Source organism: Pempheris klunzingeri, chromosome 3 (genome assembly GCF_042242105.1).
Source record: "Pempheris klunzingeri isolate RE-2024b chromosome 3, fPemKlu1.hap1, whole genome shotgun sequence".
NCBI classification, from domain to species: Eukaryota; Metazoa; Chordata; class Actinopteri; order Acropomatiformes; family Pempheridae; genus Pempheris; species Pempheris klunzingeri.
Window position 1 is genome coordinate 20,039,201 of NC_092014.1, and position 144,179 is coordinate 20,183,379.

The 144,179-nt window shown below is 41.6% G+C and overlaps 3 protein-coding genes across 10 annotated transcripts; 2 read left to right on the top strand and 1 right to left on the bottom strand.

Moving 5' to 3' along the window:
* Nucleotides 1-8,782: 8,782 nt before the first annotated feature.
* On the bottom strand, nucleotides 8,783-101,649 carry add3a (adducin 3 (gamma) a). Of its 6 annotated transcripts, XM_070856492.1 has the most exons (17): nucleotides 101,629-101,649; nucleotides 90,183-90,220; nucleotides 41,803-42,047; nucleotides 31,745-31,883; nucleotides 30,980-31,131; nucleotides 30,717-30,797; nucleotides 26,032-26,181; nucleotides 25,568-25,711; nucleotides 24,479-24,577; nucleotides 22,981-23,157; nucleotides 20,874-21,131; nucleotides 19,960-20,064; nucleotides 19,506-19,592; nucleotides 18,456-18,479; nucleotides 17,482-17,605; nucleotides 13,966-14,058; nucleotides 8,783-11,679 (listed from the first exon to the last, which is right to left on the bottom strand). In XM_070856492.1, exons 3-17 carry the CDS (start codon nucleotides 41,995-41,997, stop codon nucleotides 11,429-11,431), a joined length of 2,079 nt encoding a protein of 692 aa, XP_070712593.1. In that variant the 5' UTR covers nucleotides 41,998-42,047; nucleotides 90,183-90,220; nucleotides 101,629-101,649; the 3' UTR covers nucleotides 8,783-11,428. The 6 variants fall into 6 exon arrangements, with proteins under 6 accessions (XP_070712593.1, XP_070712591.1, XP_070712590.1 ...); XM_070856490.1 differs by lacking the exons at nucleotides 90,183-90,220; nucleotides 101,629-101,649 and adding an exon at nucleotides 79,112-79,224; XM_070856489.1 differs by lacking the exons at nucleotides 90,183-90,220; nucleotides 101,629-101,649 and adding an exon at nucleotides 47,860-48,251.
* A 12,661-nt stretch (nucleotides 101,650-114,310) lies between these two features.
* cusr (Copper-only SOD repeat protein) lies at nucleotides 114,311-125,340 on the top strand. Its single transcript, XM_070828286.1, has 10 exons — nucleotides 114,311-114,494; nucleotides 116,398-118,480; nucleotides 119,049-119,148; nucleotides 120,789-120,866; nucleotides 121,679-121,780; nucleotides 122,350-122,482; nucleotides 122,647-122,761; nucleotides 122,897-123,021; nucleotides 124,216-124,296; nucleotides 124,817-125,340. Exons 1-10 carry the CDS (start codon nucleotides 114,455-114,457, stop codon nucleotides 124,906-124,908), a joined length of 2,949 nt encoding a protein of 982 aa, XP_070684387.1. The 5' UTR covers nucleotides 114,311-114,454; the 3' UTR covers nucleotides 124,909-125,340.
* Nucleotides 125,341-127,396: 2,056 nt separating this feature from the next.
* Nucleotides 127,397-137,011, top strand: xpnpep1 (X-prolyl aminopeptidase (aminopeptidase P) 1, soluble). 3 transcript variants are annotated; one of them, XM_070856497.1, is made up of 20 exons: nucleotides 127,397-127,519; nucleotides 128,515-128,639; nucleotides 129,021-129,084; nucleotides 129,465-129,569; nucleotides 129,773-129,865; nucleotides 130,284-130,427; nucleotides 130,768-130,863; nucleotides 131,853-131,934; nucleotides 132,334-132,544; nucleotides 132,951-133,040; nucleotides 133,157-133,207; nucleotides 133,554-133,612; nucleotides 134,055-134,132; nucleotides 134,241-134,312; nucleotides 134,513-134,573; nucleotides 134,761-134,830; nucleotides 135,366-135,539; nucleotides 135,944-136,020; nucleotides 136,217-136,315; nucleotides 136,536-137,011. In XM_070856497.1, exons 2-20 carry the CDS (start codon nucleotides 128,523-128,525, stop codon nucleotides 136,653-136,655), a joined length of 1,863 nt encoding a protein of 620 aa, XP_070712598.1. In that variant the 5' UTR covers nucleotides 127,397-127,519; nucleotides 128,515-128,522; the 3' UTR covers nucleotides 136,656-137,011. The 3 variants fall into 3 exon arrangements, with proteins under 3 accessions (XP_070712598.1, XP_070712597.1, XP_070712599.1); XM_070856496.1 differs by lacking the exon at nucleotides 127,397-127,519 and adding an exon at nucleotides 128,244-128,358; XM_070856498.1 differs by lacking the exons at nucleotides 127,397-127,519; nucleotides 128,515-128,639; nucleotides 129,021-129,084 and adding an exon at nucleotides 128,860-128,943.
* The last annotated feature ends 7,168 nt before the right edge of the window (nucleotides 137,012-144,179 follow it).

The window sequence follows — 144,179 nt, forward strand, 5'->3', positions numbered from 1 at the left end:
CACTGTCTCTATTAAGGCATTGTCAGCAAACATGTAGGCCTTCTTTTCAGGAAGTCTCATGACCCTGGAATTTAGCGCAGGGATGATACCACATACAACACACACACCACACATGTGTGCATTATTTATCTAGCAGGAGTTGCACAATTGCAGCATTTCTTGGGGGTCAGGGTAGGAAGGGAGAAGACGGGTTTTCAACAGTCCAACTGTGTTTAACTTATTAACCTTGTGGGTCTTATTGGTTTGAACATCTTTGACTTCTTGTCTTATCTGAAGTGTCTCCCTGAAGGGGAAGACAACTTTCCATTAACAACCAAATTTCACTTTGTTTGGTCTGTTTTGATTTGGTTTTATGGGAAGAAAATTAGATGGCACTGAAAAGACGGAGTGCACATTTGGCTCAGACTTGCAGCTAAAAAACAAATGTGATAATATCTGGCCTCTTGCTTTATGTGAATGCATTTGGCTTGATTGAAATTCAGTTCATCCTCACTGAGTGCAGAGCAAGGCCCCAGGGTTTTGAAAAGTCAAATTTACCAATAGTCGCAGCATAAATAATTCTGTGGACTTTTGGAAGTTTTAATCCTCAAGATTTTAGTCTTTAGTCACCTCTGGTATCTGCAGGTGCACCCCAATGCTACAGGTCCCAGAAAGGCAGCTGGTGGAGGGTGTTAGAGGCATGCATTCGGTGGGCCATTTCAATGGGGGTGGGAATGGCAGACTCTGATAATTTCAAAATATAAATACACTGAATGGCTATTGTTGAAAATTGCTAACAATAAATCGTATCAAAACTGGGGTTTGATTTCATGAAAACCTTAAGTACTACAACATATATTCTGAGGATGGAAGTCTAGCTTATCTTAAATGAATCCAACTTTTATGATTTATTTGTTCAATTCCAGTCATGTACATTTCAGCCCAATCACACATATTTAGACCAGCTATGTGCAGAAGAAATCCTGTCCAGCCAGGTTCTGTTCAGCTGTTCTGAGTCTACTAGTCCAGACCAGCCCTGTTCAGTTCAATATTATTAAGTGGAGTCACACCAAGGGCATTCAAACTGTGTACATCTTAGCCTACTTTAGCCCAAGCCTGCTTCAGTCCAACCCAGCAGTCTGGCCCAGTTTACCCTGGAATTTTCTTACCATTTCATCCCGTCATTTTAACCTGTGTGACAAAGCAAGCAACGCCCCATCAATCCAGCTTAGATCAGCATACGTCAGGCCCTTCTCTGTCTTTTCCTTCCTGGATTCCTGTTTTCTAGTGATAAGGAGGTTAAAGGGCGGTCTGCGTGTGTGTGTGGTTGACAAGGGACTATAGATCACAATGAGCAGCCATACTTCTTCCTTTTTCTGCTGAGGAAGCACAAACATGTCCCTCTATCATCCCTTTGGGAAACAACACTATCCCTGAAACAGCTGAGCTATATTAACAAATGATCAGGTCAGGTTCACAAAGGAATGACTACAGTATTTTTAAGCCTGGGGTCCCGATTATACATATTTTGGGTGTGAAATAATTTATTTGTACAAAGATTTTTGGATTTGGTCCAGTAGATTGCCTCCACTGGCAGCCAAGAACGGGCGGTGATCGAGTTACAATGGCTGTAAAGTAATCCTCTAAGGCAATTTTGCCAAATCAAAGTATATCCAATAAAAGTGCTTGTTATAATCACTGACAGGCTCAGATTGTTATTCGAAGTGTGTGAAAGCATTACAGAGAGGATCACTGTGGCGATCGACCCATAAGATCGTTTTTGTTTAACCAGAGACGGCCGTCATATTGCTCGGCTCAAAGCCATTTGACTCCATTGACAAAAACAATAATTTTACAAGGAGCTGTTGGTCTGCTGCTGTGCTTTTAGCTCAGACTGTAACATTACCTTCCTTAGCCTACCGGTTTAGTCTTTACATTCCATTACATTGCTACGTTGCATAGCTTAGCCTTAGCTAGCTTGGGCGTGTTTTCGCAATCATTTGGCAGATTCATTGGAGCGACTACATTCTAACTATTACAGCCCATTCGCTGCCCTTCCTTGGCTGCCAGCGGAGGCAATCAATTGGACCAAGTCCAAAAGTTTTTGTACACACCAGTCATGTCAAACCCAAAATCTGTAAAAAATAAAATAAAATAGGGCCCATGTTTTCCTTTAAGGTGATGTGGTGCTGTATACCTGAGAGCATATGGCTCTCAAACACTAGGCTAACATCTGCCAAAAGTCGTAAGAGGTTTTTGTTTGACAAATTGTAAATCATCACATATGGTTTGATATCAAATAAATCCCGCATTTTAAAAATATTGAGCAGAAGCTCTGTCCACACTAGTATATTGAATCCTTCACAAGAGAAGAGGAAATAGGATGCTATTGATCTCCAATGGCGGATGAGATTTCCAATAGCAAAAGGATACAGATCTCATTCTAAAATGGGAGGAGTGTCTAACAGAGTGGCCTATATATAACCTAGAGCAGAGAGTCAATAGCCAGGAGAACAAATGATACTGTAGCTAAAGGCAATCTATGCTACTAATTCATCTCAGCAGTCACTGATCTCTTAATTATAAGAGAGTTTAACGCAGCTTTCCATCTGTTTCCATAGCTGGAGTCAGAGTTTTTGTTTAAGGGCACCTGTACATCACTATTGCTTAACCCAAATGTGTAGACAGTTTGTTGGTTTGATTGGCATTGTTTTCCTGTTATCCTGTAGTCCAAGTGTTTTGTAGCACTTCTTTTTTTTTTGCCATTCTTGGTTGTAAACTGTACTGATGTTTTTCTACATTGAAGTCCTGTCACAAATTTTTCCTCATACAAATCAAAAGTGTAAGGATTGAGTGTGTTGTATGTTTCTGAAAACAAAGTGTATCGGCCACATTAGCCATTAACTCCTGTGTAGATAAGAAAACACAAAATAAGTTCTTGAAAATGCAGTTTAGCCCAATTCTGCTGTGTTGCAGGTAAAATGCTTAGCTAAACACACAGTAAGCATTAATTAATGAGGATGATAGATATGATTAGGAATGATATGTAAGTGTCACTTAGACCCATACTGGTAGCAGTGTATTTTACTGGTTTCTCTTCTGAGCATCTGTGGACAGAACGGTTGTATCTTTTTAGTAGTCAAAGCTGATTTTTAAAGTTGCATTCATCAATATCTTTAGGTGAACAGTGGATCAGATGCAATGGGCCCACAGAGAAATATCACCTGATGCTGCAGTTCTTCTCAGATCTACTCAGTGTTTAGCAATATTTTGTTTTTATGGCCCGGAACTTTTTTGGTGTTTCTCAACACGCATCGACTTAGTTTTCAGCCGAAAGCAGCTGCTTTCAACAAAAAAACCCAAAACGACTGTACACTACCTGCTCAGCACCAAGCGGCAGACAGACAGTTAGCAGCATTTAGTCGTGAAAGAGAGACCAAAAACAGGAAAAGAGAGAGTGAATATTGGACTCACAGGTGGCCAGAAATACGGCTTCAATTGAATACCAACGTTGTATGGATGTGTCAATAGGCACAGGCTGTTTGCCAACACATTCGCTTTGTAAGATGATAATATGTCAGTGTTGTGTTTTCAAGTTGCTCTGCTGTCCTCAAGTGGCCAAAAAATCTATCAATACAATTACCTGGCAACCTTGAAGCTAAGTGACTATTACACACTGAAGAAAGCACCTATGTGCATTGCACTCTCCTGTGCTAAACATAAAAGCAGACAGAATAGAATAATCTGATACATTTGGGGGGGCAAACCCTATTTCTATTCTCAGAAACTTGTTCATGAAACCAAAGCATATGAGTACATCAGGAAACTACTCATGTTTGTTAAATGTTCAGCTCAGTTGGTTGACAGCAACAATTTAAAGTCTTCAGACCAGTGACATATCAATCACAAGCTTGTTTTTAACCATCAGGCCATTGCGGAGGACTCCAATGCATCTCCTGACCTTGAATGTCGATGCTAAAAAATGGCGCTAGGTTGCCTGTTGGGATAGGAATGATAAAACACCAAGATAATGCCAAAGCAGATTTCCTTGTCTTGGTTTCCAAAAGAACATCTATAATGTCTGTCCAATGGCTTTTAATGAATTAAAGATTAAGGGCTAATAAGTGAGATCCTCACTGGCCCATAGCACAAAATGAACAGAATACATCTTCACGGTTTTGATAGAGCAGTTGATCGATAACAGTGACTCCCCCAAATAATCATCAAGAACACACACACACACACACACACACACACACACACACACACACACACACACACACACACGACTGACTTGCACTTTCCACCTGCTCTGAGGGGACCATTATGCACTCAAGCCAGCAAAGTCAATAACACAGCAGTATTATAATCAGTGTAATGCGTTGTGATCACCTCATCACAATACACTTTTGCTGGAGCTCTGACTTTATTATTTCTGTTGATTACCAGCTAGTGAGACCTCAAATATTGCAGCCAATCTTTGATTAGAAAAAAGAGGTCAGTAAAGGTCAAAGATCACTTGATACATCACTAAATTTGCATTTCTTGGCTTTTGTGGGCAGTGGAAACAAGCTGCAAAAAGACTGATATCAGCTTTTAAGTTGATATGACAATTCTTTTTAGCAATTAGTTACTCATTTACAGGTCCAGCAGTTACAGAGCATTGTCATTCATTTAGAGTCGTGTTTGTGGCCATCTGGCAACTTTAAGTCAAACATTCATTCTCTCTTAGCTCTGTTTTTGGTTTTCACCAACTCTTGAGGGAAATATCTGGCTCTTTAGTTGCTAAATGCTCCACCATTTTCACTAGCTAGTCGTTATCTGTGTCTGCCATTGGGTGCTGGATGGTTAAGGTATGGTGGGATTTTAGAACCTTTTTGCTGAAAACTGCCTCCCGCTGAAGCTGGAAACAGCATTGCCGCTTTAATTTAGCACTATGACAGGACTTAGGTAGCTGAAGAATATAGAAGGGCATGACTGAGGCTTTAATTCACTCTGAAACGCAAACACGTTGCTAAAGACACATCTCCTAACGTTGGATAAAAGTGTCCACATTTAACAGCTTCTGCGATGTGAAACAGAGAAAAACTCAGTCAGTGACGACGTTCTGTCTACAGGTCAAGATTCAGCCTTTCTTCAGTGATCAATTTCTGTTTTGTACAGACGGCATCTTGGATGAACAAAATGTTCCACCAGCTTGTTGTGTGGCTGTGTGTGTCTGGGTGTGTGGGTGGGTGGTCCCATGGGGTGTGCATTTGGGCTCAGACCTAACCGACCCCTTATGTTGTTTATCAGTCACTAATTCATCCCAGTGGCATCTGGGCATCACTGCAGTTTCTGGTGGCTGTGAAGCTTGGAGTGGTGGGGTGTCTAGTCGGGTGTGTTGGGGTGGGGCCTATCATAGTTTCCACACTCCCCTAGCAGAGCATCCATCTGGACGCAAGTAGACTCATTGTTTTGACACTCACAGCGTGGTGCTGTCTGGAGAGGAGAGGAGTGTCGAGGAGAGGAGAGACCCCTCAACCTCCTTAATTATGCTGAACATGATGCAATAGGACAGAGGTGCGTCTAATGTTTGAGTTTGTGTATCTGCAGAGATTTGCCATCAGTTTAAAGAGCACTCATCATGTGAAAGAAACCAACGGTGGCCCTGAAAGCGCAAAAACACAAAACACAATCAAGTTTCTATGGGGACACTAAATATGGCCACATAGTTCATCACTTTTTAGTGTCCCCTAGGAACATTTTGTAACTAATTTCTGTTCTGACTTGCAACATTTTAGTCGGTATTTGGTTGTGTTTCCTCACTTTGAAGTATTTTTTTGCTTTGCTTTTTTTGTCTTTGTGTGTTGTCAAATTGGTGGAGATGTTTCCTGAAGTTGCCTTGTGCTGGGCTTTCAGCGCCACCATAGTAATCAGATATATTCTTACAAGATCCTAAACTTAAAATTTGTAATCAATTCTCTGTTATTGACTAAACACTGAATGATTGCTGAACTGAGTATACTGGATTTTACTGATTCAGTATACTGAATAAACAGTATACTATATAGCATAGTCCTAATGACTATATATATGCTCCTCATATCTTGTAAAGCTCTTTTCTGCTGTATGGGAAGTATAATAATACATATAATATATAATCTAATAATAATACATGATGAGAGAATAAGCTTTATTGATCCCCAACCTAATTACCCCAAGAGGATCAATAGTTTCATCTTTTATATTGTTAAATGTCTTTCCATACAGAGTCAAACGATGAACAACAAACCAATCAAATTACCTCAGAATCCACACTTCATTTAATCTATAAGACCAGTTAATATACAAACACCACATTAAAGCTTTCTGCAGGCAGTAACACTCTTCATCTCTCCAGCATCACGAGCCACAAAAAATGGGCCGAGTCATAAGGTCGCTCATACACTTTTATTGTTCATATCAGGAACATTGCCATATAAAGTGCTGTATACTGATATCACATTCACTGATGCCAGGACAGGATTACAGTGTCATAAATACTTCATATGGAAGCTACACCTAGCAATATGTTAAACATAAGTGATCCTAGACAAAGACGGGGGGGGAACAGGGGGGAAAATATGGGGCCAGTGCAGTTTCTCTCATTTTCATTCTCTCCTTTCACTAACACAGTCCCTGATGTGTCTATCTTGGGCTTCAGTCAAGGCAAAGATCAAGTCAAACAGAATTTGATTGTTAATCTGGTGTAGAAGTATCATTTCTGACAGTTGTGGTGGAAGCTGAGTTGTATTGTTTTCCCCAGAACAGTTCAAGTCACTGATACTAATTAAACAGCTGAATGAAAATCGGCCAAGTTGAGAAAAGGCATCATCACTTCTTCTTTTTTTTCTAAATCAGATTGTATCTAGAAAGAGACATCATAAGAAGTGATGGACAGTGCAGAGTGGACATCTTCATCAATAATATCTGCAGCAGCTTAGCATCATAAAGATAAACATTTAGGGGAAAATAAATTAACTTGAGGTGTCTGTAAAAGGGCAACGCCTCTGCTAGTTCTATGTCAAAATGTTAATATTCAGTCAATTGGCAGATACTGAAAGACCAGAGATACATCTTAAATGGGAAGCTAGCACACTATCACAATATAGGTTTTGCATATTTTCTTTTGCATCTGAGGATATAAATGCAGTCAAGGCACATTGGCTGCTCATTGGATGCACACAGAGTCCCCGAGTTGCCTGGATGCTCTCTGCTGTCCGCGCTCACTGTGCAGCACAGACGCCATGTCGCGTCAAGCTGTGGCCTGTTTGCACAAACACGAGGCAGGCGTCTCGGTTGTTGCTGTAAGAGTGCAGTTGATTCAGATATCAGGAGTGGAGCTGACCCTTTGGCGGTACAGTTAGCATCTCTAGACACATCAAAGGGGCGCAGAGAAACTAGAACGTACAAACAACTAGAAGAACATAACCATTGTTAAAGCAGTGGTTCACAACCTTGTCTCCTTTTGGCTCCTTAAAGAGCACACATTAAACACACATTAAAGTCTGTTTACAGGTCTTGGAGTACTGCTGCATTTGTGAAAAAAGTTGCAAAAGCTGAATGTGTGTCTGGAGGGAGCCTCGTGAAATCTGATAAATTGCTTCAAGTCATGTCACTTGAGTCAGAACGGTTTGGAGGTGACGACTACAAGTTTTGACAAATAAGGAAATCTTGGTGCGTGTGGAGTTAGAAAACAGTGAGCTGACCAGCTGTGTTGCATTGTGGGTAATGTAGGCACCAGATTTTGACACTGAATAAGAAGGAATAAAAGATGATACCTCGGGTTCTCCTCTCATTACTGGTTGCATATCTGTGAATAATGAGGAGAATGTTTTATTTGAATATTTAGAAGTACAAATAAACTATACAGTGTTTCACAACAAAAGATCGCTTCGTTTTTATGAAGTATCTTGTATTCCTTACACCAATAATCATCTCACAACCCATAATGGAGGTCCCAGCCCCCAGATTGGAAACCACTGCTTTAAATCACATACAGTATTTATGTCAATAACAAAATATATCTCATATTGATGGGTACACCTCTTTTAATATGTACCTTCTGATTGAATATACAGTATTTTGGATAAATAATTTCTTTTTAAACTGCTCTCTCTATAATCCAGAGGTGAACCACCTCTTTCTATGGCCATGGGGACATGGAGAAATGCAATTTGTCAAAGGAGGTGTCTTTGTGCCACATTTCTGTGCCTCTGTTATGATCATTGTAGTATTTTCATTTGCATTTAGTCAATCATTGCCACACATGTGCCATAACGTCCTGATTGAACTTTTTCACGCACACAGTACAGTCATTCTCACCTTTGAACATCATGAATTAAGATAAAAAAAAAAAAGGCACCAGGTTCTTTCCTGCTCATTTAACACTGAAGTATTTCAGCATAGGTCCATCTGTTTGAAGCTGTTCTACAATGCTGTGAAATTATTAGGAATAATGCAGCATTAAGCTTGTGAAACTGTGAATATGTACACTTAATCTTACAACTGCCCAATTCATGATAATGGTATAAAGTAAAATGAGTGTGTATGGATCATGTTGAACTTAAAAACAGTTCGAAGAATGACCATGAAATCATGAAAAATGAGCTTCCATTTCTTAAAATACAGTTTTATTTGTGAATTTACACTGATTAGCAATACATCTAAAAGCAACTCCATTAGATAACCATTTATATAGGATTTTCACAGGTCACAAAGTAGCTTGGCTCATTCTGGCATGCCAAAGCAAAACTCGTTCTTTTTTTAAAAACAGAAAAAAAAAAAAAAAAAAAAGAGGTGGATAGAGAGGCATTAGTAAAGCAAGGTGCAAACAGTTGGAAACAGAAGAGGAGAAAATAAAAAGGATGCAATGCACATTCAGTTCATCTGGGAGCAATTTCTGCTCATAAAATGGTTAATAAAAAAAAAGCCTAGTGCTCTCTGCAAACTAAAAGAAAAAAGAAAGTGTACTGCGATTCAAATGGAGGATGAAAAAAAAAAGAGAACTTTTCTGGAAGAGAGATGGCATGAAAGAAAAAGACAGTCTGAGTGATAAAAACATGGTGTGTTAGTGTCAGGTTGTCCTGTCCCCCCTGCCCTTCTCTACTATACACACATATGCACTTCCATTTCCAAACTCACACCTCCCTTCTCCATCTTTCAGTTGTGACCTCGGCTTTCTGCCCAGAGCCAAAAGCTATCATTTAACACAGCTAAAGATTTGTCCCTAAACCCTCCCTCCTTCCAAATCCAATACTTCACATTGCTAGCTGGGATATTGGTACATCTGGTTTAACTGTATGGTGGGGGGGTGGAAGGGGGTTGGGGTATATGGCAACCCATCACACTTTGGCTTTGCAGAGTTCAACTGTGGGTCATCTGACAGTTACAACACGATCGTGTTTACTAGAGAAATTACACGAGGGGAGGATTTAGAAGCTGAAATGATGACCCGGCTTGCAGAGCGATCAAATAAAAATACAATGTCCATATGACCTCCGTATAATGTTCCAGTCCCAGGAGGAAATAAATCGCAAATTAAGCAAATAGGCGTAGCTGCTGTGGTTGTGGCTACTGGAAAAAAAAAAAAGAAGAAAAAAAAAACAAAGTTGTTTTTTTGGGAGCCTGAGGGGTGTCGATGCAGTCACTGGGGTGATTTAACAGAGGTCTTATTAGGGTCCTTGATGGCCGAGCGGGCACACGAGCATCGCAACCCTTGTCTCATCATTACAAACAATGGAGGAAAAAAAATTACAATATGGCTTTAAAAACACACACACAAACACACCAAACTAAAGATGTCACCGCTCCACACTCCAAGACTCTCATTTCAGCTGGCGACTGCAGATAGTTTGACGTAATATTTCAGCATTACACTTCCTGGTTTTTTTTTCGTTTTTTTTTTTTCTGAGTTGAGAAGCAGAGATCGTTTCTCATGTGTGACACCAATGAAAGACTATTCTTTCTTTCTTTCTTCGTTCGACTCACTTTCAGGGTCCTGACCTTTCTCCGACACCATGCCTCGCTTGCTACTTGCCAAACTTTTACAAAATACTTCACAATCTCCTTCACTGGTGAAACCACCTGCGACTAAAAATGTGTTATATACCATGAGAAAAGTGCAGCACAATAAAATAAAAAATATATAGTTAAAAATCTATAGCCAACATATCCAGTTTTCATATATCTGTGTTATATAGTAAATTTGTGTACTCTGAAGATTAGAATATAATTTGAGCAATCAGGCGTCACTACAGAACATAGTCAGCCATGTAAAATCAGTTCTTGCAAAAAGAGAAAACATACGCAACATCTGTATTCTCTGGAAAAGCTTAGAAATGAGTACAAAACAGAGTTGACTAATACCAAATTTGTGTTCAGTAAAAAAAAGATCAAATTTCATGAGATGACGAAGTAGACACAAACAGTGACGCTTTACTAAAATGAGATTGAGTCGTCCTTTCTTCCAATTAGTTTGGCAAAAAAAAAAACCCATTGAGATGAAGAGGAGAAGATATGAAAATGCTACATAAATATTCTGAGAGTCAGCGGCTCTTTGAGATAATGTCAAGTAAGTGACAGACCGCCAGCCTTCATCTTCTCCATCTCGTCCAGTCTAGTAACCCTTTAACTCATCTGCAGTTCAACCACAATCAGCTGAAGAGACGGTTTGTGTCAAAGCCTGTGCTTAGAGAAGCTTGAAGCCCGCGAGGGAGCGAGAAAAAAAACTTCTCTCACCGTGAATAAATCAACACAAACCCCGTGGCTGTTTTTCTGAGACCAGTTTTCCAGTGACTTCAAATTTCATGTGGCCTCTCAGTTGCCTATGCAGAGTCAGGTGACCAGAATGCAAAAACTAAACCATAACAGACATGGGGAGTTTTGATAAGAAAAAAAGAAAAGGTTTCATTTCAACTTGTGCAGTTTTACAACGCTCACGTTGCAATCCAATCATTTAATAAAATTGGATTTTGAAGCAAGAAATACTCGAGGTGGTTTCAAGTTCTGTTCTCAGCACAGGAGGAGCCAGTTATTCAGGATCTAAATGGCCTCAAATGACACTTTACAGCTTCCAAGGAGCCCTGTTAGAGTCCTGCATGGGTGATCAGGTGTGCAGACACCCAACACCCGCTCAACTCACCCTACAACTGCTGCAACTTTAATTTGTGGACCCACATTAGCCATCCCAAAAAATTCACAAATGTGTCTTTTTTCAGGAGAGACCTCTCTTTTTTGTTACAAACCAATTCATTTTTATGTAATCTGTTCCTCTGCCTTTTGCACATAAAACTTCAAATAAAATTAAAAACATAAAGGGACATTGAAAACGGAGACAAAATAAAAACACAGACATTAAACAGAGATGGTGGCTGCCGCCCCTCTTTCTTCTTGTGTGCAGACGGCCTTCCAGCCTGCCCGTCCGCTCTCAGGCCTCCGTCTTCTCTTTCTTTTTGTTCTTCTTCAGGAAGGACGGGGTGCGGAACTTCTTCTTCTTCTTGGTGTTGGGCGACTTGGAGGGCGAGCTCTCGGGAGACAGAGCCTCCTCGATCTTCTCGCCGGAGCGCACCGTGATCTCCACGCTCTCCACGCTGGTGGTCAGCTGGCTGACGCGCTTGGACAGCTCCTCGTCCACGTCGCCGTGGTTGTCTTTGCCGTTCATCAGGCCTGTGTGGTTCTCTGAGGGAGGCAGGAGGAGGAGGGGTGAGGCACAGGTTAGGTGAGGACAGGCCCGTAACAAGAAACAGAGCAAGGCCACATTCTACAACACACACACACGCAACCAACCTACCTCTCATTACCAGACAACACCCTCAATGAATATATGACCATAAAGCTTATGCTTCACATTAGTGCAAAGTTCAAAGATTACTAATGTGGGAAAGAATGAGACTACAGTCTGCAGCTCAAACAGACTGGTGGAATTTCTGATAACATTTATAATAAAAATGAATTAAAATTCAAACGATTATCAAATAAAATTGTCCCAATAAACACTTCAAATAAACGGCAATAAAATCTACTATAATTTTTCCAAAAGACGGAGATGCTTTGGTAAATAAGATGTTGGGAAACACGAATTATGCTCACAAACAGTTGTGATTGTTGTGTGATTGCACAGACAACACACAAAATGATTTTGTTTTTTAAAAAAAAACTGTGTTCATTTTGACAGTTCAGGGCTGAACAGACTCCAACACAGAGAGCTGACACATCTGTTTTTACACGCAGATCTACTCTCATGTCCATCATATGGGGGTCGACATGAATAGTTGTAAAATGTGAACAAATTCATGTTTTGGGGGGAAAAAAAAAGACAAGAAAAGCACATAAAATAATGTTGTACTTTTGCTGGAATAGTGTATTGGACTGCATTATATTTCACAGGCGTTCACCTTGTTGTTGCGTCTGCCCACGAACGTCTCACGTAGTAAATGTGAGGCTTTCCTGTCTCTGCCGTACCACACACGCTAACGCCATCTGAACTGTGTGTTGATCTTCCGCCTCCCACAAAGAGACGCGCTGTCCCCGTGCTCTACTTTCATAACATCCCTGCCTAAAACTCCAGTGACCTGATAGCCCAGAGAGTCTGTCCTCCTTTCACCTTAGAAAATAGGGATTTGAACAGTGGACTACACCCACTCCCTTAATGACTGTTCACGTAACAGGCCTGCTGGTGTCACATCTCTTTCTCTGGGTTGCAAATGCAGGTTAGAGGATGCAGGGCAGCGGCATCATGTAACTGTGCTAAAACACTGCCGACTTCTCGGGTTATTTTCATCCTAGCACAAAAAACCAGAGGGTGACATTAAAAAGCGGTTCACACAACAATTGACCTGGTTTCAGCATAACAACTGGCTGACCTCACAGCGCTGGTGTCACAAAATATGGGTCCCCTGAGCCAGCGTGCTGTCGTGGGTTAATTGTTACTCATTGTGTGGTTTTGCGTGTTTGTGCTAGAGGGAAGCTGACAGGAAGTCAATCCCATAGTGTCATTATTTACAGTTTGTACAGAGGCCGCTGTGATCTTTGTCTCTCCTGGAGGTACACCAACTGGCTTCAAATGTCAGAAACAAGATTTGTATGTTAATAGGTATGAGGCTGTGGATCCAAAAGGCAACAATTCAATACCCAAAAATCATGTGATGTGACATCATAGCCTTATGACATTATAAGGAAAGACGGCGGCGAAAGATCTCATGATGATTTGTTTAATGATTCTCGTTTGTGGTGCGTTTAAGGACGCTCCAGCATTCAAAACTGAGAGTTTGCTAACTAAAAAAATAATAATAATCTGGTCGGTGTTCTCTGAAGAAACTAAACTAATTAATAACTAATGTGTAGCTCCCTGTAAAAACACAAGTCCAATCCTATTGCGAAGCTCTGCTAACACATCTCCTGGCTCTTGCTCTGTGCTTCATGTACAGACATGAGAGTGGTATCGATCTTTAAAACAAGGTAAGCAGGTTTTAAGCAAGTTAACACCATTGCTTCTGTGATGGATGTGATGGGCCTATCATAAAGAAGTTCTTATGACTTGATTTTCACATTGTACCGCAATAATGGAAGTCGGCCGGCTCTATGGGAGGTAAGAAATTAATCTGTATGTATGCGTTATCGAGAAAATGTAAATGTATGCCTTGAAAAACTGTCAGCAGTGATGTAAAGTAAGACAGTGAGTGCCTTGAAGGTTTCCTTCATCACCTCTAGTGGGTGAAGATGAGATTTCAAAACCAACAGCAGTTTCAATGATTTAGATGGGTGAGATTTTACATTAAAATCATCAGTGCAGCACAAACTTATAGCACAGATCAGTGGTTTAGGTGCAGAAAACGGAGCTCTTAGTCCGTTTAATGCGCACACACACTCAAGCACACATCAGATCTCAAAGACACACAGCAAGGCAGTGAAGATCATTCTGAAAAACACTCTCTCTCTCTCTCTCTCTCTCTGAGTGAGCGATACCTTCTTTAGCTGGAGTGCTTTGCGGGGACTGGGTGAGAGACAGAGACTGAGAGAGAGTGGAGCCGTCGTCGGAGGTTAGATCGTGCTCTCCATCTGCAGGGCGGGTGGGGTGGGGGAGGGATGGATGAGAGGATTGCAGGGTGGTGTAGAGGATTGAAGTAGTGGGACGACAGCAGGGGTGAGTGGGATGAGAGGTGGGTGGGGTGGAGGGATTTGGGATGAAGGGTCGGGAGGGGGTTCGAGAGATTAGTGGTAACATACACATGTTAGAATCAGGCCATGCACAGCTGCTTTTACACGAAATTTCCAAAATCCATGTCAGATATCAGTTTCTGCTGGTGGTTGAGTGTGCACTGTAACATTCTGCTGTGCCTTAATATTCTGGTGATGGGACAGATGCCCTGAACAGCAACTTGCTGCAGGTTGAATCCCCACAGCTCAGGGGAGATCAAACATATTACCCTGATGCCATCTTTACCTAATGTAGACCTCATGAGGTCAGATCTGCTCAGCACTTAAATCATAATCATGTCTAAAAAATAACTTAAAAGACTTTTAATGCCCCTTTTTTTTATTGCCCAACCTATCATGGGTTTGTTTTTTTTAATCTGTGAGAGCACCTTATGGTTCCTGGCTCTTAATGCATGAAAAACCCATTTTTGTTTTTCTCACACGACAAAAAAAAATAGTTTTATAAAACAGCTTTTGTAAGCACAGTAAATGTGACAGTCCGGCTCAGCATTAGTAGCTTCATTAGTTGTTTTTTTTTGACACTGATTAGTGTGAATGAATGACATTTCCATATCACTTCCACACATTCATTAGCACTTTCAGGGTTACACATTCAGTTGGCTGGGGCGTTCACAACTCGTTCTTGCATAGCGTATAGAACATGGTTGCATAACAGCCTGGCCTGTGCAGTGAAAGTGCTCATACTGTATGTTCTCGTATGTGCTTATCAGCTGCTGCATGCATAATGTGCGAATTTTAAGAATGAATGAAGTCTGAAGTCAGTGCATTTTTTAAAATGTGTAACAGGTCCTGTCATATTGAGCATTACTCAGTTTGATGAAAGCACACCACTTACAGTAGGTAACTGACAGCCGCAATATGGACTTCAATTGTATCAGATTAAATGTGTGAAACCACACTTTAGATTACAAAATTAATACACAGAGTGGACAGGACATAACTGATCACAGGCTAAAAGTGTGTGTGTGTAGGTGTGTGTGTGTGTTTGTGTAGGTGTGTGTGGCCCAGGCATATATCAGGCCATTACAGACGGTCTCCAGCTTGCATCCAGATTGCCCATCGGGGATTCATGGGGCTGTGGGGGCAACAGTGTCATAGCAACGGGCTCCGCTCCTGTGGTGGGTGTGAAGACCTGCTGTCTGTTCGGTCTGCCATCTTAGTCATACTGGCCTCTCATAAATGTGCAGACACACACGTACACACTTTGACACATGTACCATGATGCACATGAGAACATTTGGATGATCTGATAAACATGCATGAACACATGTGCATGCTAATGTACACACACGTATACAAATACACACATAAGTCTAATCCAATGTGGCAGGGGGCTGTACGGAATAGGGGACTAGTGGACGACCCCCCCTTCACTGTCTGTTCACTATTGATTTTTCCCCTGCCTCTCTGAAAGGCAGCGGGACAGAGGGCTAATATGATTAGCACTGACTATCCTGTGTCTGTGTGTGGGTGCATGCGTGTGTATCTGTGTGTGTATGTATGTGTGTGCGTGTGGGTGTGTGTGTGTGTGTGTGCAGGCACAAGGTTAATGTAGATGAAGGCAGCAGCGGATCTCACAGGGACAAGCCCTCATTTTAAAAGGTATAGAGGTGTGAGTGTGTCTGTAGGTAGCACCCCCGGCAGTGTGTCAGAATATGGAAGTGTCCACTGGGATCACTGTAAAGGCGACAGCACTACGGACCCAGGACTATATGGATGTTTATTAATAACAAGTCTGCTTAGGACACAGAACGAAGTCAGGATGTACAGTAATCAATCTGCAAGTCAAGATTTGAGGGACAGATTTGCACATGTTAAGATCCTGATTTGAGCACCGTTTGAAATCTGCTCCAGCTGTTTTAGCCGATTCTGAGCACTTGAAAATGTCAGATGGCGCTTGCTAATAACTAACAGGCATCAGCAGGACGTGCCTGTATCTGGCTGTCAGGGTCATGTCTTTTCTACAGTTTAAAGTCTTTGACACAAATGAAAAAGGTTCATGGAGCACACTAGGAAGTAGGCTGACAATTATTAGAGGGAGGAATCTACTAGATCTGAGACTTCCGGGTCAAATCCAATAGATTTTACTAACAGAGTGTGTAAAGGATACAAACTAGGGCTGAAGTCATGCTGAGTTTTTGCAGCCAATAACAAAAGCTGGGAACACTGGGCAAGATTATTTGTTTAATTAAATGATAATACGGAAGACTTTGTTGAAGTACACTACAAATTGAATATAAATACCTATAAATCTAAACACAATATATTCCATTTAAAGAAGTATGTTCACCACAGGAAAGATGCCCTTATAAAACGGAGTGCTCTATGCAGTAGAAAGGTGCAAATATTTCTGTTATTGGTGCTACATGCTGAAGTATTCCCTTTTGCTCAAAAGGTAGAAATCGTACATCAACCAGAATGCACTGCGCCGCTATCCTCACCAGCTGGTGATGCTCGACTCTCAGCTGTGGTGGTCTCTTCCTCCTCCATGCGCCATAATTCCTCCGCACTGTATTCTGGCTCAATAAGTACCCCGAATGTTTGATTTCCAGCATTAAACTGTTAAAGTCGTTTTCTCGCAGCAGACAGACAGAAAAGGTGGAGGTACTATCTGTAGTTCCAACATATACGCATGTAAAAATCAGCATTGTATCTAGGATTGTATGCATGAATTTGCTACCAATTAAATGCTTTTCGCTGGAGTTTACGGCATTGCAACAGATTTCTGCCAACATATAGACTGATATGAGGGATAAGCTAACATTGGCTGATAACACTGGTCCTACTGATGCATCAGCAGGCTCTGACACAAACGAGAGCCAAAAATGAGAGCACACATCTTTGAAGACAGGAAAGACATGCTGCTCACTCAAATCTAGTGACAAATTTTGCTGGCTAAAACTAATCTGTTCCTGTGTGCTTTCAAACTGGGGCTCACAGATTGATTACTGATTGATTATTTGAAACCGGCTCAATAATTTGTTGTTAAACGAACCTTCATGATAGGATTGGTCGGATTGTTTGCTGCTACCACTGACGGAGAAGTCTTTGGCTTTGAGTACAAGTCACTGTCCGTGTGTGTGTGTGTCCCTGCCAGTGTGTTCACTCCATATGTCTCTCAGTGTGACTGGGCTCTTGTGGTCTTTGCAAGTTGAGTGTAAACGAGTTCAGAATCAAGTCCACACACACCTATGAACATCTAAGAATTTATGGACTGCCGTGTATGAATTTGCATTGAAGTTGGTGTGTGTGTATCTGTCGTACCACTGAGGCCCAGTTGCCTCTTCTCCACGTTCTTGTGGTACTCCACCAGGTCCTTCTCTGACAGCTCACTGAAGGGGTTGGGAGGCAAGGGAGCCATCTGCTCCTCCTCTGTGGGCACGTATGGCTGGGGAGGAGACAGGGAGAGGGGTGAGCATGGGAGCACACACACACACACACACACACACACACACACACACACACACACTCTGAAATGCAAAAAAACCAATGCATACACACACACACACGCACAGTGATCTACATATTGCAGCATAAAAGCATGCACATACAAAAACAGTTCTCTCCTTTTATGCTACACACACACACACGCACACACTCAGAATTATTTAAATGCACAAATGAAAAAAAGAAAGATCATTTACACACTCCCAAAGACACACACACACACACTCAGTGTGTCTGAGGCCAGTCATTTTTACAACATAACTAAGGCTGCTCACATAAAGATAAAAGTGTTGACCACATCACAAAGAGCTCCTCTAACCGCCAGCTCTGCACAGTAACTCTCAGACAATTAGTCTGCAAGCACAAACACCTTTTTACCAGACTGTGAAAAATAAACACACCAAAAGCACAAGATGTGGAAAAATGCAATTTAAACTAGGAGTGCGGTCATACACATGTAACAAGTCACACACATGCATACAAATGCACATTTTATAACATGTCTGCCTAGATTTGGTGTAAAAATATGTCTTAAAAACCATCATGCTCTGACAAAACAACTCATTTCATCAACTCACACATGGGAAAACAGCGAATGTAAGTTTGTCGGACGCAGACAAATAAAACTGGTGAAAATCTATTTAAAACTGGTGTCAATCCTAGAACACAACACTAATGAATACATGCAACGCTTGCTGTTCTGAACGGCCAAAAAAGGTGAATAAATCCACGAAAACAAGAGAAATAAAAACATCACTGCAAACAATTAAAAAACACCTGAGGATATTTACCAGAACTTTTATCTGCACCTGATCCTTTAAGACAAGAAACCGACCACAAAACATCAGCATCAAAATGACTACATTGGACATTTTAACTTAAATCTTTTATATTTATATTACTTTTTAGTATTTATAAGTGTCTAATTCATCATTTGTCTTGATAACAGAGTACAACTATGAGGTTTCTTTTGCCTTTCAAAATGTGCTCACTTGTCTCCACCTAGTGGTCAAGAGGTGTCATACACTAACTGTGCTCATACACAGCAACAGAACACCAACGGCTGTGTTTTCACTTGTTTGACTGGTTAAATTTATTTTCGGGACGGTGTTGGCTACTGTGACATCTTCTTCTTGTTTTGTTGCACCTGGGACTGCTTACACCTTCACCACTCTTCTAAGTTCATGAAGTTTAACGACTTCGGGTAATTTCCAGCACAACTCTACCAAATTACAGCCAGAGCAGACGTCTAATCAGCCACTATAACTGGAAACACCTTTATAAGTTATTGCTCTATAAATAAGCAATTAGGTAAATCTCTATTGCTGGTATTTTCTCAGTGCAGCAGGGATGTCGAGAGGTTTAACAGACTCTGGATCCTGCAGCAAAACTTCTGCCATGTACAGACACAAACTTGACCTGCTTTTGGAGCTTTCGGCGAAAACATGAAACGTAAATGTCTCTGACTGTGAACACAAAGAAAAAACACCACTGAAAAGCAGCTGCTGTTTATCTTGTTGCTGCTGCTGTTTATTATAGCATTTTAAAAACTGGTAGACATTGATGAAGACACATAAAAATCTGATTATGTGCTTTCTTCAAATGACACAGGAGAATATTTGTTGCTGCCGTCAACATCAGACAACCCTGTGCCTTAATCTTATTCTTACTACTTAATTACTGAATAACTTATTCCATGTAATTGGGGAAGTTTAAAGCCAGTCTCAAACAAACAAGTATATAAGGCACTTGCTTCTTTGTGAACAAGCTGGCTGAACAGTCTGTGAGGCCAGAAAACCCAGAGAGTTTAGATGTTTTCATCGGAGAGAGGAAAATCTCACCCGTCGCGGTACATCATCAGGGATGCCTGCGAGGTGCTGAGAGCGCGGCCCCGACGTCATCACATCGAAGCGGTTCTGCTCTCTGATCTGTAACAGGATAAAATACACAACAATGCCATCAGGAAGCAGGAAGCATTTGGAGCGACTGACGTGGTGATTTAAAACTATGAACAAAACTATTCAAAGCTCAAATGTAAATGACTGAGATGTTAAATCCAGCCTTCTCCTCAGATAGAATACTTCTGTTTTCAGAGCAAACTTAAATTCTTTTTTCAAACAGAAGCCAGAACAAAATATCACAAAACACACAGAACACACCTTCAGATTCTCATCAACTTGATGTTATTGTAACTTTAGGCTTCTGCTGTGAATGTCGGTCAACATCAGCGTAAGATGATGCCACAACTTTACATGTAATCATTCAGGCTGACAGAGAAGAAGGAGTTCGACTCACTTTGTTCCTCTTCAGCAACACCTCGCTGGGGTCTGTGTTGAGAGGGACAAACTGATTGGGGTCCTCGATCCGGATCGGGGTTCCCGTCTCCTCAGCCTTCATCCACTGCAGAAGGGATAAAAAAAATGTCTGCTTAAAACATTAAAAAAAAAACGAATGTATCTAACCTTTTTTATATGCACAGCACAACCCAAAACAGCATTATTACAATCAGATACAATCAAACAACGATATGGAATCATATGTAATAATTAATCAGTTATTATAAAAAGCAGGTAGTTTCACTCTCTATTTACTGCTATAAGTTACAGTAACCAACCTAGTCAGCAATCAGCTGTATTTGTACAATGTTTTTATCAAGAGGTGCTGGTTACAGACTGGGGGAGTCTGAGTATCTCTTGTTTTCTTTTGATCATTCTTACTAACTGTGTCTTCTATGTGGAAGTGCAACATTAAAACACTGGAATACTGCTTTAAAGTTAAATGCCTTAAAGAAAGTGACATCAACCAGTGCAGCTGAAACAGTTCTCTGTTCAGCCTGTAGGTGGCAGTCAGGGTCAGGCTATGATGTACGTTTTGTTACTTCCTGTTAAAGTTTATTATATGAATCCATTTTCACATGTAAACACATAAATACACATGTAAACATACCAGAGTTATGTGTATTCTATATGATATTATATTCTACAAACAAGAAGATATAAAGTTCAGCATCATGGATAGAGAAATCAATATAAAAACTGGAATATTTATCATTACACACACACACACACACACACACACACACACACACACAGACACACAGACACACACAGACACACACAGACACACACAGACACACACAGACACACACAGACACACACAGAGACAGACACACACACACAGAGACACGGACACACACACACACAGCTCACCGTGGTTGTCCGGCTGTTGTAGCGCTCCTCTCCTCCATCCACATTGACCTTGGTGTAGCTGTTGGGGGAGTTGAGCCAGCGTGTCTTCTCCCTCTGCTGCCGCTGCTGCAGGAACTTGAAGGGCAGCCGCGTGGCACCGCCGTCGCACTCCTCCTCGAACATAAATGCCGTGACCGTGGCGGGGATCTCCACGTCGCTCTTGTGCCTCGGCTTCTCTCGCACGATTGGGTGCCTGTAGGCGTAACCCGTCCTGTAGCCCTGCAGCGGGGGACGAGATCACACATGAAGTTGGTTCTCTTTGATCTGAGGTGATTTGGTTTGTGGAGGTAAAAACAGAAACCTCATGGCCTCACAGGATGCTAATTCATGTTTATGTAGTCCTCATTTCACTTCTGTTTCTCCATCCACTCCTTCTACTGCTGTGGCATCCTGTTCACCCCATGAGGACCATTAAAGGCTCTTAAATCAAAGCTCACATCATTATACATACAATAAAGAGAACGTTTTTCATTCAGCTTGTCAGTTTTACACCAGGAGAGACTGAACAGAACCAAATGTATGACAGTAATTAGCATTTATTCTGTGACTTTTCCTTCCTGTAATGCTGGTTCAGCTGCCAGTTTCACAGTTAGTCAAAAGAAAAAGAAAGAGAAACAGTGTTGTGACCGCAGGGTTTCTGGCAGCACAGAGGACACAGAGACATTTCCTGTCTGACCCTTTCTCTCTTCCCCCTCTCCCTCTTCCCTCTCCTCTTTATCCTCATCCTTCGTTTTCTCTCACAGTCATTTACCCCTGCCCCCCCGCTCTGTCCCTGAACTCTCACTTGATCCTAATGTGTTGCTGACATTTTTCCACACTTGGCTTGACAGTGGAGTTCCGTTCTTTTCCATTTTGTTCTTCTCTATTCATTTCTGCTCCATGGTCAAAGTTGGCCTATCAACTTGACTTGATCCCCCTTTTTTACCCAGAAACATTCAGCTCAGCTCGCTTGTTCTTTTCCTGCAACATTCTACTTCAAAATTCAGACCCTTTATTTACACTCTCACGGAGAGAGGAACTAGTTTATTTCTTCCTTCTCATTCTCATCCCTGTGTTTGGGCTTTAAACCAAGATAAACCAAGAGTTTATCTGATACAAATGCTACGAGTTTAGGAGGTGTGATAGAAGAGAGACACTGCAGGGGAGACACAGAGATGAGTTGTACGGAGTCCTGACAGGCTGAGTGGAAAAGATTTGAGAGAAAAGAGAGCAGAAGAAGAAAAAGAGGGAAAAGTGGAGAAAAGAGATGATGGCTGAGAGAGGGAGACAAGAATTGTGACGCAAGGCGGACAGACGATGAGGGAAGCTCAGACAGAAAGAGAGCAAAGACATTCACCACAATTAATGGCCATGAACAGCAGCCTACAAGGAGACACAGCAGCTCTTTGTGGTGAAGCAAATTCTTATTATTTCATCATCATTCCTTGCTTCTTCCCCCAAATCACTAATTATCTTTTAAAATAAGCCTCTCTCTCCTCAAACTGTTTCTGAATAGTGCTTTCGAATGGCATTTGCCACTTTAAAAGCACCCAGGTCTGCTGTTTTGCTCCCAGTTTAAGGTTCTGTAGGGGGCGCCATTTTCTAACTGTTCACCCACAGTGGCCACCACTGCACATGGTTATTAGCTACCCACTCCCCCTCCAGATCATCACAAAACAGAAAACAGAAAAAGAGGATTTTTCCCAGGGAGAACATATCACTGCAGCTTGTGAGGCTATTATGAAACGCTTTGTGTTGTGTCACTATAGTGTTTTATTAATCAATGACAAATAAAAGCCAAAATAGCATGTGTTTTCAATTTAAAGGACTGATTTTGTAGAAAAACAACTCCTCACATGGCAAGAGGATTCTAGACTGGAAATTCCTCCATCCCCATGTAATTCTAATATTTGCCTCTAAGCTTATTTGTACAAAGATGACACAGAGAAGTGAAGTGAAAAGTGGAGGTTAGGCTAAGCGCTCATATTATAGTCTAGTGATTTAATGAGCCTACGGCATTATGATAAACACTATCGGCTTGTTTGTTTCAAATCTACAAATCTTCTCACGTTGGTGTGTGTGGACTCACCAGATTATCCAGCATCCTCATCAGAGACTCAAACTCCAGCTCGCCAACCTTCCACTTGTACTGGCCAGACATGTTTACAGAAGCCGTCGAGGCCACAGCATACACTCGTGATTTGTACTTCTCCTGGTCCAGTACTATTAGGTTGTCCACGCCACCAGCACACGAGATGGCGTTCACCTATAAAAGCACAAAGTAAGGACGGAGGGAGAAGCATGTGAGCATGTGACGGCTTATGCAACACAAAATAGACAGAAAGGCCTTTTTATCACCGCACATCTGTGGCATTAGATCATCCATCTAAAATGAGAATATGCAGGAACAGATGTCCAGCCAGGGCCACCTTCCTCACAGTAGAAAGACACAATTCACCAAAACCAAATGAGACACCCCTCAGTCTAAAGCCACCACACCACCAGGGGATGTACAGTATAGTACAGTACATGGCATACAGCAAACATGGTTGGGGGATTTATTTATAGAAATTAAGCTGGGCTTTGCAGGATGGATTAATGTTTTCTTTTGCTTGACTGGGGAGAGTCAATCAGGAGATTTGGTATGCCCGTTACAACGAGGGACACAACAACATCTCTGAATTGAACACTCAAGTGAACACAAAGCCACACAGAGATCCCAGAGCAAAACATCAGACAAAATCCCACATGACACCAACTACAAGCGCTCTGCCACATATCATTTAAATATCCGATGACTATACATCTGCTGACACAAACACTGTCCGGTCATCGACATTACCTGGTAGGTTCCAAATGTTCCTTTGAACAGATTTTAAACTGGACATTATTTCAACATTAACGAATGAAGGTCAGTTTGGTTGAGCTTGGATTTGTACTGCAGCATTTGGATGGCACAACGGACATTTATCAATTAATCTGTTTCAACTGTTTATCTGTTAATTTTAGCAAATATTTCAACCATTTATCTTAAATGCATCGTGTGGCGTTCATGTGTTTGGCTGACTCAGTATATGGATATATTGTTTTAATCAAACTGTTTCTTCAAATTAGTTCAGATACTCAACTATCTGACCACATGCCCCCTGCACTGCAGAAGATGACAGAATTCATCACTGTCTTCTTGACTGAGATTTTTACAATACAATTACATGAAACATTTCTCCTGCCTGATCCTTCTGAAATCCCCTCCTCCATCTCTTTCAGCTTTATTACTGCCTCACTAAGTAAAAGGAAGAACCCCACCCCTCTCTAAATGCTGCTTTGGACCGACATCAACAACAACACGTCAGCTTCGCCGAACTCCTAACAGCCTGGCTCTGAGGCTGTTCAACCAACCTCTTCCACAAAGCAAGAGATTAGGACTTATGGCGTGTTAAAATAGTGGGAGTGGGGAAATGTGAAAACTGCTGCGGACAGATTAGATTTAGCGGGAAAGCTGTCGCCCTGCTGGTCTAATACATGTGCAGGGGAAGCGTAGTGGTGCTGGAATGTGCTGGGTACCCAGAACAGCAGCGTGTGTGTACCTGGATTTCGCAGGCATACTGGGCATTGTAGATATAGTGAAAGGCCTCTTCGACGGACTCCCCGAGAGCAACCACACCGTGATTCCTTAGCACCAAAACCTGCAACACACACACAAACCCAAACATTGATTAGAAACGGCACAACAGTGTTTAGACGTCCATTTGTCCAACATGCTTTAGTTGTGACTGTACAATTAAGTGACGGGCACCTTAATTAATAAATAATAAGTAACAGTTCTGACTCCATGAATCAACAAGGGTTGAGCCACTGGATGATGAAGGCAGGACGTGGAAACACAGCAGCGGTGGAAATTCCCTTAAGGTCCCTGAATTTTTGCCAATTTAAAATCTGGTGATCTCTGATCATTTTAAAAGTTCAAGATCCCCTCATGGGGAGGCACATGCAGGGACAGACAGAAGGCGGTGCAAAAGGTAACGCAAACACTACTGACATTTCAACAGGATGTGCTGGTCTGACTGTCTGCTACTGTTTCCTATTTGAAATACACCACACCCTGATAATTAGCTCATTTCTCTTTCTTGACTGCAAGGACAAAGAATAAAAACACCCCTTCCTTGAGCATTTTTAAAAATACCTTTCAAGATATAATGTCTACACATCAGTACCAGTTATTCTGACATCTTTTCATAGCTTTGCCTGCTGTCAGTGTGAGTGTAGAGTGTTTGGATCAAAAAGGGTAGAGTAATTAAAGGAATAGTTTGACATTCTGGGAAATACTTTTGATGAAGCCTTGGATGAGTAGATCAGTAACACTCTCTGTCTGCTACAGTTACCAAGGTGACTGTAAGATTCCAGGAGGTTGCTGCATCTGGTAGAGAAATATCTCCACCACAACGTGCTGTTTTGAAACTTCTGTATGGAGTTATTTTTTCATCCTGATTCCAGTGTGCTTGACTCATCTTGCATCTTACTGTGCACACCTGAGAGTGGCATTGATCTTCTCATCTAGTTGTTGGCAAGAAAGCTAAGCATACGCATTTCTAATTACCAAACTATTCCTTTAAAAACGATGAGGACTACCCAGCAGCAACACCTCACTCAGTGTTTATTTTTGTCTGTCTTCCTACCTTCGCCGTAGGCCCCAAGGCCTTCTGAAGCTCTCTGCGCTCCTCCTGATCGTCCAGACTGCCCTGGTAGTTGTAGTAGGCGATATCACCCAGGATCAATGCCTCCTGGGAAATGGGCAGGATGCCACACTTCATAGATGACACCTAAAGCGGGGACACACGAGAGATAAGAACATTTAACAGATGTTACAGCTGTTTTATTCATCTGAGTCTGCAGCTGACATGACAAATGCTTCCCATTACAATGTCTATTTACAGATAATTATTCCTTTTTTCAGTTAAGATGTGTTATAATTACACTTTTAAACATTTCTAAATCTCCCTGAAACAACTAAACTCAAAATCCAATATCTGCTTATCACATTCCCTGTCAAAAAGAGCTTCAGGTGTTCTGCAGGTTTCACAGGAGGGTCTAAGTGCTTGCAGGGCAGGTCTGAAAACTTTCGGGTGTAACATGAACTTACAGCAGCCGTGGCAGGGGTGTGCACATGTATGATGCAGCGGATGTCTGGACGCATTGAGTAGATGGCGGCGTGGGGGCTGAAGCCCGCAGGGTCGATCCTCAGGTTGGTGGAGCCCTGCTCGATCACATCCCCGATGATGTTGACCTTCACCTGGGGGAACAAGGAGAGGAGACAACGTGAATGGATGCTTCATGGATTTCTGCTCTGGAACTGGAGCTGATGGATGTAAAACTCTCTTTATCCCCAAAAACTCTTTTTCTGAACAGGCACTCAAACACAAGCTAAACAAGCATTCTGAAAACTTGACATGTAGAGGGCTCTCCTCAGAAGAGAGGAAGGAGAATACGATGAACAGAGGGAGACATACTGTAAAACTAACCACGCCCAGATCAGTGTGATCAAATGTGCCCAGAGACTGACACATGACCAGATCTGTCCCCTCACACTCAAACACAGAGCTCATAATCTTCCAGCATTAACTGAGAAGACATAAACACAAGTCAAAATCAATGAGCATGAAGACAGAAATCACATTATCAACGATTGCTCCTCTTTGTCTGCTCCTCTCCAGGAAATGAATTGGAGCGTTACTAGGAAAACATAAGATAGCCAGGGAGTGGACATGACGTCCTTTCTATGACAACTTCATTAGCAGCCAGTTATTAGATTACAGGACGGGAGAGAAGAGCGATGGAGGGTAGGATAGAGGTAGAGACCTGGAGGGAGCAGAGCTGGATAACCGGAGCAAAAGAGAGAATGAAGACAGATAACTGGACAAGAAGAGACTGAGGTCTAAAACCTGGTGGAAGGGCAGCGTCAAAACCGACTGCAGATGTCAATCCTCGCTGTAAAACCTAATAACAAACAGAAGTCACAGCTTTGCCTGCAGACCTTGTTTGTAATTGCCATCAATGCAACCACATGTCGATCTGTGATACAAACCAGAACCTACAAGCTCACATTTCTCCTTCACAATACAAAGTGTGCGTTATCACAACAGGAAAAGGCATCCGTCATCCAGTCTGAGGCTAATAAAATACACTCAGTCCAACTGGAGCCTGCTGAATATTTTTTACGCATGTGCTTCACTTGTGCTGCACCAGGGAAGGGATGCTGCAATGAAATTTAGGACAGTGTGCGCCCAGCAGAAAAAACAGAAAACCTGAAACCTGAAATAATCGGAACATCCAAACAATATCAAACAACATCTCTGGTAAAATATAGACAAAAGGCATTTCTGAAAAGACATGCAGGCTCCTTTCAACATCATCACCTTCATCAAAAAACAAAACTAAAATCATATGGTTACTTAATTTACCATCAGCAGCTTTTGCGATTATTTTCTGTCATATTTTTAACATTTCAATTCACACTCAAAGCCTAAATGTGACCTGAGCGGCAGTGGTGATACAATATGTGCAGAGAATTTTGTGTAGCTACCTTCAACAGCAAAAATAAGCGCTAAATATGAGACCAGTTTTAGTACGCAGCACCGCTGAAAAACTGTCCACATAAAAGGTTAATAAAAAAATGCTTGAAAACATGACATTTATTGGATTTCTTTTGTATTTTTTGCATATTTATATCAACAACATCTAAACTAGAGCATTACGGAGTTTGGCATCAAAGTATCATATGTTTCTGGTATTACAACAGAACCTCATTTGTATTGGCACTGATGCAGAAAAATATGGATTAATCAAAACACCAGTCCACAGCTTGCTGGTGAACTCAGGATGTAAATCAGGCTGAGACACGTCCCGAGTGCTGCTCTGCCTTTTAACAGCCATATGGATGTTTGAATGGATGACTGTCTATTGATCTTCCACCCAGCAGAGGAAAGTGAATGGCATCGGCGGAGCGTAACTAACTACTGCCATCTTTGCACACCCGCAGCCACAGCCAGCTGTCAGGCGATCAAACATCGATTGGTTTACACATCACATGTCCAGCACCATATCAGTTCACCCTGTCACGTCCTTCATAAAGCACCTCTCTCACTCTGCAGCAGCCGATCTGTCAAACCGGCCTGCTGCTGAGAGGCCCTTCTGACAAACATGGCACTTCCAATTATAAAAAGATGCCAAAGGACGTGTCAGAAAGAATCTGAAATGTGACTCGGCTGGACGGAAAGCAGATGATAAGAAGTGGAGGAGAGTGGAGCCTGAGGAAGATCTATGAGCAGCTGAAACCTGAACATGAAATCCCTGAGTTTCCTAAAGGATAATTCAAGTTAGCAGCTTGACTTTAACCCTCTAATGTAAAGTGAATCTCACTGACATCAGACTGAACGAAAAGATGAATGTTACCTACAAACCAAAAAACAAAATGTGTCTATGAACTCAAATGTCCTGGGCCTCACCTCAGAGCGGTGGGAGGTGAGAGGGCGAGACAGATGGAAACTGACCAAAGCCAACTAAACTCTGACTCTACAGCCTGCTCCACCCAGCTGACCCCGACACGACCTCTCACGCTCTTTATTCTGCACGACTTCTTCCTAATTGCTCTGTTTGCTTCTCTAAACACTTGAACTGAGCCGCGTAACTACAGAGATCCCTGGATCAAAACAGGCTGAGAGGAGAAGAAGAAGAAGAGGAAGGGGAGGAGATTAGAGAGAGCAGCGACAGACTGGAATCAAAACACAAACGGGCTAAAACACAGTCGGGGAAACCTGAGAGTGCCAGACAACATAATTTTGTTGTGTCTCCCGACAGCTGCAGTGTTGTGGTCATCGCTGTCGCATAGACAACCGCAGCAAAGATGGATGTGTTCCAGATGCGCAAACTAAAAATACTCAGACTGTGCCTTACATTACAAGTCCTGCTGTCTTCTAGGATTTGTAATAAAAGTAGCAATTAGCGAAACGTTTCATTGTGAGCTGTTAAACATATTCACGATCCTATGTAAGCTTCAACTCATGCATTTGGAGGGTGTTTTTAGTAGTCATTTTCACTTATGGTATTAATTTGTCTCAACAACCTTAATAAATGCTGGTAAATTCATTCCTCACTCTCTTTGCTATCGGGCAGTGGCAGGGAGCAGGTTACCAGCTGGAACTAAGCGTCAGCTGAGTTTCACTGCATATCCCTGCCTGTAAACAGTGAAATGTGTCTGTCAGCAGAGTGGCTACTACATCCAGCTGCCAACCCACACCTGCACACACATCATGAAGGTGTGTGTGTGTGTGTGTGTGTGTTTGCACAGGTGTTTAAGATAAAGTAGGAGCGATGTAAGAAGACAGAATAGCGGAGAGAAAAAGACAAGATGATATGATTCAAGTGTTAAACAAAACATAGAAAGCGAATTATGGAGGAGTTATGGTTCAGTTTGCTGGACGCACATAAATGTGTTTTGTGAAAATCAAATAAACCACATCGACCAGAAACGTGCAAAGCAAAGAATTAAGTACTACTGGGAAGTTGATTATTAGGGGATATTTTTGTTCTCCAGTGTCAGTTGATATTTTCCATAGTTCATATTCTATGGTTTACATCAAAAGGCAAAATATTTACATGGCAATACTCTAAAGCACAAATGCCCACAAAGAAACGAATGGTGTTTCATAAACATTTTATGAATCTAATCAGCTGTGGTTAAGAAACAGTATTTTTCAGGGAATGTAATTACTTTATTCAGGTTATTCAGTGCGTCTCCACAAGGATTTATGACATAACTCCTTTTATTAAAACCACAAATAAGGGTATTATATCTTGTTTTCAACACCGAGAAAACCTAATAAACGTTTGTCTTTCTAGCTTTTACAACTTGATTTGAATTAGCAGAAATAAACCCTTGGATGGGGACCAGAGGGAGAGAGTAGAGCGAGAGTGAGAGAAGGAGGAAAACAGAGACACGGACAAACACAGATGGAAATAGAAACTGAATTAGAGGGAGTTGAAATGTAAGGCAGGAGGAAACGGGGCTTCTAGCAGAGTATTGCACACATTGTTGAACATCCACTGACACAACACGCCCAGCGCTGTGACGACATGTGCACACTTTGAACCGAAACTAGACGGACAAACAAACTCGAACCACAATATTTGCCGACTCGTTTCAGGAAATCAGCAGACTGAGAGAAGGGACACAGAACATGACAAAAAAAATGTACAGATAGGGAGGGAGGCAACACAAAGCCACTGAGATTTAGTTAATCTACTTCACACAATTCAAGGAAGTAAATGGCTGATTAAGCAAAATGAAAAAGCATTAGCGCTGTCCAGTGAAGGCTGAAACCCTAATACTCAGAGCACAGTTGGCAAACATCCACTTACAAGGACACAGATAGACATTTACTACCAATTTTGTTTGTTTCAATCTGACCAAGGCTTTGCTAAAGTCCAAGTTGAGCTTTAAAATAAATTTCTAAATAGTCTTTTTCTCTGGCTGTGTTGCCTCTTTGTATTTCAATTCTGCAGCTACACAAAATCTTCAATAACAAAAAAATCCATCCACCCATCCATTGTCTAAACCTCTTATCCTAACATAAAAATACCAAGTTTTATTTTTCATAAAAAAAGAAAGAAATCAATCTCCCAACTCAGAATGTTTCAATTATTATAAATGGCAGAAAATCCACTTATCTTGCAAAGTGAAATTATATATTTTTTCTATTTCATTGCTTAAGCACATGTTTCTACATACAACTATGCTGAGAGCAGCTCACAGCTTCTCCCGTTTCTTACCAGATTTGATGCCGACGCCTCAGCGAATGACAGTCCTCTGGGGATGATAAGGATGTGGTCTTGCTCTTTACTAACTCGACCCTGAGACATAAAAGAGATCAAATCACTGTCGAGGCGACAAACTGATCGTAATCTGATGGAAAATGAGGCCTTGGTAAGAATAGACTTCTCTTCTTTCTGATCTGAATGTTGAACAGTGACAACAGAACAGGTTTTAAATCCTAATCATCGTAAATAGTCGTGCTGCTGCTGCAGCATCTTACTGTGATGTAGGAGTTGGCGAAGTGGGCCCAGCTGAACAGGTCCACCAGTCTGTAGAGGCTGGCCAGCTTACAGCGAGTCAGCTTCTCGCCTTTCACCATCGTGGTGGCGTCCACTCCGTACATGTCGTTGATGGGAGTGACCATCCCCAGACCTAAACAATGGAACAATCAGGGTTAAATCAAGGGGGAAAAACACAAGTAAAGAAAAATGCTATTTAATGATCAAGTAAGATGATATTCTCTGCTTTGCTTTAAGTGTAAGTCCTCTCTTCCAAACAACTTCATCGACAGCCACACAGGACCACTATTCGACATCTGTCTTTTTATCTAATGATGTACTTCACACATCTGGCTCCACATGACACAGAGTCCTAATTTCCAAACTCAGGTGACTCATTATGGTAATATCTTGAGGAAGAGCTGAACTGAACTGCTACATTGCCAGCATTAGTTGTGCATTCCAACGCTGTGATTGGAAGCAGACTTCACATATGGACTCCTGGTAAGAATTCACGAAGGATCAAAACCCAGAGAAATATGCACGGCTCTTCCGGAGTCTGGGGTTGGGTCGTCTCAGGGTATTTATGCCCTTAAGCGCACAGAGCTCATGTTTAGGTAAGAATCGCCTCTCTTCAAATACCGGTGCTGTGTTTTGTTTTTCGGTGCGGTCCAAAGTGGTTGCACCCTGGGCAAGGGTGGCATGCTCTGCTAAATGTTAGTGTCTGGTTGCCCGGGGTAACGGGCCACAGCACTGTGAGTACTCACTGAGGGGGGAGGTGTTGAAGCCGGCCACTGAGCTGGCCATGAAGAAGTCAGCAATCTGTCTGAGGGCCAGCAGGCCGGTGGGGTTGTTCCCCTTCCGCTGCTGCTCCTGGATCAGACTCTCCAGCTCCTCTTTGAAGGCCTGGAAGAGAGGAGGAGAGAGACTGTGAGACACTGAGACAATGTGTCAAAAACTTCAAACTCAACTCTCAAATACAGACAAGACTATTTTTCTCACTAAAAACTCTATTTGAATTTATATTGATTCTTTAATTTTCAAGGTATGCAAGTGAAAAATGTCCAATGTCTGTATGCTACACATGAAAATCAAGCCTTCAGGAACTTTACTTTGAAAAGACTGGAGGTGTTATGCATCTTAAACAGCACGGAAAAAATTATTTATTTCACTTTGGAAATGGAGCTTCAGCCACATCAACTTTAATTGTAATGACATTTTTGAAAATGAAAAGACAAGGAAAGACGAGACAGATTAAAAAAAGGGGGGAGGAGAGAGAGGAGGGGATTAGTGGTGACAGAGGGATGAAAGAGTAAAAAGATGTGGGAACATTAAGAGAGACAGGAAGAGTGGGAATAAAGAGAGGAAGAACCAGAGAGACGTGTTAATCACAGATTAGACATGCTCCTCCGGTGTCAATCTGAATCGGCCTCACAGAGCTACATGAAGCCGGATCAGGATAGGCTGGCTACCCAACAAGCTGACTCAGGATTGGCTGTCTGACTCACTTGCAGCCTGCTAGCCTATTGGCTGCTTGTTGTGACTGGGGGGCAAGAGAGGGAGTGTATGTGTGTGAGCGTGGCTAATCCTCATGTCAAAACTACAGTCATCTGTTGAGTCCATAGACACAATACAGCATATACTAACATGCTCTTATGCAACGCTGGATGTACACACTGCTGGCTGTGTTACGTCATATTAAGTACCTAATGATTTTATGTTTGCGCTTTCCTTCAAAGCAAATGCTCCTCATCAGAGGAGGAATCAGAAGACTTCTCAGTATAGAGAGTAAGAGGATAATAACAGAGAGTGTCAGGGAAAGGCTGTGTAACTACAGTCAAACCCAGCCTGCAGAGAGGAACAACAGACCAACTAATATTGTATCTATAGCTGCTCATAATCTTAGTAAGGTTGTTAACCTCCCAGGGGGCACACTCACCCTTTCCTGCTGGCTAAACTAATTAAAGCCGTGACCAGAACACGATTGGTAAAAACTCTATATTGTGAAAAAGCAAATACGTGAATGCAAATGAAGGCTCAAACATCGCCTGGCTTGACTTAAATCTTACTGCGACATAAAGGAATTTTGGACTGCAGCACTTTTGGTTTTTTGTTATCCTTCTGTCTCAGTCTTTAGTGGATGTTGACAATTTTTTCCTGAACAATTGAATTTGTAAAATTATGTTTGCCTTTGACATGTCCTGCATTTCAAGGATTTCAGAGAACTGTCAACAGTCCTCACACCTCTATGAAGTGATTCATTACAATCTCAGCGTGTAGCGTGTCTCCTGCAGGTACAGTCAGGCTGCCGCTCCTTAAGGGTTGTATTTATGATTTGATTTATGATTTATGATTATGAAAAGACATGTACACTATTGGTTGTGAGCATCTGAGTGTAAACCCCGTCAACAGATCTAGGCTTGACTCTAAATTGACTTCTGTTAATCATAGTGTTAGCTGACTGGGAGTACACTTTTACTTCCTGGTGGAAATTTAAAACCAGTGACGGAAATCTGTGGCAAAAATCTGCAAAGCCTGAGAGTGAAAATAGGCCGTGACACTGTTTGCGTGCAATGGCTCCTCTAGCAGGTCAACATCCAATATTCATGCCTTTATTTCATCTCAGTGCTTTACGCAACAGTCAACACATTCCCAACAGAGCTGCGTCTGTGCACAAAAACATCTCTGACACTTAACTTCCCCTTTTCTCTGCCCCCCCAACACCCCCCCAAAGTCACCCCACGGGACGTCCCATTAGTGTTATGCGAGTGGTGTTGGGGCTGTTTTGTTAAAAGTGGAGCAACCCCCCGTCAGGACACATACAGTCCCCGGAGCACCGCTGGTCCTGAACTCGAGCCAGACATTCCTCCGTCCCTAGTGGCGAGGTTGCTGAGGCAACTGGCCTGTTGCGGATGTCTGACAGTGGTGGGTCAGGGTTTTTTGTTTTCAGTTGTTTTTGTTGTTCTGGGCATTTCTGTTTCAAAGAGTGTCATGCCATCACATTGACAGTGGAGCCACAGTGCCAAAGACGCAGCTTACTGGAGCCAGAGCACAGACACCCGACCCTCAGGCGGATTCTGCCTCTCTCACTTGACTAGAGGTCTTTGTTTGGGTCTGAGCTGGAAAATGCTCATTAGCTCGACACTGGTTGTTCTCGTTAGTTGCCATTTCGCTAAAAAATTATTATTAAACCTGCATTAATTGGTCTTTTGGCTACTTCAGCAGTACAAGCTGTAAAGACTGACATATAACACTTGAAGTTGATATTGCAAACTTTTTAGCCGGCAGTTGCCTATTTACACATTAAGCAGACACGAAACAATTATTAGCACTCATTTTACGTCACGTTTTTGGTAATTCGATCCATTGTTAATATCAAATTATTGATTTAAGCAGCTTTAAAATCAAAACTTGAAGAATGAAACCTTTTTCAGAAGCACATGGACTTAATAACAAACATCCACACGCATCTGCTCTACAATTTCTGTGTATGTATTCCCAAGAAGATTATGACAGCAGGGATTTGATTCCCATCATCTAAACAGATTAATCCTGGGGTCTAAAGTGGATCGTATCATTAATATTTCGGCAAACCCCCCACATCTGTAGCAATAAAAATAACATCACAAGTCAAGTGCATTTTTTTTTAGCTGCTGTAGCGTGACAGCTTAAAAAAAACACTCCCACTTCCACCCAAGGACATAAAACCAGGTGAACCTTCAATATGACATCACTGCAGTTACAGCACATTCACCTCTGGAGTGAAAAATAACACAAATATCCATCCTCTGCCATGACGGATTTAAATCGCTGAAGGGCTGAAGTGTTTCCATGACTGCTCAAAAATGGCAAAAGATAATCTCTCAAAATGGAACGACAGCAGCCTTGACGGTATAAAGTTGACATGCAGATTGGAGCTTGGCCAACTCTTCAGTGGAGGACTTAAAGCCTGAGAGAGTGGAGAAAGTAGTAAAACACGGCCACTTAACGTCAGAGCCATTGAAGAGTCTGACATGGAAAAGTTTGCTGAGAAATAGTCTCATGGGGCAGTCTGGATGAGCTGTCAGGACTCATGCCTTACTTTAGGACATTACATCAGGGCAGATGCTTCCTGAAAAAAGTACTTTATCGGACTTTACTATCTGGTAGACAGTGAACAAAAATATATTTTTGCAAACGTATTTTAGATAATCTGAGTCACATTCTCCACGGGACAACAGAATCCTTTCCTCGAACTCTTACTATAACAGGATGTTTAAAGTCCTCCAAGAGCTTGTGTCATACGACTTCCGGAGAAGTTTCCTTTTGTCGTTTCTGGTTCAGTCATTGTTGCAGATACAGGTGAAACTCAAACTGTCGTACGTCATCCTGTGGGAAAGGAAGACGGGCCTTTTTATGACTTTGTTAGAAGCAAGGCCGATCCTGCACGCCTGTGCTTGTGCGCTGATCAAAGAAATGCGTAGCGTTCAGCATTACCTCACATACATGTGTACTCACGTGAAATGGAGCTATTATGGTTTGACCTGACTCACTACAGCAGGGTTTGATTATGTGCATTTAAAAAAAATCTGGTTATTGTTTATAACTAAGGCTTGAAAACAACGGTCACAAGACCCAAAACTCAGCTGAATATCAAATGTCAACTTCTATTTTTCTTATACCTGTGAACACTGTGTTTTGGGGTCATCTCCTGTGGCAGGTTAGGATTACGTTCTTCCTACTACTGAACTGCATCAAAGTTCAGCTGGAAGGACACAGTGACCTGCATTTTCAGGTCTCCTGGAGATGGCATCCGAGATCAGATTGCCTTCATCTCAACTGGATGAATGAATGAAACTAAAGGAGTAACTTCAACAGATTCTAAATAAAGCTCTTCAAACAAACCTGTTGCGAAAAGACTCTTACATACGGAAACATGCATGTAAAGGCGGATAAAACATACGCACACACATTACTATGCTTAAATCTTGTAGACACACACAGACCAGGTGAGGCCTGTAGTTTCAGCCACAGCCTCCTCAGTTATGCCACAATAAGGCTGTTCATTCGAAGCGCTAACGTGACACTGTTACCAAGTACAGAGTGCCTGCCTTTAAGCTTGCCAATGCTATTGATTCCCTCCGTCTTACCTCAGAGTGTGCGTCAGTGAAATTGGTCCCCGACTGCGGCTGCAACAGCTCCCTACTCTGCATAAACTCTCTGCCCTTTTTTCTTGAGGGATGAACTTGTTTGTCCCTACAGAAAATGTGGGAAACTCTGAGCACAGAGGTAATTTATCATATTCTTAAAAGTGACAGTATAGTGCAGGAGTGTGCCAAGATGACATTGTTTTTGTGTGTGGATTCATATATACTGTCTGTTTAATGCTTGGTTCTCTCCCAAGACCAATACCTCAACTCAGGACATTTGCAGATACCGAGAACCCTTTCAGTAGCAATCCTCCATTTTTGCCACATTTCTGTAAAACTACTTCACTGCATGAAACTCACAGAAATCATTTTAATGTAAGGCAATGTAAAGCGATTGAATTTGACATTGAATTTATATAGACACTGAAAAGGAAATTGTATTTAATGTCATGGCAGATACCAAATCTGCTTAATAAAGTCGGCATCAGCTGTTTGGAGAAACTAAAAACTGGAGAAACCAGTGTAAAGCTTACACACTAAGTACTGAGGGGATTCTTTTAACTTTGTGGTCTGTCCTTTTGAGGTTGCACATGAGCTAAAGTGGACTTAGTGACATTTCAGCATGTTACCCTGTAATCCTGAGGGCACTGCTCCACTGCTGAAGGTTTGCTAAGTTCAGCACCCAAGAGATGTCGTGAAATGCCAAACTGGAACACAGCCGTCCAGACATGGCTCTGAGGGGAAAGGCGGTGGTTTTAAAAAGAGTCTCGGGAGTGAGTTCAACCACTAATGTTCTATCAAATGAGACCTTCAGGACTTTAGAAAGAAAAAGGGAAAACATCATAGAGAGCAGCCGTGACATTTGCCTCACACGAGGGGGTTCTCGGCACAACCTGCCAAAGCACCATAAATTACCCACTTGTGTTTTCTGGCGAGTGAGGGGGGAAGAGGAGAACATGGGCACTTCCTCTGAAAACCACGGGACTAGTGCAAATGAGGCTGAGCAAATTTACCACTTGGCATCAGTAAATCATTTCTATGGATGATGCACAAGCTGTGCCACAAGATGTGGGGGGGAGGGGTAAGGAGAGGAGAGGAGAGGAAAACCGAATAGCAGGGGAAAAAGCGAGATGAGTGGAGATGCAGAAAATAGAAGCAGCATGTGGAATTACGGCTCAAATTCAATTTCATCTGATTTAATTTCAAGCTTCTGAGTGCTTTTGACCTTTTGACTTTCTGGGTCGCAAACTGAGAAACAGCAACCTAGTTCTCAGCAGCTGCAGAGGAACGCAAAGAGAGGGTTAATCACAGAATTCAACTCGAACTAATTTTTATCATGATTTACAAACTATGACATCATGAGACTTGGATTTGCACCCAACATCAGAATCCAAGCTCCTTTTTGCATATGAAATGCGACAAACCACCTCAGTGTGCCTCACAAACCACCTCAAGGCAACTTCCGATCCTTGCATGTCATAAAAAACAATCTTCATGTTAACCAACATCACCACCAAAAGCCTTCACTTCCCCTTCTTTCTTCCTCTCTGCTTTCTGATTTAAATAATCAAATGAATCAGGTAATATAACACTAAAGCATAAAGAAACGCATATTAGGGGAAGGAAGGGATGTTCTACTGTTAATTTTAAGGCAAACTGAATAAGTGGAAATTTTTTTCTTTAATGTCATTAAGTTTTATTGCTCTAATTTCCATAGAAGAGATGAAAACATTTCGTACTTCCAGGTTGAAAACGTGATAAATATTTATGCCCATGTCTCTCCCATAAATGCATCAAGGGACTGTGTCGAACATGCATTTGTTACATATTTTATGTGATCTGAGACAACTTTAATTTCCACTTGCATGCTTTATCTTCCCTCCCTCCCTTTTGTCTTTCCCCATATGTTGTCTCACTTTGCCTCTATGCATATTGTTGTAGGATATGGGCAATAAAAGCTAAGTCCACACTGGGTTGGTGGGACGAGATGTTGAAAAAGAGGCTAAAAGGGTTCAAGGTTCAGCTTTAACCTCTAAAGGAAAACACTGCTGCATGAATGAGGCGAGTGGATGAAGTCAGCTGAGTTGATTCGGTCCCGCCTGGTCTATATTGGTCTGACTTTAAATACAACCTGCCATCTGAGCGCTAGAAACATGTAATCTGGAGCCGCCACTAGTCACATAACACTGGAATGAAAACAAACACAGACAGAAGGAGGGAGCAAGAGAGAGAGAAAGAGAGAGACAGAGAGAGAGAGATGGGGTGGGGTGCACGTGTAGACACCCAGCTGGTGACACCCTTGTTGTTGTTGTAGCTGAACATGAGATAAAGCAACAGACTGAGAAAAATGGAGAAAGAGATGGAGATGATAGGAGGGGGTGGTGGCACACGTGTGCACGTACAGCTGGCGACACACACTTGTTATTGTTATTGTTGTTGAATGGGAGTAAACCAGCGCTGAGTGCGAGGCCAACTGTCCTGGTGTAAGGGCTGGAAACGCTCTACGGCCCACAGGGAGCCCACCTGTTACTGCTGACTGAGAGCTGGTTGGCTCACATTCAAAACCACATCAAGCGGGAATAATATACATAACACAGTGTGACCGCATGTGCAACACACAAGCGGACACACACACACACAAAGTGTGATGTAGTGGTACATAATGGCAATGGGTAACCTATGACGTCCAGCTGGTAAAATTACAGTTATCAGCGGGGATAACAAATAGCCTTTACTAGTCACAAAAACCCAGGGTATTCAAAATGTAATGGTAGAAAGACAGACTAAATATATACATAAAGTGTGTCAGTGTCAGTTGGGTTTTGGGTACTTGGGGGCAGCAAAATCAGTTGTAAATCCAGTATTCACAAATTAACACCTTATAAAGTTGTTATGGTCACTATTAAGGTTGATGACAGTGAACCAAAACAGTAAAGTTGCCCTGACACCTTAACGATGAGCCCAAGGACGCCAAAACGTTTTGTAGAGCCAAGGGGAACTGCAGTGATGTTTGTTTAAGAGTAATATCCTTGACATTATACAGGCTTCTGATGAAAAATGCTATATATAAATATATATATAAGAACCAGACATAACAAACTAGCGTGGCTTAAAAGAGGCACTTGAATACACCACAAGAACTAGAACCATTGGGCAGCTGGTCGGAAGCATCCATGTGCTTTCAGCACCTCCGAGATAGGAAATACCTTGTCAGTAGCCCGTGTTCTCAAACATCACAAAATGACAAAACAAAAACTCGCCAACCACCAAATCAAACGGTTTCACAGAGACGTGAAATACTTTTGCTTTTAGTACAAATTGAAAATATGTTTGATCGAACACGGCAGCTAGTTTGCTTAGCCTTGCACGGTGGGCTGTGGTCCGTTCCTCATGGAATCACGAGTTTCACGAGGCTCAAACGCCAGTCAGACAGCTCTCTCCCTCTGACTGCCTCTGCTGTTAATTAAACACACTGAATCGCTGCTGATAAGGCGGGACTAAAGCCAGCTGTGTCAGACACACACACGCAACAAATACCAGTGATGGTTGGCCTCAGACGCTCAATAACGGCCAAACAGTGCCCTGCAGTTGACTGTCTGCTTAGAGTGAGGTCCTTAAATGTACTCACTAATTTGCTTACCCATAACTGCACTTGTGGTACTTTATCACATACACAGACAGATTTACAGTCATACACGCAGTATCAAGTGGAAACCTGCACCAGCAGCAACGTGCCCCATCCCTTCAAAATATCTGGCACAAAACGCAGCGTGCCAAGGAAACCACATTGGGCATGTGCAGAATGCGGATCGCATTTAAAACTTGAAAAGAACAGGGAAAACCACAGCAACCACTACCCAATATCACTCACACACTTCCAGGCTTGTAATGTGAAGAACGTTAATTCATGGCATTCATTGCCTAAGCAACGTCTAACTTTAACCTTTACATAACTTTAACCTCTAACTTCCCTAATGTAATTGCTGACTCTAAAACCTCCAATGGGTATAGTCACTTCAAAGTAATTCAAAGTACAAATGCATACAAACACGCACACACACACACACACACACACACACACACCTTGCCTCTCCAAATATAAGACCCCAATTGTAAACAGTGAGAAGCACTCAGTTAGAGACCAGCCTTGAGTCAATAGTGGAGAGTAAATACTCCTGATAGTGTGTAGGCTGAACTGAAAGGCGGTGGGGGCTTGTTGTAAAATCTCCACACAAGGCAACTGTTCAAAGGGCACAGTCCAAACAGCGAGATAGGACAATACACTGTCGTCTTTATGTAGGCCATGAGCTTGACTTTGTCTATAGGTAAATGAGCAGTGTGAGTTGGACTATTACTATTAGAGTTAAGTGTTGAGTTCCCAAACAGGATGCAAATGCATTCAGGAAACAAACTGATCCATGAATACAGCAACTAAATCTAAGAAAAAACATAAAATATAGTGCATTACTCTGTGAAATCTGTCAATTACAGTTTTGTGCTCAGGTGTTGCTGTAGTCTGTGCTCCCTGTTTATATTCACAATCTCTGCTCTGCATTGTGACCTTTGCAGAGGTTGCAGCCAACTTAAAGCCTACAGCAAAGATATGATTTCCCAATGCTTTACGGTACCATGAGTGCTTCAATAATTTGCATGTATCCCAAAGGGGCTCAGACCTTTACAGTAACTGTACCTCCAGCACTTCAGCCAAGTATCCAGACCTCCAAGGCAAGAAAATCAAACCACAACATTATGCGTGTTGGCTGAAATGTGCCCTGTGCTCACAGAGTTGTTTACTTCAGCAAAACCTGACCCAGCATGAGAGCCGCTGGCTAGGAGGGCACTTGGAGAGCTCCAGGACGAGCTCTCTCTCAGAATGAGGGTGTGGTAGCTGGTAGTTATATTAGGGTTTTAGAAGGCTGCTGACTTCTGTGATTCTGTGGCCAGTGTCACAACATCAACGCCAGCACCAACACACAAGCACATGTGATTGCTGTAATGTCTTCAGAAATCATATGGTTGGGGAATAATAACTGCCAGAAAGAGAAAACGGGAACTGATTGCCCAAACTATGAGTCAGTGAGGTGAAAAGTTCTTTGCATGCAGCAAGTTCTCCATCGGGTCTTCTGTAATCTTGATAACTCAGCTGCCTTTTTCTTTGACAGCAGACATACAGACAGTTTACCCTCTGTCCAGTCCATTCTTTGAATAAAACTGTACTAGGTCATGACAGGCTAGAGCCCATTCCAGCCTACAGTGAAGAACAGGTGGGGTACATCCTGTCTTTCACAGGGCCAACAACAGATGTGGACAGACACACATCTACTGTCATGTTACAGTACTCAGAATAAGCCAAGGCCTGAGCCAGTCGATCAATTTTGGACCGCCATGCTGTGAGGCGACTTTGCTAACCACTGCTCCACCATACAGTCTATAACATTTTTCTAATGTTTTTCTTGTCACAAAAATCAGCTCCGTTTGAGGGTGTCGTGCCTTTTCTGAGTCCTGTCAGCTCTGGAGGAGCTTGGAAGAAACTATATATGTGATTAACATGCTCTAGCGAGAGCTCTCCAACATTCCCATCTCTTTAACCCTGTTTACTTTGTGTAACATCAAGAGTGGCTTTAGCTTATACCATAATACTCTCTTATTCACTGGCTATTTGAGCAGGTTATCAACTGTCAAATAACTTGACTTACAGGACTCTGTAAGATCTGTGTGACACGTTTCTTCTGCTCCAGGACATTGAAGTCCTGCCGGAGGTCAGGTGACATGTTCCTGGCCCTGATGTACTCCGGATCGTTGACGTTGATCCGGTCGAAGTAGCGCTCCTTAGTTCCTCCACTGGCTGGGGGAGGGGTTGTCACCACCCCCTGATGGCTGTCCGCACTCATGCCTGCTTCGCCTCACTGGCTCGCTCTATGGCTGCCGCGCTGACTCTCACCTGTGAAAAAGGGAACAGAGAGGTGGACACGTCAGAACACAAACACAAACCATGTCATCTGAAAGGCAAGTGGTAAAAGTTTAATATTTACCATATGCACATACGTACGTTCGTGCGTACAGAGTTAATGGGACAGGACAGAGTGTGCTGAGATTCAAAGCATGTATGACAATGTGGTCTGCGAATAACGCAGTCATCAGGATGCAAACCATATTTGCTCCTTGAAGGCAAAATGCAAAAGAAAAAAATTCTGTAGCATAGTTGTGTATTGTCATTGTGTATAATTTTATCAATTAAATGTTTTTACTGTCCAACTCCTACCTGAAGAACTACCACACAAACAACAACACAATTGATGTTTAATATCCACTGCTCCCCTCCCACTGGACTGAACTAAATGATCTCATTATTTTGAAAATTTCATTACTTTCAAAACTAGCAGAAAACATCTGGCCTATGCTAATCCAATTTACTGCCAAACGACACAATGAATTGTCCATCATCAGCAGGGTCACAGCGTGTTTGTCAAGCAGGAAAAGGACAGCCCTGTTTTTTGTAGACGTGAGAGAGGCGCTCCTCTTTGGTGTGATGCAAATAACAAGCTCCTGCACTGCCCTGACAGCAAAGTTTTGTTCCACACACACATTGTGTCACAACTACACGTAGGCATCAGTTGGGTCATGGTGACACACCGGCCAACAAAGTGTAAGAGGAAGTCAGAAGCAGTTTTGTTTGAACATCCATGCCTTGACTGGTGAGGTGGTTCACTCCCACTGTTCATTCTCAGGACAGATGGCACGACAACAAGCATTTTACAGGATACAGGAATTGTGACAGTAAAATCAACATGTGTGACTAACCCCCTCTCTGTGCCAGCAAATAAAGACAAAAGGATATATATTTGAAAATATTTGTTATGTATGTTATCTCTCAAACACAAATTCCTTTAAACAATCCTGAATCACCAAACCCAAGACCCAAAAATTAACTTCCTTTGACAGTGGCCTAACTTTCCACCAATTCTTTGAGACATCTTGAAAACTAATAGACGAGCAAACAGATGTGATCAAAAACATAACCTCCTTGGTCAAAAGATAAATTCACAGGGGGAGGCAGAGAGGACACAGACAAAACATCTAAAACTGCATTTTCCCGGATCTCTTGCAACACGGCTGCTGTTGTTGATAGCGAAGGATAACCTAGTGGTGTATTAGGGAGAGGCGGGGCTTATGAGAGCTCTACCAGATGGTGTCTTGGCTTGAAGAGCAGAGGAATGAGAGAGAGAGAGCAAGAAAGAGCTTAAGAAAGACATCCCACTGTGTTCCGTCTTCAAAAGCCGAGTGGTCATCTGACGGCAGGAGGATGAAAATTTAGGAGTTACTCTGCTAGAAGTGACTCTTTCTACCTTTTTATCCTTTTAGGCTCTTGACTCAATGATGGGAAACTTGGGGTTGGAGAGGTGATTTGGTCTGACATATGCCGCTAAGCCACTCACTCAGGTCAAATGCCACTTAAAAAGATGGCTGAGATTAGTGGACTGACACGCAGCTCAGTGTATAGAAGTACTCACTCAGACCAAACAAACAGTGAGTTAAAATAAATCCTTTAAAAAAATGTGTGAACATGAACAGTGGCATTTTGCAGTGGGTTTTTATCTCAGGACCACACATCTTTGCTATAGAAGAAATCCACTGTGTTACAACTTGGCATTTACAGTATTGCTACTGTACATATTTAAATATGCAATAAAGCAAGCAACAACATATTAGCAATACATAGTATAACTGATAATATTTATTCAACATTTATGATAAGGTGTTATCACAATTCATTTCCATTATTCAGATGACCACAGTTGCCTCCTCTAATATTGGACACTTTGAACTGGTATCTCTGTCACAACTCCTCTACGCAGACGATCACCGTGTTTTGTAGATGTGGCAATTCACAGACATACTTTTGGAAGTTTGAGGAAACCTGTGACAATCTTTGGCCTCATAATAAATGTGGAAATGCCAGAATATCCATGCTATCTGTACATCAGAGATTGCATATTAACATAGGAAACCTCTCACTCTCTCCCTGATCCCACTACCAAAGCTGTGATTTATACTATGGAAACGTATAAAGGCCGCCAAAAAATCCTCTATAATTGAAGTCAGCTGGGCAGAGCAGAGTTATGTAACCTGATGTTGAATTCATCCTCCTGCTTGTCTGTACTGCTCTGCTTGCTGAGTAGCTGTGCACAGGACAGGCCAGAATAAAACCACAAAATGATGGGTTTGTGATAGGAGTAGTACTTATATATTAAACTGAAGGCATAACGGATAATCAAAAGGTAGAAAGACCTGACGAATTATTTGCTATTGTGCAATGTTTGTACCTCATCAACCCATCACTCTGCCTCACCTCTGAATTTCTATACATCATGTACTTGTTCTTATGTTGCACTCATTTAAAGATGCTACAGGATCCCAAAGTAAATTCAGTCTTTTGTATATAATCAGTAACGATGCTCAGAGACACATCTGAGAAGTTGTGATTGACAGCAGAGGCTCATGCCTGAAATTTGCTGAATGAGTGGAATTTTGCACGGCAGAAAGCAACAGCTGTAGCCTCACCAAAATAAAGTTACACACCCCCCTCCGAGCTCTAGACCCTGCCGCTACCCTCCCTTTGCTCACACTCACACACCAGTGCACCAACCAATCCCTGCTCTATCACAAGACACACAACCCTAGCTGTCCCCAGCATGAGCTTCCACCCTCCCTCCCTCCCTCTGTCTCTGTCAATAGATCATTGTCCCCGTCCTGAACCCCCTCGGCCTGGTCTCATCCAGAGAGATCGACGGTTAGAAGGTTTGGGAGGGTGAGGCGGGAGAGTTGGTGGTGTGTGTGTGTGTGTGTGTGCGTGCGTGCGTGTGAGAGTATGCACAATTAATCGGAGTAAGAATGAAATCTGATCCAAGCATCACAGCGTCAATGTTTTATTATTCAAATTTCATGCTTCAGGGCAGAAGCTCTCTTGTGATTTGCTAAATTCCTTGTTGAATTAAACACACTGAAGTTTCACAACAATGGTAGTTGGAAGTTTAGATTGAGTTCAGTGACCGACTGGAAATTGGAAACACGATTGCCCTTTGCAGATATGGCATTGGAGGACAGCGCTGTATTGTGATTGATTTTAACTCCATTAATCTGTAGCAGATAGACGAGGCAGGCTGTGTTTACTGAAGGGTGCTAGACTGCGACTGCAGCCTGAGGCAAGGTGACCGCAGCCTCTCACCCCGTGACCTTTAGTGACCCCCCCTCCCTCTTGTCCTTGTTCAGCGGCTCTGCAGACATTGGCTGTCTTCATCAGTGGGCATGTTGTTCACGAAAATGTTCTCATCCATAAATAATTATTTTAAGAGAGCTATAAAACCAATCACTGCTATAAACCTCACTATACTTAACATGCTTTTGGTTACTAGGGGTTACTTGATGAATGGTGTGATAATGGCCTTTAACTTAACAACTTGCTGGTATTGCACAAGAGGGGGAAATTTATAATACTCTGCAGGTTTCTTCCATGTTAAAAACTAAACTAGACAGGAAAATGCAATAAATTACATGGGTTTAAATTAAAATCTACTGGGGATGCAAGAAACAGTTAATTTCATTACTGTTTACTCTGGCAATTATTTCTCAATTAATAGATTAATCATTTGGTGTATAAAATGCTGATCCCTATTTCTAAAGCCCTTGGTAATGTCTTCAAATTATTTTTTTTGTCTGACTAACTGTCCAAAATCCAAAGATATTCAATTTACTTACACATTAGACAAAGAAAAGTTATTTTCAGATATATTTCTTCATGGACAACTGGCAATTGTCTTGCCTTTATGTACTAACATGACTGAGCATTACTGTGTTTTACATTTGTTTTAAGCTGAATATGTTATATAATAGTTCTTTTTATTGTCTATTAATCTGCTGATTATTTTCTTGATTATTTGAACTGAAAATACCTGCTATACTATTCCACTGGCCAAGATGACAGCATTAAAGGTCTTATTTTGCCCGATCAACAGTTCAAAATAAATTAAGTTACTATCATGTATGGCAAAGAAACAAAATCTTCACTTTGCAGAAGCTTGATCCAGCGACGATTTCCTTGAAAACTGACTGAAATGAATTAAATTGACTAATCAACTAATTGCGGCACCTCTACAAACAAGTGCGGACACACGCCACATTTTGACTGGCGTCTTGTGAAACCTCAGTGAAGTCATAGTGATGCATGGCTGCATTCCAATCCAATCCAATCCAGAAAACATATTTTTGTTTGACAGAATTAATTCAGTCCTTCATCTCTGTTATTGGAGCTTACTGTATATCTTTAAGACAGAGTGCTCTCCCATGATGCCTCAGAAGTCCTCTGACATTTGGAGCTGGAACACAACCAGAGGCTCAGACGACAAACAACTCTCTCCATCTTCATCTGATGACACCTACGTCTGCCCATGTATCTGTCACTCCATCTCTCTGTCTGGTCCTGTCTCTCTGGTTTACTACATCTCTGTCCATCTCTCTCTCTCTCTCTGACTTTATCTCTTCACCACTGTCCTTACAAACTGTGTACAGGATGACATGCAAGCTTATTAAAAACATACAACAAACAAATACATAGTCACAATATCAATGATTAACATAACAGGCAGTAAATGGAAACACAAAGAAGGCCACACACCCCTCCACCCACTTACACACACATCATATCTTTATCTTGCATGGGGGAAGCTTCAAAGCGTGGCTGCTTGAGTCTCTATGAGCTGTCAGCCCCCAAAAATAGACACGCAGCCTTTTGGGTTGTGTTACTACCCCAACGGCAACAATACCAGGAAAGAATCTGTACGTTGGCTAATTATATCCACACACGCTGTAAATGGCACGGTGTGCGCACACAACACACGGACAAAGCTGCCCTGCAGTGTGAACTCTGTGAAGGCAACTCGTGCACACTCACGCACAGGCAGGAGTAGGTGTGTTTAAACATGCCTGCATGACAGATCCAGCAGTGAAACTGGAGGTCGGTGTGTGTGAGCCAAATGCTCAGCAGCTTACAGATCCTCCAGTGGCTTTACTATGAGAGAGAGAAAACTCTTCTTCTGAGCCCACCAACATGCCAGCAGTGAACGTTTTTGTCTGACTGACACATGGCAGCAGTTGGTTGAAGTTTGGGGTGTTTGTTTCTCAAGCAGTCTTAATTTAGTGCAGCATTTAGTTACTGTGCTGGTTGTAACACACAAAAAACTTTTTTACAGGCATTCCCTCTAAATTACTAATTTATGTATTCAAGAAAAGTATGCTGAAGGCAAATTCTTGTTCATGCAGTGACTTGAAAACACTCAATTGTGTCGCCCTTCACACACTGCGTCTACCATTGTGCACATTAGAGATAATAGCCACAGCTAATCTTCTCTGGTGCTCACACTCATAGCACTGTTACTGCCAAGCGTGTTTGTAGTGCAGGAGTGTGTGTGTGTGTGTGTGTGTGTGTGTGTGTGTGCCCACACAGCCATACTAACATGGAATTCCCCTAAAACTACAAATCAGTTTTAGGGATGGCAATCTTTGGAGTCATGCTTTGGCAGCTTGTGGGAACACAAACACGGAGGACAAGCTGAATTCTTACTAGAAATGAATGGGATGATTGACAGATAATTAGAATATATACATATATACGCCAGAGGGACAGAAACCTATATGACCAACCAGGTGTGATAACACAAGAAACCAGCACATAAACAAATAAGCCAATCCCAACCAACCTTGTATTTCCTCCTTGGTCAGTGAATGGGAGAGAACAGGCTGTAGTAGTAGGCAGCCAAAAAACACATGTCTCTATTTTTCTCTGTTGCTCGCCGCCTGTGCTCAAATTCCAACACAGAGACCCAGAGGAAAGCCGGGAAAGACGAGAGAGAGAAAGAGCGGGATATGAACGACAGAAAGTGAGAGCCAGGCTGCGATCAGAAAACCAGTCGGGCCACTTGTCCGTCCAGATCTTCCATATAGATGCTCTCTGGTTGAGCTGCCAACAGCCAGCAGATTCTCCCAGATTCCTGCGTGCTCTGCTCCACGGCCACCCCAGCGTTGATCAGAGAGAGAGAGTATCAACAGCTGTGAGTGTGTATGTGAGAGGATATATGTGTGTGTGTGTGTGTGTGTGTGTGTGTGTGTGTGTGTGCCCTCTGCGAATGAGGGTATGTGTTTGTGTGGAAAAGAAGCTAAAGAGACCACGTGATGCAGGCTTAATCCCCCGCCCACTGGCTAGAACCACACTAACACACACACACACACAGATTCAGGCAAACATACACATACAAGCGGCTAGACCAATCAGAGCTCAGGCTCACACACACTAATCACCCTTCCTCCTCCCCCGCCTGCACACACTCTGTCTCTCTCTCTCTGTCTAGTCATCTTTTTTTTCTGGTCTCTTTTCTTTGATCCATTCACTTTCTGGTCTCTCTCTCTCCCACATTCCACAATCCTCTCTCTCCCTCTCTATCCCTCATTCACACCCCCTGCCACCCCCCACACCTCCAGGCGACTGTACTAAAGGTCAGTGTTTATGAGTTCTGCTGGCAGCAGAGTAACCACGGCCACACAACCTCCTGCAGCAAAAACTGCTTGGCCTTTATAGCCACCTCGGCTGCTCAGAATCAACATTATCTGCCTCTGAGGTGAACTGACACACCAAATGCCCCAAAATAAGTCAGAAGAAACAGATTTGAAAATGAAAATGCAATGGCTCCCGAGTCAGGGGTCAGAGTGGGCCCGTGTAAGTTTGGAATTCAATGTCTTGCCTAAAGCCAAACTCCTCTGCAAACCTGGCATGGTTTTCTCCGTCTTCTGGAAATGTTTGTTACCTTTGATTGATTCTCACCAAAGCTCGACTACCGGCCCGTTTGCACCTTGCTTTTCTACAGCAGACAACATTCCCAAATGACGCTTCGAAAATCATCCCCAAGACCCCTCAAAGCATACTGAGACACAGTAAAAATTCCTGAATAAAATGATGGTTAAGTCATTGGTTACGTATGTAACATATATGGATTTACCATAGTAAAATATTAGTACTGTAATAAAACACAAAAACATTACTATAATTAATGTAATTGACGCTGCAGGGTTTTGTTTATTTTCTGTTTCGTGGGCTGTGATAGTAGTTCACAGGAGCTACAAAAGATGTTCAACAAAAGTATTTGCACATTGCAAATAAATGCACCAATATATTTGTACGGTATTATAATAATATAATGGAAATATTCTTCATTAATTACTTGATATTACATTTGAATCTGTTATTGGTTGCTATTGGTTATTGCCTTCAACTTTTCTTTGTGGAGTTTGCATGTTCTCCCCGTGCTTCCTTCCTCTAGCTTCCTTCTGCAGTCCAAAGAGGGTTAACTGGTGACTCTAAATTGCCCGTAGGTACGAGTGTGAGCAACAAAAACTTTCATTACTAATTTTGTTAGTAGTGAGTAGCTGAACCCAGCTGAATATAGAATTAATCAAAGACACGTTTTAAGGCTGAACTTTGGATTGTCCACTGGCTTTAAATCAATTGTTTTCAGACTTAAGATACAGGGGCAAAAAAAGACTTCAAGCACACTTCAGGATGTACAGTGACGACAGGGAGGATTCTCCACCTGCTGATCAGGAAATTAACTGAAGCTGTACAACTGAAAACCAAAAAGCACAATCTGAACCTGTCCAGTGGAGAAGAGGCTGAGCTGCAGGCGACTGAACCACCAGGGAAACAAAATTAACAGATCAGACAAGCACAAGAAAAACAAACACGGCAGGCACTCCGCAAGATGTCAACAACCTGTCAACCAAGCCGTGAGTGATGCTGTTTGATTTTCACAGTATTGAGCTTCACCTCCACTGCTGTGTAAATTTACATGTGGACCTCTCACACAAACTCTGACACCTATTCAGATTTAACACTGAAAAGACAGATTGTACACACAGGCGTGATGCTTAAATGTGCTGAAGAGTCAACAACAGGTACTTTAATTCAAATTCAAAAAAAAACTTTAATAGCATCTAAATATCCAGGCTACAGGTACTCTCTTTCCTGGCAGAGTGTATAAAACAGTGCTGGTATGTGAATTCCCCACTCAGTCACTCAGTCATTAAGATTCAGATTAATTTTTAACTGTCTTGTAAAAGCATGTCACCATCTCACTCAACAAAGGTAACTTTCGATTTATCCGAGCAGATTTTCAGGTCGGAGTGCCAGAAGTTTATGGCTGAGAGATTTTGGCCAATCGGGAGCTGTAGTTGACTGCCATCGTCTGTTAGCTTTGATGACAAGACATTTTTGTTTAGGCTTGTGAAAGAGAAACCATAGCAACACTGAAGCAACAGAAGCCGAGCTGAAGTAATCTGATGGAAGCTGAAAAGCTGCCAAAATGAACGTGTACAAGAAATCCTGGATCGTTTTGTTAAACCTGAATCTGCTCTCAGTTCAAACAAGCCTACACACCTATTAAAGTACGTTTTCCATGCTGTAACACAAAGTGGTGCTTTGATCAAAGTTTAACGTGTGTTCAGTAAAGTAGTGAAAATAAATATGCCAAATACTGTATGTAGAAATAAGGTTATGTGATATTGGTGGTGAGTTATTGCCCCACGTGTGGGATGATTGCTGGTGTTCAGGTATGTGTAGTATGTCTCTCAATCGCTTCGAGCAAACATTTAAAATGAGAGGGACTCTGTGATTGACAGCCTGACACAGGAGGCAGTTAACACCTCAGAGGTGAACCTGTAACAGAGTGCAACCATGTGAACCAAATAATGTTTACAACCACACCTGGCAGCTATAATACTAACAAATTACACATAAACTATTCATTCAGATATTGCGTTTTATATGCTGTTTTACTGTAGTACTGTAAGTGTTTTCTGGTTGCTCTTCTTCAATCTGCCCTTCTCCACAAGTCTAAAATGGAAAATATATGCTAATAATAACCCATTTTAGTATAAAACTGTGGATTTACAATTAATTTGGACTGAAATATCAGGCTAAAAATACTAATGACTTCCTGACTGTCTGCTATTGTGATGCATTACTGCAAAGTCAATCATCTTCATCAGGCTGTGCCATCACTGGTATCTGATCACTGCAATGACCTTTTGCTAGGCACGCGCACACACACACACACATACACACACAGTTCTGAGCTTATCTCTACATCAGAGGAGGAAGATCATACACCTAGTGATGACGCTGTTTGACATTACTGACACGTGGGGACACACACGCGCACACAAACACTGTGTTATGCATTCCACAGACATGGACAGGCCGGGTGCTGCCGGCTGTGTAAAACAGGCAGATTTCTCTAAATGGCATCACATGCATGTGGGGGAAATCAGCAGAGCGTTTGCTGAGGGGGCTGCAGATGGACCGCACCAACAAACAAGAACTATCATCCAGCAGGCGCCACATGACTCACCCCACCTCCCCACCAAAAAAAAACTGTGTCCTCCACACAGAACAATAATGCGCTCTGGGGATTCACTTGCACTGAAAGAACCACTATTTGTATTAAGTAGCTAGAGGGGGCTGTTTATATCATCCTCAACAGCCTCGCCTGAAAGAAAACTTTCATTTGGTGCAATAAAGGTGCAGGGATTTGCCTTGGTTGCGAATTGGAGAAACTGATGAAGAAAGTTTGCAAGTCAGTCCAACCAAATGCTGACAGAGCAGATCTCACTGATTAGTTTTTGGATAAAAGTGAGCTGATCAGTTAAAAAATCTTTTTATCATCATGGACTTCAAAGAAACAAGCAATTTCCTTGTTTAATATGTGAGTTTGCATATGTTGGCAGGTTCAGTTAAAGACTGATATTTAAATTGTTTCTTGCAAATGGTGGAATATTAGTTTTTCTGTTTAGGCCAACCCTGAGTCTGCACACAGTATTCTCATCCGCAGTGCAGTGAATATGCCAAGCACAGACTGGCATAGAATGGAGACTGATCTCCCTCCAACACCAACGGCCCCTCCTCCTGGATGGTGGTGCATCACTCAGCACTTTATGCCCAACTCCACTCCACACCACACACACACACACACACACACACAATCCCCAGCTGTCACTGCCAGGCCTGACTCAGGGAAACGGAGCCCCTGCACAATGCTGAATGCTGCCACTTCTAAATAGATCCCAAACACCAGCCACTGTAAATGTCCTCATGTACTATACTGTGTACTGTGGTGTGACAACAATCTGAAATGACAAAACGCAGGTAGGATCCTGGGCTGGGAGAAGGGGAAACACAAAACCGGTATACTACTACTACTACTACTATACAATACTTTACTGCATCTTTGTTTTGCCTTTATAGCGAGTGCCAAGAGGGCTACATCAAACAGAAGCCATCAAACTGTAACAGTCCCAGGACGGTGTCCAAGTACACAGTGTCTCACAGGTTGATAAGCGCAGGCTTGTCTCTTAACGATAGCTAATCATGACCCTGTGGAAACCCAAATTACTGTTATTGCTGTAGGTTGACTCATGTGACACATTACAGACAAGGTAAGACTAAAGCCAGACGGTCGAATGCGTGCTTGATGGTAGGCCGCCTCCACGCAACCGTTATCAAGTTTGATGATTAATGAGGCCTTTGCACACCACAGTGCGCTTAGTTAATCCCATATTTCTGTTGAAGTCATCCCTGCCTTGACCTCTGTGATAAGCAGTGGACAGAAACAAAAGCCAACAGAGGGGAAGACCTGAGTGTCTGCTGGGCTAAATGCATGCTGGTATCCATTTACTGCCATCAGTGATCTGTCAGCATTTCCCACCAAACGCTGCACAGTAACAGGAGAGGAGCGAGGGGGTACGTTCACTGATGCTAACTGTTCAGGAATGTACAAACACTTTAGCTCATTACTAGGACCTCTGAGCTTTTTCCCCAAGGACAGGAAAAATGGCTGACTGGTGTTTGAGACCCCACAGTGGGAAATTGACAGATGTGGTAATACTTAAGAAAATAAAACTCATTCAGTTAAAGGTTGTGCGGCGGCCCCACTGACATCAGAGAAGCACTTTTTCACAAACTTGTTTTGACTGCTTTGAGTTCAAACACCATTTACCCACATGATGGGGAGGTCAAGTTGATTCCTGGAGGACAAGCCACACTACGGCCTCCGCTGTGACCTTGTTGGTTCATATATGACATCATGTTTGCACCATAAGTCCTGTCAACCTGCAGGAAAGGTTCCAGGCAAGAAGGAGGACTTCAGCTTCACCTGGAAGTTTTCACCATATTACCTACCGGGCAATGAAAACAACACTGGGTTAAATAAAAAGATAAAATGAAAAACAAAAATAATATGACTTGCTTGGTGGGGATGTCCTGCTTTGGGGGAGCCGAAAAATAAGACTCAGGAAGTCCAGTTTGAGTAATACTGTAAATCTGAGAATGACGCCAAAAACGCTAAAAACCACGAGAAAAAAAAAATGATCCTCCATCTCAATGCTTGCAAGGTAAACAGTACAACTTCCATATTTACATTACAACATAATCTACCAGAAATGTGCATTCACACATATTTGATTTGCTAATACAATCATTGGTGGGTGATGAGACATAGCTTTTTAAAAAATATGTCTCACTTTATTCGTTTATAGTGGAATACAAGTGACCAATAATTGACCAACACAGTCTTAAAGTTACATTTAGTTATAACTTACTTGCTTTTCCCATTTAATTTCACGGCATCATCAAAATGCGTCTTTGAATGGATTGTGTAACCTATGGATTTTGACGGGGATTTGCATCTAGAGTCTGACATGTGGTTAGATTAAGGCATCAAAACATTTTTGGCTAAAGTCTCAAAGAGGAAAAATAAGAGTTTCTATGAAATTTGGTAGTTGGGGTCTAAAGAAAAGCAGTTCCAAAGAAAATTAATTACTAGTCAAACAATTAAAAGACATTTAAGCTAGAAAATAAAAACAAAAAAAGAAAACGCATTGAAGTATTGTTCATTGCTGAAGGAGGTTCACAAATCTCCTGGTACCTCCTACATACTGGCATTCAGCAGACCTTATCTGGAGTGGCCTACATGTTCATCAACTGAATCCAGCGAACATCTTGATCAGTAACCAACACCAAGTGCAACAACAGCAGGTGGAACAAAAACCTTCCAACAACAACAACAACAAACAGGTTCAGAGCGTCTTTGTGTTGTTGCCATCATCCCTTATGATTGTCAGCTGGTGATCGTTTTTTTTACCCCTGCGGGGCTGAAAAAAAGTCCAGTATTGTGTCATCTGGTGCACACCCACAAAGAGAAAACCTGTGAAGCTGTCGCTCCTGTCCATCCGGCTCTCAACAGCCTGTCTAGTTTTACGCTTGTATGGGAGTGATCTTAAGTAGCCTCTAATCCGTGTTTTAGGGGTAAAGAGGCATTTAGAGAGTGGCTAATGTTTAACGCATTCAGATTCACTTCCTGGAGCGCTCACTGGGAACAATGCTGTCACTGTCTGAGCAGCTGTGCTACTTAGCAAGAAACACACACACACACACACACAGCGATGTACTCAAGCGTGACCAGGGAAGTCTGCCTCTGCAGAGATGTAGAGAGATGGAAGGCTTCTATAGAGGCAGAGGACAGCGAGCTAGGAAAATTGTTTGTGTTATTTAAGGTGTTGTCCTTCATTCCCTCAGACGATGGAGATGAAATGGGGCCTGGAAGTGTCGAGGGGAAGTCACCACCCTGTCGTCAACTCGGGCAAATGTGCTATTCCAGGTCAAGTTGAACGAAATGCACTTCAGTGACAGAGGGGAATACAGTGTTTGTGGGACATTTTGAGCATAAAGAGGACCTAACATTAGCTCTGACTCACCAGTTACAGCTCATGGCTGAAATTAAGGAAACAGCTAATAATAATAATGATGACCAGTTAGGTTCTGTTCACTCTTTCCTGCCTGGCCACATGTGTGCTCATTTGTCAGTTGGTGCATTTGTATTTTGCAGCCTGATATTAGTATTTCGGATGTGATTGCAAAAATTTTAGAGGTTTTCCACAGAGATGCCCTGGCTGGTAAAAAAATAAAACATATGACACACCCTGCCCATCGTTTACTGGGTTTATGAATGATTATTATCTACAGTATAAATTCAACACTTTGAGCTATGTCATTGGATCTTTTATCCACATCCTACTTTTGTCTCAGATAAACTACAAACTAATAAGGTGAGTCTTTTCTTTCTCGTGAAAAAATGGGTCACTAAATGGATCAAAGGCGCAGGAGGCACTTCTCTGGAAAAGGCAAGGAAAAAAAAACTGATGAATACAGCTCTCCTGCAGCTCTCTCCTCTCCTTCCTGAGCCCCTCCCACCAGATGAGCACAAGCGAGTGGCATGTGCATTTGCACACGCTTCATACGTGCAGGAAAACTAAGTCGGAACAGCTTCAAACGATTGTGTTTGTGATCCCAAACATACAGTTATGCTGTATATTCTCTGAGAATTCTTTGCTGAACTATTAGCAATATTCAACATAGCATGTATATGTACATGCATACACTCCATGGATGTATTATAGGAGGTCTTGATATAGCATTACATCCATGACACAACCTAACAGACCACTGCAACATATTTCGACATTACAGGAAAAGGAAGATAGCAGCTTCATCACAGAGTATCTGAAATCTCTTTTCTTGCGTTTATTGTCAGCCTCTCTTTTAGACTGTTTGATAAGTCAGTCTTTCTTTGGGTCGTTTTGCAGCGTAGACACATGCTGGAATAGCAACTTTTTCAACAGGACTTTCCACCACTGAATCACGCTTTCACCAACACCTGAAGGGACGCATCTGCCTTTGTAGAAGAGCCAATAGAAACGCTCTCTCTCTCTGAAAGGGTCTGTGATTGACCAAAGTTAGATACTCTACAGCCTGAACAGAGCCAAGAGGAGTTGCCAAAGTCCAGTTTTCTCTGAGAATTACAACATGCTGAAAGGATATTTTGGATTTTTTGCCCAATGACACCAAAATTAAACTGCCTGCCCAAGCTTCATGACAGGCCTCTGTTTAAATTCTTACAAAGGCATAATTGTGTTACTTTGCTTAACTATTATAAATGGACAATGGAAGAAATCAGTGAATGCTTTAGCACAAGTAAGCTTCAAATAAACAATGTCGCATCACATTTCAGTGCCTCAGAGTAACTGAAAGAAAGGCATGAAGTTAAACATTAAATATCTCTTGCAATATTTCAAGAGTTCAAATATGTAATCTCCAACATGTTTTATGGTGTTAAGGTTTGTTAAACAAAGCCTTTTGTACAGTCCATGGGTGAGGTTTCCAGCTGGGGCTCATACAGGTCCACTGTAACATCCTTATCTGTGCTGTATATCACAGCGGAGCCCCATTCTAAACACAGTCTACTATACCTGTACTATATACTATATTGCCATCACTCCCATAGCATATCAGATAACCTCATGTACACACAAACACACACATGGACCTTTTCCACTTGCTATTGGCAAGAGAACTCCATACACACCTTGAGTCAACAGAAAAGGAGGACAAAAGTTAACAATAATATCACTTCCTCTAGTTTAGATGCATGTTTTTTTTTCTTTTTCTTTTTTTTGTATTCACTGGGTTTTAATGTTGCCACACAATCCATTAATGTACTTTATGAAATGTAAAAGAGTATCAAAAAGTGTCTTAAAAAAGTTAAGAAGAGAAAGAGACTGAAAGAGATTTTTCTGGAGTCCAGGCTGTTGTGCAGTTTGAAGGAGCAAAGAACCACATCCAACGACGAAATGTCAAAAGAAATTTCCTGTCAAGTCTTAGTCCAAAGTGTCCGGATACACTTTGAAGCAGGAACTAAAGCTGTAAGTGAGTGTGGGACTGCTTAGAAGTTCTAAGCAGACGATACATTTTTAAAGGTAATGAGAACCAAGTCTATCACAAAGTCCACACTTGGCAACCAGTCTCATGACTCTTCAATGAGACTGTGACATGAAAGCTGAAGTACGGCGACTCACACAAAAAGGTGCTTTGTAGCATCACATCCCACGGGCCAGTTCCTCTGAATCAAAGCCGTGAAAGGAGGGGCTCGCCCACTTTTACTGTCAGCGCTGAACGCCACCGTGCGTGTAGCATGAAAGAAGCAAATGACCTTCGAACCTGCACAATGTGTGTGGATGCAAGTCTCTGTGTGTCTCAGGCTTCTGTGTGTGCCAGCACTGACAAATCAGCACTCTTAAACAGCCATTCGTATTGTATAAAGCTAAAACAAGCAAGTAAGTGTGATTTACATTTGTACACTAAAAGCTTTATAGACATGAATATGGACAAAAATGAGATAACAATAAGATTTCAGTGAAAGTAAAAATGTATTAATGTTTTGTTGCTCAGCCGGCTATAAACACCAACAACATGGTAAACTCCATCGACAGCAGCTATAATACTGTTATACTCTTTCATTTGAATAATCATTAATGTTAATAGGTTGAAATTTTGGGAAACTTGCTTATTGACTTCTTTGCTCTGAGTTAGATGAAAAGATTGATGCCGCTCTCATGTCTTCACCCTAAATATGAAGCTACAGCCAGGAGATACTTAGCTTAACTAAGCATGAAGAGAGAAACAGAGAGAAACACAGAGAATTTGCAGGTTTAAGCTTAATAGCAGCCATACACACTATATAATTTAGACCTGACTGAGTAAGAACTGAGTTGTACTTGTACAGAATACTGTAAAACTGAATATTTATTATTGGTACATTTAAGTTATTAGGGTTTTCTTAGTAAAGTGATTCTGACGTTGATGTTAGAGCAATTTAGGACAATTTAAAAAGGATTACATAAACAAACCTCAGTGAAATGTAGGAATACGTTGTAATGCACACATGTATGTACACACTGCTGGCCGCTAATAGCTCTGTAATTATGGCTGGTAATGACAAAGCCATACACACAGTTTAACAGGACCCTGGTGCTCCAACCATCCAAACAAAAACAATCCAGTGCCGGGTGTCGCGGCTGCTAACTGCTACCGTATGTCCTTACCGCCAGATGCTGGCTTTACAGTCAGGCAAGAGCTGGACAGCAGAGCAGTCCAAGCTGCTCCATGGCTACACAACACAATATAGTTTTACAGGAGAGCTGTGTGCTGAATTAGCCACAGTGTCAATTACTTTTCTCAATGCCTGACTGAGAGAAAAGCACATGGATTCTTGAAGTGTATTGCACGTTTTTTTTTTTTTTCTGTAATTACACTCTGATGGTTTCTACTAACAGAAAGAAGGTTTTCAGGCTACCTGGTTAAGATTCAAACCACAGGCTAGAGCTCTGAGCCTCAAATGCACCAGCACTGCTGACCACTGATATACATACTTTGTTCAATAGCACAGTGGTGCTCAGTGTCACAGAAACTTACAGCAGTACTTATTAACTCCAAATAGCTTTTGCCAGTGAGTTACTTCATGACATAGAATTTGAGACTAGTTAATGAGTCTGCATGTAAGTCTGCTTCCTTACATGCCGCAAAACTCACGCTTGCTGTACAGGTATGGAGTGTAACTTAAAACATGATGGATCCAAACATGGTGGGACTGAATGTATTGCCACGACATGAATAATTGTTTATTCTTAATTTTTTTAAATTTATTTTTACGCCAAAGAGAACTGGCTTCTCAGGAGCGAAAGCACTCTTCAATAACAGGAAATCAAATCAATCTGCTAAATAAGGCGAGTTTCTGAAACTCGCTCCCACGCAAACAACTCCCCCAGTAGTAAGACACCAGTGAACTAGTCCTAACTTACACAACAAATAACTTGCTTCTTTAACATATGGCACCAAAGCACCTCTACAGCAATCACAACTAAAGACATTTCCCCCACAAGTGAAACCACTTGAAGTGAAGCAGTCATTCTTTTTAACAAAACTCAGGAGGTGCACACTTTGATGCGTGAAAGCATTCATCAGGGAGCAATGAATTAAACTAAGAAGCTTTCCTCTGATGCCAGCCTGCTGACACTGTGAACGCAAGCTCTTAGCCCAGACACAATAACATTTAAAGAAGGCCCGAAAGCACAGACTAAAAAGTCTAACTTAGTTAACTAAGGGAGAATGCTAACCTTGTTATCCTGGCTTCAGAGTTGGCAAAGACAGCCTATCCATAACATAACCAGGGAGAACGTTAGTCTGACAGTTTAGAGTTGAAGTGTAGTTGTGCTGGTTTAATGACAAATCTTCTGTCTATATCCTTTCTTTGATTCAACTTGCATTTGTGAGTTACCTGCAAGAAGGTACAATCCGTCGCAATGACATAGGCTAACAAGTGAATTTGTTGATATTAAATACTCGATCTGCATGTGTTCATTGAGTACTACTGGTGTTCAGGAAGATATAATCTTTTTTTATATTTACAAAACCTCTGGTGAGTTCCTGTTCTTTGCTGCAGTAGGTTATACAGATTCCCTGCAGTACGGGACCAGAATACACGTCTGTCCTGGATTTGCAAGGGATAATTGTGTTATTTTTTGGCAGTCTCGGGGGCAAGGGGCTGCTGCTGATTGAAGCTCTGAGAAGGACTGTGTGTCACTATAACAGGAGTGGTAGGTATTTCATGTTGGAATGAAAGGTTTCATTTTGTATGTTTAGGAATAAATGAAAATGTGGAATGCTCTAAATAATAAAAAGGAATTTATCTCGGATGTCCCATAACAGACAACTGAAAACAAAGAACGGCAGCTTCAAAGACAAAAGGCTGTAGGGCTGTAAAGCTTGGCGGTTTGTTTCCAAGGCCAGTGGTTTGTATGCCAAAGACTCCACATCCATCTGAGCCCTGCTTGTACCAAGTCAGCACACATCTTGCCCATCGTCCCCTCTTGAAGCTCATCAAGAGAATGCCAAGAGTGTGCAAAGCAGTAATCAGAGCAAAGGGTGGCTACTTTGAAGAAACTAGAATATAAGACATGTTTTCAGTTATTTCACACTTTTTTGTTAAGTACATAATTCCATATGTGTTCATTCATAGTTTTGATGCCTTCAGTGAGAATCTACAATGTAAATAGTCATGAAAATAAAGAAAACGCATTGAATGAGAAGGTGTGTCCAAACTTTTGGCCTGTACTGTATACCTATGATGAAAATTACAGGCCTCTCATCTTTTTAAGTGGGAGAACTTGCACAATTGGTGGCTGACTAAATAAATATGCCCCACTGTATATGAAATGTCTGCAATTTGAAATCAGACTTCTAGAGAAGCATATAATAAGATAAGTGTGATTTCACGAGTGCCCAAATGTAATCGATTTATTTTTCTCAGCTTTATTAAGCACAGTTATGCAAAACAAAGAACAACAACCAAGGAGCCGAACAAAATGCAGCAGCAATGATCCATCAACTAGAGCATGTATTGTGGCTGTGTTTCTCAATGTGCCCTTTTTACAGTGAATATTGGCTTTTGATGGAAGACAACAGTCACATGGAGGATCAATAATTAGGCCTTTAATAACTGTGTGTGTTTATGCTTTGGGGGAAAATGGATCTTCCAGAAATCTTTGCGTAACGAAGCAGAACTTTTCCCCTCAGAGGAAGCAGCATTCTTGTCCACACGGAAAGGATTTCTTACCACTGACTTGACTCTCGGCTATAATAAATGCACATCAACAGTTGGGCTGTGTTCCACATTTTCGCACTGAGATAAGCAGCTGAGGAACGTCGAGTGTTTGACCCCAGGTGATAAGGTGGGAGTAGGAGCTGCTTTGCAACATCGTGAAACACTGAAAAACAGCACATATAGTTGATGAAGAGCACTGAAGTCTGAGGGTTCATCGTCAGTTCATGAACTTTCTTTCCCCTTTTCTTTACAAAAAAGGTGTCTGATGCAGAATTCCATTAAAATAAATCTAATTCCACACTTATGCCACTCTATATAAAATCTAATTAAGGAGCAACCATGCATTGTTCCTGTTGCCAAATGGAGCTATACTATTGTTGATGAGCATACAAGCAACAAGGCACAACACTGAGGGGGCGTTGGCCAGAGAATGTGTGTGTGTGTGTGTGTGTGTGTGTGTGTGTGTGTGTGTGTGTGTGTGTGTGTGTGTGTGTGTGTGTGTGTGTACTATCCATTACACAATCCGAGAAAGCAGACGGATTCGATATGCCGGGGTCTGTGTCTGGATGAGGTCATTATGCATGAAGCAGAACTGCAGCCCCATCATGCGTGCACAAACACACACACACACACACACACACACGGGCATGAGCACGCAAACAGTCACACACTCACACAAGTTTCTATAGCAACTCCAAACAAACAGTCCGTGCATGTGGTGACCCCACCCCGGCAGAAAAGAGGGAGAAACCGAGACAGCGAGGCAAAAACAGACATAAAAGTAAGATAGAAAGCGAGAGCAGGGATGAAGGCAGCAATAGGGGACCTCACAAGGGACTCTCCAGCTGCACATGCTTCATTTTACATATGCTCTATGTCTTATTCATAGCAGAGACATTTGAAAAAAGATCACATGCATCGCAATATGTAAGTGTCTAATCCAAACTGAGTTGAACGTTTAACCTAAACTTGCATTTATATTCCTAAAACCATCCTCAGATTTGGCAAAACCTAACAGCTTCGCTAAGAAAAACCAGAGTTGATTTCACAAGAAGACAGAGGGATGGTGAAATAACCTCATCCCACTAGTATCCCATGGGCCTCTTGTGTTGTTGCACCACACAGGTCGGAGACTGAACACACAGTGACCACACAGACAACCCGCCCCCACAAAAGGCCTTTTCAGTCACCTTAAAGCTCCAGAAACAGAAAAGAGAACAAACCAACAATAGGCATGCAGCTTTGTATCAAAGTGAAGGCCAATTATTGAGGCTTAGCAGTTTCCAAGGTCAATCAAGGTTGAGGACGCCCACATCCGCACATTAAAGGGACACTGGCATTTAGATGTCTTGTTGGTTGAAGAAACCTTTGACCACTTGGACTTTTTGGCATTTTCCTCTCTGTTTTATCAAATCCATCAAGCCAAGATGAAAGCTGTGACTCTGCTGTTGCTGATGAAAGGTGACCAGTGGGCACCCATTGGTAGCAGACCCACACATTGACAAAACTTGAATTTGAGATGCAGAAATGAACAGAATGTTAGATACTGGGATCATAATAAACTGCGTTACATTAAAAAATGAACTGCCAATATCGTACATACAGGCACTTACAGCATTTTGTGACTAATGTCATCTTTCCACTCAGCCATATTCCCACCATAGCAGCTTCCACTGATGGGCTGTCTACCGCCTAATGTGACAGCCTAAAAGGGGGATCGCCAGCATCAATTCACTTTTGGTCTTTAGTCTGTTGACAGTAAGAAAAATTTGACTAGCCTTTCCGTTAACTTCTTCTCCAAGATCTTTCTGTTAGTGTTGCTTTTATGATGTCCCTGCACTATGACAACCACTGCTAACTGCCTATGGCAGTAGGTGGTGGCGTGCAGGATACACATGACAGCAAGGACTTTTACTGGCCTGCTGAAAAGAAGCTGAAAGAGAGTTGCTGACATACCAGAGCGAGTAGTGAAACATAGCAGTGATGCTAGTAAGTCAGTCAGTAAGTCAGAAGTCATCCAAAACTGACATTAACTTATTAATCGATAAAGTCTTATGCAGGTCTAGAAGCTAAAGGTTTGGAATGACTACTATATAAAAAACATTGACTAGAGTGTTCAAGTCTCAAAAACTCTTCTTTGGGCAAAATTTTCTGGACCACAGAGTGGACCCATGTGGACTGCGGATCAAATGGGTGGTCTCCACAGACTGGAATTCGGCCAATGGAGTTTAATGAGCTCTTGCTTTATTTGAAAGGAAATCTCAGCATGTCTCTACCACAACAGGAAAGGATACAAGCAGAGTTCTTCTCAGCGAGTCACTGTCACTGTGCTGTGCTTTGACCCCTTCCAACACATCTGACCGCTCGGTGACATGCTGTCAGAGAAGAGGGAAAAGAGCCTCTCCAATGAGTGTGTCTGTGTGTGTATATGTGTGGGTGACACCGAGGCCCGCTATGTTTCCGGGCCTGTCAGGCTTGAACCTCGGGGGTTGCGACACAAATCCATACAAAGCATCCATCATGGAAAGGAAAGTGGCCTCAACTGATGCTGATGATATCCAGGAGGTCAGGCATCTTGCTGCACAGGCCCCTGGGGTCCTTCCTCGCCTCAACAGTTCACCCACTGAGTGTCCAGCAAACACGGACGAAAATAAAAGAATTTCAGCTTTGAGGTGGAAAGAAGTCTATTTAGCTCATGCTTGTAGTGGCTGTCAAAAGAATGAGTATGTGCGCCGGTGTGTGAATGTTGCAACATGGCATGTACATATCCAATGTTTCTATTAAGGGAAGAACTACTGGTCACAGTAACACGCTATCCCCTGGTGCTAAGTGAGTCTTAAAATATGTTTTTGTAGTTTGAGCAAATTGGATTAAATTGCTTTGCAAATCTGCCAACCAAAGTTATTTTGGAACACACAGCATTTTAGTTTTGTTTGAAAATAAGAATAATTATTGTGGAGAGATGCTTCTATGATACCAGGCCTTCAACATGGGGTCAGAGCTCTTTGCTATAGAGGGTCTGGTGTAATTTAGAGACTATTTCCCCCCATTAGTGGTCAGTGTAATTCATTTCATTCATCCATTATCATCCCCTCATCACTGTTACTTTGTGGTTGTCCAAGGCGTGTAGCCTGCGGTGTCTCAGTGCCTCTCTCTCAATCTTTGACAGTCATACACACACACTTGTGTGTGTGAAGGAAGGACAAGCTTCCTGTCAGGATGTAGGGTCCAGCAGGGGGACAGTGGCACATAGCCAGAAGTCACAACTTTCTGCTGAAGCCAAGTGTGTCGGAGTTTGTGTATGTGTGTGCGTGTGTGTCAGTGTACACTTGTGTGTGTTCTTGTGGTGCATGCATTCATGTGCAATTGTCTGCGTCCTGATTGCTTTGACCGCTGAGCGAGCATACTTCATTTCAGAGGAGTCATTCTCATCGACTGTAGGAAATTCTTCTCCAACATCAAAGACATTTCAGTCTCTTACTGTAGCGGAGCTTTCATTCACAAACTCCAAGACAGCAAAGCTCCAGATGAACCTGAATAAGGCCAATTATCAGGGTATCTCCTGCACTACCATCACAGTGAAAGGCTTCACTGGTCTATACGGACTCGAGATAATTAGACCACCAAGGAGGAGAAAAATATTCCAGAGCCTGGGCCTCATAGATGCCCTTTCCTGTCTGCCTACTCTTTCTACTCTCTCCATTCATCCCCTTCGCCTTCTCTATCTGCACTCTGTCTTTCTTTCATAGTTGTTCATGCTTGTTTCTCCTCCTGCCATCTTACCAGGCAAAATGTATGGAAATCATTCTGATTTGCACAAAAAGAGCAAAAACTGGGCACATTTATTTAAGACTCTGAACAAGTATTATGCTTCATTGACCAATAAATGTGACACTAAGGAAAGTGCTAAGAAAAAAAGAAAAGAGGTATCTACATCAAGACACATTGGTCAATAAATACTGTGGAATTATAATTTGATCAGAACCCCAATCATTACTAAGTCAGTGTCTACAGCTGTCGGGTGTATGGAAAAGTGGCATTCTTCCCACTATCACATGATATCTCAGGCGGATTCATATGATGGTTTCATTCCCATGATCGTACTTTTATGCCTTATAAACACAGATGAAGTGGCAGGACAACAACTGGCCAAAATCACCTTGTATAATTCCTACAGTGGTTGCAACTCTGAATATTGTAAAGAATTTTAGATGCATAAATGGAGCAATTTTGTTTATCTGAAGTGCTTTTTTCCCCACAGATTTGAGTAAAAACATAGTATACTTCGGTGCAATTTCAAGGGACCAAACACCTCACATTCATTACCAGCTGTACGGATATGGATGAGTGTTTCACTGTATGTTTGCAGAAATAGGTCCAGCTGTTTCCTCACACACCCTTCACATTCCCACTTACACACCAGGGCACATACAAACTACCATCCTTCCCAGTCAGGAAGAGCTTAAAGGATATCCAAAGACAAGCAGCTTGCCAATGTGGCAACTTATTGTTTCTGGCAACCAATGTGGTATATGACTCACCGTCGCCACAGAGACAGAGACCTAGTGATGCAATCAGGAAGGAAAACTAGGAAGCAAGTGACAATCGCCACAGCTGAGCGCTAAAGTACACTTTCTGTAAAACTGCAGTTTATGTATAAGCTGTTAGACGCTCCCTCTGAAAAATTCTAACTTTATTGAGTTAAATGACTTTTGCAGCTAAATGCAATTATGATATAAAAACATATTTTAAGGCAAGTTTGCTTGATCTGAAGGAATTCCAGCTTATCAAGCTCAACTGTAATGGTAGCCATTAGCTTGTCTCGTCTTACCACCAAATCCAGGATTAGAAAAATCCCTCACAACTTATTTTTGATGTCACAGATGTCCATATTTTTGTCTGTGAGGAGTTGGCCTTTAAACAAGTAAAGATTGGCTCTTTGGTATAGCAGCTGGGAGCTTAGCACCATAGTTTTCACATCCAAGCAAAAGTTTTTCATTGTTAAGATGAAGGATACAGTACAGCTCTGAACTTGCAGAAAGCTAAAACACATTAATAGTGCTTACTCATGGCATTCATCTGGCTGGTTCTGTCTCAAACGCTACCTTGCTCTTTTGTCTATTTGGCATCTTGACAGGAGGATCTTTAGAGTCTCCATCGTCAACTTGCAGCATGCCTGTAGCATCAACACACGCGTAACTGTCAACTTGAGACGGACAGGGAACATACCAAAGGATCTAATGACACATATCTCAAAGCCACTGCAGACAGTGAGACCTTTAAAAAGGCAAAACGAGAGCAAAGCAGGCAAAGGAAGGATTACACAACTGATGGCGGATCATAAAGCTTGAGGGATTAGCTTTCCAACCTTCAAGCTTAGATGTCTGATCATTTTCCCGCCGGGATAAAGATCACTCAGACGTTAATTCAAGAAAAACTCTGCAGGCTAATGGTTAGAGGGAACTACAGCATGTCACTGTGCATCAGCATCAACTCCAATTGGCTCCGCTCACTACTCTGCCTTTGTCACACAAAATAACTCCTGATTTATCTCAAAATGTTTAAAAAACTTCTCAGTTTATTAAGGCAGAAATACTAAAGTTATTTAGGGCCAAACGTCAACCCAAACCATTCATGCCTGTTAAGATGACACTCTTGTACGCAGTGGATTAAAATCAATGCAACAGCAGAATAAGTTTACTTTGTAGCTCACTAATCATCCGAGTGACCTGTTGCAAGTGTGAAAGTGCCCAGACAGTAGAGATGATAAGATTCCTGTGTGCCTGAAGACAGAAATGACAGACAGCACCAATCACGTTCACGCAGTCACACAAAATGCCCTGTGGGAGCTGAACCCACTGACTGCTAAGCAAAATCAAGGCTTTAAAATGACTAGTTTAGGGACACCTTAACAGTCAGTATAAAGTCAACCACTTCCTATTGTTTAAGGCCTCAGTATACTTCACATGAACGACAGCATATGACGTGTTGTCTTGCCAGCTCTAAAAACATAACGTTTATACTATTTCTGAATGGCCACACATGAAGGCAGAGTAAAAACTCTACTGCCATAGCTTCTTCCTGGTTGGATCCCACTGCCTCCGATTCAATCTCCAGGAACTCAAACATCCTTAAAAACTTGACATGATAACACATACAAATGAGGATAAGGATGGACACTTTCAGAAAGTCTCTCTTCAAGGCATTCATAGTGTTTAACACAAAAAGTGACCAAAGTAGCTCCGCAACAATGAAAGTACCTGCGGTGGCCTCTAGAATTCAAACTTGCTCTGTTTGGAAGACTGATGACTTCAATTTATTTAGTAGCTTCAGCACACGGGGACGATGTTGCAAACAGCTAAAACTGATCTTTGGAATACAAACCCAAGATGAACTTTTGAGTGGAGATTTGTTCATATCTTTTCAAAGGTGTTCATGAAACCAGAGAACAGTCCCAGCAAAACCCTTGACATTTGTCTTCAAGTTTTAACCTTAATGTTAACTATAACCATCCCGCTGTTATTTCCAAAAGTATCTACCTCACATCTTTGGTATGAAGGAATGTATCTGACCCAAGGTACCAATGTCACAACAGCTTTGCACACACGCCACGTACTGATTTAAATTGGCATCACAGACATGTAATCTGACACTTGGATCTATGTCAAAGGCCGAAGCCTTCTGGGAGGGAACATTTAAGGTGGTGGTGGTGGGGGGGGGAGCGGTTGGAGATGCTGGTTCTCATGTTACGTCTCAATTAGCCACCTATTTGTCGGTGAGGCAAGTAAATGCTAGGATCACCCCCAGGGTCCAAATTGCAGTGTCAGTTTCAATTAGCATGATCAAACACAGGGAAGTAGAGAGAGAATAAGGAAGGAAAAGAGGAAATAAAAGAGGAGTGGAAACGGAGAGTGACCTCACTGAAGGCCTGTTGCTGAAATCTCTGTCTCCTACCCCGCGATGAGGGGAGTATCGGCAGCGAGAAAGATCGCTTTGATACATTTTTCAGCTGTGCAAGACGATACCGCAGCTATGCACCGAGAAATTCCAAAACTCCCTTCGTTTTCTACTGTTCCCTCTTCATCCTCCTGGCCTGACAGCACAACCCTCATCCCTCATTCACTCCCCCCTGTGGTGTCCTTGCAATCTCCTCATCCATTATCATTGGTTATTAGATATGAAAAAGTGAGAGAAAGATAAATGGATGGGAGGCACAACACAGCAGTTGGCCCCATGTAGGTTTACCCTACAATCAAGATACTGTCAGGTCAGCTGGTAAGCAGAACATCGTCACTGTAAAAGGAGAGTGCTGAAGTTCTTTTTAACGTTGAGGCTGTGACTTGACTCGGTTTACAAGGTGCCTGATGGAACAGGCAGACCGGTCATTTCTGTTTCTGTCTCCCACACACACTCACACACACAGTGGTATATTAGAGTATCAGTTCCCCCATGGTAACACTGTGCACCAGTATCCCTTTCAAGTCCTCGCCTCTGTTTAAACAATCAGAAAAAACACCCACCATCGCAGCAGGCCGTTTTTGGATCTGGTGTTTAAAGACGAGCGTGAAAGGGATCTTTCCACATTTGAAATGAAGGCAAGTAAGATTTATGACTAGTTGGTGGGCGATGTAAAGCATGACTGTGTATTGCACATGGAGGAACTAACTCGTCACAGAAAATGAGACGCCATCTAAGGTCTCTTATTAACAGCCGACAATGCTGGATGGCTTTAACAGAGGACAGTGGTGTGGAAGGACTGGGCCAGTGGGGGTGTGAGGGGAAACGATCTGATAGTCTGATTGGCTGTAGAAGTATTTCTCTGTAACACTAAACAACATTAACTCTATAACATTGAAGTCTGAATGAGCAACAGTTAAATTTTAGGTCAGAATAAACTTTATTATCTATTTAGAGTTTAACACTCAAACCTTTTGTAAATCTGCTTCATCAGGACTGTGTGCTTGTGATTTGATTAGATTTGACAAGTGTTGGAAACAAGCAAACAAACCAACAACTGTCATCAGAACAGAAAAATGTTTTTCTAACAGAGCCTTTCCTACTTTACCTATAGTTGCGGGAACTTGAGTTCTTTGCCAGATGCTTCTATGTCTGTCTTTCTGTGGATAGATTTTGTCAACGAGATAGCGCTACAGCTCTGCAAGATGCAGTCACTAAATCTTGTAGGTGTGCAGTTGAGATCACAATGAAAGCCTATTTGGAAATGGGTGTGGTGCAGGCACTCCTGTGGGAGTGCAGGAAGTAGGGCATTAGAAAATAGGGAAGGAACCACTGGCGCCCCCACATGGCCCATATTCCTTTTATGTTGCGAATCATTGTATCCCAGTTTCAGTAAATTGGTACAAGAAAAAAAATCCCACCATACAAAAGGTATGGGCTAAGCCCTCAATATCCTCAAATCCTATAAACACCTCTGGGGCCGACACAGAGTGTAAAGGGGAGGGAAAGTCTATCAGATGAGGAAATACTTCAGCATGACACATATATATGTCAATAGTAACAAAGTTAGAAGTTTGGTTAAAAAGGTTAAGAGTTAAGAGTTGACCATGGGAGGATGGCTAGGAACGTTGAATAAATCTGATACCATTCACCTGTTTTGCAAAACTCTGTTCTCGCAAGTCATGTGTTCCATTGGACCATACACACCGATTTGACGTTGCGACTGTCGTGATCGCAACACAAGATGGTCTCTAGTAAATTAGGAAGGCTAGCAAATCCATGACATAACAAAATGTTTAGAATACTTGAAATGGAATTTGCCGTTTCATGTTGTTGTCTCAACATTTTGCCTTCATTTTCTCTCTATTTTACTACTTAGTTCCTTTTTAAGGCCATAAGGCCAGTGACAGTTTAAAAGTTCGTCTAAAGTGGACAAAACGCTGCCATTACATTTCTGTCCTTCCCTCCCTCCACTCCTCTCTCTCGCCTCCAGCCTGTGTGTGAATCCATCCGTCTCTAATCTTCTTCCTGTACGGCTCACTGAAACCCCAACGTTCATTTGTCCCACTCTTTATTTGGCATCCAGTAGAGGGTGTCGCCTCTCCCCCTCCTCGCCCTCTCCATTCATTCCTCCATACTCTATTTCCCTCTTTCAACCACTTCTGCCTTCCCTCTATCCAGCAGTCTGTCCACTGCTTTACTCATTCATCCCCCTCCCATAATCTGTCTTTCATCTCCTTTGTCCTCCATCAGGTCCTCCATCTCTTTCACACTCTGTCCACTGTCCTTCTTGCTGAGAGAAGGACAGTGCAGCGTCCTGGCAGCTCTCAACCCTCCCTCCTTGGGCGGAAAAATAAACAAGCGTCCACATGTTCCCAAGGAATTTTAATGACTTCCATAACTTTGGCTTTTTTACCTGCCAAACTCCAGGCTGCACGGGGGAAACAGTGGAGTCTGAATGAGCCAGTTTAGCGGCACTGATGACGAGCTTTGTGAGCCTGAGCCAAGTAGCATACTTTGAGGCACTGAGCAGCTTTGAAAGAGGCCAGAGGTTTCTCCAGTAAGAAGCCATATAGACAAATCTATGACCTAAACATGGTAAATAAGAAATAAAAAAAAACATAAATCTTGTCACTCCCATTTTTATTAAAGTGGAGTAGTGGAAAAAAAACATAAAATATGCGTCAGTGGGTAGCACCATGCCCAATCAACTGCAACATGTAGAATTCTGTCTCACACACGCACGCACAATACATTTGCATCAATAATGACCAGGAGTAGAGTGGGACCTTAAATGCCCCATTGCACTGGCTCAATACAGCACACATCTCACACATAGTCTTTGTCCTCAGCTGATCTTTGTCATTGCACTAAAGTGATTGGATCAACATTTGTGAACAGGCTGTCCCTATGTACAAGGTTAAGTTCTCCTGTCAGTCCTGTGTGAGGTAGCCTCTGTGGTTTGGAGTCTTGACTCAATCCCGTGTTAGTTTCTCTTACTGAACTATTTTCTAATACAGGTTTCTTTACCGGGGCTACCATCAGAGACATAATTGTTGTAAAAGATGCTGATAAATGGTTCAGTTTGCTTGAAACAAACATGTTGTCTGTCCACACCCTGAGGTAAACATGATTATACCTGATCAAAAATGCCACGCTCCATCCCTCTGCCTCCCGAATTTCTTTCCAAGAATTCAGTCTTTTGCGTGTCTTTCTAGTCTCAATGTAATGAATCAAACACTGGGGATAAGAGTGCACACTTTCAGTCAATCTCTACTTAAAGGCATTTAATGGTGTTGAATTAATGCTAACTCACGAAATGTGACGGAAGTCGTTGTGTGAAGAATGAAAAAAAAGAGAGCTTGTGGGAGAAGTTCAAGCCCTGCCGTACTTTCTCACTTTGGCGCAGCTCTCCAGTCCCTGCTTGAAACAGCTATGCTTGTCAGATTGTTGGTTTCGGACTTGATTCCAGGGAGGTTTCAGGTGCTCTTACATGACCTGATTAGCCACTTCACAATAAAAGGTTTTTACTGGCAGACCAGTAGAAGGCTTTTATTGTGAAGCAACAGACACTGACCACACTTGTGGAGAGTTTAAAATGCTGTGGGTATCCCGACCACATGAAAAGTTGGCATACGTGACTCTTCCTCAGTGCTCGATGGTCTCTGGTGTGTTTGAGTGTGCATGATTGTTCATGAGCGTATGTTTGTATGACAGAGCGAGACCTCCAATTTACAGTGATTGAGGGCCAGAAGAAGCTCGCTGTCAGGTGAGAAAACCCTCGTTGGAACTTTATTTTAATGGGGTCGTGACCCACGGACTGTCAGGTCAAGCTCCGGTGACCTGACATTAGAGCAGACGGGGGCTTGATGGAGGCATCTGTCAAGGGCCAAGGCAGGGCAATAAATCTGTGGAATTACTCTTGTCACACTAAATACGGAGACCTATTTAAGAAATACAGAAACAAAAAAAGAACCAATAAAATGGCTCAGAAGAAACACTTAACGGAATTCCTGACCGTAACCTGTGATTTCTAATGAATTTGTATTGTCCATCTTGTCCATTAATATCAGTTTTTAACTGTGTGAATCACTGGTTCACTACACAGACTTATTTAACATGGGCTGCATCACATCTGTGCATTTTTCTCCTGCCTGGCCGTCTCTTCACCTTCATTAGCAGCACATTACGAAATCAGACAATGTGTTTTATTACAGATGTGTCAGCGGTGGGGAACACCCAGCCCACTGGCAAGACCACTGTTTAGATTTCTGATCTCCTCAGTTGTGTTTTTCTTTCCCTCTCAACCCGGGACCAGCTGCAGAGGAAATGACAATACGGGGGGAAAACAACGGAGATTAATAACATCTCCTCCCACCTACTCGTGCACCCAACTCGCTTGCTCATTTATTTCTCCCTTCATATATTCCAAACATGTCTTTTTCTATACATGGCTTGTTCGACCTCCCACCCCACTTCTCAATCTGCACTTCTACTCGTTTCATCTTCAGGGTTGTGACCCTTGACCCATGAAACTGATATGTCACTGTGTCTTGCACAAACTCTGACGGCTCATGCACTTCTAGATTTAGTTTCTCCCCTCCTTTGCCTCTTTGGACCCCAGTCTCTCTCATGCACAAGGAATCTGGGCTGTGTTCTCCAACTTCAAGCCCACAATAATTAGCAGGCCTTGGAGTGTGGACGTACAGCACTGTGACGTTTGAGCTTTCAGGGGGCAGTGCAATCAAGGGATTTGTCTGTTCCTCCTTGAATGTGTAGATCTACTGTATGTGTGCCTGAACAGTAAAACATCTTTACTCTTTTGTAATGTCCTGACAGAATATAATGGTCCTCATTCTATCCATTTACACTCCCTCTTGTGAAGCATTATGGTGCAGAGCACTTCAAAGAATTTAGACACATCAAAATGGCATATTTTCCACTAAACCTGAAGAGGCACATCAGGATGAGATTCTCAATTTTTCTCTTTTTTCTACACATGTATGCCTCTATGCTGAGTGACTCCTTGTGACTGCAGTGATTCACAATTTTTGAAAAACCTATTCTGCTGTCCTTTTGAATCATACCGTCATTGACTGCTGATTCCTCTGCCCTCTTAACGGGCTGGTGGGGGCCATAGGTGATCAACTACTGCTTCAGTTTGACATGGCAGAGCAAAAGGCATTTGGCGCGGCTAAAAACAAGCCTAACCTAGTCTTGTGCAGGCCACATTGTGGCCTTTGTAGTGGCGGACAAGCTGACACACATAGAAAAGTTTGGTCATGTTTTGTTATGATCCACTTAAGTTACGCACTTTACAATGTGAATGAATCCACATTAATGTTATCTTCAAAGAAAAAATTAAATAAATGTCGTAAAGCTTACAGTGGTTATAGGTGTAGGTTGGGTCACGGATGTTCAATTCCAGTCCCGGACAACTGTAGTCTTGCAGCTCACTTCTACCGCAGACCAGTTTCTCACTCTACTGAGTGCACTTTTCTAGTCTTTCCCTTTAGAGACTGCTTCGAATAACACGGCATTCACATGCACACTGCTTTGATTTGGGATTTGGTCTGATTTTCTCAAAAGTTACTCGATAATCCACTCATTTAAACTAAGCCCACACATAAAACAATGGGGGTCGCCCATTGATATATCATGCCTACACACAGCACACATAAATTCCCTCAGCTGATTAAATAAAAAAGTCCATAAAGTCATTCTTATTCTTCAATATCCTGAGCTTATACTTTAACCCTCTAGATTCACTTGATTTGCTTCAGTTAAATCCTTATTACAATGCAATACAGCCCGCTAAGAGTAAAACATAGAGGTGTACTGTGCCAGTATATGGCTAATTTCCCTTAACAAGCCACATGGTATCTGGTACAGAACCCCTACGCCAATGCTACTGACGCACACTACAGCACCTGTTTGCACTTGGTAATTTGGCAGAGACTCTGATTGTTCCAAAGACTGTGACTGTGGTAAACAATCTCTGCTTTAGTAACTAGGTTTGGTTGTAGCCAAATATCAAACCACAGCTGGTTCCAGCACTGAGATCTTCAGCTTCGCTGTGATGCAATTCCCTTGATGGGAGGTGTGGGACGTCAAACTGGAGTCTCTTCTCAAATATCCACTTCTGGATGGGAGAAACCCCATCCTGACTTCATAAATGACTTCCAGGTTTTGGTTAAGAGGCAAGGAGGGAAGAAATGATAAAGAAAAAAAGAAAGGAGGAGAAAGAGATTTAAGGGGAAATTGGGAGGCTTTGTGCCCAGCCTCCTCACCACCACAGCCAATGTTTGCTGGGACAGAAAAGCTTCCCAGTGAATGATGAAGTCATTGTTTTTGGACTTGAAACAAACAAGGTTCTGCATGGTTTTGCAGTGTATTGCAGGGATGTACTGCAAGTGTGTTCATATGTGTTCTTGCTTTGGTTGGCTGGATGATTATTTGTTCTGTAGATAGTTACAAGACCAGGGCGAGTAAAGCTACATCCTCTTTCCTGTGTGCTGCATTCCCCCTTTTACACCCCCTCAACGTGCCACACATCACATTACACAGAGCTACAAGTCCCTGCAGACAAATGTCACACCTGGACCAAACCGACAATTTGTCAAAAAGGTTCTCCCTTTTCTTTAACATTTCTCACTTTCCTCTCAGATTTGAAAGTACGGGTTTCCCCTTTTCTTTCTCTTTTCCTTGTATGTGTAGAAAGTGGGATTTCTGCAGTCTCTACTATCAAAGACTTTCCCAGGGAATTTAGACATTAGCACTTATTACCTACACTTTCTTAGCAATTATAGTGCAAGTTAATGGGACATTAAACCTACAATAAAAATACTCATAAAATACCTTTCAAACAGTTAACCTCCCCCCCCCCCCCCCCACTTACCACAGTTACTGAAAAACCAAACAGTTTGACGCTGAGAGGTTGTCTCTTACTCATCTAGCCTGCATCAGCATGACTACCTAATGCTAATAAAAGGCTGATGCCAGTTTTATCAGGACAAAAACCCTGAAATTTCTCCCATCGAACAGCTGATCTGCTGTAAGACACATGACAGTCTAAGTGACTCAGCACTATTATCACTGCCAAGACAGGGAGGGAAGCTGTCCTTGACATAAGAGAGACTGAGTAGAAACAGTACTTAACAGATGCAGACAGCACGCTACATCTGCAGATAAAGATGTTCACGAGGCATCTCTGGTCAAAGTTAAAGTACACTATGTGTGTTACAACCCAAGGGCAGTAAATGAGTGTACAAGAAGTAATATTAGTAGACGGAGATAAAACCGAAGTGAATGACATGCACCTAAAAGGAACTTAAGCATAATGGAAAGTAAAGTTTGGTCATAACTGAAGGGGAGAAATGTCCTGTTGCATTGTGTCCCCAAAGGTCTGAGTCATCTGGTGGTTTTGGTGAATATTGCCCAATATTTAATTTAGTGGAAACTTTTAGTCATAGTCCCTTGCAGTGTTTGGTAACTGATCTAATCTTGAGCATGCTTTTGCAGGCAAAATGACTGCTTTATTTGTTATTTGGACCAAAGGAACAACATTAAGAGGTTAATGAGCATCTACAGTAAGTCTAACATGTACATATAGATTCTCTCTTCTCGTTTGACATCCAATTTCGGTGAAAAGTCATGAGAGAAACATGTCAGCAGGTCCTGCCACTTGGTGAGGACAAGTTCAGCAAAGCTTTCCCATGAACTGTGACCCGGCCAGAGCAGTCTATAAAAAGTATCGGGAGAAGTTATTGGTTTCACCCTACGAGCCTCAACTCACTGCGGTCAAGGCTGACTGGGAGCACGAGGTTAGAGGGGTCTAACCTCTGGGCTAGACAAGGCCAGTCAACTGACATTATGATCCATACAATGGATATAGTGAGTAGAGGTTCTCTCTCACTGCCCTCTCAGACATGAATCCCACAAAAGGCACAATCCTCAGTAAATCAAACAACAATCCTACCACACAGAATTAATCCCTCATTTGCAGAGGCGTTTCCAAGAATCGAATTAAGTAACATGACTGCAACATTGTTAAAGCATCTGTGGGAGGGGAGGACAGCAATGAGTCAATCAGACTGTGTCAACAAACCACAAGATATGAATTTAAGTCTGAAGGAAATTGAGGATCTGCTGGGCTTGTCCATGGGAATATCGAACTTTAAAAGGCCTCAGTGTTCACTAAATAAATGACCAAAAAAAAAAAAGTGCTGCTCAAAAGATGGTATATGTTTGCTTTGTTGTCCACAAAGAAATCCAGTCACGGCCATTTTGAGCCACTCCATGTGCACCTGTGTTAAAGCTGAAATGTGTTCAGTCCTTTGTCAAAGCTCACATCTAAGCCCTCAGTGGGATCCAGCCCAAATACATTTGGTTTGACTTAGAGCTGGACTGCAGTGTTCAATCAGACCCAAATCACAATCATCAAAAAGGCTCAGAGCTTTCTTTATCCAGAATCTGACAGCAATGATTTCTTTGCTCAGCAGGCCAACAGGTGACGCTCCACATAGTGAGTGAGTGTGTACTTATACACTTGCACGTTTATACAAACACTTAAGCACAGACTGAAGATTAAGACTGAAGATTAAAGACAAGTTGAAATGTACAAATAGAAAAATTTTACAAATACACATAAATAACATGCACACACACATACGGACGCACACACTGTTGGGGATGACTTTTTTGAAAACTAAATTAAATTCAGCACACTTGGACAGCTGGAAACCATGCTGTATGACATAATCACAGGCAGGCTTGCCAAGCCATTTAACACACACACACACACACACACACACACACACACACACACACACACACACACACACACACACACACACACACACACACACACACACACACACACACACACACACACACACACACACACACACACACACTGGTGATTTACGTTAGAAAGAAGAGTAACACCCATTTATTGGACGATAAGACAACCCCTTCCTGTCTCTTTGTAAAACACACATCCATTCACTCATACACACACACACACACACACACACATCACATATGGTCATCATCCCTCCTAAAGTGGAAACATAAGGAGAGGAACTGGAGAGGTGCTTGGGTCACTGAGGTTGATTGAGACACCAGAACAATGCTTCTCCTCCTCAGCCTCAGCATGGGGGGAAAAGTAACCTCTTTTGGCTACTTTTAAAATGTTATTGAACTACATGTCCACAGCTGAAGTGCAATAAGTCACATGTAAGAGTAAGAAACCTGTCTTTAGTTACCACAAAGATTTACCTCGAAACCTTGACCTAAGAGCAGACATGCGGTGACGAATGCAGATGGATATACAAATGCCTCAGGAGAGGAAATCAAGACCAGCAAGGACTGCAAATCATTCGACCTTAAGCAGCAATATTTTCTTGAAGGACCGGGCAAACAAAATCATTCTTGACACAATGGGAAAACACCAGAGAACGGCCAAAAGATGAAGACCAAACAAAGCTTGTTGCAAGGGTCCCGTTTTATTGCTTCTCTACAAAAGAACTCTGGACAAATATTGGATCAGATGTTTCAGGATTCAGAGGGCCGAGGCTATCACCATGGCAGCAAGTGCCATGGAAGCAGGATGTGTATGCAGATTATACATCTCCTCTGCAGACTGAGTTGAATCTTAAAGCTTTAACCTTGTTAAAGCATCTGCAAAGCAACACTTAACAACTGAGATTGCATTTGCTATGACCATGCACCTTTAGATTTGAAGCATTTTCAAAAATTCCCAATCACTTCACCCTGTAATCTACATTTCAGCAAAGATCCAACATGCTCATACATTCAAGCGAAATAGTATCAAATCTAATGTTTTGTCTCTAACCTTCCACAATGTTTTAGCATAATGCCGTCACTTACAGTTTAGAGAAATGTGATCATGGCGAGGACAACAGCAGAGGAAGAAAATGTGCGTACCACGTGTGGGGAGGTCACCGCCTCCAGGAGGCTGCACCATGGACACAGGTGTCTGTGTCACTATGAATCCATCAAATCCTCATTATTTCAGCAGTGAGAGGACAAACTTGACAGCAAGTCAGACTTTATTTTGTCAGCGGCTTGGAAAATTTTTCAGCTGCACTTGTCAGTTGAACGGTTAAATATGACAGGGATTAAGACAACTCAAAGAGCACAACAAAATGTAAAAATGGAGTGTTTTTTGTATTTGGACATGACACTGACATTTATGAGCTTTGTTACTTAATTACAGTTCAGGTTAATAGTAGGATGGTCTTATAGCCATATAGACAGATTTGATGAAATTTTACTCCTGGTCAAAAACAACTGCAGCACAAACATGATTCCTAAATCCAAGATTCCTAAACAGACTGAGCTGAAATGGTGTACAGATTGTTATACAAGTTCTTCAAAGCTCCAAAACCTTGAGGCCTGGAAAGCAAATCTTCAGTCATGCAAAACACCTCAGGCGATACAAAACTGAACAAAGTGAAGAGATTGTCAGCAGCAAATTCATAGCTTGCAAACAAACAACACTATGAGCAAGGAGCAAGCAAACCACTGACTTTCCCATCAGTCACTCAGTTAACCAACCATGAAAGGGGGCCTTTCATTGGAACACCCAGAAAACAACGACCAGAAATAGAAATGAGCAGCTCCCAACGGCTCCTTATCACTGCTCAGTCAATAGTAAACAGACACCTATGAAAAGGCCGATCGACTAAAGCACTTGACTGTATCGCTCCTCCTTTCCCTCAGGCGGTAAAGAGTGGGATAGGAACCGCAAGACAGGAAGAAACATTAGTAGAACTGAACTTTTAGGACAACTTTTTTGACAAATGAAGGACCAACCACAGGTAATGGCTCGACTCTTATCCATGCATGAAACTCAGCCACTTCTATCAACTAAAAGCACATGAACCCTAACCTACCCCCTGCCACCAACCCACTAAGGCATGCTGACACTTGAGAGGGCGGCACCTCTCTTCTGCACACAGAAAGCCATCTCGGGCCCATTCACAGCTCCCGGCTCTATTCTTCTCCAAAGCAAAAGAACTCGCAATCTGAAAGGAGGGAAGAGGGCCACTGCTATTTCATTTAGCACGAAGCAACCAAAGCAGAAAGTCCTCTGTTCTCCTCCCAGCTTGGAAGTTTCTCACGTGGCCTGAACTTGTGTTGATGAGACACCGACAAAAAATGAAAATTCATGCCTAAAGCTTGAAAACAGGTTTTCTCACAGATTCATGGTCTTTCCCTTGGTACTGTCAGCTCTGGGAAATGTCTCAACTGCACAGAGGCAACAAGAGTAGACAGCAGTGAGATAGCAGCCCTGACGGTGGAGAACACAGCATCCATTATATCAGACACAGAACACACACACAGACGCACACACACACACACGCACGCACAGAGGAACACACCATGCAACATTGCTCAGCTAGAATTGTAAAGAAACTGCACTACAAACCTGCTGGACAGCAATTTAGAGTTAAACTGCTGCGCCCGAGCCTTCCTCTTCGCCAGACAGTTGTGATCCACCTGCACTGCAGCGAGTCCTCTGCTTGTGCTGCTCGCTCTGCCTCTCTCTCTCTCTCTAACACGCCTCTCCCATTGTAGCTGAATGCAGAGTAAAACTGTTGCGCCGGCTGCCCTCTTTCCTTCCAGCTCCTCCTACAGTATCTCCCTTTCTTCCCCCTCTGGTGTTCTTCCTTCCACACTAAAGCAGGAGCCGCTCAGCTATATCTGCTTCTGTTCAGAGAGCAACTCTGATAGAAAACACACTTTATCTGCTGCTCGAGCTGCAGAGGACTAGCCAGTACGCACAGAGGGGGGAAACTGTCGGTGGTGATGGTGGGGGGTTGAAGAGGGGAAGGGGGAGGGTCAAACCTGATTTAAATTCACACACGCAAACGGGGTCGAGATGACAGGGTCCTTCCCCTCAGGGTGCTTCAATGATCTTTTGTAAAAAAAAAAAAAAAGAAAAAGAAAAAGACCTTGAAAGATTTTTTGGCCATCCCTACTTTCAACAGTTTTTATTCATTGGATCAGATTTGAGGGTGAAGGGGAGGGAAGTACAAGAAAGTAAAAGTCTTCAGAAATAAAAACCACCTCCCTTAACTTCTATAAACAATCGTATCCATCCCCTTCTTGCTTTGGACATCAAACTTTTAATTTCAATTCCCCATCTCTCCATCATTGTTGCTACATTTTCCAAAGTCCTTGGCAAGGCACAAAAATGCCACCGTCTCTTTCAGCAAGGTTTGACAAGAGTACCCTCCCCTACTTTCCCTCCACTAAAGGGTCCCCCTCCCTCCCCATTACTCCCCCAAAAGACATCCAGCACTTTCCCTGATAGCAGCTTAACAACCTCCTCATGAGGAATCTCACTCCACACAAAAGGAGTTCGGAGGAGAATTTGACCAAAACAAAGAAAGGAAGGAGCTGCTGGTATTTAGAAATTTGCATAAAACATCAAGAGGCTGAATATTTTGGGAGCTTTTTTGTGAAATTTCAGAAAATATGGGAAAGCCAAGATTTTGAGATTCTGGAAAATGTGTTCTGTCCCTTTCTTGTTGTGAGTGAGACGTGAAGATACCATTCTCGTGCCCTGACGCTAAATAAGACAGGAGACCCAGCAGGCACTTAGCTCAGCTTGGTGTAAACAGGGAAAAAAACAGCTTGTACAAATGCCCCATGAAACGATGAACAGCTGTTTTTGTTGTTTCGTACAGATCAAAAACCACCGGTTCATTTAGGCAGCTTTTTATTAACTTTAGACAGAGCATGGTTGGTTGTTTCCACCCGTTTCCAGTCTTTCTGCTAAGCTACTCTAACAGGTTACTGGTTCCGGTTTCATATTATTCATGCAGGAATGTTAATGGTATAAATCGTCTCATCTCACTCTTAGCAAGAAGGCAAATAAGTTCATTTTCCAAAAATGTCAAATGTTCCTTGAAAGACAAACTGTAAAAACTCATATGATTAGTAAGATGTTAAATACAAGGCACTTGTTGGTGGACATTGTGGGGACTATAATTCTTACAAATACTTTGAGCAGGTTTTTTTTTTTTATATACACATATCTATTTATTAACTAAGCAGGTACAATAAAATAATCAAAATTCTATTTTTGCACTCCGTGTCAGCACCATTTTTAAGGCCTCATCGAGGTGTTTGAAAATAGCCGTCCAGTACACATTGACCAAACACTGAAACAAGTGAACTATCTATATCCTCTTAAACCTGCTCAATTTGTTAACTGAGATGACATAAAAGGCCGGAGGAATTACATTAAATTAGCATGTGAAAGGCTGACTCACTGGCTTCACACAAACTCGGCTGTCCATGCAAAGTTCAACTCAGGAGGCAACCTCACAGTTCTTCCCCTCTTCCGTCCAAGTCTCCTAACTTTTCTGCATTAAACTCTCAGAGAAAAACTAAACCCATTCTGTACATTACAGGCTCCTATAGTCATCATTTCATTAGTGGGTTTTCAGCTGGTTGTGAGATGATAAATATTGAGTAAAATCATTTCTCCAAGAGGCCTTAGATCTCTCAGAACTTTGTTTAGAACTTAAATAAGCATCTGCCAACATTTAAGCTCCCTAGCATGAAGGGAAATTGTTGGCGGGTGTAAACCATGGTCATTTAGAGCAACAAATGAATTTCAAATGAATTTTTAATTGCTGCTTCCTCAAAGATGCTTCCATTTGGAAAGTAAAAGCTTGGTCTTTTGCTGACAAGCACAAAAAAGGCCGACAATAATTATAGGAAGCAAAAATACATGCTACTGTCTAAAGCTGGAAGAAAAAGCAAGTGAGCCAGCTGAGCTTAAATCAATTCAGAATCAATTATTCAAACCAAGAGAGGGGGATTATGGCGAAACGCACTCTGGCCAAGCTCCTGTATACCCAGCTGTCAATCTTTAAGTGGCAGGGATTCCCTGCTTACTCTGCTTGTCTCTGTGGTGAGTGTGGTTTTGTGTTTGTCAAACTACGTCTAGGACGAGAGGATCAATCCCTCGTCAGGCCTGAGAGTTGTGAATCTCCCACACTGGAAACTATTTAGTTGTGGTGTGTTCAGGCTGCACTGGAATAAAAGGCATTTTTCGTGTTGTTGGGAGTAATTTGTTGGTGACAGCTGAGGGCTCATGTTTGCAGAAAAATGTCAAACCTGCATAGTCATGCATTGTTTTATGACCTTAAAGAAGGCTTGCTTATGGATCATAAGATGCTTTATATGAAAAGACCTCACACAAGCATTTATTACACAGCATATCTAACAAAAGAACCAGCACTACAACCACTCTGACAGCCTCACTCTGGCTATCTCAGACTGTGCATACCTGCCCCAGAATAAACCTCGCCCTCTGGCCTCCCCCAGCATCGCTGGAGCTGGATGCCTGGTCTAACATTAGCACATATTTGAGTGAAATGTGCAGGGGCCCGGCCGTCTCCGTCGGTTAAATTGGGATGCATGTCTAGATTATTTATGAGCGGGATTGCTATCTTTCTACAATATCTCCTTTAAGGAAAGACGGAGGAAGATGGGGCAATGTACTTGCAAATGGCAGATGGCGTATGCATACTGTACGTTGATGAGCACTTACAGGAGTTATACAGGAGGTAATTATATAGATTAAGTAGAGCGGGATGAGCTGTATAGTCAGTATAAAGTTGTAAATGTGTGTACATATGATCTGCGGATTCCATAGTAGGATTCATAGATTATAAATCATCAAAATTGTAAAGTGCCTGTCAGTGTGCTTCCATGAATGGATAGACATATTATTGCACTGCAGTCTTTTCATATGTATATGTAAGATCTAATCAAAAACAACTAAGCACACAGTCAGGAGTGGTATAAAAAGCCATACCCACAGGACTGCAGCATCAACAAGAACAAAACAACGATACAATAGTTGCCTTCTTATTTGTCAGTGGGTACTCCTCAGAAAGAGAACAAAATGTGCCCAAAAATTTGATCAAGTGGCTACGAAGAACATAGCTTCTCTGCCCAGAATTCAATGAATAAACACTTTCTACTCCATGCAAACACGAGAGGATAGCGAAGCAATGTAACTGCTGACGCAAGCTCAAATCCCCTGAAAAACCCAAAGGAAGTGCTAGGATTCACCTGCAGCAGCGTGCAGTGGCCAACTGGCCTGTGCCCAGCGTTAGAAAGAAAATATGTACGCAGAGTGGAGTAAAGTTGAAGGGCCTGTAATCACAGTGACTGACTGTATATTGTAAAGAAACATGTGTTGTCAAAATGAGACTGTACAGAAAGAGAAACCATATAGATAATGTAGAAAGGACTTGTGGTAGCCATTCGACAGTGTTTTAAGTGTATGTGTGTGTGTGTCTGACAGTCTCTATGACAACAAAAAGCATGAGCCAATACCACAAGGTCTGTAACTGTTTCAGAGAAAACAGTCCAACTATATGTGTGTATTATTTATGAATTATTCATTCAGGAGCCTACAACGTTTCTTATTTCATAGCTGTAGATGTTGACAAATTATGACATTTAATAAATAATTCATGGGTATACGTCATAATTTATAATAACTAAACCTGACAAAATGGCCCCGAGCCCTCTGCTTTATTAATCACCCGGGATTATTTTTCTTGCTTATTCTCAGTATTTGGGTGACTCGAGTCCTGAGGCGACCTCCCCTCACAGTGTGGGGTGTGGAGACTCTTGGCCTATATGCACCGTGACTGTAACATCATGTGACAGAGGTAAACATGGTGTTTCAGTTAATGAGTCCATGTCTGGCCCGAGGTCAGGAGGTGCTCATTATGGTAAAAATGCACACTGTGTTAGAGACTCATTTAGCGCATATTTGCAGAGTTAACTTGTCTTCGTCTTAAATATAATAATCCAGTTCTTTAAATAGCAACTAGTGCATGTTGTTTAGAACTGACTTTACGTCAGTGGAACAGCTTTTACTCCTTTGAAGGGAAAAAAGTAACCATGTCAGTGGCTTAATGATGATGTCAGGTTTTATAAAAGCAGAAACTTCATCTACCTACAACAGATCGTTAAAATGTGAGAATTAAACCTTATCTCCCAGTGTGGTCCAGAGGGGGCTGACATGAAGACATGAAGTAAATCTCGCACATATCTGAGAGGGGTGGGGGGGTGGGGGGGTGTTTGGGCTGTGAGAGCCCCTCGTCGACAGGAGGACTGGGCTTTAAGTCTGCCTGGCTCCAGTGGAGACAGCAAGGGAAAGATCCAGACAAACACAGCTCGCTGCCAAGCATCGTTACTTACAACACCCACTCCACTCCACAGCACATTTCCACTGCTGGCTGCCAAATTCACTAATGATGATATTAAGTTAAAAAAAAAAAAACCTTTAAAACTAAAAACAACAAAAAACATCTCTCCCGCAGAGCAAATGAAATTAATTTGGGATGAACTATTGGAAAGAAAAGGATTTGGACATTTTCAGAGTGTTTTCATGCACTGGGACAGAATGACTGAAGAGTGTAAATATTTTTGAGTCATTGTGCGGCTCCATCGTGAATAATGATGCATAATAGTGGCTGTCAGAACCCTCTAAATTTTGCGGTTTTTGGATGAGCAGCTGGTAAAATAAAGCAGAATGTTGTTTTAATGGTGCAATTTTATGACAAGGGCACAAGCAGCACGTGGGCCAATCAAGAACAAAATGTCTCATCCTTCGAAGTTTCTTTTACCACAAATATAATGACTGTTAAACACTTCAAGACACATGAGAGTAGAGGTAGGAGATCTAAAAGCAAATACAGCACTGACACAATTTGCATGATTTTATGTAAGAATGCTTGGCCCATTACAAGTTAGAGTGTTACCAAAAATCTAGTTAGATAAGGTCAAGTGAAGGTATTGTGCCCACAACACAAAAATATTTATCTACACTGCATGTTAGCATGTTGCTAATGCTAATGCTTCTGCCCACAGTGGCCTTAAATGATATCTAACATAGTAAAGAAAGATCCACCCTCGAACGACAACCTGCAACTTATCAAAAACAAAAGTATTTTAGGGCGGACTTTTCCTTTAAGACTGGCCTGACCACTGTCAGGTCGTGTCAGACTTCAGCTGCAGTGTGCTGAGCTGTAACACTCCCGTCTCCTCGTCCTCCCTTTACTGCAAGTCCATTTTCTCTTCTAGTGTCATGAGGAGGCCCTAATGAATCAGCCCATTGAGTTGGGCAGAACTGTGCACGGGCTTTGACACTGCCAAATTGTGTGTCTGTATGTGTGTGTGTGTGAGCGTGAAAGAGAGAGAGTGTGTGTGTGTATATGTGTAGCAGTCCAACTTTCCCAGCTTCCCCAAACACAAAGCTGTCGTTTGTGGCCTCTCAGCGCTACAAAAGCCCCACAGGCCACCAGAGCTGAGAGTGAATGTGTGTGAGTGAGTGTGTCTTCCACTGTAGGCCTATATGAATGTATATATGTATATATGCCTGTGCCATGTGTGTTTGACTAAATCTGTACATGTGTATGTTTATGAGTAAAAGAACCAGCCGCATCTTGTGTGTCCACGCATTTGTGAATGTGGTCAAGATGTGGCCAAATACATCCAGTCTGCAATTCACTGGGATGTGCCTAATGATTACAAGACACACCATGTGGCCCAGAACCAGAGTCAAAGGCAAACTCAACCACCAAACTATGGCATGCAGACAGACAGCCATAAAGCTAAAGATATATGACTGCTGCAACAAGACCAGAACCCTTTCTCAGATCTTAACACAACTACAAACAGAGGCCAACAAATCATATCAAATGTGGCTGTAAAACCCAAACTGAATACAGCACACGTGCAATCAGGCATAGACACAAACACACACAAACCAAACTCCTCCTCTGGCTCCTGTCAGGACTGATGAGTCACTGACGAGACAGCTGTTATTTATCAGGGAAACACCCATTCTGATTTTAATTAAAACAGTTTGTAACGACATATCAGAGGCCGTCAGTCCTTGGAAAGACCAGAATGATTAAAATCAATCGACACAGTCACCACAAATCCACAAACTACAAGTGTGTGTGTGTGTGTGTGTGTGTGTGTGTGTGTGTGTGTGTACCTCCAGGCCTACAGAGAGAGCAGTCATATTGCGGTCATATTTTTTATAAAACAAAACAAACATAAAAACCCAATATGGTTACGTTAGCTTACTCAATACCTCAAAATCAAAATATTTCACTCAATGGATAAAATTAACGAGAACAGCATGTAATAAGCTAAGCCCCGGTTACGCTGGAGAGCTGGGTTGAACATCATTCTACCATTATCCATGCCGGATGTGCCCGGCCTTTTATGATTTACACCAAACACTCTGCCCAAAACTTCAAGAACTTCACAGCTTTTATTGTTTCCACGCTCTCTAAAAATCCATCACTTTCTGTCTTTTTTTATGAGTCTGTATTGCAGCCCTTTACCCTCCAACAGCTGGCCACCTCTGCAGTAGAATTGGGTATAATTCAAATCCACCTTTGTTCCGCAGATTCGTCCAGTAGTTTTTTTAACTGAAGCCAGCTTAGCATGTGTGTCGACTTGTCTTTGACTGAGTGAAGACAAGGCAAAGACATGTCTGACTCTGTATCTGGGAGAAAGAAAAGGAGACACATACAATATGTGTGCACCATATTTTGGGTTGTTTTCGATGAGTCTGGACCATTTAAATGCACCAGAAAGCATAATTTAAGCACCTTAAATTGCAGTTTTAAACCACATGGTCCAAAAAGTTAACTATAAAGTTTCAAATTGCAGTGCACTGTAAATGAAGAAAGTATGAAATATTTAAATGGTAATGGCAGAGAAAAACCCAGCAAAGCCAGAGAAAGGCTCAAGTAAGTATCGGGTATTTTCAGGCTACTCTACACAAACATTTTAACTGAACTGAAGCATCATTTTTGTCTGTGTGTATAGCTTGGAAATGGTCATGCACTCAACTACAAATTAACTAAGTGAAATTGCCTGATTTTGTATTGATATACTAATATACTTTTGTCAGCTTATGTTGACTTTAAAATCATGAACAGGCCAATATTACTGCCTGTATTTGGCCAGTTGTGGAGTTCATATTTCTGTGTTTACTGTTGCAGTATGGTACTTAACTGTCAAACTAGCAAAAAATTGAAATATAATGGCCTCTCTCTAAAAGCAACATACCTACAGTGGGAAAAGCTGCACCTGTTCTGTCAAAACGCAGATTGATATTGGAATCAGTTGGTGTGGAAAAATATCATCTTCTCACAAACCACACTGGTGCATCCGAGTCTGAAAATCAAGGCAATTTCCATCATCAGTGATCCCTCGTGAATTTACCAAACTCCACCGCATATGTGCGTTCACACACAGACAGCTGTGTGGGCAGCCAGCGTGTGTCGTTCTGAAATAAGAGCAGCTGTGATGCCATCCAGATGACTGGAAAGGAGACGGCATCAGTGCCAAGTCAAACCAGCATCTCAGGTCACAGGGCTGATTAACTGCTACTAAGTATTCAGCATGAGAGAGTCATTGGGGGGGGGGTAGTTTGACTGGATGGTAGCAGGTTTGAGTGTCCACATCACTATGACTGACATTAGACCCAGGTGCATGCCATCGGCCTGGACTGGGCCGCATGCTGAGGCGTTTAACGAAGTCGGAGAATGAGGAGACTTTAAATGAGGGCAAAGGGAGATGCTGGCGTCTTTTGACTGCCCTGCTGAGCAGAGGACAGCTTGTCTTACTGTAGGAATTTAAAAGAGGAGAGAGAGAGAGAGGGACGATAAGGGAAGACAAACAGCCACCATTAGAGAAACTGAGAGGAGCGTGTACTGGAAGTAGAAGGATAGAATAACAAGACTGGAGTCTGAGTATAAGGAGAAAGGAAAAAAAGACAAATAAACCAAGGACTTACAGAGAAAAAAATGACCAGTGGAAAGTTTTGACCTTCCTTACTCCAGTAAACGGTTTAGCACTCATGTGGTTTTATATCTCTTCTCTCTTCCTTTCTCAGTCCTCAAATTGTCTTTTCAGCCTTCCTTGTTCTGCAGACACCCTCTAAACCCTCAGGAATGCCTGATCCTTTCGTTTTTCTCTGCCGCTCGTGTCTTTGTTACCTGGTAACATGGACACCTTGACTACTTGCAATGCTAAATGTTTCTCCCTTTCATTATCAGCCTCAGATACTAGTCACAGGGAGACAGGTTTACAGGAATGGTTAGCTAGCTACAGAGAAACACTTGTGATTTTTGACACATATTACTCAAAGCTGCTATAATTCATGTTTTCATATTAGCAATGGATGAAATTAATGTGTAACGTGAAAGGGGCAACTCATAGTAATAAACCACATGATAATTAGCAGTTGCTATCAGCTACATGGAGCATTTCAGCATCTTTTCAGTTTTGTGGCCCACAACTTTACTGTTTCAGCACTCTAAATGGGGTTGTTTTCAATAAAAATAAAAATAAAAATAAATAATAAAAAAAAGAGTTCAATAGTGTGTATGACATCTGAACCCTGGTATCAGTGCAGAATAAACTAAATCGCAGAGAAGCACTATGAAACTCATTAAGGGATTACATCAACAGCTGTTAATCCACTTTCTATTGTGGTGTAATTTATAAATGGAGCATTAGGAGCTTAGCCAGATGGCTTAGCTGTCATTTGCACTCTAAATGGCAAACATGTCCAAATCACAGAGCTGTCTGCTCCAGTGGGAATCCTGTGGCAGAGTCCTTGTTGATAATTACACTCAATCATCTTGTTGGAGAGAAATGTGGCATTTTTCTAAAACAAGATTAGATTCAGTTGTAAAATATAAACACACTCATTGAGTCAATTTGAGATACGTTACCAATACAAACGATAACAGACATGCGAGAGTTTTGAACACAACTGAGGCTCTCAGCAGCTAAACCTGGCGATGGTTCAAACAGTCTCCAGATAGGAGGATAGCTGTCACCTCACTCAGCCTGCAACTGTAGGTATTTGACACATTATGAGACACATTAGGAAGCAGAGCGTCATTGTCTTTTTCCCCCTGACCTCGCCAGCCCTGAACCTGGGAGATGTGCCAGACTGGGACTGAGAGGACCAGAGAGATGAGCTCTAAAAGTATCTGACAGAGAAAGAGGGGAAGTGTGTGTGTGTGGGGGGGTAAAGACATACACAGAGAGAGGCAAGCATTCTCAATGTGGATTCTTGTGTAACACATTTAACATATTAATAGTCATTTTTCTAACATCAAATAGATTACAAGATGTGTTTGGCCTTGGACAGAAAAGATTTGTACCACATAGTACTTCTGTAACACCCATGTGCAATCTGACACGTGTATGTTTTTTTTGTCTTACATATACATATACTTAAAAACAAGAATCATCAGCACAGTCGATATTGAAGATATTGAACCAATCACCAAATTTCCTGCACATGAAAGCCTGTTTGTTTTCCTCTGAAGCACTTCCCAAAGTCTGCTTAAAATGTGCTCGACAGTCTGACCCACAGAGAGAGAATAGGGAAGCCAAAAAATGTAATAGGATGTCCCTCTGATGTCTTCAAAGTAACACAACAGGTACTGCTGTACCAAATTAGATTATCTCAGAAGAATCTGGGAAGTGACTTCGTCTAAAGAGGGGGAACACAACAAAAATTGGAGATGAAGCAAGGAAGCTGTGGCGCTATTTAATTCTCAAATTCTGAAAGACTAACAGTAAAATAAACGGTTTATCTTCTACTACAGAGCAGGAGTGGTTGACTAAGGGAAGACTAAAGTATTAGGATTATAAACTAGCACATGCACAGATTCTTTGCTTGCTGTGTTTAAAAAAAATATTCCCCCAAAATGCCATAACTAAATGTTAGACCCATCAAATTCACATCCATAGTGTACCTGATAAATAAAGTGGTTCACGTTCTCCTTCTTGCTCTTTCCATGAGCTACTGATAGATGGCAAACACTCAAAATAACTTGGAGCCAGGAAGTTTTGAGTCTCGGAAAAAAACTGAACGGTGATACCCATGAAGTAAAGTAAATCATACAGGTTGAGAAAAAAATAATAATCTGGCAAGGCAAGATACGAAAGGGATTGTTTAAGTCTCCTGGTTAGTTTTCCTGATCAGATATGGGAAAAGGCGAGAGGCAGAGATGCATACTGTATATATATTACATATATGAATATAAATATTCCTGGCGTACAACTTCCAACACAGTAAAATGTTTGGCCAGAGGCAGTTTGTGAGATTACCACAGATCAAATCCATGTCATGCACCTAAGGCTCTGCAAAAACAGCTCACTCTTACTCTCCATTTACCATCAGTGTCCTTGAGGAAACCAAAGTGGAAGGCGGAGGTGTTTGGGCAACAGCCCAAAACTTCAGTCAACACTACAGCTCAGACTTTTTTTTTTCCATTTTATTTCCCATCAACTGTGAGCGTTATGTCGTAAAATGATACTCAAAACAGCGCTGTGCTGTTGATGCAATCAACAGGTGTTTTAAAAGCTTGAGCAGGAGCTGAAATGGTGCGTGTTTATGTAGAAATTCTTACCTCTCAGGGGACAGCTTGAGGTAACAACGTCTCGCCAACTAGGACAAAAACAGACACAAACACATTATTACTTTCTGCATCCAAATCATCTTGGGGCTGCTACAGCTATCCACTAAATCTCCCATATTATGTGTCTGAGGTGAAGAGATCTGTCAAGATTAGAAGCAGACGCATTCACTTGCTTTAAATATTATTTACTCACTGTGTGTTTTTTTGAAGTATGTAATGCCAGGATACAAAAACACAAATTAGCCAGGAATGGGTGAAATAATAACCTAAAATTTAAGGAAGACAGCTCCCACAATAAAGTGAACTGAAGCCTGAAACCTTTTCATTATCCTTGAAAACTCTGTATGCTCTGTAATTCAGCATATTTGACATAATCAAAAAATCTAATCTAAAGGGAGATATTCTATGTTAAAAACACCATAGTCTTTCTTGTCCATCAGGTGACAGACATGGATTTATGCTCTTATGTTCTTCTGTCTTCTGTCTTGGGTGTCTTTTGATGCAAATTACAAACCAGCTGTCTATTTGGAGATACAGCAGACTTTGGATCTAACCAACTTCTTTACGTAGGAAATGCTAAATGCCCGTCTTCCTCTCTTGCAGCAGGCATCATTTCCAGAGACAAATGGACACATTGTCTAAGCGTTCATTATGCTCTCCCTATGGTCTCTATACAACAGCAACCTCTACCACCTCTGGATGCAGCTCAATTATTGCTTGTACTGGCGAATTCTCACATTAGTTTATAGGCCTCAGTGTGTGCGTTGTCCATCACAGCAGTCAGCAGTTTCCACACTACGGGGAGTGGGCTGTGCCGCTGTACTGTACTGGTGGCTACGCTGAGCCTGGGGGACTCGGTCTGCCCTTGATAGCCATCTATGTCATCTACACAAACACCAACTGTGTCAACACCAGGGAGCGCGACCCACCATAGGAGAACACGAGAGCTATTGATAGCATGTGAGATGTGTTATTGCCTGCATTCCATTATGATGATGACTGGCTACTGGGAACTTTGGAACTGACCCAAAACAACACATCAAAAAATATTCCAAATCTATGTATACAAGAGTTACAGAACAAAGTGTTGAGAGAAGAATCTGCATAACTGTGAATGATGACGTGCTTAACCAGGACTCGCATCAGTTTGTAATTAGCAGAACAGCTAAAAGCTGAATCTTGCGAGAGTTTGTGTCAAAATTATATAACTATGGGCACAATGGCTAGAAGTGTTGGTTGCTCCTGGGAGGCAGCAGAACACCTGAAATATGAAAGGCCCCAGATGGCACAGCAGTTGTGAAAACACACTTCTGTCCGGGTTGGATGAATGAACAGGATTTGAAACCACCTGCAGAATTCTGGTGGGGATGATTCTCATGTTAATGGAGGTGGAGAAATGATTTTTCCTTCAGCTCTCATGTGTGGACTGACGATGAGAAGCATGAAGCTCACTGACAGCCAGTCTGTATTCTTTTGTAGCTCAGAGCCATATGAAGAGCAGTAAGAAGCCAGCAGATCACTCAGCTTGATTGGTGGTGAATGCCTTACAAACAAATCCAGGGATGAATTTTCACCATCAGTGGACTACAGACTTTACTCGGATCTCAGCTTGGCTACCTTTGTATCCACAGCCTAGTTTCTTGAAACCAGATATATCGACAATGTGCCATGATCAGGCGGAGATGGACTGAGAGTCAATTGCAGATGCGTCTTGGCTGACCGCTTGTGGGGCGGCTGTGGCTCGGGAGGTGAGGCAGGTTGTCCACTGATCGCAGGGTTGACGGTTTAAGACACTGAGCCTCAGATTCTCTCAATGCTTGGGCCACTGCTTTGCCTTGTGTAAATGGGCAGATGAGAAGCTAAACTCAAAGCTCTTAAATTAAAAGTACTAGCACAGCACAGTTATATCGTGCCGCTTCATAGGGCGCACCATGGGTAAATGAAGCTTGTAGCATGCCTTGTTTCGGGCAGAAGGCCACAAAGGCTTATCATAGCAGTATTGTTGAGATGTTCATCTACTGCTAGGACCCCACACTGGTGAGCCATTGGCCAAAACCAGCCTTGAAGAGGAGTTACATTTGTGATGATGATCGACAGCAGTTCTGGGAACTGAGTGAAGGGCGTTTCGGCCTACTTGCCACACAAGCAAGAAAGTGGGGAGTGCCAGCTGTTAATTGTTGGTGTGTATGTTGGCTCCCAGCTGAGGTAGATCACCTGCCATATTAGGGAGTTCAAGATCCTTTAAATGTTTTGTTTTTTTAATGATGTCTTTAACTTTTCACATCCAAACAACTTCCCACTCAGCAGTTCCTTTGGTCCCCAGCAATCCACACACAAAGTGTGTACTAGAGCGGAAGAACGGTTGTTGCAAACGGCCAAGAACATAGACAGACAGAAAGACAGAGACTCTTTCCTTGATAGGTAGATGCAAACTAAAGTGGTTAGTGGTGCATCAATAGTCTGCTTGTGAATTCTACTCAGTTTGAAGTCCTCCACCAGCCACACATCCTGGGGTCAACCATCACTTTAAAGCAACATGGGTCTTCTCACCCATAACAATCTCTGCTTCACACTCTAACCATGAAACTATTGGGAACTAAAGCTAGGGCACAGCCATTACCTATAAGCCAAACATAATGACCGGAGTTCACACTGTCAGAAGAATTACTAACCTGTGCCACAGCAATTGGAACAATCGGAATAAATAATTCTTCAGGTCATTTAGTAAGCCGAGCACTGCAGTTGACATACTAATTATTTTTCTTTGGCAGAGATGCAGAGAGACAAGGAAAACCAGCACACTTACATAACAACCATTTTTGCTGACCGCTGTGACGGCCTCAGTCAGTGATTTGGTGGATGTGACTGTCTGGCCACGCAGCATGGCCCCCTTCAACCTCATTATATAAAATCCAAACAATTTGTGTTATTTTTAACTAATTATTACTTTAGCTATATTAGGGGAGTTAAGGTCCAGGCCTTTAACAAGTGGCTTGAGGTGTGACCAAAGCTCTAAGAGACAGCACTTTATTTATTTTTTTTTTTTAAATGCCTGGGGATGAGATGAGAGTCCACTTTGCTTTCTGTCTTATTAGTTTTGCCACAGTTACACAACATCTCATTAATCTGATTCTGTCAGACGGGTTTAGAGAGACAGTGTGAGTGTCCAGTCTGTTCAGCCCTGTCACTCTCTGATGGCGTGGAGTTTGGAGATTTGGTTCATTCAGAGGTATGAGGGGGATGACAGGTGATCCTTTCACTGCAATTGAGCCAATTTGTTTAACTTGTGACTTTGAAATCCAATGAGGATAAGTGAGCGAAATGAGTAGAGAGCCTGAAAAAAGGCAGAGATAGGCCACCTGAGCGAACATCATAGCAGAAATCTGAACTGAGAGGCAAAACAATCTAGTCAAGTCTCAAGCAAAAGCAGTCGTGTGTTAGAATTTGTTTATCTTCATGTTTATGCAAAACAGATGGCAGATAAGACATGTCATGATTGTGTTCATTCAGCAGGAAACATCAACAGATGACATTCTGTAAAATGTTGTTCATGTGTGAAAATCAACCCATTTATCTAAAATCTCAAAGGGGAATGCCAACATCTTGCCACGTTAGGTTAATAAGACGATAGCTACACACAGGTTATGGCAAGCCTGCCCTAAATACCTTTGGTTGAATCTGATGCAATTACAGTATGTTAAAGCAAGACTAAACCGAAGCAGAACACGTCCCTTAGTAGGACGAGAGTCAAGGACACAGTTAAAATTTGAACGGATACTACATTTAACTTGCTCAGCATTCACTCTAATCTCTCCAGAGTTAAGACTTGGATCCTGACCTGTTCCGTATTTTTCTATATTCAAAAAGATATGATGAGGATGTAACCTTTCTGTCTGGCTGAAAAGCAGAATTTCCACCTGGTAGCAGCAGTTTTTCAGATGGTGTGATTCTGTCTGTCCACTCTAAAAGCCCCCTAATCTGACTGCTGTTGACTCTGCTTTATAGGGATGTGTGTGTGTGTGTGTGTGTGTATGTGTGTGAGTGTGTGTGTCCACCACAATGCTATTACTGCCCAAAAACGTCAGGTTATATTAGGCACACAGCCTGGTACACTTCCAACAAATAAGTAATTGCCAAAAAAGACTAGAGAGGGAGGTGATGAGCAATCAAATCAGTACATACTAAAATGTACTGAAACAGGCTACAGTGAAATGGCAGTGAACAACACACTACCATCCTTCCTGGAAACTATAACTAAAATAACAACTCATCCCAGTGCAAAAAAGATGCAAATAGAATTTACATTGAGTGACAAAGAATTTCAAATGTTATTATAGGTGTAGTATCTGACTGTATAGTTGGAGCTGCTCTTAAAGTCAGTAATGCACCCATTCCCACTATACCTGTGCAGCTGCCGAAATGGGACCAGTGCGTAGGGCTGTCACGATAACAAATTTAGCTGGACGATAAATTGTCCCAGAAATTATTGCGATAAACGATAATATTGCCGTTTTGATACCATTTTTCAACTAATATAATAATAATGGTATAATAATGCAAGTACACCCTTTTAAAGATGAATAAACTTTTATTTCTTAAGAATGTTTAAAATTGGAATTATATTGTGAAAAAAAGACATTGTAAATATCCAAAATAAATAATCAAAACAACCAAAAACAATAAATAAAATGGACTGTCAATCTCTGTTAACAAAAAATGCACTTGAATAAAAACCACTCACAACTGATGGTCAATGGTATGGTATGGTGAAGCTCATATAGGGGGTCATGTTTGAGCTTGAGTAAAATGGATGTCTGTGATCTCCTTCAGTATGTCGTCTTTCATGTTGTTGTACAGTTGTGGAATTGCCATTTGTGACACGTATGTTTTCCCTGGCAATTCGTACTGCGGGTCAAATGTTTGTAACATTTGTCGAAATGTTGGCTTTACGGTGTTAAAGGGCTGCATCTCTGGCGATGTAGGGAACTACATCGTGTGTGAGTGCGCACCATTTGGCACTGTCACGGTTATATTTGGTTTGCTTCATGAACGCCCCAGTGATGGTGGACTGTCGGGAAGACGCTGACGGCCCCTCTGCCTCTTTCGTAGACGTTTTTTTCCCAGTTGGGAAAACTGCAACGGGTTGTGTTTGAGGTGAAGGTGCATGTTTGTTGTGTTGCCGCGTTTGGCATGAACTGTTTTAAAACAAATGCGAAATACCGGCTCATTTATGTTTTGTATTTCACCGCGGTCACTTGGTTTAAATCCAAAGTGTTCCCACACGTCAGTTGTAGCTTTCGGCTTAGAGACCAATTCCATAGTTATTTATTCCTCCAAATCTCTGCCTCTACTCCTCACGGGGCCCTCATGCTGCACCCTGTGGTGCGCCAGGTGCCCCGCTTCCCCACACAGAGACAGTGTGACTGACAGGAGGGTTCACTCCTCATTACGCTAAGGAACCGAAAGGAGTCAGTCGAGACGGATGCAGCGAAGTTAACTCATTATCCAGTGTCTTTGGTAAATGAAAAATTATCGAGCCCGGCAAACTTATCGAGCTCATTTTTAATTATCGTGCAATTAATTGATTTATTGATTATCGCGACAGGCCTACCAGTGCGTATATATTGTCTGTCAAATCTGACATTTGACTGCACTGCTGACGGAAGCTCCAGATGTGCAGTGAAACTGCTTCAAGACAAGATCCCACAAATTCACCGGAGACAACAGCAGTACGACGACAGACAGACCACTAATACAAAAGGAGGATAAACGCAGCTGCCCAGGTCTGAAGTACTGCTCACACACGCATACACGCACACTGTGTGCATGTGCAAACACGCAGATGCCTGAACAGATTTGACCGATTTGAGCTCTGGCACATATAAAGGTGGTGGACATGCGTGCTATATATTCCAGTTCAATACAGCTGTTCTGTAACAAACACAACTGTGTCTTTGTGAAACAACACTCACCAACAGTAATTTGTGAGGCAATAACAGTGTTGTTCCCTAAACATGTCCCTTAATATCTCACCCCTTCACCTCTAATCCCTGAAAAAAATAGCAGTGTTCATTTTATACTCCCAACAATCTCATTTTACAAGGGGAACCCCACCCATAAACAAACACAAAGCCATTTACAGCACTGCGGCTCCTATCCAGATATTTTTCCACGGTACAGCAGCTGGATATACTCATAAACGGCCCTGAGAGTCTGTCTTGTGGATGGAAACTGCCGTATTAACCAACGTAAAACAAAAGCAAAGGTCAAGCGTAAATATTGCGAATGTAGAAACCTTTCAGCTCATTAGGTTCAAACTGATGAAACCAGATTTTACCCTACTGGTAACACTGGGATTGCAGTGTCTTTAAGAGACACACACATGCACTAATACACACTCACAATTGAGGACCTCAGCCCAGCAGGGAACTCTCCATCCCAGACCAACTGCATGATAATCCAATTTGGATGAGTACCCAAGAAACAACAGGAAAACAACAACACACAGGCTGCAGAGAAACACTTGGGGCATGCAGAATTGTGGGTAGACAGACGAGTTAGACCCCTGACTAAACCTTTTTCATAGCTTAAATGGGTCTGGACATCAGTATCACTTAATATGAACCTGTAAATACACACTGAAATGTATTTGTGAGATAAAGGAAACTCATTAGAGATGACATCAATTATATCCTGTACAATGATGTACGCTGTCTATTGTTCTGGGGAGGTGACGCAGTCTCCTGCTCCTCCTCTCAGGTTGATCAGTGTTCAGTCCTGGCAGCCCGCCACTCCCTACAAAGCCTTTCTGAAGAGATCACCCAGACAGCTGTATTAACAGGAAGAGAGCCTCGCTGAAGGATGAGTTCAGGCAGAGTACATGATGTGACTAGCCTGGATACAACCCCCGTTAGACACTCCGTTTTGTTTTAATTTGTTTTATTAATAATAACAATTCGTAAATGTGATACATTATTAATCCGAGCAGGAAAACACTCCTCTCCGGGGAGCCAGGGGTCGTGTTCAGCTGTACAGCTGGTGCAGATTCAGTGCCTTGCTAAAAGGCCCTTCAGCTTGATGATAGCACAAGGGCTCTGGAGTTTCAATGGCTCATCATGCTGCCAAAAATTGCTGAAGAACAATAATGTGTGCTGCTCAAACACAAGTTTTGGAACTATTGCCACACAGAAATCCATCATATTCATATAAAGACACTAATTTAAAGTCTGTTAGAGAAAATGTTACTAAGTTAGCATGTGATACATTCATTTTAAGACAATATCAGTCACATAATTTTCATGATTTTCATAGCTGAAGAAACAATCTTAGAAAGTAAGGTCATGCTGTAACTGGCTGAATAGCTTTTGGACAACCCCAGCAACTGTAAATAAATCCAGTGTTTGTTTTAGTCAACCTAATGTGTCCTTAAACATAGACCATCGGTATCCAACCCACAACCTGGCAGGTCTAAGCAGCATTTGGAGCCTGTGAACTTGAACTGGCCTCTCAACCTGCTGACAGTCCCCCGGATCGTGAAATGTACAGTCATCATATGAATGAAGATCCATGTGACTGAAAACCACACAAGCAAGTTACAGGACGGGGGTGAAGCTTTGGTAGGTTACCCTCAAGTAAAAAAAAAGTTAATCCAAACATAAACCAAGTTTAAACATAACAATCACCACCACAATTGGAACTGTATCTAAACCTTACCGCCAGCCTTGAATCAACCCAGAATTAGCTCCAACCTTGTCAACAAAGGATCAAATACAGCCATACTTATTTTATGTCCTTTTAAAGGAACAGTTTGTGGCATTTTGTGAAATACACTTATTTTCTTTCTTGTGATGCTCATAGGAGGATTTTGTTACATTTGGACAGAGCCAGGCTAGCTGTTCCTAGTCTTTCAGCTAAGTTAACGGCTGGATCAAGCTACATAGAGAAATGAGGGTGGTATGTATCTTTTCCACACACACACACACGCACACACACACACACACGCACACACACACACACACACAAAGTCGTCATGTTTTCCCCTGACTGTCGTGTCCAGGAGGCCATGAAACACATTTTTCCGGAACAGAGCAACACCACAAACAGGCTCATAGTGATGACATCATCTTTGGGGCATACCACCGCAGTCCCACAACATGAATGACATCAGTCGTCCAAGTTATCCACAACAATTGCTCTTGAAACACCATATTGTGTAATCGGCCCATAAAGGGCACAGAAACGTGGTTTGAGGGGATATTACATGGCCTTGTGCTACATGTTGTGTGTGTCTGACTTCCCAGCGTATCAGTGACCGTCCTGGAAGGACACAACAAAAGATGGGTCCTATCCGGTGATTTCCTCTGCTGAGGTAAAGGAAATACAGGCCTTGCATGCTTCCCATCCTGCGACAAGAGTCCAGGACATGTGACACGACACCACACACAGGGTATCTCTCCCTGACTCCGACCAGATACATCCTCAGTGGAAACTGTGAGTGTGTGGGCAGTGATCCATCAGGAGGAGGAACTGATAAGGCGGAAAGTCTATTTGTCATGAAAATCTGTTTTTAAATGCTTAAAAATGACAAAAATCAATCTGTAATCAATTTCATGAAGTACAGAAACAGCCACTGTTTACTGAGGGGGCTTCCTTTCAAAATAAAACTCATCAAAATAAAGATAAAATTTTTTTGTCTCATTACATAAGAACCGTACTGTCCGATAAATGGGCAATTTCAATTATGACATATGACTTATGAGATAGATTGTGGTTTTTAATGCACCAATCCATATCCAACAAACTAACCTTCAGTCCGCCCTATCTTTTCAACAAGAATAACTTAATATGACATAGTAAAAACAAGTAATTGACACTTCAGAGTGCATACTTTCATAATGTGTTTATGATGTACATGGCACATTATCATCTCAAATTTTTTTAAACTTTTATCTAGAATTATAAAGCCCATTTTAATGGCCAGACAAATGCACAGATCTGTTTTTCTCTGTATTGAATTATGTCAGGATGATCTTTCCTTTAAAGGGAAGGGCTGTGTTGCCATCTGAATGAGCCGGATGTAATGCAACATCACTCCTTGAGTAACTGAAACTGGTAACCGATAGGGAACATTGGGTGTGACACTGTGCAATCTGTTATCAGATGATCAGCCTGTTCATTTCTGCTCAGTCTCAGCAGGTACTCCTCTATAATGACTAAAAAAATAATACCGAAGACTGAGCAGGGGAGTATGAGTGACGGAGACAGATGGTGAGGCTTGTTGCTGTACCTGTACTGCAACACAACACAAAGATATAGGTTTCAGAGGGTTTTTTCCATCCTTTAGATAATAGATTCTGGAGAAATCATTAATCAGAACCGTACTATTGACTAATTTAAATGTTTACTCTACTTTGTAAAACAAAAGCACAGACAGGTTATTGAACTGTAAGCAGAGAAAATATTTACTGTGTAAAAAAAATAAATAATCAGCAGTGATTTCAAACAAATCAAAAGGGCACTTGCTTGGTTGCACATCGAAATGTTAACACTCCAAACACACCAACTTGTGTACAGTGCACACAAACAAACACACACAAACAGACTGCTAACTGTTAGCTGATGCCCAAGGGGGTTACCGAACAGAATGCGACATGCGTCACTAATGACATGTATCAGCCCGCCAGCTGAGGAGAAGAACAGCAGCGTCAATGAGAGCACAGCGTGGAGACAAACTGCTCCTTTACATACAGTAGAGCAATCTGTCCTGCAAAGGCACTGACCTGAATATAAGACTGAAGCGAGAGCACAGGCTGAGGTGTGGTCACAGCTTTAGTTATCACCTCAAAGCAGTGTACAGAAGACACAGTGAATGTCTCTGAGAGTGAATACGATATAGAGTTTTGACATCATTCACAGTAAGTACAGTAGACCTACTTCTTTTGGTGCAGTGTTACATGCTCACGCTGCATGCAGTGGGCAGGGAAAAGATGATAAATGATTCAGGGTAGCCAAGATCTGAAGATAAACTCATAAAGTCTGTTAATTTAGCATATTAGTGACCATCCATTCTATGTGCCTGAGTGTCCACACTCTGTCAGGAAACCTGCAGCTACTTGTCAGCCTGCAGCCAGACTCAAAGTCTTTGAGCTTGTGATGTCTTGTCTTTGTATTTTTTAATCAAATCAAGTCACACCAGGATGTAATAGCTGGTCCAGACGTAGAAAAATGTGTCTTTACTCATGCTGTGACAGTGTATCAATCAATCAGAGCCATTGCAATAACCAGTCATGTACACACTGTTTGGAAGCAGTCCAGCAACAATGCACACGAGGGGCAAATTTTAAACAGTAATTTAAAACTGGGCTGAAAAGCAGTGTTTGACTCTCTCTTTCACTGAAACGTTTTCAAACCTCTGATGACACCCACCAGTGTTGTCATGGTGCACTGACTGTACCCCTCAGTAAGTATACTTCTACATCAGCAGTCTTTGCAGCCGGTCAGCAAAACCAAGACTCACAACTGGTGTTGTTGCTCTTTAAAAATGATTATGCACATAAAAGGAGGTAATTCAGAGGTAGTAATCCAGGTAATCCAGATATCTAGCGTGTCACTGAAGTATCAGCCTACCCATATACAGTAGAGTACATTTCAACAACACTAATTCTTTAGAAATAAATGCCCAAGTGCATTGAAATGCATCCATTGATACAGTACATTACTGATGCTAACCAACAATATTCAAAACAAAGACACCATGACATTTGGAGTATACTTGCCCTCTGGTGTCCTGAGTGGTATTTTTGGACGTGCACAGGGATGAGAGGCCATATTAGCAAATGTAACTCAATAAACACATACACGGGTAACACGACTATTTATGATGCAGCAGGAAAAGAAATAAACGAACTGTGGATTAGCACCATGGTGGTCCTGCAGATCCAATGTCACCACACACATAACTCATGCTCCACCACCAGCACCGCTATACTAGTGATGAACTGTACCTTTAAATATAACATATCACTAAGGCCAGCTCTGCCAATGTGTTAAAAACACACACATGTAACACACAACTGATTGACAAGTGATTTCTGGGAAACACAGGTGCAGGAACGCCTCAGAGTGTCTCAGATCACATCAGAATCAAAACAGTCGTAACAACGCTGTTTGTCAGCAATGTAAACATGAATGTTGCTTAGGGAGATGGCATGTCACGACTTGTCACGCCCTCGCACACCACACATCCAAATAAAGCGCACTGAATCAGTTGAAAACATTACTGAGAACAAATAACTGCCAAAATGCAACATTAAGAGCCCACAGGGCAGTGCTGACACAGCGTTTTAGTTCAGTGGCAGCGAGGATGAGAATCATCGTTTAGTACACATGCTGACCCAGTTAGAGTTGAGACAACAGAGAAGGACAGTCCAGTACATACCCACACCAACACCAGGATTCAGCAGCCAGCTAAGCTCAGTGCTGCCAACAATGATTTGTCACTGGGTGTGTGATGTGACAATACCTGTGCGCGTGTGTGTGTGTCCACAAACAGGAACCGAGGCACGGGGCGTGCCTGCTAAAACAGTGGCAGATGATGTGGTAAATGCAGATGTTTGGTCAGAGGCAATAAAGCATGTTTCCTGGACACATGAGGGCAACAAGAGTTCATATGCGCACATATACAATTTTAATTGTTATAGTGATTTCTACTGGGCCGCCGAATTTAAGTTGCATATGAACACACTCATATAAATGTAGGGCTGCAAGGATTAATCGACAGAAAAGAAAATGAATCAGCAACTGTTCTGATAAATTAATTGTTTTTATGAAGATTTTATGGTTCCAAGCATTCAAATGTGAGAATTCACTGGTTTTCTGGTTTTGGGGGTTGTGGACTGTAGTCTAGGATATTCTGATGGACATTGTTCACCGTCTTCTAGACCACATGATTTAATCGCGAAAACAATCGGCATATTCATCGATAAAGAAAACAATCTTTGGTTGCAGCTCTATGTGAATAAACCATATGTTTGGCCATACACTGTATTTATTGAATTACCAACATAGAAAGTCTCTTAGTGAGCTAAATTTACTCACTGGATTTTATAGCAGTTAAATAAATGTTTATTATTGACAACAGCTACAAGACCCACTGATATCTACCAACTAACCAGCCAACAGCTACACGTCTCTCACTTGTAACACTGTAAAAAAAAAAAAAAACAACAAAAGGAGAAACATGTCAAAAGTGTATGCATAAAACAATTACTGTGACATTTATGGTCACTGAGGATAAATCTGATTTAGAGCTTGGGTCTTATCATTCAGCCCTTCTCTGCCACACATGTTAACGTTCAAACAACGGCAACCAATAAAAGCATCCATGTTCAAATACAGTGGTTAAATGTGACATAAACAAACACTGTGTTCAGAAAAGGTCCAGCTGGTAGTCAACCAACCGAGAAGGTTAACTGGTGTGGCAAGTACTACCGCATTTTATTTTATAACCCTGAATGATTTTCACCAGCAAGGTACTGACATCAATATGTTGTGTCCATGGTTGGTAATAATTCATCATCCTATGAGTGTCTCTTTAAAATACACAGGAGGTCAGTTGCAGAGTGATATATCATTCTACACAATACTCAGTGAAAGTCACTCAGAACGAACAAAGCACACGACTTGAGCTGAAGGTCACTGCATGATTCAGGGCTGAAGGTGTGGATGTGTGTGTATGTATAGGAGAGTTATGTTGCTCTGCATGACTTTTACAGCAGGGTCATAAAACAGCAGAGAAACATGGAGAGTAAAGGAAGAAAGAAAAGAAGAAAAGAAAAGATTAAGAAAAAGTTATAGTACACACACACACACTATATGCGTTTTCCATCACGCACAGAAATAGTGACAGTGCATCCTCTCCAGATCCCCAACCATAATGAAGGCACACACACACACACACACACACACACACACACACGCACACGCACACGCACACGCAGAGATTAATTCACATGGGCTGATGTAAACAAACCCCAATGGCTGCACTTCACTCTACATACCATTTTTCAGTTAATTGAGTAAATTAGGTGACCTGGAAGATTTCTAATCTAATCTCCATATTTATGCAGACCCTTGGGGCACAGTAATAGGGACCCCCCTCCCTCTCTCTTCCTCCATTAACAGTGGCAGCACACTCACTCTCATGACTGGCAAACAGCCCAGACTAAACAGCAAACCAAGTCAGTGCCACTCTCTGCTCACTATGGCAGCATTTCATTGGTCATCAACAGTAAAATCAACATTTAACAGTGATGACTGAATGTAAATTCAAGTCTCAGCGAGGCCAGAATTAATAGATTGTTCTGGTTGGATTATCATGACCATCTGATGGTAAAACACAAGATCATTGGTACTTGCACATGGCAGCACTGTTGATCTTCAGCTCACATCCGCACAAGTTCGTAAACTCAGTGACCAGATAATGAAAGTATAAGTTGACTTATTGGGTCTCCTCATTCATGAACACTTCAGATGATTAAAAGTCTGGTGGAGTCAACGTTCCCATGTCAGTGTCGAACTTTCATGATCTTAAAAGTTTGACCCTCAGAGAGACACTTTAATAAGGTGACAGCCACGGGGATCAAAAGAGCCGCTGTCTGCTTCAAAAGCTCCTTTGGTCCAAAACTTGGCACCTCTCCTTCTCCCATGGTCAGAGGCTGACCCCGTTACCATGGTAACTCCACTCTAATATCTATGCAAACGCCTTCTCACTGCATGGGACGACCCACTGCTGGCCAGAGATGATGCTCTGCCAGGGAGTGCGCCCTCACACACACACACAAACAGAGAAAAGCCTGTGCAGACACAAACATATTGTGAGCAAAACAAACACACACGGAAATATCATCACAAACACACGCACATGTGATGGCAAGTGACGGCATATGGATGCGCATATGGACATACACACTTCCATAAGCTGGACAGAAGTCAGCTGTACTCCACGTCAGGCCGGATGCTTTCAGTAATTCATCCACCCACGAGTGTATAATAAGGTTATTCTAACCCCACCCGCTGGGACCTCTGGCTCTGGCAACCAAACAACTCTGGAATCTAAACACTCAGCCCACACATGTATCACATCAAACAGCACCCTGACTGTGGGTGCACAATAGCATGAAACAAGAGACTGTTCAGCTTCGCCTAATTCCTTCAGTCGGACACATCGCAGCATTAAAAACATAAAACACTGAAGCTGTAGATCCACAGTGCCGCTCAAACTTCATCAAGACCGTTTCCATCACACAAACATCAGCATCAGATCTGATACATTTCCACAAAACAAGAGGGGTCACTGGCAACAATGTCACAACAAAAAAGTACCAATTCCAAGCTTTTTTTTTTTCCAGGATCCAGTTTCTTTTCCTGACTTCAGGACAGGACACCACCAGCTGTCACTGCTGGTCCCGACATCACCAGGCGTCCAGAATCAAATATTTGGGGAAGACGTGCAACTTACAGGTGTGACCTGGCATTAAATGCTGCCAAAATGTTTTGCACCACCAGCATAAGTCAAACAAAATCACTGAGGTGGAGCATCAGAACATTTATTAACTAATACGAAGTCTCTAAAGGCAGTTTAGTCACTTGACACCCCAAGACTAGCCTTCACAGGAATAGTTAGTCATTTTGGGATTTGCGCTTATTTGGTTTCTTACTGAGAGTTAGATGAGAAGATAGATACCAGACAGCTATCAGGGCTCCGCCCGAAGGTACCTAATATATTAAATATAATAAAATATATATATAATACTAATATTAAAATGCTGGCTTCATGTGCATGCTAACTGTAAAAACATGAGAGTGGCACCCATTTTCTCACTGAATTCAAAGCAAATAGGCAGGTTTTCTAAAATGTCAAACTATTCCTTTAAAGCAGTTTATTGTACAGTTGTGTAATAATGTGCTCAATAAAACATTATCCCTGTTATATTTTTCCCATCTGCCTTCATTGGGTGTAACAGACACGTACACACAAGCTCAAACGCTCAGGCACAGTGTGTATAATCCTGTCCAACTGAGCAGGCTTCGACCCTGTCTGACCAAACCCAGAGCTGCACGCTGGAACAAGCCAAATGAATGACAGATGAAGTCAAAACCCAGAGAGAGACAAGAAAATCCAAGATAATAAAATGAAGCCCGCTTGCGCACAAACACACACGTCCCCTAACAAAGGAAAAACATTTGGGTCCAAGACTCAATCAATTTGCAGTGTGCAGGGAGAGCGGAGCCACATGTTTTTGATAAGTCCTCTAGCAGAGCAGGGTGAGGTAATGATGAAGTCATCTCTGTCCTCTGGACAGGTTCAAATTCACAGGGCTGTGCTCCTTTTAAATGGCACACACACACACACACACACGAGTGCTGTGCAGTAAAAAAATACTGTACAAAACCATTTTATTTAGGTTTTGCGGCCGGTATCAAGACCACAAATATGGCAAGAGGAGCTGCAACACGTGTGCACCTCATCATCCTTTACACACCTGTCACTGAAGGAGTCCCTCCTCTTTTTTCTAATATCCTTAATGTCCTCATTCTTCACTTCCTGTTTCCCCAAAACATTCCCAAGCAATCAAGCCTTACTATGGACACGCCTCATTAAAGGTCCCTTAGACTGCACCCACTAAGCCCCTCACTGCCACTCTGTTATTAATCCATGAGGCTGTGAGTCCGTTCCCCCACCATAATGGACGCTGTACTTCCTGTGTCGCCATGGGTTTTAAGATTAGAGATTGCCCCTCGGGTTATTATAAAACCATTCATTAGGACAGAGAAAATAAACAAGAGAGAACAGCTCAGACGGAGGCTGCTGCAGATGTGTTGAGACAAAAGATTACCCTCTGCACAGCGTTATCCAAATGTTATTTTGCAAGCACTGCAAAGGTCAACACTATAGACCTATTATACACACACTATGGATGAAGCCATGCAGAATACTAAACTCTGATTGGCTGGTGCAGTATTTTGACACAGCTTCATGGCTCTAATGTGCACTAAATACATACAAATGTCCAAATAACACAGTGTTTTTTAATCACTGGTGTCAGAAACTCATTCTTCAGTCGCATTCAGTGTGTGGAGATTTCAGCACTCCTCCTCCTCAAAAGCTGTTGTTTGTCATAAACTGGCAGTATGTTATAAAGCGTTCTGTGCAGAGCATTTAAACTGCATGACATATAGGTACCGAATGAGAATATGGCTTTAAAAGGAAGCTAAGTGTGTCAGGTTATTGTGCTCTGCAGGACAAAACAATATAATTTATCTGGAAAATAGAGGACGGAAGAGTTTAGGCCTTTAAACCCTCAGTTCAAATAAATGGCTACAAATCAGTTAGACTAAGGGAATCTGATGGACCCGTTATGTACATTTTGAAATTGTGTAAAACTCATGTAAAAAATTATGTAAATACTGGGCTCGGATAAGATTACCGACTCTGTGTGATCAGTTTTTAAACAACTGACGCTCAATAAATTCTAACTTTTAAAACAACTGTCATTTCAGGCTTGAGAAGAAGGTAATATTCACCTTCATAAAGACCAGCTACAAGAGCCAGAGACCTCACCATCTCGCCCCCCTAGAGTCCTAAGCAACTGCAATATTCATGAGGACTCTGTGAAACACTCAGAGCAAAACCTCAAAGAGGATGTGCGGAGGTGGAAGAAAAATAAATATGGAGTATGTTTGCATTTTCTATCTGTGCCGTCATTGGCTCTGGGTTAAATATCTCACTTATAGAAAGTCCCTGGAGGATTCTGAATGAGGGCCCCTTCTATCCGAGTAAATCAGAGAATGAGGGGGAATACCGTTTTAGATTTCAGGTCCATATGGTGAACATTCACAGCTTTTCAGCGAGCTCTGCGGAACATAACAAAGGAAGGGGAAAAAAAAAAAAACAGGAATGAAAAATTAAGTATGTCAGACTGTAGACCTTTTGGAGACAATTATCATATTTGTCTGAGCCCTTTTAAAGTTCAGACGGCCAGGCTTTGGTGTGGAAATGGATATCCTCAGAGAGTCATTACAGGTTGAGGGATATCTAATAGCCAGGTGCTCATGGGTAACATGCCATTTGTGGAGAGGGATGTCAGGGGGCGCTGTCTGCCAGGCTTTTGATCTGCAGAACCCAGGGGCCTGACAAGAGGAGAACTGGGGGGAAAATTTGAAACATCCAGTGAAAAGGCGAGAAACTGAGAGGTAGAGAGAAGATAGAAGGAGCTGCATGCACACTAAGAGTGACCCGGCTGTCGCCATTTAACAGTTAACGTTTTCTGCAGTCGTTTACAGAGACTGTGGTGAGTGAGACTAACTGATGCTATGAACAAACGGGTTGGCATAACATTTTCACCATTATGAGATGACTGAGCAGCAGGTGAGAGACTCTAGCCTCTTTGACTCAATGAAAAGCTGTAATTCAAAGAGAAGACATTAAAATCCCAGTAATAAAAATAACATTAAGCACTGCTTGCTGCACTGTTTTTTGTTGACATCAGTAATAACCAGACTCGGCCTGCGCTAATGACGTAAACTACAAGTGAAAGTTTTCCATGACACATCAGCACATTTGCTGTGAGAGAATACTTAAACTCTTGCAATTCTGTTTTATGAATAAATGCCAATAACTCAGCACAATACAAAGAAAAAATTCAAATGACCTATGGAAAGTTTTCCGGTAAAAAAAAACAACAAAAAAACTCTGCATCTTAATCTGAGACTGTAAATTAAACTGAAGATAAAGTAATTGAAGGTAAATGTAATGTAACAACTCAGGATCACTCGCAATCATGTTTTCCTTTAGCAGCAGCAGCAGGAGTTCAGCATGGTATCTGCCTTTAAAGCCCCTCTGGGTAAGATCACTTACTTTGGCACCTCGTAGTGGTCAGTGTAAGAACACACACTCACTGACAGATCAGACACAGGGGCACTGAGAAATTAACGGGCTAAAAGCAAAAGCACACGAGGATTGTGTATTTTTTCAAAAGACGGTATCTCACACGACAAGATAGACAAGTACACAAAACTTGAATAATATCTATAATAACTGAATAATCTGAAGGATGCTACACACAAAACACACATCTTATTGTCAGCCTTCATCACTGGACATCTCATTGAAATAAGTGAGAAATGATGAGCTAATATGCTTGCTTGTCACAAGTGATGCATCGACAGAGAAACTTGGCACTGACACTGAACCAGCTGCAGCAGATGAGGTGTTCTGCTGTGGCTGAGCCTGACCTTTGACCTTTGACCTCTGATTTAAAAAAAAAAACAACAACTGCAAAACATAGTCAGATTTCAGGGAGCTGTGGCACAAGCTATTAAGACAACACGTTAAATACTGTAGTCAAAGTGTACTGTGTGCTTCTTCGGTCACTGTCTACACATTAAACATGCAGAGCTGCTATTAAGGGACTATAATATCAAATACAGCAGCAGCTCACAGTGTTGGACTATGGAGGACACGCTGAGGAAGACCTGGTGCTCACACTAAACAACACTGAAGAGGAATGCATATTTTTACATGCTGCTGCACCAAGTGTTATTGACCATGATTATAATATGACTCATGAACTTGTTTTAAGGCAATTTTTCACCAATGTGCGCACACAAGGCAAAGACACGCAGCCACAACACAACGCACGCCCCCACAAAACGTAACGTAAATGACCACACGTGCGAATAAAACCGGCCAAATACCTCGTGTGGGCGTCAGGTCCCCGGTCAGGAGCTGACAGTCGGTCTGCAGAGACCTTCTCTGTCTTCTCTGTCTCTGTTTCACGGTTTGAATTCAGTGGTTCCGTCCAGGCGCCACTTTCACTGACGTACAAGCGGCGCGGCGGCGCTGACCCGCCCGCTGCGGTCTGGCGGAGGCCGCGCACATGATGTGGAGATCTGCGGCTGAGGCGGAAGCACCGGCGCACTATATGGCAGGAAGCGGAGTGATATTCACTGACACGGGCTGCGCACTTTTTCGCAAATCCCTTGCTTGAGACGGAGCGCACGTGACTCCGACGGTCTGTTGCGGGGGTGTGTATTATTTATGTTTGTCCCAGTTCAGACAGAAAGATTATTTACTATCTTTAGCTGAAGTTCACTGAGTCTAGAATCACTAGATTCATCATGCAGGCTTTAAACATATGTAAACGTGCATTAAAGAATATTTTGGACAAGAAATATGGGCCACACTTTGCATTCTGTTTGAAAGTATCATAAATTAGTAACAGAGTAATGGTAAGTATAAGATATGATAAGTATCATAAATTAGTAACAGAGTAATGGTAAGTATAAGATATGATAAGTATCAGAAATTACACCTTGTTGGTGATTACAGCCTAATTACAGTGTGCAACAGATAGGTAATGTTAATAGTGCCTTTACTACTGTGGCTCAAACATTGTGGCTCATATCGTCATGTAAAGGGTCATTTTCTAAAATTTCTTTGTAAAAAAATGATCAATCAGCTGGCTCAGTAAATATGACATTTAAACAAATATGCTACACTGCCTCCATCTAGTGGCCTGTAGGGTGCTGGTGTACGACCTGTAAAGATGACACCCACACACTCAAATGAATCATGTGAGTGCAGATCCAAGGACAACTTTTCAATATAGAGGGATAAATCTTAGTGGTTCTTCTTTTTTATCGTGGTAAGGTCATGGTTCGTGTGTCTGAATTCATGAACAGATTTGATGTGATTGTGCGAGTTTTATTAGCTGCATGAAGCAGCATGCTGGGAAAAGCTGGGTTAGTGTCTCCATTCCCAAAAATACAATCTGTAAGAAAAAAAACCTCACATATTAGATTGCAGTTCATTTTATTTTAGCAGAGCAGATTTTATTCTTACAGCTGACTGTATTTCAAATTGAGATCAAGTAAAACTGGTGCATGACCAGCTAATTTTACATAAATGCACTTTTATAAGCAAATATGAAGTCAGGTTTTACATCAAAAGCCTGTTTTGATAACTTACAGAACTGATGAGAGACTCCTTTGTGTTTAAAATAATCTGAGTGTGGATCACTTGTCTGGAAACATGTTTCACATCTTAGCAAATAGCTACCCACAAGATAAAATCAAGATAACAACTCAAGATGTGCAAAATGTTCAGTGTAATCCAATTTATTTTCTGTTCTGGTTTGGGCTTGGCAGGGTTAGACTTTGTGGCTAAAGCTGTGGTTGAGAATGTCACACAAAGACAACATTTTACTGGCAGGAGAACCCTCAGACACACATCATGCACTTGCTATCCATCCACATCAAGCAGAACGACAATGCATATTTGCGTGATGTGTGGGTGTCACTCAATTATCAAACTAAATGCTTCATTGTCTCTGCTTGTGGGAGGGTTTAGGTTATACCCAACATTACTGGTACTGCAAACAATTACATGCCAAGACAAACTTTGATTTAGTATCTGACTTGACACTGCTCTGGCAAACGTTGATTTCCTTTTCATTTTACTTCTGAGAAAGTGATTCTGAGAAATATGATTTACCTCCAACAAGGAAACAAGAAACAGCTACAGTGAGTCCAGAATGGCTGATCAGGTCTTGTGACAACCTGAATGAAGTTAACAAGGCCTGAAATAATTGGAGAGGTTGTCTGCGTTTCTTCCTCGTGACTCTGTGAAAAATACAAATTGGTTCAGAGAACACGATGTATGGAAACTATCTACACCAGCCAAGTGTGTGGTTTCTTGTACTTGCTACATAGTGAGGACTGGGACACTTTTTTTAACCCTGGAGAACCCACGGGGTCAAATTTGGCCGCTGTTAATTGCTGCTACCCAAAATGAACAAACATAAAAAAAATTGTCAAATTTAACTTCAAAAACCCAGAGTGCCACTTCTGACCCCTGCATAGAGACACTTAGTGGATGAATATTGAACTGACATGAGCCAGAGTGGTAGTGACAAGATGACTGACCACATGCTGTTTCGTTGAGCTGGAAACCTACCCAAACAAAATCGTCTTCTCAGCAAACCAGTGGTTGGTAAAATTGTGTATTTTTTGTTAATCTATTTAGTATTAGCTTGCAGAATGCCTAGAAGTACGTTTTATATTCTTTTTGGATAAATTAGCAACTCTGAGCTAGTTCAAAAAACGATGGGCCAAAAATGACCCTCTGGGTGTATGGGTTAAAAAATGTCGGGTCAAAAATGACCCTTTGGTTCTTTGAGTGACTTTGTAGATGGAGAATGGTGACAGTCCTGTATTTGGCTAAAGCCTTGAAATAAATTCATTTGTATAATAAATTTTACTAAGTTACCTCGGTAGTACAGGGCCAGAGACTAATACTTATGATAACTATAATAATATAATAACTTATTACTTATTTTATATATAAATATATATAATAAGTAAATTGCCGTCGATGTGCTGTGTGCAAGGACCTCAAAACTGAAATGCACTGTGAAAAATGTGCAGTTCCTCTCTGCATCAACAAAAAAAGAAATTGTTTCAAAGACTACCACAATGTCTAGTGTGAGGTCCTCTCTCTAGCAGAACAGATTTTTTGGTAAGCAAAGACCCATGGTGTTAGTTTTTTGGCCTTGTTTTTCTTGTTTCCATTGGCCAAAGTGTGTTTGTACATTTGAAATCCAGTTCTAACATGCAACAAATAAAGCAAAAAAAACATTGTTAAATGTAGCTGTGTGGTTAACTGATTATTTTCCTAAGTTTAAAATAGTTTGCACTGACAGTGTTCGTTATTGTGATTCTTTGAAATGATACGCCTAAAGCCCAATGGGTCAAATTTGGCCCTAATCCTAAATTAGGGAATAAAGGGTTAAAATTGAAAAAGTGGATATGTTGGTGTTCAGTGAACTTATAGCAGTCATTTAATGCATAGTTCATAATTTTCCAAAGAAGAAAAGGGTTCTTGGGTTCTCCAGGGTTAAAATTCAAAAACTCTTTTTAATTTTTAATTTTTATTTTGACCGATTAAGGTTAGAATTGGGTTTCAGGTTAGTGTAAGAGGCTGGGGAAATGCATTATGCCAAAAAGGGTCCTCAATATATATATATATATATATATATATATATATATATATATATATATTCAGTATATATACACTGTTGCCCATAAAGTTGGAATAATTGTTCAATAACCCCAATTTTATTAAAGCCTGAATACACAGTTTGCAAAGGTTAATTGTGGTTTAAGTTTCACTGTGATATGTTTGGAAGAGTTTGATCAATAAAGTTGAGAAGAGACTGGTCTCATCTTTCACATACTCAATTACTCATAACTTATTATTATATCAAGCATTAAAATGGCTCATGATGACAAAAGGAAAAATGCCTTTGGCAACGCCTTTGGCACGTGAGTTGTAGAAACTAAGGATGGGTTAATTTACAAACTATGATCTATTACCCTGCAGCAGGAACTAATGCAGGAACACTGTTCCTAGATCATTTTGACGTTTCCTCATGCTTCTAATAATTATGTAGTCTATTGTTTGACACTTGTTCTCAGAATTGTAAGGAAAGACATCCTTGTACTAAGCATGTTTTTTTTAGAGTGGTTGTTTCACTAGCAAGATACAGTAAATCTGAGTATGAAGCACATGAATGGCGCCATGTGCAATTTTATCTCAGTCAGTAAAACGCTGGAGAAAACACCTGCCCACATTTGTCCCTTAGAATCTTATGACACCCACATGTAGACAAAGCAGAAAACCGAAACAAAACGACGATGCTTGGTTTTTTTAATTCTCACATACTTCGATCTTATCTTTTCAACAGAATATTTCAAAATACCCGTATAACTTCAAAATGCAAGAGGTTTTTTTGTGGTTCTTTCAAAGTAATTATTAAGCTATTGATTCAATTAAGTATTCCATAAATGTTGAAACACCAAAGCTTTCTTATCCTGCATAATGTTGTGGAGGCGATTCCCTCATTAAGAAAACAGTTTACTAACACTGTAATGTCTCTGCTTTGTTTCTATTTGCTCCTGTCTGTATGTCTGTTCCAATTTTCTGTGTGTGTGTGTGCGTTTGCAAATAACCTGTGTGTTGCATGCAGGGACAGAGACACGGTCACGTCATGATTCCAGCTCCTGCTGCAATCAGTGATCTAAACAGGGTAAGTGAAGGACCTGACCCACTTCACAGGCCCTCCAATATGTGTAAATAGCTGCATAGCCTACCCCAAACAGCCCACAATGATGGGCCACTGGGCTGCTATTCTTAGAAAACATGACTATTTTCTCCTCCTCGTTTTTTCTTCAGCCATGTCACAAGGACAGCTGAGGCATATTCTCTGAGGAAAAAGGCAGACATACGTTTGTTAAAGGGGGAAAGAAAAAAGTAGATCCTGGAACGACAACTCAGAAAACAGCTGAAAAAACATGAAACTGTGAGGCTTCAAGCTTGCTCCTGGCCACCTTATTTGTCCCTATTCCCGCCAAGCCTGCCCATATTTACATGGGCAAAAATATATTTAATTACAGTGCTTTGTTCTGCACTGCACCTCATGAGAAGTGCAACTGATTTGGCTCCAGATTTTCTGTCTTTGTCTTAATTCCCTGCCATTCTTTCTTTTTAATCTGCCTATTTATTTCATCTGTATTTGTTTAATATGAAAATATCTTTTATTTCTGTTATGTCTGACTATGAATTGCTGCTGGTAATTGTCATCAGTGTGTTCCTGTGACTTAATGTTATTAATGTCTGCCTGCAAGCCACATTTGGAGATAATTGAGATAGCAACAAAATTTAGGGTTGAACCATTTGATTTAAAGAAACGTACATACTGAAATGCAAGTTGACAAAGTGAAACAGAGGAATATCTCTCTTTTGCCAAGAAGAGCACAACCACGACAGAGACAGGTTGCCTCCACCCATCCAGGGTGCCAAATATTTTTCCTCCCGCCTCTATTTCCATACATGAGACACTGCTGCCCTGTAGACCAATCACAGGCTGACACAGACAGACTGGAGCTGAGAAAAAAGAAGCTCAAGAGAGGCTGCACACATTTAAAAGCCAGTCACACATGACACATTTTCAGAGAACACACTTAGACACACCATCACCATCATTTTGCTGTCATTGAACTTCTTATGTTGTAACTGAGCTGATTCTCTTAACTACACCTTCAAGGATTTGTGGGACCTCAATGAAGTCTTTTTAAACCCTAGTTTAGTTTAAGTCTAAAAGCACTTTTTTTCTTTGCTGTGTGTTTTGTACACATCTGCCAACATGTGCCTTCTGACAGCTGTCCTGCTGTTTTCTTTACTCGGTGAGTATTTTGCAATCTTTAACTGCAGCATGGACGTATGTTACAGTTTATGTATTCATCAGTCTAATACTTATGCCAGAGAATGACAACAGATGGTCATTTCACTGATTGGTCTTTTCCCTCGTTGTCTTTTTTGCTGCTTTTTTTTTCTGAGTTGGAAGGAAAACCTGCAGACTCTCAGTTACTCAATTGCACATGGCCAAAAACCACGGGCTTTGGTTAAAATTGTTTGTCTTTCTTTACAATGCCTAACTTTGTTTTGCAGTGGTTACACCAGCAGCTTGATTTTGCTGATGAAATCTTAGTAGGTTGTAGCTCTTCCTGTGAATACCACGATATTGTGAAAATTCTTGAAACCACTTAAATGATAAAAGCAGAAATCCAAATCCAACATATGCAGTATTTGCTGATTTAATGTGTGGAAATTGATTTTTGTTGCAAGTTGCTTGCACATAATTTCTAACATGTTGCTTTTCGATGGATCATTCATAGTCCTCTGTATTAAGTAGTGTGCAAGCAATCCTTGTTATCTTTTTTATTTTGTAAAAAGATATTTTACCAGACGGGTGTATCACACCAGAGAGGAAGATTCCCCAGTAAGCAAGTATTTTCTGTTCACAGAAAAGACATTAATCCAAAAAACATGTGTTAACAGTTATAGAATAGTTGCTCTAGGTTTGATAGCTCTACTTTCAAGTGTGGGTACTGATCTATTTTACAACCCTCTGACTACCAGCAGCATTTTAGACCAAGACTGTAGTCATGCTGTGAAAGTTGCATTTCCACAATTAACTCTCACCTCAAAAGTAACACAGGATGAATGATGTTAAAAAGTAGCCACTATATATAACATTCTACTGAGAATAGAAAATAGAAACTAAAAGGTGTGTGCAACCTAATTCAAACAATATTTCCACCAAATGTACACTAATGCATCACCTACCAGTTGGCATAATATAAATGATATAGTGCTTTTACAGAAACATATTTCTACAAGTAAACTATTATTATTATTAATAGTGTCCTGCCCAAAGTTAGTAATTATGGGTTGTTTGAGACTTAACTTTATGTGTAACTACTAGAAATAGTAGTTAGTTTGTGGTTTATTTGTCAATGTGTCTCTAAATGGTGATGGCCTGTCATAGCTATCTCAAGTGAACATGTTCAGTAGATCTGCATCATAAAAGTAGCATAATTTAAACACAATTAAACACAATTTCAAAATATGTACCTTCAGTTGTCTGAACTTTCTCACCCATTAATATGCTGTTAAGCATGTATAAATAAAACAGCCCACCAAGCTTTTTCAGTGGCAAAATACATGTTAAAACAGGTTTAATTAATGTTTTTGCTACAGCACTGCACCCTCTTATTTTTATATCATTTAATTTAAAATAATTTATTATTCTTCCAATTCATTCTCTGTACAATTTTCTGTGGGGTTCCAACTTAATGTCTACTCTACAAAATCATTTTCAACTCTTGTGTCTGTTCAAACTCAATCAATTTTTCAGTGATGTGATTCAAACTTTAAAATGATTTCCACCATTTGAACCACATTGGTTAAGTTTTTTCATACCTTTTGTAGTTCTGCTAAAACTACTGTTTAACTCATATGCTCATACCAGACATTGTTTAATTTTCACATTTCACATGCACTGAGACTGGACTTTTCAATTAAACATGAGACATCTTGTGACCATTATTTAAATTAAGTATTTTGTATCTTGAAACATATCTGAAGGGGATCTTTAATGAGAAATGAGAAACTTTCCCAGACCTTAACCCAACTGTTTTAGTTTGTCTAACGTTGATGATATAGTAACATGCACAGATATTATGGGAACATTATCCACATTAACCCAGATTACCACCATCACCTCCTGCTTGTCATCCTTTTCAGATTCCATTTCCTGTGTTCAGTTTCTTGCACCACTGAACATGGAAGGAGTCACAGGGTATGTACAGTTTAACTCCACCTCTCAGATGGCCACTGTCAATGTATCCGGCACTGGATCCTGTGGTTCACTTAACTTTACCGTCAGCAAGTTCCCCGTCATGTATGGGCATTATGCTCAACCCTGTTCTGAAGCAAACATTGGCTCCAGTGTCTTCACCTTCACAGCTGATCCTGCCTCAAGCCTTTCAGTCAACGTGTCACGTCTCTTTGAAGAAAGTCCAAACCTGGACGACTTCTCTCTGACTTTACAGACATGTAATGGCACTAAAATATGCACAGTCATAAGTCGAGGTCAAACGCTCAAGACTCGTCAGGCCAGGTTCTTCGGCCCCATTGCGGGTAATGTTTACATCCGCCTCAACACAGGACTGACCTACCCCAGACTGCTTGCAGACCTAGTTACAATCGGTGACATCAATGCCTCACAGACCAATATCACTCTCTTTGGATCTACAAGCACCGCCGCTAGCTGTAATGTTCTTCTTGGAAGCCTAGATCCCTCAACTTTGAACAATCTGGGTGTCGTAAAAGTTGGAACTCCCTTGCAGCCTGAGAAGTCCCGCCAGGACCTGACGAGCTTCAACAACAGCAGTGGCTTTCTTCTCTTCCGCATGGGGTCAAGTTACAAGTGTGCCCAGATTTATGATGTGCCAGAAAAACAGGTGAGCGCTGTTGTGAATATGAGAGGAATCAAAGGATACTTCAGCTTCCGCCAGGCTTCGCCATTTGATGTGACAGAGTTGAGGGTGAACCTGATGAACTTACAGAGCAGAGTCGGCTCTTACCATGTCCACCATTTTCCGCTCCCCTCAGTCAGGTCACCTCCACAAACCCGGTGTTCAAATGATAATGTCGGTGGCCACTGGAATCCATTCGGAGTCAACACAAATGACCCGACATACCCGAACGGGCCTGGTTCAACACATGACAGGTATGAGATCGGTGACCTTGGTGCCAAACATATGTCCCTTGCAGGTAAAAACGAGGTGGACATGATGTTTGTGGACTTCAACCTCCCTCTGTTTGGACAGAACAGCATCGTAGGTCGCTCAGTTGTGATACACGAACCAGATGGTGCTAGGTTTGTTTGTGCCAGCATAAGCTATCCAGATGAAGTGGTCGTAGCCAGAGCCAGATTTCAGAGCCCTGTCGTTGGGGAGGTCTGGTTCACCCAGCTCAAGAACAATCCCCTGTCTGATGTATCCATCTTCATGGATTTGTCATATGGAAATCCCACAATGACACCAACCAGAAACCACAACTGGCATGTTCACACATACCCCATCAGCTCAGAGAGGGATGATGATGAGAGGCGCTGCAGCACAACAGGAGGACACTTCAACCCCTTTAATATTAGCACAGGAGACATCAGCTATGCCCAGCACTGTGGTCCATCCAGGCCCTTATCCTGCGAGGTAGGAGACCTCTCCAACAAACACAGCACCATCAATCTCGACACAGGAGTAGGTGGAGTGAAAGCAAAAAACTTCTTCACTGATGTCACTTCCTCGTTGGCCGGGTCAGGCTTCATCGGTCGTTCTGTGGTCATCCACGAAGCAGAAAGAGGAGGGCCCAGGATTGCTTGTGCCAACGTTACAATGGTGCGGGTCCCCAAAGCTCGCGTAGGTAGATGGTTTGGCCCTGGGATGTCCAGTGGCCAAGTGCTGTTTTCCCAGGCTGTCCCACAAGGCCCCACAACTATAAACGTGTCCCTGATGGACGTGAATTCCTTAGCTGGGGGTTACCACGTTCACATACTTCCCATCATACCTGGCAGCATTGAGCCCTGTTCCAACGCAAACATCTTGGGCCACTTCAACCCCTTTGCCTTCAACATATCAAACAGCCCTGCACCTGGAAGTGGGACTGTGGACCAGTATGAGATTGGGGACATCAGCGGAAAGTTTGGGACACTGAATGGCAAAAATGAGCTTCAGGCTGTATACATGGACCCTACCATGCCATTAAATGGACCCCATAGCATTGTGGGAAGGTCAATGGTGGTTCACTACACAAACGGATCAAGGTGAGAACTGTGTGCAGTTTTGTGTTTGTGCTTATTACAGAGAAAAAAAACAATATACAGTTAAAGAGAAATAGAGAAGCGGGTATGAGGAAATATTTCACATACTGTATAAGGTTATCGCAGGCTCCCATATCTGAAGAGGAAATGGTGATCACTGAATGCTGTAGCCACTGACACAGAGAAGAAGTATCAGTCATTTGATCTGCTTTATCTATGATACAGATACAGCATAAAGAAAATGGCATCAACGTTAGCAGCACGTTTTGACTAGTCACAGATGACTTTGCCAGCATGAGCAGATATTTCAGCTTTGCTACTCTGAGCAGCCCTCTGGCTCAGTAACAGATTTGGCCAGTCTATTGACTGCAATTACAGGTGTAGGATTACATAGACATATACATCTTATGTTTTGTATCACACACAGATAATCCTCCTTCATTCACTGAGAATGACTCAACAAAATATTGGCGTAGCCCTGCAGGGTTAACCCTGCAGGATTTGGATATGTTTTGTTCATCTTGTTTTCTGTTTTTCTGTGCACGTGTGTGCCTGTATGTTTTCTCTACAGACTGCGGTGTGCCGACATCTTAGCTGACAGAGATACAGATGGACAATGGATTATTGCCAAGGTTGTTTTTAGCAGTCCAGTGAATGGGACAGTCACAATGGTAGGAACCAGCAACAGCCAAAGTCTTTTCCACTAATGCCAGTTTGTTACACACATATGTAGTTAATATTATGATATACCATACGTCAGTATTTTTGCTAATCTGTCTATGTTGTCCAACGCACATCATGTGCAACTCACCTTTTCATTTCAAGTGACTGAATTTTCAGTATAAATACACAATACTATACATTTTTCAGTTATTTACATATATCGAGTATTAAAAATGTCACTTTTAAAGGTAACTAAAGAAGAGCAAGCAATAAAACATTAATGCACAATACATTTGTTTGTTGCAGTAACTATAACTAAATCAGTGGTTTGTTGATTTTTCATATTAGATTTTCTGATCAGAATACTTCACCAATTTAGCTTTGCAGTCCTATAACATTGTCAGACTCTCGGTGGACAAGTAAAAAAGGATCAAAATTGGAGCGGTGGAACCAGAGATATCACCACATATATTCTTCTTCTTCTTTGTCAAAACCTTGCTTCTACATTGTATAAAATGCAACTCCACCTCTGACCATTCAGTCTGCGATTAGAAATTGCAAATGCAGCATTGAGTCTCAAGCAGAGATGAGGAGTGGGTGACAGACCTGTAAACAGACTTTAATGTGTAATAGTGGAGTGGAGTTAAGAAAAGCAGTTTTGTTGCTCAAGGTCAGGTTGTCAGTTTCAACATGATTTTTTCTTAGAAAGAAAAAAAAAGCTGCACTTCATGCAATCATTTCCCATGAATGCATGTGTGTTTGTGGATGACCTGAATTGAAGTAAGATGTCTTGCCTGTGTAGAGGAGGGGATGCATTGCATTGAAGATGGCTCAGTCATGTAAAATATCCACCATTAACATGATAATAGGAAGACTCAGCTTTTGTCTGTAACTTGATGACACGACATGTTGATAATAATGTTGCAATAAGGATGTTGAACATGTTTCCTTAATCCAAAATGTCAGATGTTGTTGTGTAAAAAAACCCACATAGTCAATTCTTTTGAAAATTGCCCAACACCATGTTTGGAGATTTTTACATGATGGCAGCAAATTATACGAATCAGAAGGATATGGTTTTCTCTGACAACCACAGAATACATACAAGGTTTTCTTTCTTGCTAACTTATTAGGACCCAAGCTGCCACAAAAACATGACAGACTATTTCTGCTGCCCTGGACAGACAGTGAATTCATTATTCCCGTGGTGGGTTGCAACAAGCAGCTATGGGATGCAGGGGCGAGATCAGTAGCTTAGCTTAACATCCGCCTGCTATGGCTAGTGGAACCTCCAGGCCCCCTAAACTAGGAAGCTCACCAAGGGAACAGCTGTCTCTGTCAGCCGCCTTCCGGACGGCCCCATACTGAGCTCTGCACTACATCTATGGATGAGAGCTTGTAATATCTGCAAATAGGCTATATTATCAAGGAGAGAATGAGTCTAGGGGAGAAATGTGTTCCCTCAACTTAAATCTGATAGTTTTGCTTAAGCAATAACCACAAATCCCAACTGGTGTTAATTTTAAGTGCCCGCAAATACCCAGTTCTGGTTAAACAATTTCCTATAAAAGTATGACAGTGCTCACTGAAAGGTTTTGAATGTAATTATTCACTATTATTGGACTTTTGTTTGTCTCTCTCTCCTCAGCGCCAGCAGATGTTTCCAGATGGGAGTAGCAGTGATACAACACTAGAGGTGTCCCTTCAGTCATCAACAAGACAAACAGTAAGTGTAGAGTCATATACTGTACAGATATGGACAAGTGCCACTTCAGATATTTATATAGTCTCCTTGTTAAAACCTTTAAATAAAAAAAAAAAAAAATTGATAAATGTAAAAAATTAAAAAGGGTAACAAAAGTCCACACCAATCATCTTAAAACATTTAGGCACAAACAGAAAAACTTGGAAAGGAAACCTTCAAGGAAAAGTAACCTGATAGATTATACAGATTAGGCAAAATAGATGTCAAGTTAGGTGATAGGTAAAATGGACAATAACATGGGAAGCCATCAGGAAATAAGAAAGTGTCAACCACTGCTGCCACGTAGATGCCAAGATCTATTGTCTGAGAAGGAGGAAAGACTCACACGCGAGCACACACACACACAGATTTACTGTGATAGATAGTAGGTTTTTTTACAGCGACAAAAGGTTTCAAGTTTCATTTTTGCAGATATACAAAATATGCAGTTTGCCTTCCAGAGTCACAAATTAGGCGTTCACCAAGAAAAGGTTTTGCTGCTTCTTGATGTTTACTTGATTCACAATGTATCTAACCAGCTCCCTGCAATCTGATCATGAGTTTGTCTATTAGGGACAATGAGGGTGGATAAATAATACGCTGCAGATCAGGTGTATTCTTTTTTTCTTTGCTTTGAATGCAGCAGGATTAGAAAGGGATCGTAAAGGTGTGTCTGCACCATGCGTTCATGTCCTTGTATTTATAAGACAAATAACAACAAATAAATATACAGCATTCAAGGAAAGGTACAGAAAAACAATATGTACACACTTGTATTTTACCCCTTCCTGCAGTCAACTGTGACATCCTTGTTCATCACAAACAACCGTATGGGCGCCAACAGCAAGTGCAGCGGTGGGGGTGGCACATTCAATCCCTTCAACATGACATCATTGGTAAGACCAGACAGTCTCTGCTTTAACTTCTGCGCTTCTCCTCTTCCTGATTCTGTTTTGGAAGGCTGATACAAGAGGCATTAAGTAACACAAAGTCGCTAAATCAGCAGCGTAAATGTAAATTTAAGTATGCTTGCTTCTTATTCTGATTTCTTGGGGTATCTTATGTCAAGGACTGCTAAAATTAGGCTAGAGTAGAGAGTATATTTGCTTTCTGAGTAGGCATTCTCTGCTCGTCTGTGTTCTGCCTGCTGTATTAGGTTAAATGGTTTTCGCTTAATCGCATGCTATTCTAGTGGAGTTAGTAGACTTAATCTAATTATCAATCTTATCTAGTGTGGTCTTCCGCTCTGGCATTCTCTGTTTGTTGAATTTGAACTGGTATTAGTAAATTGTGCTGTATCAGGTAACTTAAACAGCAATTTTTATATTCCATTATATTGTGTTTTTGTCCAGGGTTTATGCAAGCTATCACCACCAGGTTCATTGTATTACCAATTAACATGCCAAAAATAAATGCTTCTGTGGTAAATGTGTAACCCACTTCCTTTTTTCTCTTCTCCCTTCAGAGCTCCAGCTGTACACTAGAAAACCCTCTGAGCTGTGTGGTCGGAGAGGTATCTGTAAGACAAGGCAATGTCAGCCTGACTGAGAGGCAATTCTACACTGACAGCATCATCCGGCTCTTTGGAGACGACACAGGTACCACACATACATTTCTCCTGGGAAATTAGTGAAAATGTGTGTGTATCTTTCAGCGGTATCAATTAAAGATTTAAATAAATTGTTAAACTAGCTATAGGACTTGTGATGTATGCAATAAAGTGCAAAGAACAGATGCAGCTGCTGTTTTCCTGTGTTTGCAGTGGTCCACAGATCTCTTCAGCTGAGGGACGAAAATGGCACCATCGCATGTGCAGACATCCTCCCAGAATCCCCTTCAGCAGAGCAGACCTTTCCCAGGGTGACTAACTTCAGCAGGTGAGAAATTATTACAGTCCCCAAAGTTCATTGAACACTGTAGTTTGATCATGTCTGGATTTGATCACTTAGTATTTCCAGTAATTTATTTCATTATGTGATCACAAAGTCGATGTTTCATTTCTCTTTGCCCAGATATGACTTCCGTAAGAGGGTTGCAGATGTCCTGCAGGTGGGAACAGCAAGAGTCACCATCCTGCCGGACTCTCCCCTCTCTGCAGCCGGTGGAAGGTGCCAGCAAGTCAACTTCATGGTCTCAGGTGAGGCAGAAACCCTCTATTTTCAGCACGACAATGTGTCTAATTTGCAGTGAAAGGGAAATTGTATTACCTTTCAACACAACAAACATAACAAAAGATGATAAGGGGAAGTGACTGAGGGGAACGCCAGTGTGTGGTGGCACACAGGTTCGATCCTGCTCTCTTGCAACAATTAGATTTAATTAGGTTGCATTGACTTTGGTTAAGTGATGCAGCCTGTTCTGATCTCACCCCTTTGGGGAAGCTACTGTGTTTGCAGGTTATTGGATGTTGCATCTCCAGGACAAAAACATCTCTGGAATATCAGAAAGGACATAGTGGTGCCGAAGGCAAAACAAACAAGCATATGCAAACTTCTGCATTTGGAAAGCAGTTGACAAACACATAAAGGCTTTTTTGTGCGATATAATCTGGATCTACACTATCAGATTGTATGTACAGCATGTAAGTCTATAAATACTTCCTCTGGCTTCCGTGGCCTATCTGGGTAAGCTGTGTGTCCAGGCTGTGCTCATCAGGACAATGAACAATTATGGGCATTGAAAATCTTTGGAAAGCCTGAATAAATGCTCAGTAACCTGATGCTGAAGTTGAGTGTCTGTGTGTCTCATTTTCTGTCCCTTCCTCTGTCCCAGGAGGGAACAGAGGAGCATCTGTACAAAGGTTTCACACAGTATAACACAGGACGGTTATTTATGCCCCCAGAAGTCTCCCACAAGGAGGAGAGGCTACTATTGCAGTGGTTCCAGAGAAGGCCTCCTTTATTGTGATTATGAGTATGGCTGTGATACAGCAGGAAGATGCACACATGAGAGATTTTGGAGTGTGTGATGATGATAAATGTTTTCTGTGTTTTCTGAGAATAGAAAACTAGAATAATTCACAGATTAAGCACTGCGTGTTTTGTTATTGACACTGATCTTTGGTCAAAAGCAAAAGTCCATTCAAAGCGATCACACCTACCTGACAACCAAATGAAAGGAAGAGTTGCTATGTGATACAAGTTATTTGTTATTTCTGAAATATCTGAAATACACTGCAGAATTTATTATGTGTCCTCCTCTAAATCATTGATGGAAAAGCAAGTCCATAACTGCCCTTAGACTCAGCTACAGACATCAAGTATAACAAATCAGTAATTACGGTCTGTGCATGTAACTAAACATTTCCATATCGTCTCTTCGTATCTTAAAGGGAATGTCAGCATGGAACTCCTGAATTCTGTCAAAACCAGCGAGATGATGGGTCAATTTAGAGAGTCAGAGTCATGTACAAGTAAGTCCGCTCCACACTGTAGTCTGATGTAATCATCCAATATGCATAATGGGAATGTAAAATTGATCATCTATCCTTTGGTGTTGGGTTGTTTGACTTGTATTCATATTATTATTATAAAATCAGCTCTCTGGAATAGACATTATCTTGTTAAATAAAGACTGACGTTGGGTGGAGAAGGATTGTGCTGCAGGTAATCTACCCAACATTAAATTAGTGTAGATTTGGACAATAGTACAGTAAACACATGGCAGAGTTGAACTGCAGTAAATGTAAAGATGGTAACATGTAAACATAACCTGCATACCCAAATGTTAAGAGATCAGTCTGATACACTGTCAGTGTTTTATTATTTCTAGGCAAGACCTCTCATCTTGGCTTTACTTTTTTTTAAATGGATAACTCCAGAAACGGTGCATCTTTCTATTAATGTTGATAATTTCTCATACACTGAGTCGTAGCCTCTTTTAATGGGGTTTAATTCCTCGTTTGGATAACCTTTCTGGTGTGATGTCTTTAGGGAACGCAGGCCTGCTGTTGGTGCCGGGAAGTTTTCTTCTCAGTTTGATGTTTGCTGCTGCCTGCCTGCTGCCATCTACAATATATTCATAGCTCAGAGATTCAGCCCCACCTTGCACCACCAGTTGGGATACATGGATCCTCATTTTGTAAAATTGTGAATATGTTTATGAAATGTAGGACATGATAGTGGGCCGCTCCGACTAATCATCAGGCAAATACTAACTGTGTGTCTTTGTACAACTTTTGTCAACCCATAAAATCTTGCTGTTTTACATTTTACTTCTTATAATAATCATTTTAGGCAACAAGCTACTGATTAACTGTCCAGTTTAGCGTTTATAGAAACTTTGTTTTTCCCAAAAATAGATACTGCTCATATATTATTCATTTGGACTGTTAAATATTAACGCTGTACTTTTTCTGACTTTTGTTCTTCATTTATGCACCATCCATACAGTATAACCATGTCAAATCATGTGTAAATATCTGGAAAATTGTGAATAAAATACAGTAAAGTTTCTATGCCTTGTGCCAATCGTCCTTTTTTTGTCCACGTTTTAAACCCCTGAAATATGTCAGCACATGAGTAGATGTGTGAGCACAGAGTATACACTGCTTTAGTGGGACAGCACTCCCCTGAGGCATTCTGAGGGAAGAGCAACCACATATTGGCACCACTTCCTAATTGAGCGTTATTGAAAGGAGTCTGTGTGTCATAACTGAGGACTTTATTCATGTTTCATAAATAACTACCTATTTATTTAGATATGAGTTATAAACGCTGCTCCAATTAACCTCTAATCTTTTGGAGAATTGCTGCAGATCATCTGGACCAAAATCGCTTTATTAATAGTGTATTAACATTTACAACTAAGGACTTAATGGATTGTTGAGATATAAGCTTCTATATATAAAGTGATCTATATATAATATATAATCTATATATAAAGTGATTCCTCCCCACTTTCCCCCCCCCCACTGTAAACGGAATTTCCCCTCGGGGATTAATAAAGTATTTGATTGATTGATTGATAAAGCTATTGTTGATAATTTATTTTATTAATAAAACCATTAGTTGCAAAAAACTAGTAAGAATTACACAGACCTACTTTTGGTCTTGTATAAAACTGTTTGTTAAACTGTTAGTAAAAGGTAGTATGAAGCTTTATATGGTCAGTGGAGATAATCGCCCATTCACTCGCATACTGTTGGGGAAAAATAGAAAAATTATCACCCACATGGGGTACCACACTGGCATTTCTACAGTGAAATGTGTATGTGCTTAGCAGTGGTGACAAGTAAAGATTGAAATAAAACTTTGTTTGTGTTCCTTAACTGGCAATGCTAGTTTAGGGCTTATGATGTTTGAAGTGAAAAATAAAGTGCAAAGAACAGCAGACCTTTCCCAGGGTGACTCACTTCAGCAGGTGAGTTTAAAAAAAACTCACAGAGCCTGATTGATGCCCTTTCATCAGAGCTGTATCTTAAATTTCTTGACAGACTATTTGCCCCCAGCTGAATCTGAACTCGAAATTGAGTTTGTTTTTTTTAAAATACTGTTTGACCTTTTTGAGTTAATAAATAACAGAACTAGAAAATATTTGCTTAAGTCAATGTTAAAATCAACAGCACACAGTAGTTGTTGAAGGAAGTTATCATCAAACTATTCCAAAGAAAAAGTTTTCACTCCTACCATTGTTTTTTGTTGTTTAAATATGTCAATCAAAAACAAATAATGTCAAAATAAGTAATGACAACTGACAAATCCTGTTCCTTGCACCCACTGTTGTAACCACAAGCTAGTCTATCATAGTCCTGCCTTAGTGTCTCATAGATAATGAAACAATCCAAAGTCTTTTTTTTTTTCCTTAATGACACACTTAATAACACAGTGGTGGATGTTTCCGTTTAGTAACATTAAAAGTGCCCAGGAAAATTATATGCATTAAGTCTCAGTTAATATTATTTTTATCAACTGATTTTTTTACACACCACTACTAATTTATAGTATTATCTATTGATATAATCAGCTATAGTTTATGCATTGTCTGATACCTTTAACTGTATATTCTATATTATATTTACACTGTATTTATAGTTTAAATACACTGTGTTTTTTTTAATATGTAATATTTACATATTCATCATCATGTTAAATATAATCTAAATATACTATAATATGCACTATGGGTAGACATGAATACATGCATATACATGTCCATCCACTTCATGTAGCCTAAATACAGTCGTCCATTACATTAATCATTCATAATGCATTCCATTGCTCTTTGCACTAGTTTATACAATCTACAGAAACAGTACGACTCGCATATTCATGTTTATTTATATAAACGAACGGAATCACGTCCCTTGTATGTAAACACACAGTAGGCCAATGAATCTGATTCTCCCCACAGTAGTGTTGGCCTGCTGCACTCACGCACAGTGCAGTCCCTCTGTGTAGTGACAGTGGATTATGTATTATTGAACGCTCGGCCGTATGTTTTATTCACAGAAAAAGAGGCGAGTCTGGATCCCTCCGCGTCTACTGGAAGACACTGCAGTCACGTGACCAGAAACGTCAACAACGAAATGGCAGCCTCCTGTTTTTTAAATTAACACAAGGTCCAAGCTGGCAAAGGAGCGCTTCGTGTGTTGTTGTTTTAACCCAGGAATCTCATTTCCGAGACCAAACCACCGGGTGTGTATTCAGCATTTCTCTGGCTTCGTGTGGGGGGACTTTATGGTTAGCTAGCGGCGGGTAACGGGGGCTAACGCTCCGTCTCCTGGCGGCTCGGACGGATGTTGACTGTTTTCAAATGAAGGGACTTGCTGGTCGCCTCACGCCTGTGTCTGCTTCGTGCTGATGCGACACCAAAACCGAGATGAAAGCGTCGACTGAGAGCTGCACAGTTAGCGAATAAAATTAGCAACTTTACAAATACCCCACCAGCGTGCTACCACACCCACGGGCTACTAAAATCACGGATACCCACTGACTGAATTAGTTATTGTGTGTTATGGTTGGCCTGGGATGTGTGAATAATAAAGAAATCGGCCGACCGCTTAAACCCAAGCTCTGTGGCTTTGTTTCTTATTATTTGCCCTACGCAAATGTTCAATGTTATCGTATGTAGTTAGCTAGCTAGCTAGCTAGCAGGAGAAACACCCAATACGACTGATTTATCTAACGCGAACTTGTAAACAACAATCGTATGCCAAGTGTTCAGCCAATAGGAGAGCTCATCGGTGAGAAATACTGCTCCGTGATTGGTCGGCTGGTGGTCTTGGATAATGATAGTAAATTCACAACTGCACAGTATCCTCAGGCCTTTGTTTTAGGAAACGGGCCACAGCCAGTCTATTCTTTTAATATTTAACTCCTGTAAGAGTTGCTCAGTCAGCATGTTACAGCAGGTTAATGATCCAGGTGTGGCCTGTGACTTTGAGCTCCACGTTAATAGGTTGGTAGGCTCTGGCTACAGTCAGTCAGTGTCCAGCTACGGTCACCTGAAGTCAACATGGCCTCCCAAAAGTCAGGTAATCTATGGATAGTCAGGGTGGGCTTGAGAAATGAAAGATAAGGGAATGTCTCAACGCTTATTTCAGATTCTTAGCTGTTTTGTAGCTGTGCAGTATCAGGATATATGACTTAAATTTTATGTCTTTAATGAATTCTGTTGTGTCTCCATTCAGGCACAGCCATGTCTCCAAAGATCACAGGAGAGTTGCTCAGACATCTTCGCCAGGCGATGAGGAATTGTAAATACTTCTCTGAGCCCATACAGGCTTACATAATCCCTTCTGGAGATGCACATCAAGTGAGTGAGATCACACACAACATACATATAATGCATTTATTATATGACTAAAGTTACCCCTTAACACAAACTAAGACACACATGCACACGCTCACAGTGGTGTGCTGCTCCTCCTGCCTATTTTGCTTTTACTGTGTGTCCTGATTCACTTTTATTCGCCTCACCTGACCTTCGTAATTAATTGTAGCCCTTTGCTCCCTGCTCCTCCCTTTTCCCTCTCTGTGTGCAAGACGTGATGTGAGAAGAGCAGCAAAGGTGGCATTTAAAATGTCTTACTGGTGATGGCCACTTCACACTGATTGTGGTAATGAAGCTGATCTCTCTCTCTCTCTCTCTCTCTCTCTCTCTCTCTCTCTCTCTCTCTGTCCCTATGCCTTTCAGAGTGAATACATTGCACCGTGTGACTGCAGACGTGAATTTATCTGTGGATTTAGTGGCTCAGCAGGTATGCTTTGCTTGTGCATGAGTGACAGTGTGGATGCAAGTGTATTTTTTTTAAGCTAAAAAGTCATCCTGAGTTCAAATCTTAGATGGACAGCCCAGCTCATTTAATCTCATGTTCAGTTTAGTTCACTGCTGTAATTTCAGAGGCATGTACAGTACATCTGGCTCTTGTGAACTGACTGAACTGCTTCTGACCCAGCATCTTACTTTACAAGCACAACTGTCACAGCAGCTGAAAAACAGACAGGAATAGACCATTGTATCACCATTCCTGTATCAGTTTTCTTGCATACTTGCATTTTCAGCCATTGTACTAAGTGGGCCCAACAAAGCATCTGTAGTTGGAAATGTTAAATCTGCCTTATATTTTGTAATGTGCAGGCACAGCCATCGTCACAGAGCAGCATGCTGCCATGTGGACTGATGGGCGATATTTCCTCCAGGCCAGTCAGCAGATGGACAGCAACTGGACCCTCATGAAGATGGGTAATGCTGCTTGATGTTTCTGTTGTACATGATAAATGCCTTTTAGTAATTTCATGTGAACTTTCACTTTTTGGAGCCAGTCCCTTAGTGTGAGACTGTTGCCAAAGCACTGATCATAAGACATGAATCATAGTCAGTCTGTCAGAATGTTTTGACCAAATTTGAGAATAAAATCCATTTTGTTATTTTATGATCATATCAAGGATTGAAGGAGACGCCATCTCAGGAGGACTGGCTGATCAGCGTCCTGCCAGAGAACTCCAAAGTGGGAGTAGATCCTTGGATTATCGCTGCTGGTAGGTTGCTTAGTGGATCTAGGAGGGCAGGACACACAATGACAGTTGGAGTACTATGAACATGGAACTCTTCCTAGAGAACAACAAGAAATATGACAAAAATCTTATATCTTGGAGGTTTAAATTTACATTATACAAAGTAGAAACCCTCAAACACAGCAGCTGTACAGAGTGCACTGAATTTTGCCTTGCAAGCAGGACACTGAACTTCAGTCTCCTGCTTGACCTACAGGCATCCAGACTTCAGGCTCCAGTATTTCTGCTCACATTGCACAATAAGAGGAAAATGAATACCCTTTTAGATGAGTGTGTTCATGCTGTGGTAATGCTTATGGTTTTTGCTCCATGCAGAGTCTGGTCGTCGTGTTGTTACTAATAATTGCACATCTTAACACAATCTTTTGATATTATGTTTCAGATCAGTGGAAGAACATGTCCAAGGCGCTGACCAGTGCAGGCCACTCTCTGGTTGCAGTGCAGGATAACCTAATCGATGCAATCTGGACAGACCGCCCAGAAAGACCCAGCACACAGCTGCGTACCCTGGGATTAGAATACACCGGTCAGTACAACACTGGATTAACACCATCATTTCATACACAGTTACTTTACACACAGAAGCGTATTAGGGTTTTGTTTTAGAGTAGAATAGAAATACTAAAATCATGCAACACTTTTAGAAGTCCCACCAGAAGCTTTAGTTAATCCTTAACATTAAAGAATTAATTTATTATGAGCAGAAACACTGTTAATTTGGATTAGGTTTTATAATTTTTTTATTTTTTGTTTCCAAGCTACACAGAATAATGGTTCCAGTCCGCTGTATCTGGACATAAAGGTTTCTGAGGAAAGTGGCTTCAGTGCCATGTTATGTGAATGATCATTGCTGTCATCCATCCTAGGTATGTCCTGGCAAGACAAGATCACAGCGCTGCGAGCCAAGATGACTGAGAGGAAGATCACCTGGTTTGTAGCCACGGCGCTGGACGAGATCGCATGTACGGTTAATTTTCCAGAAATACACATTAGTGTAATTACTTTTGCCAAGAAGGTCATTAAACACAGTAATGGAAGTGTTGAGATTTACTTATTTTACTGAAACCAACCATGTGTAGCATTTTAGAATTTCAGACAGAAGCACCTTCAGTGGTGCTATAAAAGGAAAAAATCAGTGTGACAGACAGCAAATGCATGTCTGTGAAGATGTAGTGGCACAAAGTGGAGATGTGTTTGTTAAACCATACAGTTTATTACGCCTCGGGCTTCACGTGGAGATATTGCACAAGTTTCGGGGGTGAAACATGTTCGCTCAGGTTGATTTATCAGCCCAAGGCCAAAAGTTAAGGCCCAGGGGACAAAAGAGTAAAGAGCATTTTTGAGAACCTCTTTCTTCGATGTACAGAGTTGGTCACATTAGGTTGTACAAGATGTTAGTTATTGCTGTGTAAAACAAGCAGCAGCCATACCCAACATCACTTCTGTTACGCAAGTCCGTTTCGATACATGATCACGATCCAAGGACCCAGGGATGCACGGGTGTCCCTCTAGATGCCTGTTTGAGCACCTCGTTCACCGCGCCTAATGAGCTCTTGTTTCTGATTGTTTGGTCTGAGAGTTCGTGTTAATTAGAGTGATGCTGATTTTGATTGTCATCAGGTAGCCTTCAGACAAGGAGGGTTTCAATGGGCATTAAATTGAAGGGGATTTGCTCAGGCATCCACAAAGGATGAGTGACAGTCCAATAATAACACTCGTATCTAACACCAACCAGATTGCACTGAGGTTTCACTTGAGACATACAGTGGTTTTGAAATGGATTTTAAGGTAATTAAACTGTTGTTTTCACTGTTTGCATGGACGGCCCAAAATAGGACAGATGGTAAAGTTGCTGTTGACGCTCACTGTCATTACGGGATGACACTAATTTTTTTTTTTAGATTTTTTCAAAGTCATTAAAACATAATGTTCTATTTTTTCCTTTTCACAGGGCTTTTTAACCTCCGTGGTGCAGACATCGAGTACAACCCAGTTTTCTTCGCATATGCCATTGTGGGGATGAACACAATAAGGTAAGATATATAATTAATTCAGCAACATATTAACTCAGTGTCCCACTAATCAGCTTAATGCTACTGACTGATATCAAGGGCTACAGGAATAAAGGGTGGTGATGAATCATGAGCATTTGTTAAACTCAGTATACAGACCACAGGATGAACACACAGTCCAGCAGCAATATAGAAAAAGTACAATTTAAAAGTATATTTGAAGTATTGAAGCTTTCATCATTTTCTTTTCTGTATTATTTTAATGAAAGAAATTTCATGTGAAGGAGTTAATTGTAGACAGCAGTGAGTAATGATATGACAAATTTAAAGGAAAATAGCTGGGCCGAACACGATTAATGAATGTCGAATGTTTTCCTCCTGACTTTACGCCTCCACTGAGCTTCCCTTTCCTCTGTGCAGGCTTTTTGCGGATCTGAAGCGTCTCTCTGATCCCATGCTGAGAGACCACCTGCAGCTGGACTCCCCCAGCAAGCCTGAGCTCAGCATCCACACATTCCCGTACGAGTCGGTCTACACTGAGCTCCAGGCCATCTGTGCGGCACAAGGCCCCAAGGACAAAGCGTGGATCTGTGACAAGGCCAGTTGTGCTCTCACACAGGTCATCCCCAAGGTGAGAGCGCATGTAGAGGCAGCTAATTATCTCTGGTGTTTTTCTGGTTCGTCATCTGTATCCCTGCACGTATTGTTTCCTGCAGTTGGTTCACTATGTTCCTGCTAATTTCCCTTGTCTTGTTCTCTCATGCCTAGACATAATACAAAGAAAGTTTTCTTCTTATATGTCTCATTAAACCAGACACATTCTGTTGTGTTTGATCATTTAGCCTAGACCCCTCCTTGTTAATTTGCTGAACAGTCCGTTAAGGCAGAGAGGGTTTTAATCCTCTTGACAGTTGATGCAATACATTGCTTGAAATATTTTTAATAAAGAAATTTACAGCATCTTAATTATTTTATTTATTTTAAGGTGACACCAGCTACCTTACAAACTGTAAATGTTTCTTCTTGATCTATTTCAGGCCCACAGGACTTCAATTCCCTACACCCCACTCTGCCTCGCCAAGGCTGTGAAGAACCCCACGGAGATTCAAGGCATGAAAATGGCCCATGTAAGAACCTTTGAACTGCCTGTGTATATCTCCTGATCACCAAGTTTACGGCATCTTCATAAACTGCCTGATTGCCCTAACAGAGAAAGTATTACATCTTCTGATCCCCCCAACAGATCAAGGACGCCGTTGCCCTCTGTGAACTCTTTGCCTGGTTGGAAAAAGAGGTATTTTTATTATTTTTCTGAGGGCATCCATTTTTAGATTCATAGGAGAAAAGAGGAGATTCCCCCAAGTCTGTATTCACAGTTGCTAATAAAAGTTTTGTAGTCTAGAAAAAACATCTCTGATTTTTTTCTTGTTTTAGAATTACTATTATCTCAAATTCATGCTTAATTAATTATCACTTTCATTCCCAAAATTACAATATGTGTTCTTTACACCAAAACCAAAAGTTGTATTCTCGGAAACAAGTCTTACGGTTACAGAAAGTCATATATCTGTGTGAATGTGGGAACCCTGTTTATTTTAACTTATTCCGCATTACTTCATGCTGCGGTTATTGTTTTATAGATTCCAAAAGGCACAGTGACGGAAATCTCTGCTGCTGATAAGGCTGAAGAATTACGCAGGTGAGGTTTTTTTCATTGATGCTTTACAGTCCGCATTTGTTCTCATTTGATCAACAAGCTCATCCAGTTAAACTTCATGTCAACTTTCATGCTTAAAATATGCTGCTCCAACTGTGCTGTGATAGTGACTAATCTGCAGTCATATCGCCCTCTACTGGACGTGGCAATGTAGCAAAATGTCTACTGAACACCTTAAAATGAGAATGCTTTGTTCATTCTCAAAGTGTTTTATTCTCTCATTGTGCTGCCCTTTTAGCAGCAGTAATATTTCACTCAAAAAGTATAATATTATTATTAGAATATTGTTTTTTTCTCCATTTAGTTTTTGTGATTAAAATAAGCTCATACAGTACGTGTCACTGAAGAGACGCTAAAACATTTCGATGTACCTGTAATCAAAATGTGAGCATCTCTGTGTGAGAATGTTCTGTGTCTTTTCCAGTCAACAGAAAGACTTTGTTGGCCTCAGTTTCCCCACAATCTCCAGTGTTGGTCCAAATGGAGCAATCATACACTACAGGTCAGTTGGCTGCTGATGCAGAATGTCTGTTTAATGTGTGTCTATATGTACTTTTTAAATAACGGGGAACTAAGCCTTTATCCATGACTTTTTTTCTTATTCCTTCAGACCACTGCCTGAAACCAACAGAACGCTCACCATGAATGAAGTTTACCTGATCGATTCCGGGGCTCAATATGTGTAAACAAGATAATTATTCCACACATCAATTGTCAATCAATTGTGTCTGGTGTCGGCGTGATTAGTACTGTATGTCTTAATTTAGACAGTCATCATCTTCGTGCCAGTTACTACCAACAGCACAGATAACACAGGAGCAGTTGTGGGGTTTTTTTGTGCGTCACTCGCATTAATCTGCATCCATGTTCTGTTTTTGGCAGTGATGGAACCACAGATGTCACACGCACCATGCACTTTGGGACACCGTCTGCTTTTGAGAAGGTACATTTTTACCCTTGTGCTCTGTTTTCACTGTCAAAATAAATCCAATCTCAGGTTAGGGTTTAATTGAGTCTTAGGGTTGAATTGGCTATTTGGATAATTCTCATTTTCAACATGTAAAAACTGAACTAAATCAATGCAGGTGCATTTATCAAGTGTTGATTGTGTTGTTTCTCTTTTCCTGTAGGAATGCTTTACCTACGTACTAAAGGGACACATTGCTGTCAGTGCTGCGGTTTTCCCCAATGGAACAAAAGGTGCTGTCCTCTCGACTCTCTCGTGCTCTTGACTCGCGGGTTATCTTACACTGAAAACAATATACTGCTATCTTTAACTACTAACATTGCATTGTAACGTCAGAACATGTTCCGCATTGACGAACAGTAAGACTTTGTTGACTATAGATGCAGACCAAAAAAAAAAAAAAAAAACCTTTTGGCAAATTAGTAACTAATCCTGTAAAGTCAGAAATCTGAGACAGTGTCAGTCAGACACAGTGGGCTGCTGTTAAAGTTTAAGCCAGTATAATTATATTATGGAGAAACTCAACCTTCAATTATAGCATTCCCATGAGGCCAATTCATTTTTAACACCAGGAACACAGGTACAAGAATCAGTGTGTCAAGTTTCAGTAAAATCTGAGAAAAGCTTCACCACATTACATCTGACGGAGGGAAACGGGGTAAATCACAGCCATCTCCTGCTTTTAATGGGAGAAAAACTGATGCCTTTTTAGTGTATGACTTTAAACAAGGTGTTATCTCTCTCTCTAACCCTCCGTTTCCTCCTCAGGCCACCTGTTGGATTCGTTTGCCCGTGCAGCCCTGTGGGATTCGGGGCTGGACTACCTTCACGGTACGGGCCACGGCGTGGGCTGCTTCCTCAACGTCCACGAGGGGCCCTGTGGGATCAGCTACAAGACCTTCGCTGATGAACCTCTGGAGGCCGGCATGATCGTCAGTGATGGTATGGCAGGTGGCAGGGAGGGGAGCCTCAGTGCAAATGTCACATAACTTAGATAAGTTAGACAAGATAAGTCCGACCACAGGCCACATACCAAACGGTTGCCAGCTCCACAACACAAGGTCGTGATTAAGGAAATCGCAATTGGCCTTAGGCTACAGGAATGAACAGACTGGTTTTGTTTGTATGGCACAGCTGCTTCCTTCTTCCGACTTCCGTCTTCACTATGATTTGTATGGCTATTTATCCATTTGTCATGCTGGAAGTCAATAAAAGTGGAAGAAATTGTAGAAATTCAGAATTTGAACACAAATACATTTTTAGGTCCTCTAAAATTGTATAATTTTGTCTTCTGTGGGTTTGATTATGTTCATGATTTTCATCTCATTTCTCCTCCTTGTCCGTAGAACCTGGGTACTATGAAGATGGATCTTTTGGCATTCGTATTGAAAACGTGGTCCTTGTTATACCAGCTAAGCCCAAAGTAGGTCCTGCAACTGAAAACTCGGACTGATGAAAATTTCAAAATGCAGAGTAGAGCTAAAGTGTGCTGTTCAATCTCAGATTTCTCAGAAGCTTAATGCTGTCGAAGAAGTGACTCTACGACATTATTGGTAATTATCAGTTTTAAATACAAGAAAAATCACAGTGTTTTTGTTCTCCTGTCCGTCTGTGTTCAGTACAACTACAGAAACAGAGGTAGTCTGACATTTGAGCCCCTCACTCTGGTCCCTGTTCAAGTCAAGATGATGAACACAGAGCTGCTCACTCAGAAGGAGGTAAGGAATATCCAGTGTGTTGTGTAGAATTTCTTAAATTAGCAAGGAAAAGTTCACTCTTAAAAACATCAAAGGCAGGCTACTTAACAAGAGCCACAGAAGAAATGTGAGAAATATTAAAATCATGACCTATGAATGTCCTCTAATATTCTCAGCTACTTTATGCATTACTGTTCATGGTTTGACGGCTCTTGGTCGGCCTCTCTCCTCTGTCCTGCAGCGGGATTGGGTGAACGAGTACCACAGGACGTGCCGTGAGGTGGTTGGAGCAGAGCTGGAGAGGCAGGGCAGGAAGGAGGCACTGGAGTGGCTGATCAGAGAGACCCAGCCAATCGTCTGAGGACTGACTCTTGTGTAATCTGATCCTTTTGCCCAGGAGTACCGATTAATCGATTGCTCTGCAGTGATAATCGTTTGTATTTTTCTCATTTTTCTCTGTGTCTCACACTCGGCTTCTTTTGTAAAGCACATCGTATCAGCAGTTTTATTAAAGATGAGTAAAAAAAAAAAAAAATCAAGAAAGAACTTTCCTGTATAGTGTTGAAACTATCCTAATATGCATTTACAAGAGAAATCCACAATAACAGTTTTATACATATACATGATTATTAGGCCTCTAAAAAAAACAGTAGCATAATCCTGTACTTACATTTTGCACCACTTCTATTAAATGTGCCCTGTTGAGTGCTCTGTTTATATTTTAGTGTTTCTTACCAAAATGTGTAATGTTTATCCTTGAGGCTTTATGAAAGTGGAACAGCCAACACCATGGCAGGAATGTGGCCCAGTTTGCCACATGCACGTGATACAAACAAAACCGGGACCAAAAACTCCACAGGGTAGCTTAAAGTCCTGCATTCATCTTTCAGGGACAGTTCACTGTTGCTTCTATTGATGCCAAAAGATGAATCTCCTTTAAGTAACAGTGCAGGTGCATGGTCCAATATCAGTTGCACATCATTATTAATGCTTCTTTTCACGCACATCTTTTGGCATTCTCTAAACACTGGTTACACACTGTCAATCTTTAAAGGTGTACAGCAGTAACTTTGAGTTTTACATTTATAAGACCGACAAGAGACAAATTAAAACAAAGACTGGTAAAAATTGAAGCAACATTAGACAAAATATCTTCAATTTTTGTTGCTTGTGCAGGCCAAGCTTTCGAATACTGGATCCTACATTTCCCATACTGCAACTTAATCGATCAGGCCCCTTTTTGACACTAGCCAAGGAGATGCTGGTGCAGGAATTAATCCCAAAACGTTGATCTCTGATTTGTTCTCACCTGCAGCGAGGCTCGTGTGTTGCGTTGCTCATCTGCCAGTGTGTGAAACGGGTCACGTGTGTTTTTTGACCCTGTATTAGCTTTGCATGTTTTAGATGTGCAAAGATGACTGTTTTGACTTGATGAATTCAATATCAACAGCTGAAGCCTAGTTTTAATAGCACAGATGCTTGTTCGGTACATCATGTACTGCAAGTTCAGGACAGTGGCAGTGAGCCTGTGAGCACTCATCTGCTTTGCAGCATCAAAGTGAATAATTGTATAAAAATTCATCGCTTCCTGTAACCCACATTATATAAAGAATAGGCTATGGGGCTCTTTGTAGGGAGTTTTTTGTAGACTACTAACAGTTTTTACTTGGAGCTAACCTAAGTTAATGTTAACTTATAGGCTATAAGTTAGCTAAATCAGTTGTCACAGCACTGTGATTGCTAGCTAGGGTACTATTTGCAGAGCATACGGAAAAGTAAAACATTTAACTGGTAATTTGATGACCTGGGAAGTCAATAAAATAATAGTGTGTTCAGGTAAGACCATACACTGTGTGGGTAGGACACCTCCTGGGTAACTGACCTCAGGGACTTGACGAAAGGTGGATCACATTATTTGCCAGACATATTTGGGTAATTTAGAAACTGATTTATTTGTGGAGGTGGGGACGTGTCACAAGAAAGAGGTCCTGAATGTGCAGAAGTGATGTACGCTAAGATAACCCCTATCATCACTAGGACGTTATCAGTTATATTGTCAGACTTGAGCTACAGATGACATCACACTGCTGTTTTTAATAGGCTGAGTGGTCCAAGCCATGATAACTAAACTGATTTTGACGTGTACAAGTGCCCCTTTAATGACCCGTACAGGTGTTGAACCTCAGACCTTTTAGATCGCAGCGTCTCGCTTTATGGCACTCAGACACCTTCTCCCCCCACCCCACCCCCCCGCAGCATCACCCTTCGCCACCTTCTAAAGCTGCATGTAAAAAATCGGAGGGTCCAGGATGACGCCACTGTTGGGATCGTTGGCGTACTCTTGAAACGACAGTGGCAGTGACAGTGCAGTCTGCTCCTCTGGTCCCTGTTGGGCTCTGGTCATCCTCTCCTCCTCTTCCTCCTTCACCCCTACAGGCAGCGGGTTACTGTAGATGTAATAGATCCTGGAGTTGTCCTTTGATGCCTCTGGTTTCCTGAAGAAGGCGAGAGGGTTGATGAAGCTGGTTGACCTCTTCACTGCTTTCACCGCCACGGGGTCGAGCTGCTCGCCTCGGGTCACTGCGCTCTCATACACGTGGGCTCTCTTTGACTGCCTGGTGAAGAAGTTGGCACTAATTGCACTTATGACCTTAATGTGAATTCACATCACATTTCTCTGTACTTGAAATTACAGTAGCTTTAAAGACGAACATTCAATAGAAGGACACTTCTCATAAAACGTCACATTTTCTTACTGACCCCAATAAAGCTGCTCAAAGCATATCTGATATCAGATCCTCACCTGCTGCGGTTGTAGCAGACAGTGATGCAGTACAGGCCGGTGATGGTGAGGATACACAAGGCCAAGGCAATGATGACAATGTTGAACACTTTGAACTCTGCTTGGAAGAACAACAACAACAGGGAGAAGAAACACTGAAACATCTTTCATTCAGTTAAACTCTATGGAGCTAAAGTGATATAAAGGAGTACAACACACCAAACAGAGCTCCTGCGTTCATGTCCTGGTCATGCAGTCCCAAAGCTGCTGTCCCGTTCACATGGAGGCTGTCTGCCGTCATTGCTCCGTCCTGTTGGGCTACGTTCATGTTGCTGCCATTGGCTTCCAAAACAAGGACTGAAGGCTGAGCTTGGAGCCTCCTCTCATTGGTTTCAATAGAAACCAGGACCATGTGACTCCAACAGCTCGACTCAGTCGCTGTGGAGACACCCCCACATCTTTTGTTACCCCCCTCAGTTCAAGTTGGACACCCCCCTTCTTGCCCCCCCCCCCTACTCCTCTTGTTTACTGCTCATTATTCAGTTCAGCATTTTGGGGGAACGCTGAGGGGAGGGAGATATTGGCCCTTTTATGCTGTTTGCAGTACGGTTTGACCCAAAACCAGAGAGTTTTCAGCCTCCAGCTTGCAAAGAGCACCACTGAAAATGTGTTAGAGGAAGGAAAGAGGGACTTAGTTATAGTTAACATCAGATGTGCTGTTCCCAACAACTGTCTTCACAGTTTTTTGTAAACTCATTAGAAAGAAATGTAAGTCCTCTGATATGAGACGCATCCATGAGATGAATGAAAGAATATTAAAGGTGCCATCTGCACTTGTGATTAATAGTAAAATAATAAACTGTTCATCACAAGTTCTTAGATTCACATGTTACATCTACAAACCGTTTTGTCCAACCAACAGTCCAAACTACAGATATTCTCATTTAAAATGACAGAAACAAGAGGAAGCACCAAGTTCTGGTTTTAACAGCTGGAGTTAACTTTAGAGAATGAATTGATTCTTATTTTTCATCATAAATAATGGAGAACCTTCTTCTGCAGAATAACCACTTCACATTTTTCACTTTCACAGCTGCTCAGACCCCGACAGCGTTTAAAGAGTCGGTCTCAAATTTACCGGCCATGGCTGCCGCACTCTTGCACTGGTTGTCTGTTGTCACACTGGTTGTGTGTTGTGGGGACAGAAGTACAGTGCACCAAATCACTCAAGTCAGGAAACCAGGGCCAGATCTGCAGGCCGACGGTTCCAAATGGCTGCGAGAGCCAAAGCCAGCAAAAAGGCAACAAAGACAGCATTCTCCTTTCTCCTTATGCTTCACTTCACCCTGCAGCACCATGGGAGATATTATGCAATTAGTTGAGCATCTAATTAAAGCAGGGTTTTGTTTCTCTGCTCGATGGGACATGCTGCTGTACAGAGTGACCTTTGTGTCAACCTGCTTGGAGTTGTTGATTGGAGTAACTACATAAGATGATACATAATGTGTGTCACAAGCTAAAGATAAGACCAGGGGAGGATTCATACCTGTCTTTATTTGACTTGCTGACAACCTGGAACCAAAAGCAGAATTTTCTGCTCATTTGGTTTTGAAGCAAAGGATAATAATTCATTCGATTTAAAAAAAAAATGCATTTTCCTTCATTTTCATTTTGTTTTATTTGGACCAGTGTTGTGTTTCTTTTATTGCATATGTGATTGATTTTTTTTTACCAGTGCCAAATAAATGTTAGCACTAGTGGTAACATTTATAGCAGTGGCAGTAGTGCTTATATAAAAGCATTTGAGAAATTAAAACATGTATTTTGATGCATTCAGAACCCATATTCTGAGATATTTTCTTTTCCTTTAGGGTAACAAGGGGGCTGCAGCCAGTCCCAGCTGACTTTGGGGGAGAGGTGGGGTACACCTTGGACTGGTCGTGAGTCAATCACAACACAGAGAGACAGACAACCATTAAAGATCAAATTAACCTAACCTGCATAACCCTGAGAGAACCCATGCGAGCACGGGGAGAACATGCAAACTCCACACAGAAAAGCCCTGCGTTCAAACTACAAACCAGCCTGCTGGCAAGGTTGCAACCTGCAACCTTCTTGCTGTGAGGCAACAGTGTGAACCACTGCAGCCCCCAAAATGATTGCTGAAATTGCCATGAATGATTTCTCTATCCGATAACTCGATCTATTTTCTGTTGATTACCATCTGGCTTTATTTATGGTGTGTTTGCAAAGATAGAAGATTTGAACAATCCTTTCATCTGAGGAGGGAAATAGTCATAATAAAGACCGTCCATCTACACTAGCAATGATGTCCATCACTGGAATAACCAGACGGTCACAGACTCAAGCTGTCTTATTACTTTACCTAATACTAGTTATTAATATCAGGTCTCACTAGTCAAGGGCAATTATTAGAAACTGCATTATGGAGCTGGATTTCATGTCTCCTGGCTTTGAAGGCAGCGCCTTATATGTAACAAATCATCCACTAGGTGTCAGACCTCGCCCGTGTGTCCCAGCCTCAGTCTTGGACAGCTCGGTGCCATTTATCAGTCTGGCGGTTTGATCTTGAGTGACAGTGGTGGCCTTTATATTCCAAGTCAGCCTACAGTAAAGAAAAACAAAACCAGAGAGAGATTGACTGATTAGGAAATAAGCCGTGACACAGAGGCTGAAATATCTGTTTATTAGCCTCCTAAACTTCTTTAAAGCCCTTTTAACTTCCACATCCATCCTGCCTCTCAGTAGAGTTAAGCTGTTTTGATTCAGGGGCATGTGGGTGGCATTAAGTTGGTATGGTTTATTTGAGCAGGCTGCTATGCATAAACCAGCTCTGTCTGTGGCAATGTATCATGGGAATGAGACCGGGAATATTTCAACTCAGTGTTTCTCTGTGTCACCCTAAACTAGAATATCAACACAGCAGTGGAAATAAAGATGTCTATCATGATGAACAATCAGTAGCTGAGCAGGCAGTAACTTCAATAATAGGATTTATTCCTATTGCTGTTTCTTCTTTGTTTTTCTTCTTGTTTTTTTGTGTACGATCCAACAGTATTTTAAATCACCACTGTAGTGCTGTATAGTTTTCGTTGCAGGTGAAGTACTAATGACATTTAGCCCTGTGCTAACTGAAGGTACCATGTAGACGTTTGCAGTTTGACACTGTTATCCTGACAGATTTAAGTATACAATTTTAAATGTAACATGGGATTGAAATTAAGTGGAAAAAATGATGTTTTGCATCATATTGTCTAAAATCCTAACAACTATTGCTTGTGCTTGGTCCCACTTTGAGCAAAAGTGAAGTGAGAGTTTGTGCTGGAAAACCCCTTTTTAGTTGTAAACTGACAGGGCTGAGTCAGCGAGAACAGATGTCATCTGGCTTTGCTTTGTATATTTATTGATTTGATTTCCAATTAAAATACTTTAGTTTGAACTCATGTCATCTATCTATCTATCTATCTATCTATCTATCTATCTATCTATCTTTCAGTCATATTCAAACCAAATAAACAGTTTAGACAAACTCCAAAGGAGTTGGACATGGCATATTATGTTATTACGCTACCTTATCGTGTAGCAGTTGCCACATCCTATTAAAGGAGGGTGTCTGCTTTTGCGGGGGGGGGGGGGGGGGGGGGGGGCAGAAATTAAGAAATTAAGTACGGAGGAGCAAAGGTATTTATAGTGTTTATATAACAAACTCTTTCTTGATGTACTGCCAGGTTCAATAAGAAGTGCTTTAGGAAAATATTTAATGTCAGTGTTAATGCACGCTCTCACTTTCACAGCTTATCCACAACCAGCACCTCACTTATCAGCTAACAGACTGTTAATATGCAACCACATAACTTTCACTAAGTCTCTCCCGAACACACCCAAAGGCCCCTTATCAGGCATTTTGTGTCTTACATTTAGATTTTTAATGCTGTTTTTATCCCTCAGCATCTCACACTGACAAAGCAGGTGAGATCGTAATGTCTTGCTAGACGCTCTGACATGGACTCAGCACCCTCATGACACGTCACTATTTCCTTCACAATGTGAGTTCTTTTGAAAAAGTTGGCATCTGCTCCTACAAAATAATTGATCGCTCAAAATTAAATCAGCTTTTGGCTTCATGTGATGGTATCACAAGGCTGCCATTGACCATATGACTGCATTTACTGAGTGGATCCACTGAGGGTAACGTTTCACCCTGAGGGGATTTTCAATAGAATCCTTTATTTCTTTTTTTTTAATCATAAAAAGCAGTATACTCTATCAATCATCTCTCCTATAATCTTCCCCAAACCCTCCCCACTCTCTCTCTGACTGCCCAGTGAATTCCTGACCATCCCTCATCGCCCTGCCTCACCCTTCCTCACCCTTCCTCACCCTCTGCTCCACTGCCTCCCCCTCTCTGTGTTTACACAGAGGCTGGCGGGGAATTAGCGTTCTGGCGTGATCCATTTGTTCTGATTTGGTTCAGCAGGAAGGTCCTGCCTTGATTTATTACACTTGTCAGTTAAACTTCTGGAGGTACATTTTAATACACAAAGGCTGGGCACCGTATGTTCACTGTGTTTCTGCCTCTCTGATGCTGATTGGTTGTTGCATCAGTCATCATGCCGCAGTCAGAGTCTATACATGGTGAAAGACTCTCTGCTGATGGAGGTTTATTATATACAGTAGAGGTTATGAGAGAGATAGCTAGAGGATTATTATTATAAGGACCCATATTGTTATGTTTGCATGATTCTTTTTTTTTCAAATACATAAATGATAAAAAAAAAAATACATAAAATACACAAAAGTGAACTTGTGGAAAGTCTAAAGATAATTTTTTTTAAATCTTCATGAAATGTCTTTATTTATACAGTAAACTGTATGTATTTTGTATGTAAAACCAACTCAGTGATTAGTTGATGGACCGAAGATTTTGTATCTGAAATGCCAAATATTCAGTTATAAGAATTTTCTGCTCTGTGTGTTTTCTGTCAGTGTAAACTAAATATCTTTGAGCTTTGGGCTGTTGGTTGGACAAACTAACCAATTTAAAAACATCACCCTTGGATTTAAAAAAATGTGACAAGCATT

Bases quoted from the DNA above. Each gene is read 5' to 3' on its own strand.
- add3a (XM_070856492.1), bottom strand. From the start codon at position 41,997: ATGAGTGCGGACAGCCATCAGGGGGTGGTGACAACCCCTCCCCCAGCC. The intron at 17,606-18,455 runs GTAAATATCCTC...TCTCCTCCCCAG, and splicing joins AGGTGCAGATAAAAGTTCTG to CCATACGTGCCCACAGAGGA. The intron at 14,059-17,481 runs GTACGACAGATA...CCCGCCCTGCAG, and splicing joins GAGGCAACTGGGCCTCAGTG to ATGGAGAGCACGATCTAACC.
- cusr (XM_070828286.1), top strand. From the start codon at position 114,455: ATGTGCCTTCTGACAGCTGTCCTGCTGTTTTCTTTACTCG. The intron at 114,495-116,397 runs GTGAGTATTTTG...CATCCTTTTCAG, and splicing joins CCTGCTGTTTTCTTTACTCG to ATTCCATTTCCTGTGTTCAG. The intron at 122,762-122,896 runs GTGAGAAATTAT...CTCTTTGCCCAG, and splicing joins AGGGTGACTAACTTCAGCAG to ATATGACTTCCGTAAGAGGG.
- xpnpep1 (XM_070856496.1), top strand. The intron at 128,640-129,020 runs GTGAGTGAGATC...TATGCCTTTCAG, and splicing joins CTTCTGGAGATGCACATCAA to AGTGAATACATTGCACCGTG. The intron at 135,540-135,943 runs GTATGGCAGGTG...CCTTGTCCGTAG, and splicing joins CGGCATGATCGTCAGTGATG to AACCTGGGTACTATGAAGAT.